The sequence below is a fragment of the Cavia porcellus genome, unplaced genomic scaffold, assembly GCF_034190915.1.
Source record: "Cavia porcellus strain 051 isolate PalLab524CR breed Dunkin Hartley unplaced genomic scaffold, mCavPor4.1 scaffold_4, whole genome shotgun sequence".
In the NCBI taxonomy this organism is placed as follows: domain Eukaryota; kingdom Metazoa; phylum Chordata; class Mammalia; order Rodentia; family Caviidae; genus Cavia; species Cavia porcellus.
The window spans coordinates 54,753,955-54,895,303 of record NW_026947487.1 but is presented as its reverse complement, the minus strand read 5'-3'; the positions used below and the strand labels follow the sequence as shown (position 1 = coordinate 54,895,303).

At 50.1% G+C, this 141,349-nt stretch overlaps 1 protein-coding gene and 2 long non-coding RNA genes across 4 annotated transcripts; 1 reads left to right on the top strand and 2 right to left on the bottom strand.

Moving 5' to 3' along the window:
- The first annotated feature begins 26,109 nt into the window (after window positions 1-26,109).
- Window positions 26,110-84,560, top strand: Tubgcp3 (tubulin gamma complex component 3). 2 transcript variants are annotated; one of them, XM_003477578.5, is made up of 22 exons: window positions 26,110-26,290; window positions 35,285-35,392; window positions 37,370-37,437; window positions 41,023-41,100; window positions 42,321-42,538; window positions 43,638-43,807; window positions 46,242-46,360; window positions 46,884-47,009; window positions 48,721-48,789; window positions 49,104-49,236; window positions 50,082-50,248; window positions 60,241-60,351; window positions 60,676-60,784; window positions 64,734-64,923; window positions 66,663-66,798; window positions 67,672-67,740; window positions 70,921-71,056; window positions 75,870-75,958; window positions 76,033-76,164; window positions 80,571-80,711; window positions 83,299-83,415; window positions 83,678-84,560. In XM_003477578.5, exons 1-22 carry the CDS (start codon window positions 26,215-26,217, stop codon window positions 83,834-83,836), a joined length of 2,721 nt encoding a protein of 906 aa, XP_003477626.1. In that variant the 5' UTR covers window positions 26,110-26,214; the 3' UTR covers window positions 83,837-84,560. The 2 variants fall into 2 exon arrangements, with proteins under 2 accessions (XP_003477626.1, XP_063103118.1); XM_063247048.1 differs by lacking the exons at window positions 26,110-26,290; window positions 35,285-35,392; window positions 37,370-37,437; window positions 41,023-41,100 and adding an exon at window positions 41,541-41,964 and having other exon boundaries at window positions 43,642-43,807.
- Window positions 84,561-101,832: 17,272 nt separating this feature from the next.
- On the bottom strand, window positions 101,833-113,380 carry LOC134475598 (uncharacterized). The gene is made up of 3 exons (XR_010046779.1): window positions 113,306-113,380; window positions 102,956-103,033; window positions 101,833-102,134 (listed from the first exon to the last, which is right to left on the bottom strand). It is a non-coding gene; the product is annotated as an uncharacterized LOC134475598 (long non-coding RNA).
- A 1,099-nt stretch (window positions 113,381-114,479) lies between these two features.
- Window positions 114,480-123,515, bottom strand: LOC134475597 (uncharacterized). The gene is made up of 3 exons (XR_010046778.1): window positions 123,379-123,515; window positions 116,242-116,298; window positions 114,480-114,593 (listed from the first exon to the last, which is right to left on the bottom strand). It is a non-coding gene; the product is annotated as an uncharacterized LOC134475597 (long non-coding RNA).
- Between the last annotated feature and the right edge of the window lie 17,834 nt (window positions 123,516-141,349).

The window sequence follows — 141,349 nt, the reverse complement described above, 5'->3', positions numbered from 1 at the left end:
CCAGCAGCATCCTGCCATGGTCAGCAGAAATGCCAGCGGAATGTCACTGCAAGTCAAAGGGAGGAGGGTGCTGGGACCACAAAGTAACCACTGCCCACACTGCCCAGCCCTCTTCTACACCCAGAAATCTATACCTTCTGTGTTTCGCCAGCCTTGAGAAACAAAGTATAATGTTAGGAACAGCCCCAAAGCCATTAGTTTTCTCAAGTGTACAGAGAGGTCTTCCACAAAAACATTAAGGGTGGAGAAATTTTATGCTTTCAGTCTAAAAATAAAGTACATCTGTCTTAGTTACTTTTTACTGGTCGCTGAGACAAAACACCTGATGCCCAAAGTTGGGAAAGGAAAGGTTTATTTCTTACAGTTTTGGAGGTTTCAGTCCACACTCAGTTGGCTCCAAGACACAGTGGCACGGAGGGGCCACAGTTCATGGCAGCTGCAAAACAGCAAGGCGGAAACCCGCAAGAGAGCGAGACACACTTTCTTCCTGCCATTACATTGTATGCTGGCTCCACCCCTAGGCCGGGGTAGCACTCACTGCCCCAGGCCAAGTGCTTGCCAATGAACCAATCACAAATGCATAATGCAAAGGCATGAGGCCTGGGGGCCACGACATAAACCATGACAACATCTCAAGGAGATGTGGCCATGAATAGGTGGTGGCATTCTCTCTTGTCCCTTGGTTCTCAAAGGCCAAGCAGAAAGGAGGCCTGGGGTCTGCAGTTAGGGTTAGTATGAGAGCATCCAGTCTAAGATACACATCTGCACCCCACACAGGGGGCTTGCCCTGCCCCACCCACAAGGCATACCCCATGTCCCCAATGGGGAGCCCAATGCCATTGCCACCTCCACTGGAACCTCAAGAGATTAAGCTTCCTGGGTCACCCCATGAGAACTTTGAGAACAAAAGAAACATTTCTTAATGCATTCAGCAGGAAAACTAATGGGAAACTTGTTCATCCCAAACATAGACTGGAATCAATATTTTAAACATTTACATTGATGCATGCTTGTCAAACAAGAAACAAATGGTTCCCTCTACGAAAAAGAAAATCTATAGCACCATGGTTTCAAATAATTATGTTTTAATTTTGCTATTTTTTAACTACCTGTAAGTGAACATATGCAGGAAGTCCTCCTGTTTGTAGCCAGTCAAGTGACAGCGTTGGTGAAACCTGAATTCACTCCGTCCTCCCTAAAGGTGGCCCGGGGTGAGGAAAGCGCTGGCCACTGTGTGTCTTGTGCTTCACTGAACATGTGCCAGCACTTCACCCACTGTGAGAGTACAATATTTTTGTTTTCAACAAATTTATTTTAACCACTGGTTCACTCTTCAGATGGGCTAGGCAATTCATTAACGATGTGCTGTCAAACACAATGCTGAACCTGCAGGCGGAGCCTCTGCGAGGGTCAGCCAAGTGGGAAACCCCACAGGAGCTCTCCACCGGCAAATAAATATGTTGTGGGAACCGAGATGCGCTTGTGAAGATATTGCTGTTCGCTATTTACAGTACAGCATAAAATGAGTTAGTTCTATACTCAGAGTCCAGCTTTCCTGTCATTTCCATCCAAGCCTGAAACCGAAACGGGGTCCACCTCCCCGTGTATTAAGCTTTAGCTTTGCTCTTTCTCCCCGGCCTCCGTTAGCCACAGGGGTCACAAGCGTCCTCAAAGCAAAGTGGCTAGAGAAATAAAGACAGCAGAGCCTCACGCTGGGAAGTCTTTCAACAGCAAAACACTCATTTTCACTCCATAGCTAGCTGAAGCTGCCCCTGCGCCTGTCCCGGAGGTGGGGTAAGAGTGGAGGCCCGGCTGCAGTGGGAGGCCTGCTCCCCAGGGCTCCACGTGGGGCTCCTCGACATGCCAGAACGGAGGGGCTGAAGCTCAGTGACACGTGCTCTGGGATCCGTGGCAGGAAGAGCATGGGAGGAAAAGGAGCTAATGGGGGTACTGCTCTGGGGTGACCTGGCTGCATTCCATCCTGGGCTGTCACTGACTACCTGCTGGACATTGCAATGTGATTCCTCCTGTGACAAAGTTGACAGCCTGGTTGGTGGTGCTAGGGTGAACCACAGGATGAACCTGCACTGTCCTCGGCATGGGCTGTATCCGACCCAAAAGTCCACCTGCTCCAACTCCTGGCCCAGCTCTGAGCACAGGGACCCTGGGACTGCTGGGGTCCGGGGCTGGGTCTGGCTGTATCTACTCCTCCCACCCTCCCAGCTGGTGCAGACAGGCCACAGAGAATCTCACACTGGGTGCGGTGCCCCAGGGCTCGTTCTACCTTCATCTGCAGATTGAGGAGCCCAGGCCTGGACACAGGCCCTATTTGCAGTTGTGGGCCCTTCCTGCACAGAGGACCCGTGTGAGGATACTGCCGGTAGCCCCTGGCCGGGTAGCAGAGAGTGGCCCCCACCATGACTTGGCAAAGAGTAAGAGAAACACGTGGATTAGGCAGGGCAGACACCTCTTGGCTGAGGTAACTCCCCAAGATGGACTTGGATAAGGATCCGACTGTTGAAGATGTGCAGCTGATCCGGAAAGTCTTTAAGGACTGACCTCCGCCTACCTGAGGCCAACAGATGGGTCCTACCAGAAGGAAAATGGAGAGCTCGAACAAGTCCCTCCTCCTGGGTTCTACAGCCCCTCTCCCACTTGGAATCAAGATTGCACTCAGCATTCTAGAAAACTAAGAGGAATGGCTGGATTTCCCCAAGATTTAGAAAGGTGTGGAGCTGCAGACTGGATGGTGCCTGGGGCAGAAGATCAGACAGAGGAGTGTGAAAATCCCTGCCCTCTCTCTCTCTTTTTTTTTTATCTGAGAGAGAGAGTTACTGCTTTTCTAGGAAGACAAATTTTCACAGGCAAATTCAAGCAACTGTTGGCCCGGTAATTAGTAACATGAAGCACTGAAAGGATTAAATTAATTACCTGGTTCTGGCACATAAAGGACCACTGGGATTGTGACTCTTGAGGTCAGGAAGGAGAGGTCTTGGGTGACCTAGGGTCCTTGATCCTGTCACTATTATAGGAACACCTAGGTCACTGCAGGGTGACCTGGGACCTGGTGGACAGAGATGTCTCCATCTCTATGGAAATGGTGTGCACTCAGGCAAGCTCAGGTGCTTGTCAGTCTGAGGAATAACATTTGCAGGTTTGGGGTTTATGCCAAACAAGTGGACATCACATGTCACTAATGCTACTTTAGAAGGCTGAAATTAGGGGATAAAAGTGCCTTTTCTCAGTCTTACAAAGTGCTTGAGTATGGTTCTCCTTGGTCCTTCCAAATATTTATAATTCTGAAGTCTTTTCCCTAAGTGCTTTAGAACACAGTTTTAATAAGCCTCTACTCATATTCATAGCAAATGCTCACCAAATGTTGATGTATTGACATGGAGATACAGGTGTTAATCAGCCCCTCTTCTCCCTCAGTGTGCTCACAGTCCAGGGGTGAATCACCCCGACACCGACACTGAGGGCAGAGCCAGCACGCAGCAGGGCCTGGGCCACTGCAAGACCTGGGAGCCTTGGGAGGGCGCTCTGGCCGTCAGGACTGCAGCCTGAGGAGTTGGCTGTGATCATCCCAAGGCCTGCACCCGGCTGTGGGTCAGGGAGTACTGGGCATAACACGCAGACGATGGTCAGGACTGGAAACCCGGGGAACTCTGCTGTTTATGCTACAGAATGGGGAAGCGAGGGTCCCCATCGCAGGCACAGATGGCTGGCAGCCTTGTACAAGGAGGGCTGGGAACTTCTGCCAGATGAGGGCTGAGACAAGCTTTCAACCTAGGCCACTAGGAAAGATTATGATCATGAGCAAGGCAGGAGCGGTTGTTTGGGAGGAAGAGAGCAGCAGGGTGGGAGGGATTGGCCTGTGTAGACAGCACCCTCCTCGAAAAGTGTGCAGTGATTTCTGTCAGAGTCTGAGAGTGCGGAGACCAGCGTCTGGGCCTCTGACAAAGCACTTTGCAGTTACCCTACGGAATGTAAACCTCAGCAGCCCGCCAGGGTCAGGGCACTGTAGCCATCCAGCTTCTGGGAAGCCGTTCACCCAGCATTGCGAAGAGGCAGTGCCCAGTCCATAAAAAGCCCATTAACTGTCATGGTTGTTACTGCATTTTGCATTTGCTTTCCTGGCTAAATATCCATGCTCTGTTTGCATATTTAAGGCTGAGATGCTGTGCGCTGCTGCATGACCCAGGAGATTTGCTGAGGCCATTGTGAGAGGGGTGCTGGCTTCTGGAGGAAGGGCCGGGTGCAGGGCCAGGCAGAAGAGGGCCTAGCTGAACCTCCGGACACAGCCGTGTTCTTCCTCCAGGAACACGAAACACCATGGTCAGACAGCCCTGCAGGGAGGAGGAAAGGGATGGAGCCAGCAGCTGGGCCCCAGCTGGGCACCGAGGAGGAGGCCGAGGGCTCATCGCTGGCCTGCTCTCCAGTGTGCAAGGGGTGTGTTCACTGCACAGGGAGCTTGGTACTGCTGGGGTCACCTTGAAGTGTGAGCATCCAGCGGTTTCCGCCTCTTTCCCTCCTTCCACGTTATTTAAATGTATGATAATGGCTTTCCTTTCTGTCCCTCAAATGCTGTAAGCCTTGCAAGCAATGTGACCTCGCTTTTCAATGTTGTGTCCTATGAGATCATTGCAAAACAAGAGCATTTTCAAACCATCATTTTATTTATTTTGCCAAAATTGCACTTTCGAGCCTACTGCTGGCAGGGCAGCCCCGTCGTCTTGCCGCATTATCGCACACTCGACATTGGCAGTGGGGAAACCTGATATAAACCCTCCTCTGTCCTGCCCGGATATTGATTTAATATCAGAAGGCCATTTTCTCTTCATCTCCACCAGATGCTAAAAGGAGCTTGAGGTGGACAGCAAGGACGTGTCCTGAGCTAGCTGTCCCTCCTTGCCTGGAGCAAAGATGGCTTCTTCCTTCTACGCAGCTTGTAGGGAGCAGGTAGAGGCGAGGCTGGAGTCAGCCTACAGAAGTCTACAGGCAACAGCAAATTGAGAAGTGCTTCTGGTTTAACTCTGTGTCCTCCGGTTTGGTCATCGGGGCCAAGTCCCCCGCTGTCCACACTGTCCCAGCAAGACCCTCTAAGAAAGGATGACCAGCTGTGCTGCAAACATGTCTGTATGTCGGCCATTGCTTCACGTCTTCTTTTCTGTGGCTTGAGTGTGCTAAGGCTTCCAGCTAGGTTAACTACCAGCCATGGTGGACAACATCTTTATTTCAGTCCTAATTTTATAGGACACACTTATGTAAGTGCTCATGTAAGCCTTCCCTTTAAGACATAATCAGTGTTACCCTCAAACATTTGCATTCCAGTGAGAGCATCTCTGCTGCTTTATTTAGCTGAAATTTGCATGTAGGGATGTACACAGGACCAGGTGAATGCTCTGCCAAAAATGTAATGCCCCGAAAGCAACTCCTGTCCTGAAACAGACACCCCAGAGCCCCTCCCACCAGCTCCTGTCCAGAGATGGACACCCCGAAGCCCCTTCTGCTGGCTTGGGGCAGGCCTGAGCTCCACACATCTGCCCTCCTGGTCTGTCACAGCAGTTAGATTTGTTTGTGTGCAACTCATCCAAGTTCGCCCACATGTAGGTGGCTCTTTCTTAGCTGCTGAAGACGATGCCACTGCTTGGGGTTCCAGAACAATTTGTGGATCTTTGTCCTGTGATGACTTCCTGGGTGGATTCACTGAGGGCTCTGAACATTACTGTTTAATCCCTGGACAAATGTCTTTATTTCTCTGGGGACAGAGACTGGGTCACAGGCCGGGTGGGCACTGAGCCTGGGAAGACACTGAGACGTTCTTTCCACTGCACAGCACGTATCACCATCCTCCCACGAGATCCTCCCACTGGGTGCGGAGGAGGTCACGCTGCTGTTAGGACGCATTGCTGCAGAGAGGACCCTCTGATCAGTGAGTCTCCACGCTGGCCTGTGAGCCTGTGAGCATACGTTGTCCCTAATCCCCTTCCCTCCTTCAGAAGCTGCCTAGCTGGGGTCAGTCCCTCTCTTACACCTGGTGTTGGGGGCTTGTGTCCCACTGTTGCTAGAGGTTCCCCATTTTGCTGGCTGTTTTGAAGACTTGGCTTTATAATTTACCTCTTCCCTACTGTCTGCAATTATACTTGTTTCTAATTTAATCATTGCTATTTCCTGTGCTTTTCTTCCTTTCCAGATATTTTGGCTTAGTTTTTCCAACTGCTTGAGTTGGAAATTCACATGGCTGTGACTTTTCTCCTTCTACAATGTAAACATTTAAAGCTACGCATTTTCATTTCTGTACTGCTTTAGCCGAATCCAGCAGATTTTTTTTCGTTGTATTTTCATCTTCATTTGTTTTTACGTATTTTGGAATTTTCATTGACATTTCTTCTGGCCAGTGAATTTTTTAACAATATGATGTTTCGTTTCCATACACTGAGAATTTTTTGTTGTCCTTCTGTTATGGATTTCTAGTTTAACTCCTTTACAGCCCATATGGTTTTGAAGCCAAGGATTTTACTGGGAATGGTTTTGTGACTGAGACTATTGCTTATCCAGTGAGCAACTCGAGGAGCATTTGAAAGGAAGGTGCATTCTGTGTTTAGGCATAGCATTAAAAAGTCCCAGTGAAGTCTTGTTTGAAGTGTTAATTTTAATACGTCCCTGGTGATTTCCTAATAGTCTGACTGACTTCAGAGAAAAGAGTACTGAATTCTTCAACTGTAATTTTGGGTTGGCCTTTTCTCTTTTCAGCTTGTCAGTTCTCATTTTACATATTTTGAGGCTCTCCTTTCAGGTGCCTCTGAATTCACGATTATTTTGTCTTCCTGGTGGGCTGATCCTCTTGTCCATAAGCAGTTTCTCTTCTTGTCCCTGGAGTTTTTTGCTCTGCAGTTCACTGTAGTCCCACTACTGCTGTTGATGACTGCCTGGTCAGCTTCACCACCTCCTGGACTGGGTTCAGAGGCTCCCGGACAGGTTACTGGATGACCCCTGTACCTCCGATGTCCACAGCCAAACGTGCTGGGAGGAGGTGGGGCCCTGCCGTAGTTGAGATTGAGAATGTCCCCCAAACCCTCATGCACTCATCTGTGGGGCTCATAGTGTGAGCAGGTAGGGTATGGTCAGAAGAGGGGGGTCCCTGGGGTGTGACCTAAAAGGGTGTATCGCCTTCCTCACTCCTCCCTTCTCTCTGTGCTTTCTGGTCACATAACAGGGCTGATCTCCTCTGCCCAAGCTCTTCCACCATGCTGTTTCTGGATCTGAAGCAGTTGGGTATGGACTGAAACTCCCAAACTGTGAACCAAACTACACCTCCCTTCCTTTAAGTTGCAGGCGTCAGGCGATGTGCCTTGGTGCCTGAAGGTGACCGAGACAGGCACAGGTGGAGGAGGTCCGTAGGGCTGCTGCAGAGGGTGCAGCTTTCCCTAATGCTGCGTGCTTCATTCCACCTCTTCCCTCTGCCTGGCTGTTCCTACCTTGCAGCCACCAAACATAGACTGAAACCTCTGAAACTGTGAACCAAACTAAACCCCTCCTCCTTGAAGTTGGTGATGTTGCTTATTTTTTTCTGGCAACAGAAAAGCTGACCAATGCATTGTATTCTTTATTCTTTCCATGTACCTTAGCCATTGATTCTGGAGTGAGTTTCTTCTAAGCAGTATAAATGGGGCTGCACGGTTCATCTCTGCTGCCCGTCTTTGAATTGTCACATTAGGTCATTTATATCTAAGGGAGTTATCGATAGGCTGTGGCTTCGTCTACCACTGTATCATCTGCGTCAGTTCTTTCTTCTTCTTGCTCCTGTTTCTCTCTCTGCTCATGCCCTGATCACTTGGCCTTTGTTGGAAGCCCATGTTAATCTGTTTATAGCATTTTCAGTATAGCAGTCTGCGCAGCTCCTTTGCTGGCCACTCAAGAACAACAGTACACTCAGGAGCTTTGTCACAGGCTGCTGCTTTCATGTTTGATTATCCAGGCTGCATCTGGAAACCTTGCTTTCACTTATACTCTTTCACTTTCCTACTTTCAAAATGCAACCCTCGTAAGGATTTATGCTTTGTGTGAAGTTGCTTTAACTGTATTGTTTAAGAAACCGAAGGACTAAAGAACAGTTTGGTGCATTCATCTCTGTTGTTATCATTCCATTGTTCTTCCACTGCTGAAATTCCCATCTTCTTTTTTGTGTTCTTTCTCTTGGGGAAGTCTGTTAGCCACAGGTAAGAGTGGGGCTGCCAAGTGGCCTGTCTCCTTGTCTCACCTTCATTCCTGGAGGATAGCGTGGCCAGGTGTGGTCCATACCTAACAGTTGAAGTGTGAGCAGGGTAGGGTCCATGGGTCACACTGATGGCAGGGCCAGGTTAGGGTGTTGGCCGACAGTGGTGGTTAGGGTGGGTCTTGGGCTCAGGGCCAACATCGCTCTCCATCCTTGTCTACTTGCTCCTGGAGGTGGTCTTAGGTGAGCAGTCTGGTCCTGTGAATTGGCGTTCCTGTAAGACAGCAGCTCAGGCTGTTTCTGGACTTGCTTCCTCCTCTGCACGCCTGTGTGTTTTCTTGCTCTAGGAAGGGCTCAGCCGTAGTTTGCTGCATCCTTTCCTTGCAGGACTCCAGGAGTATGAACCTTGGACCTTTGGTTGCTGTCCAGAGCCTGGTATGCTGCTTGCTGGTCTCCATCCTTTGCTTCCACTGCTGGGGCGACATCAAGGCTATTGATCGTGGTCAAGTTCCTGCGCCCTGTCCTCCTCCATCTCCATTCTGTATGGAGCTCACTCAGCAAGTTTTCCTTCTGCTATAATATTTTTTGTTCCTATAATTTATATTTTGTCCTTCTAAAATCACCTCTGTTTTTGCTAAGGGTTTTACTTTTCATTTGTTTCAACAGAATTCATAATCCTTTGTTCAAATATATTTTATGCTGCTTTAAACAGCTTGTCAGATGACACCAGCTAAGTGCTTACCTGGTGTGTCTGTTAGATGACGACCTTTCTTATTTGAGCTATGTTTGATTCCTTTTTAAGAAAAGCACTTTTCACTCATATCCTGCATATTTCAGGCATTATGCTGAGACTTTTGGTTTAGGTTTTTCATCCTTCTTTTTTCCTTCCTTCCCTTTCTTTTTAGTTTGTGCTGGGAATTGAACCCTGCGCATGCTACGCACATGCTCTTCCACTAACTGCATAGGTTTAACACATGGTACCTGACTTATTTTTATGAGTTGTAATCCCAGTGACAATTTAGTTTTTATTACTTTATTTTTATTATGCACATGCACAGCGCATAGCAATCATCTTCGTCATGTGAAGTGGGTGTGTGTGCATGGTACACCCCAATCCTGTGAAGGGGGCGTGTCCACATGGCAGATCCTGGCACTTTCCTTCCTCTTCCCCTGCCGGCTCTCCTTCCCCCTACCAAAGATCCTCCTTGTTCCCTGTTCCCTGTATTTTATTTTGCTCTTTCTTATTTTTCTGATTTCTGGAGTAAGGGGAACCAGGGCTACTTGAGCTTGTGTGTCTAATGACTGTTCAGTTTTTCAGGACCATTGCAGGGCTAATATGGTCTTTGCAGCAAGGTTTAAATCAATGTTTATTTTCTAGTTAGGAAAAGGAAACCCCCATGAAGACAGGCACTCCGCACACAGTATGCTCTGTGGAAAGCATGAGCTGAGACCTGGGAAGGGAAACCGAGCAGAATGGCCATGGCTCAGGCTGCTCCTGGCCTCAGGATGGTGGTGGTCGGAGGGGCTCCCTGCCAGGCTGAGAAGCAGCATAGCGGGGTTTCTGGTAAGCACCACCGTCCCGCTCCTTGCGTTTGCCAGAGGTCATGTTTAGGAATCCTACAGCCCTAGAAGCCAATGTGTCAGAAAGCAGGAGCAGAGGACAAGGTGAGAAACTAACTTCAGGTCTGTGGAGCGGGTAAGCAGAGGCTTTACCTCCTGCCAGGTTCTGCATCTGTAACTCACTGAGGGGTAGGGTGGGTCCTGTGTCCTGTGTCCTCTTAAGCCTGCTGGACAGGCAGCTCCTACCCACCGGGGGCAGCTCTCTGGTGTCTATCACTGGAATGATCATTTAGGCTACCTGCTGCTTTTCAATTTATTTACCTATTTTTATTTACTTTGGTTTTTATTGGACAGGGCCATGCTATGTGGCCCAGGCTGGCCCCAGAGTTGCAGTGAACCTCCTATCTTAGCCTCCTGAGTGCAAGGATCATAGGCATGCACCACTACCCCCAGCTTCAATTTATTTTTGACCCATTTTTAATACATGAAAAAGCACAAAATTCAAGCGTGTTTCCTGCTAAATTAGGCTTCGTTTTAAAACAGTCTGTGCGATGAAATGAATCTCCCTGTCTTTTTGAAGTAGCCTCAAGAAATCTCATACTTGGAAATTGAGTGGACATTTCAAACCTCACTTACAGCTGCCGCTTCTAAGGGCTCCCAGGTAGATTTTGCACACAGGCACCCAGATCGGCTCGGCTCTGCGGGCGTGGGAGTGGAGGCCAGAGTCCCCGGGGCGGGGGACCTCGCGGAGTGCCTTCCGAGCGCAGAGCGGAGCCGGCCCAATGCAGACGAGGAAGCTTTCTCGGGAAGGCAGAGATGGGACCCGGCCAGCAGAGGCTCGGTGCGCAGAATCGCGGCCCAATGCTCGGCCTCTGCCCTCCGGGGCTGCGGGTCACAGCGCCACCCGCAGAGGGCGGCAGAGGCCGCGTCCGGTAGCGGCTCCTGCGGGGAGGAGGCGGTGTCCCGGCCCCTGGCCGCCCCAGTCTTTAGAGGCCAAGACGAGGCTTCCGGGCAGCGCAGAGCGGCCTCGGCTTTGTTTCCCGCGTCCAGCGCGTGGAATGCGGCTTTCCGAGAGGCTCCCGAAGGCGGCGCCTCGGGTAACCCCCGGAAGCCCGAGGCCCTCAGGTCCCTCAGTGCCAAGCCAGAGAGGAGGAGCACAGCTTCCAGCGGTGCAGCACGCATGCGGGCAATTTTTAAGCACAAGTTTACAAAAAAGCATTTTAGTATCCGCTATTTAAACAGAGGCTTGGGAATGCGGTTCTTGCTAGTGATTTTAACTAACCTGACAGTCTCCGCGGGTGCTGAGGTCTGCAGCGTGGGCCTCGCCAAGGTTAAACTAAGCTCCAGTGCCAACCCCTGCTCCCTCTGCTCTCCCGGGGCTGCTTGGCCAGGGGGTGAGGGGTGAGGTGGGGACAGAGAAGGAGGACGTCTCAACATGGGGCAGGGTCACCGCAAACCATCCCAGCTCTGTGCTGCAAGGAGATTTTCACTTCCCGGGAAATCTTCCTGACAAAGCCGCTCCCAATGGGGCCACTCCCATGGGCGTCGGGAGCTGCTGTAGAATGGCTTTAATATTCTTTATGTAAAGTACCAGAAACTTTGAAAGTCAGCTTGAGGTCCAATAATTCAAAGAGGGAAATTTGTTGCATAAATTGCAGTATTGCCATACAGTGGCAGATTATTTATGCAATCACAGATCATCAGGCTTTGGCCATCTGATCACAGAAGATATGAGCTATAAGCCAGCCATGGTGAGAGACAGGGCCCAGCCTGGACGATTTAGGGAGATCCTATCTCAAAGAAAAAAGTATATGCAGTACAATAACGTGTGTGTGCACACACTAGAGGGTTCATAGTGGTTATCTGTTCAAGTGAATCATGCCTGACTTCATTCTCCAGATGTTTCTATGGTATCCTAACTTTTCAATGCACATTTATTATCTTGGGAGCAAAAAAAGATGTTTGAAAGAATTATGTGTTCATAACATTGCCAATAAGAAAAAGATGGTTTGTAAGTGAATACTTTATAATAATTTTCCAAACTAAAAGATACCAAAAGGAAAACTTGAAAATACAAAAAAAAAAAAAAGATGCATGAACTAAAATGAAAGACTTTAGTACCAAAGCATGGAAGAAAATGGAGTAGAACCTGGACCTGCAGGAGGGAAAATTAGAGCAAAGATTTTAAAATCCAACCGAATTGTTTTCATGAGAGAAAATAGTGGCTCATCTTAGTCCAGCGCCAGCAAAGTTTTTGGATTCTGGAGACAGAACTCAAGCCATGGTGCTTTCACGGGGAGATCTGCCACAGGCTCAGGGGAGGACGGTCTGGAAAATCGATACAGTGCTGATCCAACTGGAGTGAAGCCGCCTAGGGGGATTCCCAGGTCCATTGGTCTTCAAAGTCTTTCCAGCCCCTCTGCCCACTTGGCTTTCAGTCTTCTGCAGGTGTTAACTTTGGGCTTGTCAATAAGCCAAAAGCAACAGAGCTAAGGTCGATAGCCTTCTGAATGCTGCTAACATTCTGAATCTGTATACTGAGCTCTTAAAAGCTTCTGAGCTTAGAACACAAAGAAAACCAAATCTGCCCAGCACTGCAGAATTGGTACCCAAATGGCATTACCAGGACAGAGCCAAGTTTGGCCCAGCAGCTGCTGGACTATGGCTCTGTGTGGAGCAGCTTAGCATAGGGCCTGCAGGCTGGGTCACCCGGGCTGTGTTGTCCAGGTGGGCAGACCAGCTTACAGGACGGATCCCAGTGGCCTTTAGTGAGAATCCCAAGTTCACAGGACACCTGAGTGGAGAAGGCAGGCCATGGGGGGCAGGGTGCACTCTGCCTCTGCAGCTGGAAAGAGTGGAGCCACTGAGCCCAGCTAGAGTCTGGGGCTCTGTCTGTGCTCTGCTTGATATAGGGGAATGAAACTCCCAAACTAATATGTCTGCGAGTTTGTATTTTCTCTCTCTCTCTTTTTTTTTTTTTTTTTTTTTTCGTATTTTTGTATTTTTACCGGTACCAGGGATCAAACTCATGACCACGCGCTTGCAAGGCAGGCGCTTATGCCGCTGAACTAAATCCCCAGCCCCAAGTTTGTATTTTCTAAAATTGAAGAATAATTTTAGAAACAACGGAGGTTAAGAATATATATTTTTAAAAATTTTTTTTGTTTGTTTTTTTGAGACAGGGTCTCACTATTCAGTTCAGGCTGACCTTGAGCTCTCTTTGTAGCCCAGGCTGGTCTCGAACTGGCAATGATCCTCTTGCCTCAGCCTCCTGAGTGCTGGGATTATAGGCGTGAGCCACCACACTCGGCAAGAATATATTTATTGAGAGAAAGAAAGTTTTTGTCTGAGAGAAAGATCGAAGGGGACCTGAGCAGGTTGCCTAGGACTCTGTCTTTTCCAGGTACTTTTATAGAGTAAAACCATGGATTCAAGGCGGGGAGAAACTGGGAGCTCAAAAGGCAGATGGGCATAGGTGGAACATAAATATAGTTAGCTAATAAGATTAATAGTTTAGGTGAAATTGATTACATTAGGGACAGCAAGCCACATAGGAAGGGGCATTCTCCGAGCTGTGACCTTTCCCCTAGGGGGAGAGGGTAATGACTCAAGGGTGATAGGGAACTAATTAGAATATCAGTCTTTAGGATGTGGATTCATTTGTTTGATCCTTTGTCTTGAAGCCTGGCCCACAGCAGGAGGTGTCTGTCTGGCCCACAGTTGTAGGGTATCTGCACCGGCTCTTTTGTGGACCTAGCCCTGTCTCACTGCCTACAATATCTTTAATTAACCAGGCTGCCTGCAACATGCTGAGTCTGATGTTTGGGTTTACACAGGAACCTGGCCTGGGAATATCTGCATGGCGATTTTATACTCACCTTTAACGCAAAGTCACTTGGGATTGAGAGTAAAAAAGGAGAAGGAAAAGTGTCACTGTGTAGGACACCCAATGGGGGTACTTTCTGGGTTCTGATTCTGTCCTCCATGTCACGCAGACTCCCTGAATATTCCAGCTGGACCTTTAAACACACACCCCAGCTAATGTTAACAAACGGACAAACAGCTGTGGTTGTGTGCAACTGGTCACAAGCCTACTCCACTGATTTGTGAAGCACATCAAATATGAAAATGTGGCAGAACAAGTGTTTTTCTGTGCTATGCAGAGATGCACCGAAGCCTGCTGATGCCGAGGTAATTTAGAAAATATATTTATAGAAAGATGAGCAGCAGGTCATTCATGTGCTTCCACTGCATCACCCAGTACAATGCCCAGAGCAGGGGGTATGGCGTTATTCAAATCACCCGAGACCTCCCTGGCCACTCTGGGTGGGTTTTGCGGTGAAAGAGACCCACCCCCTTATTAACTCAGGCAAAGGGTTCCTCCAAGCAAAAGAGGAATAAGCTCTCTAATACTCTAATCATCCAGAAAACTAATTAACTTCTTTCTTTCAAATGCCTTACCTGATTGCTCCTTGGGAGGGTTTGTCTTAGGCCTAAGATGCTTGAGAGTGCCATCCAAACATTCTCAGCAATTTTGAGACCTGGGCTGAACAGTGTAGCCTGAGGCACTGAGCCCTCTGTTCCCCTGGGAACTGGGTTGGGGGGAGGGAGCTGAGATCCTGAGCTGCAGTGCAGTGGGTGTCCAGACAGCCTGTGACACAGTAACAGCGGTGATGGCCAAGGTGGCTATGGTTGGTATCACCAAGGGAGGACACTTAGACCCACGGTATGTGCCTGGCAGTGGGGCACAGGAGCCACGGAGGGCCTGGTCAGCATTACCCCAGGTTGCCTGGGTCTTCACAACTTGTCCAATCTCAGAGCCCAACGTTCACCAAGAGGAACAGAGGGTTCTCGTAGCCACTTCCTCCTCCTCTTACCCACAGCGCTGCTGAATCTCCCAGGAAACTCTTCTGTCTCTGCCACCTGCTTTGGTACCAGCAAGGCCACTGGAGCACTGAACAGATAAAGCATGGGAGTGGAGTGGGTGGGGGTACGGTAAATTTGTGCACCTCTAAGGGGACTTGAGGGGCAGCGGGAGAGTAAGGGACAGTCACAAGAATCCTGAGCCCTAAAGTGTGTTCATCACCACCGAGAAGAGCCATCTCGATCCCAAAGGGTTTCTGAATCAAACTCCTTGTAAGTAAAAGCTTTAGAGAAGCCTTGTCCAGCAAACACCAAACCATGCAACACTGCGGGTTCCTCAGCCAGCGCTGTGGGACTGGGGAGCCCGGCAGAAGAATCCAGATGAAAACACCCGTAGAAAAGAGGGCCGAGGGGGTCCTGCCCACCCCAGCCATAGCAGCACAGGCAACAGCGTCATCGGCCCGTGATGATCACAGCAAAGCCTGTCACCTGTCAGCACTGAACATCAATGCCAGGCTTAACCAGGAAGGAGATGAAACGAGTGCTTGAGAAACAAGCAGACAGAGCCTGGATCAAAAGACTTTCCGGCTCCCGGAGTCAGTGCTCTACCCCTTTACAAGCAGCTTAATGACTTTTTCCTGCGAGATAGGAGATTTCCAACGCCTCCTTGAAATTTTTATCTGTTGATCTCCTGTCAGAACAATAAATAATAATCTTAACAAACAGCTGATATAAATTTGTAAGTTAACTGGATTTAAAAGAGTACTCATGAGCTTTAGCCAGTCACGAGATGAGCTTTACAGTGACAGAATCGAGCACAGATAACCTCACTCACTGGGACAGTTTTGCTTGGCACAGTGGCACACACTTATAACCTTAGCCCCAAAGGAGGCTGAGGCAGGAGGGTTGGAAGCTCAGGTCCATCTGAGTAGCTTACAGAGATCCTGTCTCAAAATAAAAAAATAAAAAGGGGGACTTTGGATGCAGCTTGGTGGTGGAGCACCCCAAACTCCAGCCCCAGTACCACCCCAGCCCACACACTTACATGCATGCACAAGCATAACACTGACTTTGGGAGGTGCAATGTATCCCCCTACAATTTTAAACATGACACGAAATTTAGAACACAGAGTGTTGTAAAGCGAATCCATATGAGGAGAGGAGAGGAGACAGACTCATGAATGAGAGGATCACTTACCTAACATCACCCTTGCCACATGGAAGTAGCCACTTCCTGGGACACCAGTTGGGCCAGGAACACAGTCCCACCCACTGCCCTCTGCCAAATTCGGGCCTTACCTAGCTTCTGGCCTTGTTTATGAGCCCACATCGCTTCAATTCCCGTCTGGCAACAGACCTGGTGCATGGACACAGGCCGCTGCTCCGGAGAGCAGGCGGCTCCTGGGCTCTGCTCCCTGCCCCACTGCTCTGCAGAGCTGCAGTGTGACCAACAAGCTGGTCACTGGTTATTGTTCTAAACTCACGGAGCTAAGGGAATGGCAAAGGGATCCAGGATGGACAGAAGGGCGTGAACGGTCAGATCTGGAGCACGGTGTGGTGAAGAGAGGTGATGGACTGATTATCTCAGCAGCGTGCAGGGCAGGCCCGTGGATGCACACTGGGGTGCCTGGGGCGCTGAGGAAATGCACAGGAGAGAGGAACCGGAGCACCTTGGGAGGAGCGGCTCATAAAGCCCGTTACCAGTTACCAGCACGGGGGCAGAGTGAGTGTTTTCCAAGGGAATGGTGTGGGAAGGAATAGAAAAGGGCGATGTGCAGGGAAGAACCCTGCCTGACAGGCGGTGGAGGCCAATGTCAGCCATGACAGTTCGCAGCCCTGACACTGGGGCCTAAGGACCATGCCTTGGAGCAGTCACATTTGATGTACCCTGGGACAGCTACATCATGTTCACACCATTCTCCAGGTCTTCCTACTGGATCTTCATTTGTATTTCTTTTCTCCTTGGCAAGGTCTGTGTCTGGGTGACCCCCAAAGCCTTGTGCAGTCATGGGACGGGCTTCTAGAATCTGAGACTTGTTCACCGTCCAATGCTGGGGTTACAGGTGTGAGTCTACACCCACCCCAGGGCAGGAGTCCTGCATACAGTGTAAGGGACAGAAGGAGTCTTCTCTGTGCACGCCTCCCTTTTGGTCTCACTGCTTTTGTTACCTTCTGCTGCCTTGAAATGTTGCCCCTGTGCCATGCCCCTCTGCCTTGGAGCCAGCTGATTACAGACTGAAACTTCTGCAAACTGTGAGCTAAAAAACCTTTTCTTCCTTCATTCGCAGTGTCAGGTATTTTTAATTTTTTTTTTTTTTTTTGCCTTTTTCGTTTTTTTATCGGTACCAGGGATCGAACTCACGACTGCCTGCTTGCAAGGCAGATGCTTATGCCGCAGTGTCAGGTATTTTTGTCTCAGCAACAAGAAAAAAAAAATTCCTAGATTGAAGAAAACCTTTGATTCTTTTATTTTCTATTTATTAGTTTGATAGCTATCAACACTTTTTATTAACTGGTTCCCTTAGAATCGTGGTGGTACAGGTCTGTAATCTCCAAACTTGGGGGGCTGAGGCAGGAAGATCACCAATGAGTTTGAGGCCAGCCTAGGCTCCATAAGTGAGTTCAAGGATAGCTGCACTATATAGTGAGATCCTGCCTCAAAAACAAACAAATATTCTTTTTGTATCAACATCTAATATAAATTAGTACTTTTAACTCCTTCAGGACATTTCAAAGACATCAGGACACATTAATGAAGTTTGACACCTTCATTATTGTGAGGGTTTTTTCGCTTCTTTCCATTTTGGAGGTGTGGGGAAGTGAACCCAGGACCTTGCACATGGTGGACAAGTGTTCTGGCCCTGAGTGACACCCGCTGGCCCAGAGAGATTATTTAATGCTACCTATATGGAACTTGACAGTACCACTGCTTCCTGCAGAGCTCACTCATATTCCCCTCTGAGCCTGTTCCTTCCTGTAGGCCCAGGGCCTCCTGGGGCGTGGTCTTCCTCCACCTGACTGATACCCTGGAGCAGATGACCTGCTGAGGACCTATGGCTGGGACCCCTTTGCTGCTGGAGGTGGATATTTGGTCCTCTAGGGTCTTCAACAGCCTGTTAGAGGCCTGGCCCACGAGGAAAGCCACCTACTTTAGCCATCATTGCCCCATTTCCCTCAGGAATATGCCCAGGAGAAAGGAGAAAGGCAATCCAGGTACCAGCTGCCCCAGAACTGCCATCCCAGGGTGGCATTGGCTCCTGGGGAAGCCCTGGTGGGGGCTCTGTGACTGGAGTGTCCCTGGGGTGTTCTGAGCAGCCCTCTTTTTTTGACCCCTGTAGGGATGCTGATGGGCAAGGCTGAAGATGAGGAAGCTCTGGGACTCACCAACCACCCACAGGGCAGGGCTACAGGTGCCCAGGCCAGGGGATGCAGGTGGCACCACTCTCTAGCTGGTTGCTTTCTTCAGTTTGTTGACTCTCAGGTTGATTTCCTTTTTTTTTTTTTTTTTTTTTTTTTTTTTTTTGTCTTTTTCCTTTTTATCGGTACCAGGGATCGAACTCACGACTGCCTGCTTGCAAGGCAGGCGCTTATGCCGCTGAGCTAAATCTCCAGCCCCTCTCAGGTTGATTTCTAATGCCAGGCACAGCTAATTTTGACAATTTTAAACAATTTTCAGTTTGATACTGTGTCATGGTTTATGTCTAGACGCCCCACCCCAAATCCTTACACATTCATAGGTGGGGTTTTGAGGAGGTGTGTCGGTGTCACTCCCGGCCGGCAGGAAGGACACACAACAAAGTCTGGCAGTGGACAACCTTTTCTTTTATTTTCCTTCTCCGTACAGCCTGCCCCGGGAATCCTCCCGGCCGAAGCCTCTGTTGGTCCGCTCCCCGCGGCTCCTTGCGTGCTTCTCCCTACAGTCTGTCCCGAAGCCTCTACCGGTCCGCTCTCCGCGGCTCCTTGCGTGCTTCTTCTGCTTCTTTTGCTTCTTCTTTTTTTCTTGGCGGGAGAGGCACTCACTTTTATAGGGTTCAGTTGTTGCTAGGCAGACTATCTTACAGGGCGGGTTGTGAAGCAGGAGATCTTACAGGGCGGGTTGTTTACCAAGCAGGAGATAAGCGCCATCTTAGCACACTCGATGGGAGGGGTAATCTAGCTCAGGCTTTGCTCTTTCCTACAGGCCTCACGTCCGCCAAGTAAGGCGACCGGGCTCGGCCGTGGCTCCCAACATCTCCCCCTTTTTTATTTTTTATGAATGTGCGCATCGTAGCCCTTCCTGGACTGGGTGCAGAGGCTTATGCCCTATGCGTAGGCCCACCGTAGGTCCTTGGCTTAGACCCTGGTCGGCCGTCCCATGGTCTGCCAAGGCCCTGAGGCCCTCGTCCTTTTTCTAGGGCCAGGCACAAACTGGACGGAACCTGGATGCACACAAGCTTGCACTCATTTCCTCTCCGTAAAGAAATCCCCTCGGAGAGAAATTTAGACCTGGGCAGCATCTAACAGTCCAGCGGCTTACGTGCAGGATGGGGTAGGGCCTGGCTTAGGTTGAGTCGCACCGGGGGAGTACGCTCTTACCCGTCATTGACTCTCCTACCCAGCTATGTCATAATTTTTTAGAGGAGGAGTGTGGGAAGCTCACCGCCCCTAGACTCGGTCGTAGGCTAGGCGAGCGAGCCATGCATATGCCTGAGGATCTTTTTGTCCATTTTGGGCTACCGCTATTTCTATTCATCTTGTTGGTTGGTCTGTGATGGATCTCCGGTAGGGCAGGTCTGATCTTCAATCGAGGGCTTTGTTGCCCGTGTCAGTCTCTCCGGTACCCACAGTGGTTCTCGTCCCGGTTCCTGTGGGAAAACACAAACCGCGCCTCGGTTCCAGCTAACCACCGGATCCGGGCCCATCCATTGTCCTGTTAGGACATCTTTCCATTTAACCCACCCTTTATGGTTGGGGGAAGGGTTGCAGTGCTCCATAGCTGGGGAGCAATTATCATTATTTAAATTTAAAAAATTGTGTGTGAATAGTGCCATGGATAATCGTGCCTTTGGGGCCAGGCCTTGGCCTACTCCCCCTTTTTGTTTTTGTAAAATTTCTTTGAGGCTTCTATGAACCCTCTCAATGATTCCTTGACCTTGGGGATTGTATGGGATACCATGTTTTAATTGAACCTCCATCATTTTGCAGAACTCATTGAAGGCTTTGCCTATATAGGCTGGTCCATTATCAGTTTTTAATATTTTTGGTTTGCCCCATGCGGCCCAAGCCGCCAGGCAATGATTGATCACATTAGACACTTTTTCACCTGTTTCTGCTGTTGCAAATATGACGTGAGAACAGGTGTCTGTGGAAACATGAACATATTTAAGAGTCCCAAATTCCTGTATATGTGTGATGTCCATCTGCCAAACATCACCAGGGATCAAACCTCGAGGGTTTACTCCCATCGGTATGGCAGGTTTGTATGTGGCACAGGAGTCACATAGTCGCACGATATCTCGTGCATCTGCTCTGGGAACATGGAAATGGTTTGCTAGTGTCCTGGCATTGACATGAAACTTATCATGGAAGGCACGGGCTCGCTCGATTGGTGTTAGTAAGGTAAAAATCCATAACGGGCGAGTGGCAGTGTCAGCAGCCGCATTCCCCTGTGCCATAGGCCCTTGCAGGGATGTATGTGCTCTTATGTGGGTGGTGAAGACCTTATGGTGTCTGTTCTGAAGCAATGTCTGGATAGACAGGAACAGCCCAGCCACTGTGGAAGTGGATCTAATTAAACCGGCAGTCTCAAGCACTTGCATAGCATTGACCACATACCTAGAATCGGAGACAATGTTAATGGGTCCTGAGAACCTTTCAAGAATCATTTTAACGATCTGCAGTTCCACCACCTGAGGCTGATCTGGTTCAAATTGTATGGTAACCGGGGGCTTGCCTAGGATCACATAGGCGCCTATCCCCGTCTTGGAGCCATCTGTATATATTGTAGTTGCTGGGACTAATGGCTCAGAGGCAGTAACCTTTGGAAAAATTACAGGGTCCTTACATTCCTTTGTGCATTGTTCGAAAATCAACTGCCTAACCAGCGGTTGAGCCACTTCCCTATCGGAAAAGATCTTATCGGCGGCATCTTGCATCCGAGCCACAAAATCAACGAATGGCTCTGTTGTGCCCTGGACTATTTTAGAAAGGCACAAGGATGCTGTTCCGGCACCACTCACCTGCTTCCAGGCGCGAAGCCCAATGGTATTGATCTGCTCATAAACTGCACCAGGGAACTGAGTCTGATCATCAGCGTGTTGGCCTTCCCCCATAAGCATGTCTCTATTCCACCCCCGGTTCCCTCGGTTAGCGTTTCTTTCCGCCTGTTCGGCAGCGAACTCGGCGTACCAGGCTCGCCAATCCAGGTAACTACCCGAGGGCAGACACGCCTTTGCCAGCTGAGTCCAGTCCGCGGGGGTGAGGGGCCCAGAAGACAGGTTCTCCAGCATGGCAATGGTGTAAGGCGCAGTCGGCCCAAAGGTTGTAACTGCATTTTTAAGTTCTCTAATCTGCTTTATTTCAAAGGGTTCCCACACATTACGTCCCTGACCCATGGCCATCTGTACAGGATATATCCCATAGGGGCCGCTATCTATCCCTGGGAACGGGTGGTCTTCATTAGACACACGACCCCCATGCCACAGCTGTCTGTGGAAATAACGTCCCGCCGGTGGCGGAGCATCGTAAGATGGCGGCCGTGGCTGAACAGAAAATGGCGGCCTGTGCGTTATTTCCTGTACTGACGGAAGAGGGGGGAGTTCCCATGCGGCGGCCTCGCGGCGAGGGACCGCTTCCGGGAACGAGTTCCAGGGCAGAGCAGAAGGTTCTGTCTCCCTCCCCTGCCAGGGGGTGCTCAGAAGCTCTCTGCTTTTTCGTAAGCCTAGCTGAGCGGAGCGCAATTCGCGGCGCAACGCAGCGAAAGAGCCTTGCGTCTCCCCATCAAGCGACTTAGGCCCCTGACAGCTGGTCTCTTTGGCCTCCTCACCATTCAACCTTCCCTCGTCCTCGGAGTCAGACGACTCCGAGGCTTGAGCCCCGTCCTCCTCCTTAGCATCTTTGTTCCCCTTGACGGACCCCTCTCGGGAGCTCCCTGACTGGGCCTGCTCAAATACCCTGCGTACTTTTGTAAGCTCTTGAGAGCTTTCCCAGCAACCACCCTCACTCTTAGTGCCGCTACCTAGCATGTTTCCCATTTTTTAATATGTTACTCACCGCATGAGGCCCAAGGAATCCGCCACTTACGCGTGAGCCTGAGAGGAGTCTACAAACCCTGTAGGTGCGCGCCACCCAGGGCCCAGGTTTATCCTCTACTCACCTGTCTTGCAGCTCTGCGTTGGAGCGTTGTCCACTGCCACGTCTCGGGGTGATCAGCTCCCCGTACGGGCCACCAGATGTCGGTGTCACTCCCGGCCGGCAGGAAGGACACACAACAAAGTCTGGCAGTGGACAACCTTTTCTTTTATTTTCCTTCTCCGTACAGCCTGCCCCGGGAATCCTCCCGGCCGAAGCCTCTGTTGGTCCGCTCCCCGAGGCTCCTTGCGTGCTTCTCCCTACAGTCTGTCCCGAAGCCTCTACCGGTCCGCTCTCCGCGGCTCCTTGCGTGCTTCTCCCTACAGTCTGTCCCGAAGCCTCTACCGGTCCGCTCTCCGCGGCTCCTTGCATGCTTCTTCTGCTTCTTTTGCTTCTTCTTTTTTTCTTGGCGGGAGAGGCACTCACTTTTATAGGGTTCAGTTGTTGCTAGGCAGACTATCTTACAGGGCGGGTTGTGAAGCAGGAGATCTTACAGGGCGGGTTGTTTACCAAGCAGGAAGCAGGAGATCTTACAGGGCGGGTTGTTTACCAAGCAGGAGATAAGCGCCATCTTAGCACACTCGATGGGAGGGGTAATCTAGCTCAGGCTTTGCTCTTTCCTACAGGCCTCACGTCCGCCAAGTAAGGCGACCGGGCTTGGCCGCGGCTCCCAACAGAGGTGGCCAGGTCAGGGGTATGTGACAGTGGCTCAGTCCAGTGACTGGTTTGGTGTAATTCCTGTGTGGATAATGGAAGCCCCACCCTGGAAGTGGGTGGGCACTGACCAGCAGGTCTGGATGGGATAGAAAAGGAAAGGCAACTCACCCTTGCTGCTTCTTGCCTGTCTCACCATACAGTTCTTTCTCTGCCATGCCTGCTGCCGTGCCACCCTGCCTGGAACCAGCCAGCTATGGACTGAAACCTGCTCAAACTGTGGGCTACAATAAGCCCATCCCAGACAACTTGGGAGACAACTCTAGTGACTCCCCTTGGATGTAAAACAATTATTGTGACTTTGATTATTTTGGAGACTTATTTTTTTATATTGATATGTAGAGAGCTGGCTAGGGTATTTTTTTGATTGGCTCTAAGCATTATAAATCAGGCTAGCTGAAGTGTTGGTATATAATCTCTAAAGCCAACAGACAGTTCTGGCTTTTTGCATGTTTTCCATACAGGATATATACAAGATATGAACACAGCGAGATGTTAAAGGTAATAGCTCTGAAGATGTCAACTGGGTAGGAGCCTCAAGATAAAGAGGCTATAACTCTTCAGGGCACAAGAGTTTACATATCAAAAACCAAAGCCACACCCTCCCAAAATAATTTTGTTGTTACCTTAGTTAGATTGTGTAAATTGATCTTTTTGTATATCTTTATCTCTGTAATTTACAGAGATGCCATTTTTTTTAATCTTGGCCAGCAAGCTCGTTATTTACATAATTTTTGTCATCTTTACTGTCACTCATCTCTGAGTCACCCCCCTTCTTTACAAGACAGTAAATTCTGGGAGAGGCCTAGGATTAAGGCCTTTGACCACATGTTCTCACGAGTATTGGACTTAGGACCCCTCGGCTGCCCTTAACTTGGGATATGTCTTGGTGTCTTTACTCTTGACGTGGGTTGCATTGGAGGTGGTAGATTGGAAATAACTTGCTGGGATTATAACTTTTTGGATTGTGAAAAAAACTAAAAAGAAGATTACAATTCTTAGATGGTGGTACACAGTATTTGGGATTACAATATCCCCTAACTTGTGGTTGTCAGGTAATTCATCCCAGCAATGAGAAAGGAACTAAAACAGTGTGTGTGTGTGCGCACAGGATTGGCTTGTGTTTTTGCCCACCTCCCTGAAAGTCTTCCTGCATCATGCATTTTCAAATTCTGTGAGCTTGTTATTACACATTTATAATTGTTATAATTTTCTGAGGTGACCCTTTCATCATTATGAAAAGTCTTTCTCTTTCTCTGGTTAGAATCATTGTCTTGCTTTATTTGTCTAATTTTAATGTGCCCCTTCAGCTTTATTAAGCTTGACAATTTTCATGCTGCAGCGGTACCAAGGTCCTTGTCATTAATTGCTTCTGGAAAGCTTGAAGAGTACCAAGAACGAAAGCTGGAAAGGAGAGTAGATCACCAGGCAACAGATACCAATAAGCATCAAATATCAAACAAATAATGAGTACCAGAATACCAGTTTTGAGTCAAAATGTGTCAAAAACCAAATTCCATGAGTTTCAAAGCAGCTGAGTACCAAGGTCTGGAAGCATTGCTTTTCTTTGTTCACTTTCAAACTCTCTGAGCTTTGTAAGAAAGAATGTGTCTCGTGATACAGCACACCACTAGGGTCTGTTTTTAAAGATACTCATTCTGACAGCTGTCTTTTGTCAGGAAGGCACTGCTCACTCAGGCTTGTACAGATGCTAGATCGGCTGGGTTTCAACTGCCAGAAAAGTAAGTGTCCACCTCACCTACTTTGGTTTCTGTTCACCTTTTCTCTCTTTCTTTTCTACTATTTGAATCCTTTGGAATGGTATTTTAACTTACTAGCGACGAGCACAGTCATTCTGTCTGTTTCTGGAAATCAAGGGGAGGCCAGTTTTTGTGGACAGAGCAGGAGCAGCTGTTTATAGTTTGGGGGACTCAGGACCTCCTGTTTTACCCAAATGCCTCCACCTGGCCTTAGAGTCCTCCTTCTGATACAGGGAAATGAAACTCCCGACCTACTATGTCTTGTACGAGTTCGTGTTCTCTAAAATCGAAGAATGAATTTTAGGAACAATGGAGGTTAAGAGTAGAATATATTTATTGAGAGAAAGACAGCTTCCATCTGAGAGAGACAGAAGGGGTCCCAGGCAGGTTGCCAAGGACTCTGTCTTTTCCAGGGACTTTTCTAGAGTAAAATCATGGGGTGAGATGGGTTCAAGATAGGGAAAACTGGGAACTCACAAGGCAGATGGGCATAAGGTGGGACAGAACTATGGTTAGCCAATAAGATTAATAGTTCAGGTAAAATTGACTACACTGGGGACAAATGGAAAGCTAGTCATGTAGAAAGCAGGTGGGCTTTTTTAGAGAGCAGTGACTCTTTCCTAGGGGGTTGGAGTGGTGACTCCTGGCTTCCTCAGGGTGTCATGGAACTATTTAGAACACTGGTCATGAATGAGATGCTTTCAAAGCTGGGTTGGGAGCTCCCTGGCTCTGGGATCACAGCTGGAACTAGAAACAGAAAGGCCCCGAATGACGCACATCCTGACACCCTCCAGTTAATCCTCCAAAGTCTCGCCATGGGCCAGCCTTTGTACTCAGCAGTCACAGCTGGACTGTAGTGGGACCCAGTGGGCCATACAAAAACCACACCCAACACAGCACAGAGAGCTGTGACCTGGATGATGCAAGCAGTGGGCGGGGCACACTGAGTATGGAAGGGCACAGGGGAAGAATGGCGTTGGTCATGGTGGCCACGTCCTGCACCTGCTGAGGGGCCAGTATCTAGGAAAAGAACTAGCACCAGGAAGAGGGCCCGGGACCCTGTCGCAGGCTCCGCAACTCTCACAGACAGAGGTAGTGCCACGCTGAAGACATGGACTGTCCCCTTCTCGCTCACCTCCCTGCGGCCCGCATCCTGGGATGCGTCTGCAGGTCGCAGTCACGCGTGTGCCTGCCCCTCCCCTCCGTGTCTGGGTGGCCCGTGCCCACCCTGGTCCTGCTGGTGGCTCTGGGAGGGCGCCCACCGTGCACGAAGCAGGTCGCGCGGTCACTGCTTATGCAGGCCTCTTGGGCTGCTCTGTCCACGTGACTGCCCCTGGCACCGATGACGGCATGGTTACCTGGGCCGCTAATCTCTGCTCACAGGAGCGCACCGCTGCAGCAGCAGGTGTCTCCTGTAACACTGTTACAAACCTTAAGTCCTCTGCGTTCCTTATACAGATTTCCCCATCAAAATTGTGAAGGCAACCGGTGCCATTTAAAAACTGCATCCACACTGCGGGGTGTTCTCCAGGATCCCAGCCCGCACCCATCCGCTAAACCCGCGTGGGACCCTTCTGGCGGTCCCCAGGAACTCTTTTCGCGCCAGCAGCCGCCGGGACCTGCCTTGGGCTGGACGCGAAGGTCGCGCATGCGTGTGGAGCGGGGCCTTGTGGGAAGCGCGCGCTTTCGCAGCTTCCGCGAACATGGCGGCGCCGTAGCCCAGGTGCGGGAGCAGCGGGCGCGGACCGGGGCCCTTCGCAGCCCTGGGCTACGATGGCGACTCCCGACCAAAAGTCGCCCAACGTCCTGCTGCAGAACCTGTGCTGTCGGATCCTGGGCAGGAGCGAAGGTACGCGCGCCTGGAGGTCGCTCCCGCGCGCGGCGCGCGGCTCGGAGGTGGCGGGGAATCGGGCGGGTGCCAGGCCGGCGGTGTTGCTGCTCGTCCGGCTCTCGGGGTGTCCCGACGGCGCGCAGGAGCCCCGGGCTCGCGAGGTCGCGGCCCATGCCCCCTCCGGGAGGCGCCAGCGAGTCGAGGGCCGGCGCGGCACAGCACAAGGGCGCGCTGACCACTGTCCCTTGCCGCCTGTTCCACGTCGGAGGGTTGAGTGCGATGCGGGATTGTTCCGGGACCGCAGCCTTGCGCCGAGCGCGGACACTCTAGCTGCAGCGCTCCAGCGCTTCAGGATGTCACCTCTTGGTACTTGTTTGGGGCTGAGCTTTCGGGGAATTTTCTGGTAACTGAATGACTGAGTTACACCCTAAGTCTCCGAACATGGGAAATAAACTATGTAACCTTTAGAAGAAGACTTTAACAAAGTTCCTCGTAAAGTACTGAGGATCCGTGTTAGCTTTTCATTATTTATAGTAACTAACGTATGTAACTTACGGGAAGCTTGGGGCAAAGGATGGTTAGTTCGGTCACTCCTAGATGCTGCCTTCATACAGTTCTTGCTGCACTTTGCGATGTTTCACTGCTACTTTAATCATCTAAGACATCTTTGAGTCAAAATCCGCCCATGCAAGGTGCCGGTGATGCAGAGATACACAGACAAACCGTTCCTGTCACAGACTTTCCACTGTAAGGGAGCAAAGGTGACAGGCACGTTGGTGATAGGTTCTGTCCTGGACGAGGAGAATGCACGGGGGGAAGGGAGAAATGTGGGGAAGAAGCCTCTTAGATGTTTAGTGGCCACCTGGAAGGGGAGTGCAGGGGAGGAAAGAGAGGGAACATAATGGGGTTTGGGTGTGTGTCAGTGTGGCCTGCCTTCTTCCAGTCTGTCACTAGCACACTGTTACTTTTCTGGTTTCCTGTTTCTAATCCTAGTGGAAATGAGATAACAAGATGGCTAGCTTACTTAGTTTAACATAATTTTTCCCCTGATACCAGTGATTCCAAATTTCCTTTTTCCTCTAGGGACAGAACACAACATTCATTCATTCCCACTGGATTTTTATATTCTTTATCGTGAGCTAGAATATGAGTTTAAACTTTAAAGGATTTTTTATATCGATGATTTTTTCAGTTGACAGAAATTTCACCCTTTCTGGGAAATGAAAATGCTTTTCAACAAAATTCTGTATCCTCCTATGGCATCATTTAGAATTGTGTCTGTGTTACCAGTCATTAACCTCTCACTGAGACCCAAGAGGATCTGTTTTGAATAAACAGCTAGCTGGGTAGCTAGGATTGCCAGACATGCTTTTAAATTATATTATTTACTGAAAAATCTCTGTTACTTAGTGCTTACCTTGATTTGTCTCTTATTCTACATTAGTGAGCAAAGCAGCAATATTAATTACTCCTTTTATAATATTTGACTGTAAAGTTTTATTAGTGGGGTGTTTTGTTTGTTAATTTCATAGACTGTTTTATTACCATTTTCTAATGACATGTTACAGACAACTGGCTTTATGCTTTTGTAATACTTTCCTTTTTTAATATGGTGAAATCAAAGAATACAAACTTGTTACTTTGAATGTGAATCAAAATTTTGCAAGATATCTGTCTTTCAAAAACAGTTACACATTTAGCTTCAAGGAGCCTTCATAAGCAGAGGGCCTGGGTAAAATATGCTTCATGACTATGAAGTTCGTATAACCATCACTTTCTGCCTGTGTTAGCCTTATGTCACCATAACAACTACCCGAGACAATCAGCTTGCAGAGGAAACTTTATTTTGGCTTACAGGTTTGGCTCAAACCTGTGATCTGGTGGCCCTGCAGGCCAGTGATGAGGCAGCATGTGTTGGTAGAAGTGCATGGGGGAGCAAACTCCCCTTGCGCCAGGTAGCAGAAGTGGCAGTCACCTGTCTCTTGAAACCTGTGTGCTCTGTGACCTGGGGGCTCCCCCTAGGCTGCTGTGCTCAGAGGTTCCAGCCCTATTTTCCTCCTGAGGCCAAGCCTTTAGCACTTTAGGAGCATTCAGAATCCACCTTTTCCAACCACCTATTCCGACATGAGGTGTAATCGCTGGCATGCATTGCTAGTGATAAGAGCAGCCTGTCTTCCCTGCCTTGCTGCTCTATAGAGTGCTTTCCACTGATGTCTTTAGATTGTTGTTCCTGTCTGTGTGCTGATGTTAAGAGTGTTTCAGCTCTGTCAGAAGCAGCACTTCGCAAAGCACTGTCATCTTTCTGGCTATGAGATCAAGAAGGAAGAAAGGGGGAGTTCGTGCTAGGTAAGTGCTTCAGCTTACATGCTCAGATAAGTGTGCCTGCCATACGACATGGAAATTAGGTGGCTGCCCTGATGATGAAACTGCTGGGCGCCTGCATCCAGCCACAGGACACAGGTAGGAGAGGTGTCATGGAGGGTCTCCGTGGCTGCTGTTGCTTGCACAAGCTCTTGATGTTTGTGCTGACCAGGAACAGACTGTTCTTGTCATTCTGTGAACAATGCAGTCTAACAGCTTCCCAGAACATGTAGGTTTTGTTAGGTATAAACTAGAGGTGATGTAAAGGAAATGTGAATTTTTAATGATAAAATTATAAAGGAAGTTAGTACGTAGGAGGTGTCATGGTTTAAATTGCTAGTATGTGGCTGGCTAGGTGTTACCTATGTAGACACTCTGGATCAGCTGGAGACTGTAAACAGGCTCTGGGATCCAAATGTTTATGTTTTGTTTGGCAGTGTTGAGTTTCAGCTCCCTGTGCCTTGGAAGCACCTGTGACCCACTATGAGAACCTAGTGACAGTATCATGTTTGGGAGGGGAGCTGGTGGCTGGGCAGACAACTCTGTATCAAATTCAGTGTTACACCTTTTCATGTTGAGCTCCCTGAAGAGGATTCTCGTTCAGTGAGCTTTGCACCTCCATCTTCAGGGATTCTGATCCTGCAGGTTGGGGACCTTGTTGTCTTTGTTACTTTCTTGTGTAAGGCACCCACAAGTAAAGGAGGAAGGGTGTGTATCAGCTTGCAGTTTGTAGAGGATTAAGTCTGTAGTTGGCTGGCTCCAAGGCGGGTGGCATGCAGAAGGGTGGCAGTGGAGAACAGTCCATGGCAGGGCAGGCAGTGGCAGTGGCAGTGAGCCTCCTTTTCTCTGTCTCCGTTTGCCTTCCATCTAGGCCATAAGCCTGTTGGTTGGTGCTACCCACACCCAGAGTGGGGCTTCTGTTTTCAGTCAGCCCATTCAGCCCCACACAGAACTATGCTAAGGCAGTCAGAGGACTGAGTCTGTTATGGAACACACTTCATTACAGCATCACACACTCTTGATCCAGCAGCTCCCGAAACCCCACCTCTGAGTGTGGGAAGCTTTGGAGGGGTGGCATGGATAGAAGCCATGACCCTGTGTCTGAAACTGAAATGCACAGGACACTGCCCATATCTGTGTTCTCAGCCTGGGTCAGGACGTGTTGGCTTCAGTGCTTCTTTCTCTCTGCACTGGCCTGGTCAGTGTTGTGAGTTTTACCCATGGTGACAGGTATGTAGTGATAGTTTGTTAGCAGATTTTGTTTTATTTTATTTTTGGTATAAGGCGTCAAACTCGGACTTTGTGCTTGCCAGGCAGATGCAGTGCCGCTGAGCTACATTCCTGACCCCCATCATCAGTGGGTTTTAGTTTATATTTCCCTGATGGTGCTTGAGCATCTTTTAATGACTTTTTTTTTTTTTTTTTTTGCCATTTAAGTATCTTTCTGATGATGTGTTTGCTTATAGCATTTTTTTTTTTCCTGAGACAGGCTTTTGCTGTGGAGCCTAGGATTGCCCTAAATATGTGACCCTCCTGCCTCAGCCTTCCAGATGCTGGCCTGACAGACGTGTGCTACCCTGCCTAGCTTGCTTATCTTTTTAATGGACTGCGTTTTCCTTTCCCTTACCGAGTTTTGAGTGTTCTTTATGTGTCTGCATGCAAACCCTTTGTCATGTGTTTTGAAACAGGATCTCACTGTCGCTCAGGCGGGCCTTTTGAACTCCTGGTAGTGGTCCTGCCTCAGCCTTCCTAAGTGCTGGGGTTACAGGCATTTGCCTGGTTTTTTTGGATATGTATTTTGCAAATTTTTCCTCAGTATGTTCATTCCCATAACAGCGTTCTTTGCAGGGTGAAAGTTTTTAATCTTATTGAAGTCCAGTTTATTTTAAAAAATTGGTCATGATTTTGGTTTCACGTTAAAAACTCTTCCAAATTAAAGGCCACAAAGGTGTCTCCTTTGGTTGTTTTTGTTTTCTGAAGGGGGCTCATCCATACCCTCCTGTGTGGTCCATCTGAGTTAATTTTCATGCATGACGTGTGTTATAAGTTGAGATTTGAGTTTACCCAAGAAGCCTTTTCTTTTTCATGTTTAAATTGCTCTGTTCTTATTCTGAAGATTAAAGATATTGAAACAGAACTTTACATTGATGGCCCAAGCAGGGTGGCACACACCTGTAATCCCAGCTGCTTGGGAGGTTGAGGCAGGAAGATTGCCTGTGCAATTTAGACTGTTTCAGAGTAAAAATAAATAAGTAAGAAGGGCAGAGAATGTAGCTTAGTGTGAAGGCCCTGGGTTCAATTCTCAGCACCTCACAAAAAAAGACTGAGGGTGTGGAATGGTAAGGTTGGTGAAGCATGTGGTGGTGCACACCTGTGATCCCATCGCTTGAGGCTGAGGCAGGAGGGTTACCATCAGTTTAAGGCCAGCCATTAAGTAGCCAGCTTGGGCTACTTAATGTGTTCAAAGCCAGCCTGAGGGGCTAGGGATTTAGCTCAGCGGCATAAGCACCTGCCTTGAAAGCAGGCAGTCGTGAGTTTGATCCCTGGTACCGATAAAAACGAAAAAAAAAAAAAGCCAGCTTGAACTATATAGCAAGACTGTCTCAAAAAAAGAAAAAAAAAATAAATAAAATTGTAGGGGTGGTCCTGGCATCGGTCTATAATTTTAAAAACTGCTTTATTTTATGTGATTTAAAATGTACAAGCAGTTGCATGCACGCCCTTCTCACAGCCTGCCCGCCTCGTTTGCTGTCTGTCAGCCAGTGTCTTCCGTACTGGGAGTGGTGTTAAACTGTGAGTCCCCAGTGGTCACTGACGTTTTCTGTGCCCAGTGCCTCCTCACCCTTTGCTCACTACCTGATGCCCGTATGCTCTGTTGTCCAGCAGTGCACAGAGTGCTCAGGCCTCCTGGGCTGGCTCTGGACTCTGGGTTCCCAGCCCCCTCCTGCAGCACTTGTGAAGATGACGGGTTATTTTTAAATGTTTCAATGCAGGTTTGTGTTTTTCTCGTGACTAGAAAGGGCATTCTCTGCACACCTATGCTGTGCAACCCGTGACGGTCCTGCACTGTGCTCTCCGAAGAGAGTCGCCGGGCACGGCCCCTGCTGCTGCCCAGGCTGGGTTCTGCTCTGGCCGCTGCCCTCACCTCCTTCCCAGCTTCTCCTTTCTTTCTAGTCCATCTGCTTGAGGCTTATCAGCCCTTTCCCGTTTTCAAAGAGCCCAGCTTTTGATTTCTTGGTTTTTCTTCCCTGTGTCATTAATTTCATTGTTTTTTGTTCTTCGTAATGCATACTTTTAGTGTTTTTGTTGATTTTACTGACGTAAAGCCCGTTTTTCCTTTAGAGTAAAAGCATTTATGCTGTAAGTTTCCCTCTAAGTGCTGTTAGTTATCCTACATCTATGATGTATTTTCAGTCACTTTAAAAGTTTCCCTTGAGACTTTTCCCTTTGGCCTACATGTTGTGTGTGAGTTTTGCTCCAAATAGTGGGAGATCCTTCAGGATCGCTCTTACTGATTTCTAGTTTAATTGTCAGTGTTAGATAGCATGTTTTGAATAGTGGAGTTATTGTGTATGGAAGGAGCTGGTTTGTGAGCCCCCCACCCCTGCGTTTTGGAGCACACCTGTGGCTTAGAAGCTGCCGTACAGGTCAGCTAGGGCAGTTGACTGCTGGCCTTGGGCTGCCCTGCATCCTGGGGAAGGTGGGTGTCTCCTGCGTTGCACCAGTGTTGGTGCTGTCCGTGTGTCTGGTGGCGCTGCTGTAAGCATACAGCTGGGGAGGTTGTCCCCTGGAGAGCTGACCTGCATTCACTGGGCCCTGCTATGCTCTGCTGACCACCGAGCCTGGTCTGCTTGTCTGCTGGAGTGCAGCCGGCCCTGTGGTCCTGACAGTGTGTGTGGGACTCTGTGCTCATGCTCACAGAGGTACCTCAAGGGTCTGCAGCGTGCTCCTCTGCAGCCCTTCTTTCGCTGTGGCTCACTGTGTAGCCGCTGCGTGCCTCTGATGTGCTGGCTGGATGCCTGCTGGTGTTGTGTGCACTGCGGGACTGTGTGTTGTCACTGGTGTGTGTGCCAGGGGAGGACAGTGTGCTGCAGGGGTGGTGGAGATGAGTGCAGTGCGAGGTGTGGCTTCGCTGTTCCCCTGCTGAGGGGTCCTGTGCTGGCTGAGGGGTCCCCACGTGGGGCTGTGTTTGGCTTTGTTGCCTGCAGTTTGGGTCTGGCTGGTTGCACAGCTGCAGCTGGGGTGTGGGAGACAGAGATGCAAACATAGTGGCTGAGAAGCAGAGGCAGGAATGCTCTGACCAGCAGGGTCCTGGCCACCCTGGCCCCGTGCCCCTCAGTCCTGAGGTGGAAAGTCAGCTTGGCCCGCCGCTGGGGCTTTCCCTTCTCTGCCCGGCTTTCTTTCTTTTTTTTTTTTTTTTTTGTCTTTTTCATTTTCATTTTTATCGGTACCGGGGATCGAACTCACGACCGCCTGCTTGCAAGGCAGGTGCTTATGCCGCTGAGCTAAATCCCCAGCCCCTTGCCCGGCTTTCTTGTTCCTTGCCCCTGCAGGTTTACACCTTGTTTTAAGGACCACCTTAGTCTCAGTTTGGTATGTCACAGGGAGTGCAGGTAAACACCACGTCTGTCCATGGTGCGTGTGGTTCACATGGACCTTCTGTGGCTGTTCTCACCCTGCTGTATGTAATCTTTGGCCTCCAGCTGTTCAGAGGCTTTTTTCTCTTTTCAGGCATTTCCCCCCTACTTTTTAAAGAAAGTAGTATACTTTTGTGATATGAAACAATCACATTCCTGTCCGGAATTGGTGCTTAGGTACATTGTATCTTTTAATCCTTTTGGTCCCCCTTTGCCTCACTCTCTTTTCTGTGTCTCTGAAAAGTCTGCCTACTTGTTGCCTTTCATTGCTCTTTATTTTGCTCTTTATTTGTATTTTGGCTTTCTCACATAAGAGAACCCATGTGATATGTAACTTCCTATGTCTGATTTGTGTCATTTAACACTGTAGTCTCAAGATCCATCCATTCTGCTATGAATGACTGAAATTTACCCTTCTTTATGGCGAGTAGTACTCTGTTGTACACATGTACCACATTTTATCTGTTCACCTGTAGAGGGCGTCTGGGTCTTTTCTGTAGTTTGGCTATTGTGAGTTGTGTGCAATGGCAAACAGAAACACAGAAGTAGCACTCAGGATTTGGAGGCAGATTTATTTGATGTCAAAGCATACTGATTGGGATCACTCCCAAAATCTCAGGCCCAGTCTCTGGTGGTCTAGGGCCATATGGGATAAGCAAGCAGGAATTGGAGAGGCAGAATGACTTGTCCACTGGGGTTTGGCTTATACAGTGTGCATCGTAGTGACCAGCTGTGCATCACAGCTTCCAGCCATTTCTAAGAGACAGGAGCAACCCGAACTGGAGCAGGAACTATCATCGGGCAACCAAGAACCTGAAGTCTTCTGGCATGGCAGGGTGCTTTCTGTTACAGCACTGCGGTAAATATGAGTAACATGCGGACCTCAGCTCTTTAGGGAAGGTGCCCAGCAAAGCATACAGAGTTGGATCAAGTGCAGTTTTATTTTGAGTGTTTCAAGGAATGCTAGTTTATACTCCCACGCTCATTGTACAGGTTCCTTTCCCCACTTTTTGCAAGCATTTGTTGCCTTTGAGTCCTGGCTGCTCTCAATGGAGTGAGATGGAATTTCCCAAATGGCCAAGTACTTACTGAACATTTGTATTTCTGCTTTTGAAAAGGGCATTTTTTTAAATTGCCCATTTTTGATTGGCTCTTCTGTTTTTTGGAGTTTGATTTTTTGAGTTCTAGGTATTAGTCCTCTTTCAGAGGAATAGCCACCAAGATTGTTTTCCCATTTTGTAGGCTATCTTTTCACCGTGTGGATTTTTTCCTTTGCTGTGCAGAAGGTTTTAAGTTTGTTATAACTCCGTTTTTTGATTCTTGGAATTATTGCTTGTGAAGTTGGGGGTTCTGTTCAGTGGTCCTGAGCTGGGTCTGTCTTCAAGTGTTTTGCCTGTTTTGTCTCAGTGGATTCTGTGTCCCTGTGTTTATATTTAGGTCTTTGATACATTCCCATTTGATTTTAGTGCAGGGTGAGGAGTGCCGGCGTTCGTGGTGACTAGTGTCTCAGCAGGATTTGTTAAAGAGGCTCAAAGGGCTGCAGGCACTTGCGGCCAAATGTGTCTTCTGCTCCGTCCCATTGGTCTGCGCCTCTGCCTGGCGCCGGAGCCCTGCCATCCTTGTCATTGCTGCTTTGTGATGGAACCAGGGACCCGGGCTTGCGCTGCTTCCTGTTTTGCTCTTTTGGCTCCAGATGCGTTGGCTGTTGGGAGGCTTTCTTGACTGGACCTTCTTCCCTTGTTCTGTGTGGCACTGTGCCGTTTCCATTGTTTTTGTGATTATCATCCAGTTTGTTTTCTGTCTTCCAGGGTTTTTTTGACCATCTGGCCTGTTGCCGTCTCTCTCCTGTGTTTTGTAGAACTCTGATTTTACATCTTCACTCATTCATATTATGGTTTCTCAGTAGCTTTTGTGGTTCATTTAAGACTTGGGGAGGTGGTAGGTTGACTTCACGTCCAGTTTGTTCTCTTGGACCTGGTTATTTCTAATGTGCATTCTTTTGCTTACCTTTCAGCTGATGTGGCCCAGCAGTTCCAGTTTGCTGTGCGAGTTATTGGCAGCAACTTTGCCCCTACTGTTGAAAGAGATGAGTTCCTAGTAGCTGAAAAAATCAAGAAAGAACGTATGTATTTTTCTTAAGTATTACTTGTTGGGTTAGGAAACTTGTCAAAACTTAAGAATACATATATGTGTATGTTCACATGTATGTATGTACATGTGTAGCTCCCAGGCATATTTTAATCATAGGCACTATTAAAACTAGGGACCACTCAGTTCTTAGAGTTGAGATTAAGACTGTATCAGAGTACAGTTATAGCAGTACCTCATGGCTTCAGGTGTGGGAGAAGAAAGGGTTACATAGCTTCCACTTCTGTGCTGTGCTTTATGGTGTTACTATCACCTCATTTGAGCAGACAGTGCAGTACACTGTCTTGCAGGACACAGCTCTTGAAGACTGAATCATTTTGGCCTTCACAGTCTCCACCCAGGCTTCTACACCATGGGCCATGCCAGCTTTACTTCTGCAGGTTCCTGGGCTTCCCCAGTGTGTGCACAGAGGAAGAGGCTGTGTGAATGGTCACTGATGGTGGGGTGGGCACCGTCCCCTCTACTCTGGAACCTGGGAAGTGTGGCTCTAAGCAGCTGCTAGCCCTTAGGAAAGTGACACTGGTGTTGGCGCTGGCCATGGCCCTGGCCCTGGCAGGAGGCGGCTTGTACAGGTGCCTGGCCTGCACTGCTGCCTGTTCCTGGGCTGTGTGGAGGGTGCTCCTGTTGGGGCTCTCAGCTGCACGGAGAGAGTACTGCTCTCCTGTGAACCCATACACGTGAAGGCTGTGTTGTATCCCAGTGTCTGGCAAGCTGTCAGTATACCTCTGGGGGCTTGCCAGGGCACAGTGTCCCACAGCTAGTTGTTGTGACTGCTCTGGGCCAGGAGTCTGCGAGGGTGTCGTGTTTCAGAGCTGTGTGACCAGGTGAGGTGGAGAGCTGGCTGTTGCATAGACCAGCTAGGTTTGTGCTTCTCACAGTGCTAGCTTTTCTCTAGTAGCACTAACTTCAGGAGCTGTGTTGGTTTCAGCAGCCTCATCTGGCCATGGTAGAATTAGTGCCAGCAGTCCAGAATGGTGGCACATGCCTGTAATCCCAGCTACTTGAAAGACTGAGGCAGTGGGACCAGGCCAGTCTTGGCAACTTGGGGAACTTGTCTGAAAATGAAAGAAAGGGCTTGGGGAACCCTGGGGCTATGGCTTGGGTAGTGATGTTGCTTAGCATGTGCAGGCCCTGGGTGCAATTCCTAGTCTTGGAGAGGGGTAAAGCTAAGTGTGGAGGATGATGGGATTTTCACGAAGGCCCATCCTGAGCAGGTGCACTTGGAGAGTATGACCTTGTCAGGTGGCTCCAAGAGCTGCACTGTCGTGGAATGCCTGACAGTTTCCCAGGAGACACCTGCAGAAGTGGCAAGTGGAGTGGTCCTGGCTCCTGGCTTTTTAGTGGCTCATCCTTTGTCATGGAACCAAACCTCAGCAAGCTTGTGTTTGCCATTGCTTTGTTCAAATATAGTAGTCAGAGTGCAAAGACATCGGTATAGTCAAACTTTGTTCCACAGCTATTTTAACTTGTATTTTGAAATGGTAATTGATAATTCTTTGCTAAAATAAGGTGGAGTATTGTTGTGTCGTACCCTAACAGGAATACTGTCCTGAGCGTTGTACTTTTCAGTTGTTGCTCTTTGAATTAGGATTCCAATGATGATTTTTTTTTTCCATTCCTCTCCTGCTAGCTGTTATTAACTGGTTACCTTGATGATAGTAGGCTCACTGCTGATGAGTGGCTTTAGGTAGATTATAGTGATTCCATTGTTTCTGTTACTTAATTATCACTTTAATGTTTTGATCCCAGCACAACACAGTCCGTATTTTACAAATGTCAGAGGTTGGATGGATGACCAGACTCACAGCGCTAAAAGTGAGCCCTGGCTGAGGTTTGGAGTCCTAAGCTCAGGTCTTTTTCAGCTGTCCTGAGCTGCCTTTTACTGTGGGGAAACAATGGCATGACAATTCCCTGCATGACTAAGAGCTGAGTTTCTCTCTTGACTTTGTAGTTATCCGGCAGAGGAGGGAGGCGGATGCTGCACTGTTCTCTGAGCTCCACCGGAAGCTGCACTCGCAGGTAGGTGCTGCAGTCCAGGGGTCAGTCTGGGGCAGGGTGGGTGTGTGTGTGTTTGGGTGTGCGCCCTGGGAGGGCTGTGCAGCAGTCGGGATGGCAACGTGTCACTGCAGAAAGCTTTTGGTTGCAGGAGTGTTGTTTTATTTAAAGTGTTTCCTTGTTAGAAGTTGAGGTCTCAGCTGGGTTCATGTCACCCTGCCTGTGGAGTTCATCACCTTGCTGGGGAAGTGTAGCAGTGGGGGTTGGGTCTGACGTTTTACAAATTCTGGCTGTCAATAAGTTAAATGAGTCTGAGAGTGGGCTTTTTGTGATTGCTGGCAGCTGCTGTGCACTGCTAATCTAGCTCTCTTGTTCTTTGTGGAGAGGCGAGTGAAGCTGAAGAGGTTTAAAGCTGGAGTCAGTGTTACAGGGTGAGGACTTCTGTGGCGGGTGCGGTGCTCAGTGACCGAAGCCTGTGTTGTGAACTTTTGACTCCCTCTGCATGTGCTGCCCTCGGACAGCATATGTGTATGTGTTGTTCTGATTCCTTAGTTCAGTGTGGTTGGATTTGTTGTTTTAAGTGTGCTTTCCATTTTTGATAATATTTACAAAGAAATTGCTTTTTTTGGTCCACTCATTTCCAGGCAGTTGTTTGAAACTGAGCTATTTGCTTTCCTCACATCTTTTTCTGCCTGTGAAAATAACTTCTTTGCTGTGGATGTGACAGAGATGTGCTTGTCAGACACCAGATTTCCGCGACAGCCTCGCCAGGATCCCTCCAAGACTGGCTCTGCACTTCCTTCTGCGTCCATGGGTGTGTGCGCCTGTTGATGGAAGTGCATAGGTGCTCTGGGATTTAAAACGGTCATTCTCAATAAGTTTGTTTGGAGCCCTGAGTGTTTGTTTATGCCCAAACAGTTATGTCTTAAATGGTGGCCAGCATCCCAGGACCAGCCCTAACCAGCCTGGTTGATGTTGTCATTATGTAGCCAACAGTTGGTAAAGGACATTAGGAGATAGCTGTGTAGCTGTGGTAATTAGTGTGACACACACAAGAGGTTGTGCCGTGTGGTGAAGACCCCAGCCTGGCAGAGTGCAGGGGGCCCGTGATGCTGTCCTTTTCCTCAGGTAAGCTGCGCTGTGTGTGCGTGTGTGCTCACGTGCGTGCACCAAGCCTGCCCTGCTAGCCGCTGGGGAGTGGAGCTCAGAGGTGAAGTTCGCCTGAGAGAAAGGGCGTCCACATGCTGTGTGCAGGGCTGAGCACGGAAAGGTGGCAGGAGTGGGAGCCCCCATATCATGGGCCTGGTGAGGCAGGGAAGGGCAATGGGGGACAGTGAGTGTGCGGGACTGTGGTGGGACGTTGGCAGGGGCCAGGTGTCAGGTGCGGCCTTATGGGGTGCTGCGGTGGCTGTGCTGATGCTGTCGAGTAGCTCTGTGGAAGCATTTGCTTTGACATTTCTGGGCCTCAGGGTATCCTGCCAGGTGAGTCACTTAGCATACGGTATGCAGGTTTATAAAGCCTTGTGCAAGAAGCGGGACTCTTGTGCTAAAAAGCCGAGGTGCAGAAGCCTGAGGGGTTTGAAGAATGGATGCTGTTAGGGTGATTCTCTGTGCTCTGTCTCTTGCTCCCTGCCTGCTGAGGGCTTCATGGGAAGGGCTGATGCCCCTGCTGGAGGTGCAGGGTAGGGCAGACAGTATCATGAGGCCCAGCGCCTTGGTGATGCCCCTGACCTCTCAGGCAGCCTGGTCACAACCTCCCTGGACTCCGAGAAGCCCATCTGCTCTCTACTCCTGCACCAGGGGGTGGCTGTGGGCGTGGTGCTCCCGGCCACTGCCCTTTGCTCCCAGCTCCAGGACACATTTGGGTTCACACTGACATCTGCCTTGAAGGATTTTTGGTAGAGTGGCCCTGACACACTTCGGTTCCTTTTGAGACCTGTCACCTCTCTTCATTCCCTGTACACTTTTTGAGGTGATCCTGGAGTTTGAATCCAGGAATTATTGCATGGGTGGATCTTATTCTGCTGTTTTCCCGGTGTTGCTGGACACCAGGACACCAGGACATTCTTGGTGTCGCCCCTGGGACTCATGGCTTGGTGTCTTCACAGCCAAAAGCAGCATGTATTTCCTTCTTTTGCATCTCGGTGCCATTTTGTTCTCTCTGTGCATGATACTGCCCCTGCCTGCTGCTACCCTGACTGCAGGTCCGGAGCCTGCTCTTTGGACGTGGCTGTCTTTATCCTTTTGGCTCTGGGTGGATCTTGGTCTACACCCTGGCCTGCAACGTTAGAATGCTGGTGCATGATTCAGGTTTACACGCTGTCAGCTATGGGATGAAGAGGATCCTGTGGTGGCCTGTGGTGGTGCAGGGTGAGCTGTGCTTGGTCTCCACGAGCCCTGCCTCTGAGTGACTGCCACTGGGCTTAGACCAAGGCCAGTCACTGAGCTCCAGCATCTTGGTTCCTGCATGCAGGGATTCCAGGCTGTGAAGCTGTCTGTTTCTCCTTAGGTGACCATCTCCCAAGTGCCCTGCAGCCCCTCCTGTGTCAAAGCTGTGGTTGGTGCTTGCAAAGGTCTTTCAGAGGCTTCCTGTGATTGTGTGCAACCCAGACGTCTTGCCATAGCCCCAGGGGCCCCATCATTGCTGGTCAGTGTCCTGTCTGACTCCTGGCTGTGGCGGATTGGTCTGTCTGTGGTTTCTGTCCCTCTTGCAGGGCCGACCTTTCTGAGGGACTTGACTGAGCCTCCTCCGAGAGTCCCTCTGTGAGAGAGGTACCCCTTGTCATATTGATCTGTTTGCTCATCTCTGCCACTGTACTGTGACTCCCTAGGATGCGATGCTTTCCCATCCTGTCCCTGCTTGGAAAGAGTGGAGTTTCAGGAAATGTCCGAAAATCAGTTTCTCAAGTTAGACCGTGGTTAGATACCTGGGCGAGCTTACTGTCTCAGGACATTTTTCAGGGAGTATTTATGTAATGGCTGAGCATGTGCGTGTTCACACCCAGAGCAAGGCCGTGGCTCAGGTGGGAAGGGCCCTGGCCACGTGGCAGAGGTGTGGCTGCTGTGAGCTGTGTGAGTCAGGGTGTCATGGTGCATGCTCAATGGCAGAGAGTGGAGTCTGGCTGGTGACTCTAGCTCGTGCCCATAGTCTGCACACCTGGCGGCACAGGGCATGAGAATTGGGTTGGGAGCCCCAGCCCACCAAGGTGGCTCCTGCACTGTAGATTCCTACTCCTTGTTCCAACTCCTGTTCTGGGGTCCAAACAGGACATTAAAAAAGAAGGGATAACTCAGGCTTTATAATGCTACTTGTCTTAGGATCACTGTGGGGATTTTGAAGAATTTTTCAGGGTGACGATAGTGCTGTTCACAAAAGGGGTGATAGATGAGGTTTGTTCCTGTTAGGACTTCGGAGAGGGCCTCAGGGAGTTTGGTACAGAGCACTCTCTCCACACTGCGGTGCGTGGGGGGTTCAATGCTGCGTGACCTGAGCACAGGATTGAATTTACTAGGCGAATTTTAAAATGCATTTCTATTTTCAAAATAATATAGGAGAGAGGATAAAGTGAAGAGTATTATAAATTAATTAAAAACATTTTTTCTAAACAGGGAGTTTTGAAAAATAAGTGGTCCATACTCTACTTGCTGCTGAACCTCAGCGAGGACCCTCGTAAGCAAGCCAACAAGGTGGGTGGTGATGCCGGAGTGTGGGGGCCTGCTTCTGCAGCTGGGAAAAGCAGAGAAGAGCAAGAGTGAGTCTGGCTGCGAGGCCAAGCAACTGCCTTCTTTTTAAGGGCTTCTTTAGTGTGCAGCTTCCCTAAGCTGTGCTTCAGAGTCAGGTAAATGAGCCTGACTACTTGGCGGGTTTTAAACCTGTGCTTTGCATGAGGCCAGCATGGGTGACCCACCTTTCACAGGCAGGAACAGCCGGGCGAGCTGTTGCACCCTCGTCAGGGTCAAGTGAGCGGCCCTCACTCCGCTCCCGCCCCCGCTCCCGCTCTGGCCCTCGATGTGTTGGAGAATGCTCTGGTCATAGACGGTGCTGGAAGCTCCCCACTGCAGACCTTTGGGCTGGGCAGCTGAGTGCTGTGGGCCAGGGTTAGGTGTCTCTCTGAAGCCTGGGTGCTACACTCTCTTCGCTGAGAATAATACCAGACCTTTATTTTTTATTATTTTTAAAATTAAAATGTACTGGTATATTAGCAGCACATAATGTTTGCATTCATTTTAGGGAGTAGGTGTTGTACTTGACATATCTTAAAATTAATTTTATTCTCCTTTCCATCTCCAGAGTGCCTTCCCATTTGCTAAAGATCCATCTCCATTTCCCATGTTCTTTATTTTTCTAAAGCTTCTACACAGCTAAGGAAAGAATAGAGTGAAGAGACAACCTACAAAATGGGAAAAAAATTTGGCTAGCTACTCCTATGACAGGATTAATAGCTACAATTTATAAAGGACTAAAAAAAAAGATCGAACTAAAAATAAAAGACCCAATGAAAAAATGGGCAACCAAAATGAATGGACACATCTCAGACGGTCAGATAACCAGTAAGTACACGAATGCCTAGTGTCTCTGGCCGTCAGAGAAATATGCAAGTCAAACAACCTTGAAAGTCCATCTTACTCTAGAAAGCATGGTCAGCATCAGAAAAATCAGACTTTTAAAACTTACTGAGTTCCAGTTTATGTGGGTTCAGAAATAAATAAAGTGCTTAGTTATCAGCCGTTGAAATAGTTGTTGAAGAAAACCAAATCGTCAGTGCTGGTGGACTTCAGAAACACCTTAGCCAGTGCACTGCTTGCTGGGTGGTTGTGCGTCCACCGCCAGGTCCAGAGGAGCTGTCCTCTGAGGTGGGGGCTGCAGTGTGACGTCCTGTCCCTGATCTCTGCCACTTTCATTTCAGGTGTCCAGCTATGCATCCCTGTTTGCACAGGCCTTACCCAGAGATGCCCATTCTACCCCTTACTACTACGCTCGGCCACAGACACTCCCACTCAACTACCAGGACCGGAGCACCCAGGCGGTGCCCAGCCTGGGCAGCCTGGGCAGCAGCGGCATCAGCAGTATCAGTGCGGGCACTGTTGGTGGCCCTGGGCCTGGTCCGCAGCCTCTGCTCCCAGGGTAATGCAACCTGACACGGCCAGGCTGTGGGATGGGCAGTGGGACTTAGGGCCAGCCGAGGCTCGCGTGTGCCCCAGCATGCTGGCAGGGTCTGCAGGCTTTAGTCGGGTGGCTCACACTGGGCTGTTTGAGTAGTACAGCTTGGGTTATCCTCAGGCTGATGGTTCTGGTATGTTCTGTGTGGAAGAGTAGATGTTGGGAACCAGGACTGCAGGGCTAAGCCGTGACAGTCTTTGCAGTTTAGCCTGCTGTCCAGTCTGATTACCTTTTGGGCAGACAGAGCTCATGATTGAGAGAAAAGCAGGGCCCAGGGTCTCAATGGACCTTCAGGAGCTTGTTTCTAAGTACACATTCTGTGCAGAGGTGAGAAGGTGGCCTTGTGCATTGCCACTGTTCATTTCTGAGAATCACAGTGGAACAGGTGACCCTGTGACAGTGCAGGGACTCGGCATGAATACCCGGTGTTCCCCAGGAGAGCGCAGGGGCCTGGGTTACTGCAAGGCTGTCGGGCTTGGAGTTTGGGACGTGAGTGCCAGGCAGGAATAGGGAGTGAGGCTCAGTGTTCTGTGAAGAGCAGCTCCTGCTTTTTTTTTTTTTTTTTTTTTCTATTTTTTTTTGTCTTTTTCCTTTTTATCGGTACCAGGGATCGAACTCACGACTGCCTGCTTGCAAGGCAGGCGCTTATGCCACTGAGCTAAATCCCCAGCCCGCAGCTCCTGCTTTTAAGGAGTATCTGGCAGAGGTGGTGATGGTGTGGCTCTAGATGCTTAAGCCCCTGCCCGGGGAATGTGGAAGTCATGTTTCACTGAGAATTTCCCAGTGCTGGTGTGGGCACTGTGAGTCCAGTGTTGTAGAAAGCCAACAGCGAAGGAACACATCCAGGAGGTGGAGCAAGGCGTCCCCTGCTCTGCAGTGCAGCCCCAAGAACAGCCTGCACAGCCCGGGAACCTGCCTGACTCTTAGGGTTGTGCTCCCTGGGTAAAGCCAGGTGTCGCCTCTCTTGAGTTAGTGTAATTCAGGGCAGCAAGATGAAGCTGTAGAAAGGAAGGGTGATCAGGGAGACTGTGTAAGACAGGCACATGTTGCTTCCTCTGTCCAGACAGTCTCATCAAGGCCCAGCTGTTGGAGACTGCCTTCGACCACAGCTGGGGTCCCGCCTCGCCTGGACTCTGACTGCCACTCAGCCTTCTCAAACCCCTGGCCCTAAGGGTATCCCAGGTGCTGTGTCCCGAAACACAACGAGGTCGAGGAGAGACGGGGATTCGAGTGGTAAGATGCCTTCCAGTGTTGGTTTCACTCCTTTCAGGCACTGAGCCAGACCTCTGTGTTTGGGTTTCCTGCTGTTTGTGTCTTGGCCCTGTTGTGGCCTGGTTCTGCAGGCCATCGCCGCCTGTCTCCTGTTGTCCAGTCCTGGTGCCCCTGCTTCTTGGCTGGCTCCTGGGTGACCTGCTATCCTTGCATTGCTGTTTCCTAGCCACACCTCTTGGTCCCTTTGCTTTCCTGGTCTGCTGTCCTTCTGGGAAGCCTCTGGCTGCTCATTCCCTAGTCTGATTTCCATGAGAGGCCACATCTGTGTAGGTGATGTTGCTGGTAGCTAGGGTGGTGCCTGGAATGTTGGAGGAGTACGTGGACAGTGTGCTGGATAGTGAAGAAGACACTGGCCCTGCAGTCCTGCTAGATTCCCAGAGGAAGTGGCGTGTGATGCACAGAGCAGCACTAGACCCTTGTGCATCCTCAAGACTGAAAAGGCTTTGCTCTTCATCTTGAGCTGCAGGCTCTGAGGTTGCTGTGGGTGCTGCCTGTCATTGCAGGAACGCAAGGGGTGGGGAACCTTTGGGGACCACATGAGCACGGTGCTGCCATTGGCTGTGGCAGTGTGTCCAGTGTCACACACTGCCCAGTGTGAGAGCTGCTCACCTGCCAGCCTTGTGCAGCAGCCGTGTTGGGTGCTGGGCTAGTGCCTGGACCCGGCTGGAGGCGGCTTCCTTGGTTTCCGTGCAACACTGAGCACACAGCAGATCTGAAGCAGCAAAGAGATTTGCGGCGGAGCAGAGTGGCAGGAAATACACACCAAGGAAGCTGCTTCTGGCCAGATGCATTAGGAAGTGCATCACGTGGGAACACACGGTTTAGAAGATAGGTGTTTTAAAAACAGTTCCATTCCAGGAACTGTGTGTTGCTTACCAGAGACCTTAAATATGGAGATACAAACAGGTTGAAGAGAGGCGATTGGGAAATCTCACATACCCTAACTGTAAGGCAGACGGGTGGTTGTCACTGTCAGAGTGGCCTTTAGGAAGCAGGACCCAGGACAGAAGGGCTATGTAATGAGGATAGGAACTAACCCCCCCCCCCCGATTTTATTGGTACATTTTAGGTTGTCTTAGTTACTTTATGCTCGTTGCTGAGACAAAATACCTGATGCCCAAGTTGGGAAAGGAAAGGTTTATTTCTTATAGTTTTTGGAGGTTTCAGTCCACACACAGTCAGCTCCCAGGCAGGCGTGCATGGCTGGGCCGCAGTTCATGGCAGCCGCAAACAGTAAGCAGGCACCAGCAAAGAGCAAGACACACCTTCTTCCTGCCATTACATCACATGCTGGCTCCACCCCTATGTGGGTGGAGCACTGACACCATCAATCCAAGCACTATACAATGAACCATCACAAATGAACAATGCAAACTCATGAGGCCTGGGGGACACAAACATAAACCATGACATAGATGTACATAGTGGTCACACTGATCATAGAGAATCTGTGCCCGTGCGTTCTGTAACTTGTTTCTGTTTTCTTTTCCCAATCCCCTCCCTCCCTTCAAGCCCTTTCCTCCTCATTTACAAAAGCTTTGTTCCCATGTGTTCCATTTCTCATTTTTCTTAACTTTTTCCTTTACTTTGCTGCTCCTACCTAGTTCTTCCCATTTGAACATTTTCTTCCTATTTCACAATACCTCTTATATATTTTGATCCTTATTTATACTTTCAACTTCTCACATTAGAGACATAATTCAGTATGTACACTAATGTGTCCAGTTTATTTCACTTAAGACTCAAGGTGCATCCATTTACTGGACAGGCACATTCTTAAGGAAGATACTGTAACCCTAGTCCTGGATCCCATGTGCAGAGAGCAGGATACATGGACAGACTGGAAAGGAGAGGAGATGAGCCAGCCCATAGTCACAGTTGGGCGTGCCTGCCACCCTCTACCTGAGGGGTGTGCAGATGGAGCAGGCGGTGAGAGGACAGTGAGCCACTTGCTGACCTGACTCTGAGTGCTGGTTCCTCTGTCCGCTGGCATTGTGGACTGCGGGGTCTCCTCCTGCTCCTTGCCTGAGCCTTCTCATACTCTGGGTGTGCTGAGGAGTGGTGGGGACCACAGTGTCTTCCCTGCGCTGTGAGTGCCTTTTCCAGGGAGTGTGTTGGGAGCTTGTGCCATACCCTTCTGTGAAAGACCTACTTCTGCAGAGTGACTGCCCCCGGTGATCTGTATGGCTGCGGCCCTGAATCTGAGAGGCCTTTAGAGGAGACGCTGTGCAGGCCCTGCCGCTCTGCCCTGGCCTTACCTGTTTTTATCGGGTCCTCGGTTGCAGTATGTGATGTTGTCCAGGTGGCAAATACGTAATGCAGAGATAATAATGTTGGGTGTACTCATCTGAAGATGCATAATTCAATGATTGCTATTTTAAAACCCATTTTATAGGTACCATGGAAATTACTGAAGCAGCTCTTGTGAGAGATATCTTGTACGTCTTCCAAGGCATTGATGGCAAAAACATCAAAATGAGCAGCACTGACAATTGTTACAGAGTGGAAGGAAAGGTACAGTAGCATAAAATCCGGTTTCAACGTCCAAGAATAAGGCAGCCGCCACGCTGTCCAGAGGGCGAACTGTTGGTTTGGGAGCTGGCCCTGGGACTTGCTGGGACCCCCATGGCCTCTGCGTCAGTGCTGCTTCCTCCCCACACACTAATGTCACAGGGGCCGGGACAGCAGCCTAGCTTGGGCTTGGTCCTGGCACAGAATTCCAGGTCAGAGTCTGGCTTGCTTCAGTGTCATCTCCCAGAGTGGCCTTCCTGCAGCCCTGTTGTGTTGCCCTGTGGCTGTCAGCCCTTCTCAGAGGGACAGAGGTCACAGATGTCTGAGCCACGAAGCCAGGGGTCCCAGGTGAGGACCCTGCAAGAGATGCTCCTTCAAGGTGTTTTCTTGTCTTGCCAGTGCACATGAGTTACTTTTCACTTTCGGGTTGAAAGCTAAGTATAGCAGTAAAAGCACAAGTGGTTCAGGGAAGTAATAGTGAAAATTCGAGTGTTGATTGCTCATTTTTGGTGTGCTTACTTTTTAGGCAAACCTCAACAAGTCTTTGCGGGACACGGCAGTCAGACTTGCTGAGTTGGGATGGCTGCATAATAAGATCAGGAAGTATACTGACCAGAGGAGTATGGACCGTTCATTTGGACTAGTAGGTCAGGTGTGTTCATCATGACTTGCTTTGGAAATGATGCTTAATCTGCTTAAAATCTCCTGTGAATATGATGTCTGGAGAGGCCTTTATAATACTGCGTTGGTCCCAGTGATGCTTTTGGGTCCATGCAAAGATGGTGAGCAGATGGGTGAGCAGCTGGGGAGGCTGCCCTGGCCAAGGAAGGCATTTAGAGAAGCAGGGATGCTCCGGGGAGGGCCCTGCCCTGCTGTTGCTGCGGCCACCCCGAGGGTAAGGAGGGGAGCCAGCTTGATGTGGCCACATCTAGGGCACAGGGCACCCTGAGGTGGACCCTGGATGCCACAGTGCTAGAGTTGGTGACATGCTGCTGCTGGGTGACTGAGGCTGGCGTGCTGCCCACAGTGCAGTAGCTTCGTTCCCACTTGTCATGGGCACCTGGGGAGAAGCTGCAGTCAGCAAACTGCAGTGTTACCAAAGTCCCAGCTCCCCTTGCTGATGAGGCAGCTTCAATTTCCCCTGTGCCTTGATTCTTTAGCAGTGGTCATTGCCAATGGGGCTCTCTGCATTTTGAGTCTCATATAGCAGCGAGGCTGGGGCAGGAGGTGGCTGTGCAGTGCTGAGAGCATGGTTCTGTAGGGAGACACCCCAGGGGTCATGGCTTTACCCAGAGCGGAAGTTCATTCTGAACGGTTATGTCCTATCTGCCCTCATTTCTTTGGAGATGACAGGGTGCATGCTCCCTGCTAGCTGTGGGTGAGCCCAGCCCATCCACCATTCCCCTCCAGTGTGGGGCAGAGTGAGGACAGAGACCCGCAGGGCGGGTCCTCAGCACAGGCAGCAGTGGCCCAGGTACTGCCCCATGGCCTCCTCCCTCCCAGCCACAAGTGTGACTGCTGAGTCTCGGCCATGTCCCAAAGGGTCCCAGTCATGTCTTTGTTGCTGTCATCCAGTTATGCACACAGCTGCACCAGAAGATCCTGGGTAGGCTACTAGATGAGCAGCAAAATACAACAAAATACAAGAAGCTAAACGTTACGTAGATGTTTTAAATGTATACTAAGTTTATCTGTGAAATAGTACATATTTAAGGGGAACCAGGTGAAGTACGATACAGGAATACACTGCACAGTTCTCCATCAGGGTAAACAGGCCTGTCTGCTCCACTGTCCTCTCTAATGGTGAAGCTTTCGGAGTCCCTTTCTGTGGCTGTATTGAAATGTCCTGTCCATTGTTGTCAGCTGAGGCCCGCACAGCAGCACATGGAGCTTCTGTGTCTCCTGGCCCTGGGACTTCATCCTCCCTGGCCGACTGCTCTGCACTGTCTCCCCAGACTCCTATGCCTGCTCACTGCCGTTCTCTGTCCTGCCCTCTTGCCCCTACTCACCGCCATCCTCCCTCCCTGCCCTCCTGCCCCTGCTCACTACCATTCTCTGTCCTGTCCCTGCTCACCGCTGTTCTCTGTCCTGCCCTCCTGCCCCTGCTCACCACCGTTCTGCTTGTGGGCCTGTGTGGGTCCATGGAGATCCTGTCACCCCAGCAGTGTGGCTTTGATGTGGCTCTTGTCAGTATTACTGCTGGAATTTTAATACTGTGCACACGAAGACAAGCAGTGCAAACCAGAGCAAACCTGGGTGCATCCTGAGTTGCCGAGTTCTAAATTTTGTCAGTTAAGTACAGTCTAGGCAGATCATCGAGACAGGCGGAACTGAACCCTCCCTGCCTGCCACTCCTCCCACAGAGCTTCTGTGCGGCCTTGCATCAGGAACTCAAGGAGTACTACCGGCTGCTCTCTGTCTTACACTCTCAGGTAAGTGTCTTCTTTTTGTTTTTAGTCCTTCGTGCTTTGAAGAGTTACCAACGTGAAGCTCTGTGGTCACTCTGCGTTGAAGCAGCGTGTTGTAATAGCACTCATGAGTGCCAGATAACTGAAGCTTCATGGAGTCCTAGAGCCAGCAGGTTGCTTGTTTTGGACTGTGGGCCGTTCCAAGGCCACTTGAGTGTTCAGAGCGCTGTCATGTTCTCAGAGGAAGCCTCTGGCTTCATTGTTTGCTTGTGGTCACTTTGTGTGTGAAGAACTCACAGGCCTGAGTTTACACGTGAACTTTCCATGCTGTCTTTCAGTTGCAGCTTGAGGATGATCAGGGTGTCAACTTGGGACTCGAGAGTAGCCTGACACTGCGGCGCCTCCTGGTTTGGACCTATGACCCCAAAATAAGACTGAAGACGCTCGCGGCCCTTGTGGATCACTGCCAAGGTCCTTTGGGTTACTGTGTGTGCCTCCTGCTGTGCGTGGTCCCGGTGCCATTGCCTGTGCTCCTCTCTGCTTGCTCAAGCTGGTGGCTCCCAGCATCTTTGCTTCCCTCTGGGCAGGGCATATCCATGCTTGCTGTCTCTGTGTTGAAGTTCCTTGTTTGAATGTTCACTTGCCCCTCTCCCGGCTCGAGCTTCTGTGTTTCCAGCTGCCTTCTGGCTGTTTGCCCATGTTTTGCCCCCTGGCGGGAGCTTCTCTTGGCCTATACTGCACTGCAACAAGAGTGGGTAGAGAAAATGGTGGTGCACTGAGGCAGTGCAGTATCCTGGGACCATGTAAGGGTGGACTCACAGAACGTGTGCTGCTTCTGTGTGTCCCAAACAGCAGAATGAAGTTAGAAGCTCCATCTAAAAGATGTGAAAAGGCTGGGCGTGGTGGCATATGTCTGTTATCCTAGTACTTGGGAAGCTGAGGCAGGAGAATTACTGTTAGTGGGAGTCCAGGCCGGGATACACTGTGAGGTTAAAGTCAGCCTGAATTGTGTAGTGAGAGCCTGTCTCACAAAAAAAAAAAAAAAAGATGTGAAAAGCTACGTGAGGTCTTAAGTGTGTAGCTGGTCACTTGTTGCTGTGTTTGCAGCTGGAAGGCCCTTTGCTGTGGTTAAGGGAGTAGGCCTGTCTGGCTTATGTAAAGGGTAGATTTGCTGGTGCTTCTGCTGGGTCCAGGGTGGTATTCATGGCAGGAAGCGGACGCACTTCATCTCCATGCCTCGGCCATGCCTGACTTGAGGTGCATGCTTCGTGCTGAGAGGTCCACTTGGGTGCTTAGCCTCCTCCTTTGTTCTCCAGGAAGGAAAGGAGGGGAGCTAGCCTCCGCCGTCCACGCCTACACGAAGACGGGAGATCCATACATGCGGTCGCTGGTGCAGCACATTTTGAGCTTGGTGTCTCACCCGGTGCTGAGCTTCCTCTACCGCTGGATCTACGACGGGGAGCTGGAGGACACCTATCATGAGGTGAGGCCATGATGGTGCTGCTGAGCCTCGAGCGAGGAGGCGCCGGCGCCTCTCCCATGGTGGTTCCCTGGGGCTGTCTGAATGGGGCGCCTGCACTTCAGCTGAGTGCCGCGCCTGCACTTCAGCTGAGTGCCAAGCACGTTTGCATGGTGCCTTGAGCACCAGTGTGTCATGGGATGGCAGAGCTGTGTTTGCCTCGTGGCCAGTTCTCCCCGTCTGAGCAGCTGCTTGGGCAGGCTTCCTGGCAGGTTGGTGGCACGGCTGGGTGGGCTTCCTGATGCCTCAGCATAGAGGTTCACCTGTGGGCTGCTTCGTGACTCACTTCGATCACCTCTGTGCCAAAGGTTGGCATGAAGCAGATAGTTTGTGTGTGTGTGTGTGTGTTTACTGTGTGAGATAATGGGCACTGCTTTAGCACAGTGTGTGTTCTTAAACATCATCGAACACAAAAACCGCATGAGCTAGGTGGGGGTGACACACAGGCATTGCTAGTAACAGTAAAACAGCAGAAGGTTAGGAACTTAGGAAGCTGAAGTAGCTCAGAAATCCATGAGTACTACAGCAGATGTGGCACTAATCTGGAACAAGCCTGTCGTCTGTGTGGGCAGCTTGGGAGGCTGAGCTGCAGTGTCCAGCTCGGGGTCCTGACCCTGAGTGGCACCTGGAAGCCGGCTGGGGCAGGGGCGGAGCTTCCTGGGGGGTGGGTTGTGAGTTCCTGTGTTCCTCCTCATGGACGTTGCATATAGGCAGACATGGAGTGTGTGCTTCCTAACTTGTCAAGGTGCTGGTATAACCTACTGCTTTGAAAATAAACATTGCAGCCGAGCCACCTGTGCATGGTATTGTGTTATGGATGCTGTGAGACCCATAGATGGGTTTTGTGTGTTACACAAGCCCATTGTGCAGTGGCTTTTTTCATTACTTGTACTGTGTCATTGTGTGGACAGGTTAGTATTTGACTGTGTTCCTGTTGGTGGAACTTGTGTTCTCTGCAGGGAATTATTAAGAATGTTCTTCTGTGTGCTCCCTTTGTGTAGTCTCCAAAGTACCACTGGCTTGAGCCACCAGGAGTAGGGGTTTGACTATACCATCAGGCATCTTGTATTGCTGATGCAGATGGAGCTAATTCTTCCCATCTGTCTTTTTACTAACGAAGTTAATAAGCCATACATGGCATAGTCACGCCTGCACCCATGGTTCCAGTTGCCTGCAGAGACACTTATGAAGCCTGGCCCTATGATGGTCGTGTTGGAGAACATTCTGCAAGTCGGGACCCTCAGGTGGATCTGTTGCAGGTTTACCTACCACAGGGTCAGTGTCTCAGCCTAGAGCATCGGGATCTGAGGTGCTCTGAAATAGCCTCAGGTGATGGTCAGAGGCGTGCCCACTGAAACACTGTCCACAGGGCCTCCAGCTTGTGTGTGTGGAACATGAAGGAATTGAGTGTTTATGCATTGCATTACGTGCATGCCAGTACAGATACTGCTTAACCACTGGACTTAAACCGCAGCGTACTCTTTGGACATAACGACCTGGCTTTTCTTTCTGTGATCTTACGGAGGAAGCCCCAGGGTCTTGTTTTGTGCTGCACACCTTGTCTATACAGCACGGAGTTTCCGCCTGAGTACAGCATGGTGCAGCCCTGTGGGTTTATGTGCTGTTGTCTGTTACAGCACTGTGGGTACAAGGTGTGCACACACAAGCCAGGTCATCAAGTTGGTGTCTCCTTTGGCCGCTTCCTTGTGCTGAACATTTCAGTGCTTGTACCATGTACAGCTCCTTATCTAGTGGCCAGTCTGTTTAACCACCTAGACATGCAGTGACCTCGGCTGCTACGTGAAGAATGTTGCTATTCCGGAATCCGAAATCCTCAACACTTTTGGCTCCCTGCACTTCAGATGAGTGGCATTCAGCCCGGAGTGTGGCTAGGGCTTGCATCCTTGTGTGGTGGCGTGTGCGTCCTACACTAGCTTGTGCCATGGGTCTTTCTCTTCTGCTCTGCTCCTCACATCATGTTTCTTGGCATTAGTACAGATGCATCTGCTTTAATGTGGGGAATGGGCCGACTCATTGTGGCACTAATTTGCATTTCCCTGGTTCCTGGTAAGATCATGCAGCTCTTCAGCTTATTGGTATTTCTGTTTTCTACTATTTGCCCATTCATGTTCCTTTGCCTATTTTTCCTGTGGATGTTTCTAGAACTGAATCATGGGTAGTATTAGGTATTTGGATATGTTGTATATATAATTTCACTTTTCTTTCATTTTTGAATTATTTAAGACTTACAGAAAAGTAGTAGTACAGATACTACCTTTTCGACTGTGCCTGGACAAACACTCCACAAGTTTGCACTCCGTCACTAGCTTCCCACGCTCCCAGCCACACTTCAGCCCTTGTTTCTGGATCTTTCACTTCCTGTCTCCCTGTCTTTTGGGAATGTTATTGAAATGGCTCTGCTGTATGGGTTCCTATCCGCAGGCTGCAGAGATGCAGACTTCATTTTTTTTTTCTTCTAGTACCAGGAATCAAACTCATGACCTCCCCCTTGCGGCAGTGCTGTGCCACTGAGCCACATGCCTAGCCTTTTTCTCTTTTCAGTTTCATTACTGTCTACATTTTTACGTAGGCAGTTAGAATTAACTAGTCAGTTCTGCTAAAAGTTTTGTTTGTATTTTTATAGTGATTGCATATTTAATTTCTAGATTAAGGTGTTCTTATGCTTCCTATGCTTTTTGTTTTGGTTTTTTGAGACAAAGTCTCCTTGTGTAGCCCAGACAGGTCTTGAACTCACGCAGTCTCTTGCCTCAGCCTCTCTGAGACCTGGCATTGTGGATGTGTGACACCTCGCCTGGCTCATCCTCCTGTGTACTTATGCTAGTAAAACAGAATTGAAAGCCCTGAAGAGGGTTGTCTTTCACTAATGGTTATTTTGAGGCAACTCAGCTTTCAGTGTTGTGCATCTCACCAGTGCTGATGTCTTCCGTAGGCCAGGTTGGTCTCTTCCCTCAGTAGGATAAGGAATTCTGTTTCCTTCCCGAGTTCTGGGCCTGCACTCCCCTTTAATCTGTAGCTTTTGTGTAGATCTAGGTTATTTTATTATTTTTAGCTTTTTATGTGCATTTTTAAATTGCCTTTTGTCTGAGCTTGTAATTTGCTTTGCATTTAGAGTCACATCACTATTTAAACTGCTGTGGAGCTGGTATTTTTGCCTATGACCCAGTGCAGTGGCTGTGCCTTTCCCTGAGGTGCGCAGGTGGGAGAGGAAGCACTTCACAGTACTTGACTGAACACAGTGTGAGCTACCTGAGCCCTGACCAGTCCCGAGTATGGGATCAGTGCCTGCCTGTGTGGGCTTCATCCGGTGCTGGGGGCAGCTCTGTCTTCACTTCCATGTTGGTGGGCTCACTTGATGCGCAGTCTGGTCCCAGCTTGGTGCTTTGGGTTTCTGTGTCCTGGATCTTTCCTCTGCCTCAGTCCTTTCTTCCATTTTTCAGGGTGCACTGTGGCTGCCCCTGGGTCCTGTGTTGCCCAGGTTGGAGTCAGGCACCTGGGAAGCACATGATACCTCACCCAGCACCACGCCAAGCCCTGAAGAACGAGGCTGAGGGTGAGGGATTCCTGGGGTGGTGGCCTCAAGGCCTCTGGTCTCTTTGTAGATCTTTTCATCTCCTGTTATCTGGTCGGAACCCTACCTTTACAAATTTTCATTTAAGTCTTTAATTTTGGAAAAGTTCTCTAAGTAATACTTGTATCATACACATTTGCTAGTTTCAAGAATTACATTGTGTACTTGATCATTATGTAATTAAAACCTGAGAATTTTTGTCTTTGTTTCTGATAAGTGTAACTTTTTCTCACTCTGGCTAAGGTGAATTGCAAATTGTAACACTGAATTTCCTCAGGTGTCTCTGGATGCAGGAGCTGCATAATGGAATGTCTGTATAGGAAGTGCCACTTCCCACAACCATAAGAGAGTAAAATACCAAGCAAGAGGTAGAAATTGCAAAGAAAGGATCAGGACCGACACAGAAACTATGGTGCTGGAGAGCCTGGTGCTGGAGGAGAGCCGCTTGTAGCGCTGCAGTGGTGCTTGGAGGGAGAGGAGAGTCGGGGCTACAGAAGGACGAGGGAGGTCACCAGGACCCAGAGGAAAAGGAGGAAGGCAGACACAGTACTCAGGCATCCTGTGGCTCCCGGGTTGGGGAATGAAATGGTTGTGAGTGCAGAAAATCACGAATCTACCTGTCCAGGGGCCTCAGCAAACTCAGTGTGGTATGAACACAGAGACCCAAACAGGAGAACGATCAGCCATATAGAGCCAAACCAGTGAAAGGTTCTAAGCAGCAGAGGCAAGCACACATGTGACGAGCACTTCTTGTGGGGAACTGGGAAGCAGCGGTGGTGGAGCGTGGGCTCGACGGCAGAGGAAAGACTCATTGGGACCTAGAACTTAAGATTTCCAGATAATAAAACCAGAGAGAGTGCCTAGAAATGCATGCAAAGAGACTGGAAGTCTGCATCAACCTGCTTAGTTAGAAATTGAAACCATAATCCAGAAAATTCAACGAAGAACAGCCCGTGAGTGCACAGCTGCTCTAGAGAATGCTAGCCAAATATTTGAAGCGGGAACACTAGGTCTTCCAACCCTTTGGGCAGTAGAGTGGGAGGGCCCTATCTTACCAGGCCCTCTAGCGCTGCACAGACTGTATGCCCACACCCTTTATGCTTACAGGTATAAAATCCCGGATAACAAAAGCACTGGAAAACAGTTCACCTCATTGAAAGGACTGGACCCCAGCCCTGGCCAAGAAGGTTGGCCGTTCAGTAAAAAGCAAGCTGTTAATGTAACACACCACAACAGGACAGAACCAGGAAGGCAGAAGACACGTAATCAGCGTGGTTTCGCTGATGAGCATTTGGTGAGATTCAGCACCTTTCCCTGATAAAAGCACCGAGTTAAGAATAAAGGAACTGAGGTGTGAAGGGCGGCTTGGAGCTCTGGGACTGCCAGCCGCACAGCCTTGGTGAAAGGCGGCAGTGCCTGCTTTGTCTACATTCCTGCTCCTGATCCATGCCATGCAGGGAGCCTGGGCAGGCCAGGAGCATTGGAACTCCAGACTGGGAAGAGGAGGAACTGTAACACACACACGCACGCTCACACGCTCGCACGCGTGTGAGCACTGTGTAGGGTCACAGAGCTGAGAGAGACACCTGCGTCTAAAAAACAGGCTCTCCAGTGAGCAGGGTCCAGGAGCAGTCACCACAGTCAATCGGCTGTGTTTCTGAGCTCTGGTGACTGGGCCGCACGCCGGCTTCAAAACAAGTGACAGGTTTAGGGCTGCGGAGTGGACCCGAGGAAGCAGGCCTTGCCCTGTGAGACACTGTATGTGACCCTCGTGGCAAAGACTGACTGTGTGCCATCCCCAGGCATGTTGGCCTCACGTGGTGGCCTGCAGCGCGGCGGGGTTGAAGTGGTCTCCCTGGGTCTGTGTCCCACAGACCTAGAGGAAAGCTGCTCACTCAGAGCACCCTTCTCACTGTGTCTCGTCGGAGGCCTGGTGTCTGCTCCACAGTGATGAGAGGTCACGGGGCAGTCCCAGTAACGTGTTCTCTCGCTTCCTGTTGAGTTGACAGAGTGGTGTAAACGGAAAGGCCTTGAGAGGAAGATGTGCCGGTAAGATGAGCGAATTGCAGCTCTGTTCTGACCTCCGCTCCTGTTGCTGTGTTTGCCGGGCAATTGGTTCTGCTCTGGGTCCTGCTCTGTGTGCACTGCCGTCTGCTGGCCACTGCGAGTGCTCAGCTTGGAGGATGACCTAGTTGCCTGGGGCCTCTCAGGGTTTAAATTAAATTTTCCTGTTGTTGCCCAGATAGAAACCAGCTGCTGTCCAGCCTTCGGGGCGAGTTAGCGTGTTGTCTGAAAAAACTAACGCTTCTATTTCAGTGAATAACAGACAATAGAATTGGTAAGCAGTTAATCTGATCTGCTGGGTGGCAAGCCCTAGAGCAGCCCCAGCACTGTGACTGGCTGACGTGAGACTCACAGTGCGCATGGATGGGTTTTGGTTCTTATCCGGGATGAGTTCAGTGTGTGCGGGAGTGATGAGAACCTCATCAGGGTAGAACTGTGTTTCTCAGTAGGCAGTCTTAGTTATGTGCTGTAAGCAGAAAGGAATTACACATTTAAAAAGTAAGAACAGAAAGATCAGTGAACCTGTTAGTCATTGAAATTGATGGTAAAGGTAAATTTTAGTTACAAGTGTAGCATTCCCATCCCGCATTTATAAAAATGTTACCATTTATTCTTGTGCCTACTTCCAAAGGACGGAGAATATACAGAATTGATACTGCCTTGCTGTTACAAGGCTCAGATGGAAGAACTTGGCCTCATTTAAATTGTGTTTCTCTGAATATTTACCCTCCGTAGTAAATGTCTGTGCCAGAAGAAAACACATCTTTGTTAATTATCCTATGAAAATTATGTCATTAAAAAAATACCAGTAACATGTTTACTATTTTTTAAATTTTTTTAAATTAAAAAAAAATATATATATATATAAAAGGGGAGAGTAAAATGAAAGAGGACATAACAACACAGGTCAGAACACAACAATTTAAGCAACATAGTGTTTCACCAAAGGATAACCAAACATAACAGTAGTTACCATAGTGTCTCTTTCCTTGAAATGTTTGAGTATGTCTTCGTATGCTATCAAACATAACAGGACAGTGTAAAACCATTCAAGAGGGTAAAAGTCTTATAGGATATTTAGAACCCACTAACAGAAAATGAACAACGATTTCTATATTATCTCCTTGACTATAAAAATTTTTATTTATACTATTACATATAATAAAATCCAATAAGATACAACATGATAAAACTAATGGAGACAGAAGAACAAAAACTTGGTGGGACTTCAAAACAAGTTGATATTAAATCAGCACTAGCTATTATAGTCTTGTTTTCTTAAAAAAACCTGTTCATACCATTACAGACAAAAAAATCAAACACCCCAGAATAAAACCATTCCAATAATGAATGAAAACATTGTATGGCTTTGCCGGGCGTGGTGGCTCATGCCTGTAATCCCAGCACTTGGGAAGCTGAGGCAGGAGGATCATTCCGAGTTTGAGACCAGCCTGGGCTACAAAGTGAGCTCAAGGCCAGCCTGAACTGCATAGTGAGACCCTCTCTCAAAAAAACAAAACAAACAAACAAACAAAACAATAAAATGGGGAATCATGGCTACCACATACTTTTATGTATTCTTACCATTTCTTACACTAGGGAAACTAACTTATTTGCTAATTCTTTTACTGAACGATAATTTTTTCTGATTTAAAACTTTTTGTACAGAGTGTAGGGACATAGCTCGGTGGCTCTAGCACCTGCCTGGCAAGTGCGAGGTTCGTAAGTTTGATCCCTGGCACACACACACACACACACACAATTTATACAACTTAAACCTTTTGATTATATAAACACAGAGGAAAAAAATTAAATATTCATCGTAATGAGCAGATGATATTTATATGTATGCCCATTTTTATTATGTGTGTGTTCTATGTATCTATTTTATAACATTTATTTTTTCCTTGAAATAAATAGTATTTGTTACCATTAATATTATTATTCTTAAAATGACCTCAGAAACTCAAATAAGATATCAAACCTTGTATTTGTCAATGTGTGATTCTTAATGAAAATGCCAGCTTCCTCAGAGTCTGTGATAGTTAACGACAGGCTATTTTAATGATTACTATTTTATAATTTATTATATATTCACTTGCTTTTACACAGTAATATGCCCTGACCAAGAATATTTTATTCTAATAAGACAAGAATAATTTTATCCAGAATTTATTCCTCTGTGTTCAGGAGTGAAACTGCTGTAATAATTTCTGGCGTTTTTTTATCAGCAGTGCTAGTGTTGCACTGATTTCATGCAACAGATGGGGCCGTTTAGCACACTTCCCTGTGGTCTTGAACCCTTCCAGCTGCATCAGAACGGTGCCATTAAAGAGAAGGTCGGCAGACCTCAGCCTTAGTGATGGCATTTATATTTCCTGTTTCTTGCAAGGAAATTGCTCTTTGGGGGTCTCTTTCTTCTGGGTCAGGTTTGGATCACTTACATCTTGCCAGGAGATGGGCAGTTCTGTGCTGTTTTGTAACTACTGAACTGTTTCAGCCTCAGCAGTCCGCTGGGTGTTCTCCCTGCCGCTGGTCTGGGGTGATAGGTGCTTGTGGTGAGCTTTGACTTAGGTGGACTCTGTGGCCTGGGGGGCCAGGCTGATGTCCACTCCACCCTGGGCTCTGGTCCTAAGGGCTGGGGTTGGGTCCACTGGCTGTGTCCCTCTCGGAGAGAGCCTGGTACCTTGGTAGAGCGGCAGATCGTGGAGATGAGATGAGCTGGAGCCCTCCAATACCAGGAAGTGAGGAAGAACCCTGTCCCCATAGAGGTGGGACCTCAGGGAAGCATGGCATGCAGAGCTCCCTCTTCTACAAGGAGGGGGTGTGAGGACAGGAGGAGGCTCAAACTCTGGTGCCCTTCCCCATGACAGGTGCCTGGGAGGAGGGCAAGGACAGGGCTTGCCTGGTCTCAGCATGGTCAGAGGACAGGGCCCTCCCCTCTGGTCTGTCAGCAGCATGAATTGGGATGGTGGCCCATGGGGAAGGGGCACACTGGAGGAGTGAGGCTGTCCAGCATCAAAGGACGCACCTCATAGAAGCAGGTGCCTGCAGGGCTGTGGCCAGACATAGTGCCGAGTGACCAAGGGTAGAGTCGTCAGCGGGATGTTGTGGACACGCTGGAGGAAGTCGGTGGAGAGCCTTTCTTTAGCCCAGAAATGGGGCCATTGTCCGGCAGCCCGGAAGCTAGTGAGGAAGGTGAATGTTTATGTAACAGGAAAATGGGGCAGAACAAACAGAAACACAGAATGTAGCATAAACAATGGCTAGTGATTAGCTTAGAAAAGTTAAATTTGTAAGTATAAGTGGTCACTGTCCCTAATGTACAGAGACTCTATGTAGAGTAAGAAAACGACAAAATGATTAGAAAGGTGGATCATAAGCCCAGATACCTCATGGGAGGAAAAACTGGTGACAGAGTTTTGACTCTATGCGCAGTTTCATTTGCGGCCAGGAGGTAGCGATGCCGGGTGACAGATTTCACCTGAGCAGCTCGCAGAGCCTGCACCTAGCCAGGCTACACAGGGTCAGGGCTGCTGCTGGCCTGCAGTGTCTGCAAACTGTGGTGCTGAAAGGCAGAGCTTGAGATGACCTCGCTCTGCGGTTCTGCTTTTAGACATGCGCTGATGGAAATTAAAAGGACAGGTGTGACAGTCTGTGTGTTGTAGTGGCAGATAACCTGAAGCAGCAGCAGTCTGATTTTCTTCGTGCCACTAGGGCCTGGGGAGGACTGAAGGTGCTGCTGCTCTCACAGAGGAAAATGTGGTTGATCCTGGGGCTTCCCTGCGGGGCCACAAAGGAAAGGTTATTTCCCACAGTGCTGTGCAGCTAGCTGCTCCTTACTGCTCCTCACATTGTCAGTGAGTGTACCACCTAGGTCCCTGGGTGGCAGGCTGAGCTTGGCCCTGTAAGTGAGCAGACAGCCCAGACCCAGGTGCTGCTCTGTGCTGGAGCTGTGGAGTGGATAGTACGGGCAGGCAGACCCCAGAGAAGCATGGCTGAGTGTGGGGGTAGGGCACGGGGACCCAAGCACGGCACCAGGCCTCAGCCTGCACAGTTTCCGAGGCAGAAGCCCTTAGCTGCATGTCCCCAGGCCTGCCTGGTAGAGGCTAACTTGAGCCTCACTCCTAATGAGGTACTGAGAAAAGCACAGTTTGATTTTGTTTGGTGTTACAAGTCTAGGAAACATAATTTAGCTCAGATTTTTGTCCAGTGTGTGTAACCTTCTGGAGTAATGTATTCTTTGATGGTTCCACTATCCAGTGTATCTCACTGTTACCTAATAATGCACTTTTGTTTTCAGTTTTTTGTAGCGTCAGATCCAGCAGTTAAAACTGATCGACTGTGGCATGACAAGTATACTTTGAGGAAATCCATGATTCCTTCTTTTATGACAATGGATCAATCTAGGAAGGTAGGGTTAGAAGAGAATCCTGTAATTTTAAGGCTGTATTGCTCTGTATATTTGAATTATGTGACAAAGCTGATTTTCAATTAAATAAATTTGTGGCATTCCAGGGTTGTTCCCTGTGAGGTGGTGCGTTTGTTACCAGGGTGCATCAGCATGCTGTTACATTTGCTAATGTATGTTTTGAGTTTGAGGGTTTATTTTATACTAGATCCAGTGCTCAGGTTACGTGGTTTTTAATCCATAGCCAATTTGTGACATTTGTAGAATATTTGTAGTATTTGATGACTGTTTAAACTTTATGTAATTGTAAGATGTTTTTCATTTCAGGTTCTTTTGATAGGAAAATCAATAAATTTCTTGCATCAAGTTTGTCATGATCAGACACCTACTACAAAGATGATAGCTGTGACCAAGTCAGCAGAGTCACCCCAAGATGGTATGTGGCTGATGGGGATGGGGGTGGGGGTGGGAATGATGATGGGATGGTGAAGGTGGCTGTGGGGTGGTTGGGGATGGTAATGGTGACCATGGGGATGTTGATGGTTGCCATGGTGATGGCGACCATGGGGAGGGTGATGGAGATGGTGGCCATGGGGATGATGGTGGTGTTAGTGATTTGGGGGAGTACAATGTGATTGGAATGGTGACATAAGTGATGGTGATACTAATAATGGTGATGATATTATATCTGTCTGTTTCTGTATATACACATACACACAAACATAATTTAAAATGTATAGGATTTATAGTTTATCTGAATCACTAAGGTGCTGTCATACATAGTATAATATATATGTGTGTGTATATTTGTAAGATGCTTTGCCCTCTGAATATTTAACCCCCTTACCCAGAGAAGGTAGTAGGTATTGGAACAGGTATAGTTCTTCGGTCCTGCTTAGTGGTTTGAATAGCACTTTTCCTAACTGCAAGGTGACATGCGCCAGAAGAGACGGGTAGGTGCTGCAGTGGCAGTGCACTTTGGGGCTCGGGGCGTGTGTGGAAAGCAGAGATTAATGGCTGAGTTAGTGTTGGCTGAAGTTCCGTCTGCCCTGTAAGGCCGTGGCTTCTCCTCACTTGCTGTCCCTTTCTCGCATTTTCTCTTGCTGCCTGCTCCAGCTTTAGCTGTCTTGCAGTATTTTGTGGCTAACGTATTTGTCTGGCTTTCTAACACTGGCTGTATTTGCTGCTTTTGTTGCATTTGCTCAGAGATCACGTTGCTGAGATGTTGTGTCAGGAATGGTGTCAAAGTGCGTCCCGGAGTCAGGGTCAGGGCCCTTGGGACTGGGGAGTGCTGTGGTCTCGTACCTACTGCGCTTTTATTTGGTTTTCCTCTGCCTCTGCGTTCGCTCCTGGAGTAGGAGATGGGATCCAAATGCACCTTTGGGGGAGAGGCCTAGGTTGAAGATGTAGAAGGAAGAGCCAGGAGAGCATTTGCTTTGCTGGTGTTAGGACCTTTCTGTGGTGTGTGGAGAGGATGTTGTGCTCAGGACCTACAAGACAATAATTTAGTAGAGGACACATCTCTTATAGGATTATTTTATAAGAGTCACCCAAAGACTCAAATGCAGAAGAGTGCAAGCATCTGTCCTTGCACTCGAGACTCAAAGAATCCAGCTGAGGGCCTGGATCCCATGGCAGTGTCCTGCACAAATCCAGTTGAAGACCTAGATCCCACAACAGTGTCTCATGCGAGTTTGTATAGAGGATCTGCTCTGTGAAGGCCCAGAAGTCAGCAGTAGAAGCTAGAAAGTCTGCACCAGCTGGTGAAGGATCTGTGCCAGCAGCTGAGGGATCTGCCCTGGAGGCAGGAAGCGACACTCAAGGTAAGGACCAGAGCTTCTCTGAAGAGAACCACAGCAGCCATCCTCAGCCACATCGAGCACCCAGGCTTCTGTGTCATGAGAAAACATGAGTTCATGTCAGCAAGCCGGCGTGACAAGCTTCTGCAGGAGAATCACAGCGCCATCTTCCCCTCTAGTTCTCCTTTTATGCTGTTGGCATTGATCCTCAGATGGCCTTCTGCACCAGCACCACACTGACTCAGATCAGCTGGGTATCACAAGGTGCTCCTAGTTCATCTGCCACAGGACAAGGTGCCGGAGAGGTGTTAACGAAGTCTGAGGGAGTTTCCCTAGGGGATGGGTGGAGACCACTGCCCCCATTGGATTTTGGTTACTGCCCTTGTGTGTGTTGGGGTGACAGCTCTACTACCCTTACCACTGGGTGGCTGTTGCTATCTGTGCGGTTACTATTCCATGCCTTTACTACTCTAATGTTGTTACTCTTCTGCTGTTACCACTCTACCACTGTTACTACTCTCTGCTGTTACTATCTGCTGTTGTTAGTGACGCTGCATTGCTGTTCTCTGCTGTTGTTACTCTGCTGTTATTACTACCATTCTACTGCTGTTACTACTCAGCCACCCTTACCGCTGTCCTGCGTGATGACTGTGCCCCTGCCACCCTGCTGCTGTTACCCCGTGCCCCTGCCTCCTGCACTGTTACCCCCGTGCCCTTGCTGCCCCGCCGCTGTTACCCCGTGCCTTTGCGCTTCACTGCTGTCACTCCACTGCTGTCACTGTTTTACTATTGTTATTTATGCTGTTAGATCTTTAATGCTGTTGGTACCTTCACTGTTAATACTCTCACTGCTGTTATTCCTGTTCCTATCATTGCTACTGCTGTTCCTATCCTACAGCTGTTACTGCTCTGTGCTGTTATTACCCTTACTACTCTGCTGTTATTGTTACTGTTGCTGTTACTGCTTACACTGCTTTTAGTACTTCACTTCTGTTACTGCTGCTGTTGCTCTGCTGCTGCTGTTACAGTGTGCTCTTTTCCTCGGCTGGCTGGCACTGCTTATGTTATTACTCTGTGGTTGTTACTGCCGTGTTATTTATTACTCACCACTGTCACCACTACTGCTCTTATTATTGCACTACATTTCCTGCTGTCAGCAACACCGCTGCTGTTACTCTGCTATGCTGAGTCGCTCTGCTACTGTTTTTCCTTCTTCTGTTCCTGCTGCTGCTGCTGTTGCTGCTGTTCCCCTACTGCTGTGTCTCCGTTACTGTTTTTTGTTGGTGACGACTCCCACAGACCCCTTGGTCCTTTGCTACAGCCAGTGTTTGTGGACAGTGAGATTTCTTCTGCTCTGTTTGTAGTGTGGTGGGAACACAGAAGTGCAAACCACGACAGACTATAATAACAAAGGCAGTGGACAATGTCAGCTGCGATCCATCTGTGCAGAACTTCTGAGGATTTAAAAGTACGAATCAAGAGTCCAGAAGGAAATGCAAGGAGCTGGGGCTGAGAGTGCAGAAACCAGGGTGGAGCAGATGAAAGGCTACTCTGGGCTGAAACTGGTTAATGTTTAAACTTTCTTTACCAGATTCAAAAAGTGTAGTAGCTCCGATGAGAAACACACTGCTGGGGGAAATACATTCTTAGGGCCATTCTGCTCAGCGGGAGTGAAGCCCAGGACCCATGCCCTGGCCAGACTTCACACCTTGCAAAGTCTTTGAGGAATCCAGAGTGACAGCAGTACTAAAGCTGCTTGCACCTCAGCAGGTCTTCTCTGGAGGACAGAGTCTTCCAGTGTCGTGGTCCTCCCACTCGGGTTAACCCAGGTCATCGAGGGAGGTTCAGCCTGAAAGCAGAGCTTTGCTGCTCAGATTCCAGCATCACCTTGAGCCCGTGTTTTCCCTTTCTTCCTCTTAGATTATGCCCTCATTTTGGATTACTTTCTAGCTCAAGTGCTACTGTGAAATACAGTGTTCAGATATAAAACCGGGATTTGAACTACACAGATGTAAATTAGCATTATAAAAGCTCTATTGTGTCTGTCGTCTCTGTATTGTTTCTTTTCAGTGGGAAGCTATGGAAACAAACACTTCTTTTCCTGCTTTCCTTCTTGGAGCTAGGCTTCTGTGTTGTCTGATTCTGCTGCCTGGACAGTCTCCAGCGACGGCCAAGAGTGTGCTGTGGGTTGCTGAGTAGGCCTTGTGACCATCGTGCCCAGCCCATGAGGAGCTGTACAGCTTGCAGCTCATACATGTGGGTGGAGTTGGGCTTGGGCTAGGTTTTGGCAAGTTTCCTGGGTGACTCAAGTCGGTGCCACTGAGTGACTGTTAGTGAGACTCAGTGTGGTCCTGGTGTGGAGAGGACCCTTGAAGTCATGAGCAGCCCTGCGGCTGTTCCCCTGGACCTGACTGTCGAAGCTGATTTGTGTCCCGTGGCCATCACTGACCGTGCAGCTGTGGTGGCTGGGCGGGGTCTGCCATGGGTGCTGCTGTGGGTCGTGGGCTGTCGTCAGTGCCAGCCTCCCTGTCCTGTGTAAATACATGTTACATATGTATGTGTGCTTTCCCCTTTTGTTCTTTACAGCTGCGGATTTATTCACAGATTTAGAAAATGCCTTTCAAGGGAAAATTGATGCTGCTTATTTTGAGACCAGCAAATATCTACTGGATGTTCTCAATAAAAAGTACAGCTTGCTGGACCACATGCAGGCGATGAGGCGGTACTTGCTGCTTGGTCAAGGAGACTTTATAAGGCACTTGATGGATTTGCTGAAGTAAGAAACTGCAACTGTTTGACTTTTATAAAATATGCTATCTTTTAGCATGAAAGGTTCTGACCAGTTCTGGTAAAAGCATCCATGGTGGCAGAGGGGAATGAGTTGAATTCTTAGCAAAGATAGCATTGTGACATTTTCACAGGTTGAGGTCCCTTTGTTTTGCTCTGGGCTCTAGTCAGCGCTGGCCTTGCTTTGTACCCAGGAGACCCTGTGATCTTGTCCTTACTAGGGTAGTGGCACGGACAGTAACTAGGCTTGCTTTGGGACCAGTGTGAAGTTAAGCAGAAGTATATACTGTACGTTGTGCTTTTATTGTCCCTGCTTAGTTACTGTAACTTTCTGTAGCTGAAGAGACCACTGCCTTATCGCCTGGCTTCTTCCGTCATCCTTTGTGGAGCTCCCTGTTGGTCCTACTCCTTCTCCAGAGTCAGGGTCTCAGCTCAGTGCAGGCCAGCACTCCTGCCTTGGCCAGTAAGGTGGCCCTGTGCCCACAGCATGGCAGGGCCTTATACTGAGGCGCTCATGCCAGCAGAGACTTTGTGGCTGTGGTGTTCTCTTAGGATGCAGAGGAGTGAGCAGGAGTCATTCAGTTCCTGCCTGTGCCAGTCCACCACTCATTCTGGCCTGCGGTTTTGAGCCAGGCTGAGCTAAAGGTCTGGGTGGACCTTAAGGGTGTGCAGGGTACAGGTGCTGTGGAGTGGCCGGGAAAGGGTGCTGCAACTGGGACCCGATCTGAGGCAGCTGAGTGCTTACCTCAGTGCGAGAGCCTCTCCCACTCTGGAGTGAGCTGGCTTGAGGCAGGGGACCACTGACTTCCCTGCCTGAGTAAAAGGGCCTTGCTGCTGGTCAGGTGCCAGACGGTCTGAAGTGCACGTTGGAGATGCCACACCTGAGTGGGGAGGGCGTGGGTGCCGGGCCTGCTGCAAGCAGAGGAGCAGTGTGGAGAGGCACATATGTCAGTGTTGTCTTCCTGTTGTATTCTCAAGGCTGTTTTAAGAGCCGCTTGTGAAAGGGAGCAAATGCCTCGCTGTGATGCCTGTGCACCCAGATTGATGTGAGGCTACACACCCTGAGAGAGCTGGGCCCTTGGGCTTGGAGCAGCCTGTGTCTGGGTCCCATGGGTGAAGCGCTTTCTCCCCCCGGGCCTCTGTAGGAAATCACAATAGCTTGTGCTACTCATAGGCCTGACTTAGGTGTGAACACTTGACTCATTAGCGTGCATAGCATTCAGAATAATTCCAGTTTAAGGGACTCAAAATTAACAGTTTTGAAGTTTTATTTATTTTTGTTTGTTTTGGGACAGAGTCTTGCCGTGCAATTCAGGCTGGCCTTGAACTTCCTGTGTAGCCCAGGATGGCCTCCAGCTTGCCACGGTTTTCTCTTGCCTCAGCCTCCTAAGTGCCAAGGTTACAGGTGTACATGACTACACCTGGCGTGAGGTTTTTTTTTTTGTCTTTTTCCTTTTTATCGGTACCTGGGGTCGAACTCACGACTGCCTGCTTTCAAGGCAGGCGCTTATGCCGCTGAGCTAAATCCCCAGCCCCCTGGCGTGAGGTTTTATAGAAATGTTTCATGCCCTGAATAATTGGTAGGCCTTGTGTGCAGTTAATACCTCAGATCCCTTGTAATCACGTCTTATTGGTCCCATAGGTCTTTTGAGTTTTTATCATTTGGACTCTTAAATTTTTCTAAAGTTCTTTAGAAGTTCAAGTAACAATTTAAAAAAATTTGTCAAGACCAGAACTTGTCCGTCCAGCAACGACTCTGTATCAGCACAATCTGACCGGGATTCTGGAAACTGCTGTCAGAGCCACTAATGCGCAGTTCGACAGCCCCGAGATCCTGCGCAGGCTGGACGTGCGGCTGCTGGAGGTAGGGGCACAGGCACGGGTGCGGGTGTGGGGCAGCTCCTCGGCACACGACCTGGGCGGTCCTGGGCACCAGCCTGCTGGGCAGCCTTGCCTTGCAGCATGTGTCTCCGGGGAGCCCAGTGGTCTCCTCTCCTGCAGAGGGAGCACTTCGGTTACCAGTTAGGCTCCGGGGCCAGGGTAGCACAAGGCAGGTACTCAGTGCTTTGTGTCCTTAGGGCAGGGTGTAATGAGCCCCTTTGCTGGGCTGGGCTGGGGATGGTTAGAGGAACCTGTTGGTTTCCCTCCCTTCCTCCTGCCTGCTCTGCCTCTCTGTCGTTGAGAAAGTTCCCACAGTATAGCCCAGGCTGATCTTAAACTCAAAATTCTCCTGTATCAGCCTCCTGAGTGCTGGATTATAGGTGTGCACTAGCACACAGCTTGGATTTCTTCGTTTTTTTTTTTTTATCGGTACCAGGGATCGAACCCATGACAGGTGCTTATGCCGCTGAGCTAAATCCCCCCCCCCCCCAGCTTGGATTTCTTAAAATGCGGACTTCTAGAGATTTGGAACGCATTATGGGGCAGTGGGTCTTGTTTGTCATAAACATGGCAGTGAGTTTTGAACATATTTTTTGGTACTCGTTGGAAAGCATGCTGTTCATCCTTGAGTACTTGTGTGCTTCCCTGTGCCCTGTCGTGATCAAGTTGCTGAGGACACCAGGTTGACAGGGAGTTCCTTGCTGTCACTGAGCTAGACATTCGTGCTGTGAGGTAAAGTTTATTCCCAGGCTGCGTTTCAAGGGTCTGCCTGTCCCTTGACCTTCACCAAAGCCGTTCCTTTTAGGAGTTGCAGGTGGTTCATGCCTAGCTCAGTCTCCGATTGTTTTGCCTTCAGGTCTCGCCAGGCGACACAGGGTGGGACGTCTTCAGCCTGGACTACCACGTCGATGGCCCGATCGCCACGGTGAGGCCCTCACAGCTCTAGGTGTTGTGGAAGCAGCGTCCTTCTTACAGAACTTTGATTACAATTACTGTGACAGGGAGGCCAGGCCCACTGAATGAACACTTAAGCCAAAATTGTGTGTTTTAAATAATTATTAATGAGTGCTGAAATGTGCTATTATTTTAATAATTCTTAAAAATATCATTTGTTCCAGCATAGGTTTCAGTGAGTACTTAATAAATGGATTGTTCATTTTCTTCTATTATTCTTAGACTGTAGCAACTAATTTAGGATAATTTGAAAGGAACTATAAAGTGTATTTTAGGAGAATCGTATTTTTACTACTTAGATAAAATTTGATATTTAGTATTCATTTAAACTGATGAGAAAATAGCTGTACTATTGTTCATGGTGCTTTTACCGTATGTGAAGGAAAGTACCGTTTCTTTTCACAGTAACCAAATCACAAAAGGTCGGCCAGCACGGTGTAGTCTTACGTGTCTGCAATTAAGATGCCGCTTTCTGCTTCCTCTTTCCAGGCTCCTTTCTTTGTTCAGGCCTGAAACTATTCTCCTTGACCACAGCGAATCTTTAAACTTCCTTCAGCCCTGTGTGTAGCTGAAGTAGTAAGGAGAGGACATTGCATGTTTTTAATTATTGGGGAAAATACTTAGTTAAGCAGCAGGATAGCTTGGTGATTCTTGGTCATTTGTACAGGTGACACCCCATAGGGGAGTGTGTTCTGCACCGAGGTCTGCACCCCAGCAGCTAGGGTACTTTAACTGAGTTCCCCCACGGGTCTCTCTCCCCCAGGTGGTGTGAGTGAGTCGCCCCAGGGGTCTCCCTCTCGGAGGTGGTGTGACAGAGTCCCTGCCTACAGGTCGAGATGCAGCCCAGTGTGGTGTCCTTACATATGGCTGGCATGGGGAGACTTCTTCATGGTGCGTGTCAGTCCATGTGCACCACTGTCACTGTCCTGGCTTGGAAGTGACCTGAGCGGAGCTGGGGTTGGGGCACTGCCAAATGCAGCCCCGTGTTCCAAGCCCAGAAAGGGCATCACAGAGATGATCTAGAGATGCCCAGAAAGGCGATCACAGCGACTATGCATAGAGCAGGTAAACTGACATGTCTGGGTGTACAGTGACCTGATTGTTCTACAACACTGCACACTGCAGCACATCATGTGCCATGTGCTTAGACAGTTGTGCATCCAGTGCTGTCAGCATTTATAGTTTTAAAGTTCTGGTAGAAAGACAGGTTTAAAAACATCTGTGAAGCTGGGGATGGTAGCACATGCCTGCAATCCCAGTACATGGGAGGCTGAGCAGGGGACTGCTGTGAGCTCCAGACAGGCCTGACATGCATAGTGAGACCCTATCTCAAAAAGCCAAAGTAACATAAAATGCAAATGCCTCTGGCAGCCCTGCAGCCTACAGCCCGGGCTTCTGGAGAGAGCGGGAGCCTGGGCCTGGGGCGCGGCTCCCTCGGGTGCTGCTCCAGCCTGCAGTTAACGTTGCCTTGTGCCTAATGTGTTGAGCTCAGTTTTAGCCACAGCCACACAACGAGCGCCCAGGTCACTGGAAGCTGCAGTCATTACCAGAGGTTGAGCCGTGTGCAGACGCTGCTAGAAAACCTAGCATGGTAGAGAAAGTCTGGAAGAAAGTGGCTTTCTTCCTTTCTACTCTCAAGCTCCTTATTATCTATTACCTTATTATGCTTTCTTTCCTTTCTCCATTGGTTGTGGTTGTCATTTTTACACAGAGTTACAAGGGGGCATTTTTATAATAATCATTTCTGTATGACACTGCAATTTGAGCTGCATGCAAATTCTGTGATACAGAATATCAGTGAAATTTTCTGTTAGGTCTAGATTTTGCAAATTAATCTGACACATCCAAAACTCAGGTTATTAAAAAATTCTTGCCAATACAGATCATTAAATGTTTAAGATATTTCTGGTCCATCTTGCTTCTCATGATTCTTACCTGATTTGAGCAAAGCCAATGATTTACTTTTATGAGCCTTGGGGTCACTGGTGTGTGTGGCAGGTGGTGAGGCTGAGACAGGCATGTGCCAATGGTCTCCAGGGCGCCTCTGCCAAGGGTTGGGGGCCCAGTCCCTGGGCTTCCTTCTGCAGGGAGGCAACCTGGCCGAGCAAGCTGGGGCACCCATGGAGGTGGATTAGCGTTTCCCCACAGGTGCCACCCAGTGTGACCGTCCTCCCCTCAGAGAGTTAATGCCCTGAAGGGTTTGAATAAATGAAATTGAAGAATTAAATGATTTTAATTGTGCTACAAGAGTGAGGTGCTCAAGGAGCCCTGCCCTGTTCCATAGTTGTGTGGAGTGAAGAATCCTTTGGGTCACCAGATGTCTACCTCAGTCAGCTTTGGTTTCTGCAGTGGCAAAGTGGGTAGTTTAAACACGCTGGGGCTGGGGTTTGGAGTATGTCCAAAGCAGCTTCTGGTCAGCCCTGTTTAGACCTCAGTGTCCCCTGGTGCTGAGAGGCAGTGCTGAGCCATGGCTGGACCTGGCTCCCCGGGTAGCGGGTGCAGTGATGCTTTTGGGTACAGTGATGTGTCACACAACAGAGGGGCTGAGCACAGCGTGGATGAGGTAGGTTCTGCGGGCCACCCTCCAGAGCAGCACTGGACACATGACAGCTGTCCAGGTGCTATGGTGTGACAGCCTCAGGCAAGGGTGGCATGTACCCAATTTGCCAAGCCCACATACGTGCCGGTTTGCAGAACACCTATCCTGTGTGTGTGTGTGACCCACATCCAGGCTAAGCAGCTACTGGGATGTCCCTGAGGTTTGTGTTTGGCTGCCCAGGAGAGTGACCAGGAGGTTAAGGCCCTGCATGGTCCCCAGCCCAGGGCTTGTCACCTGCTGGGAAGCTGTGTTCTTGGGCACCAGACAGAGGTGCTCGGAGAAGTAGCTGTGCCCCTGGATGGCCCCCCAGACTAAAGTGAGCCCTGAGCTGTGATCGTAGGAGCAGGGCTCACTGTGCACATGGCCTGGGAGCCAGTGGGTAAGGTGGCCACACACAGGCTGGGCTCTGGATACCAGTGTTGTCTGAATCAGCCCATTTCCCACTGCTTTGTGCCGGTGGGCATCTGCCTGGTGTGTAGTTCAGCTACTCAAGCACAGAGGGAGTCAATGGGGGAGGAGGAGTCATGAGCTGTTTCCTGCTGTCCTCTCTAGGTCTTCACTAGGGAGTGCATGAGCCACTACTTGCGGGTGTTCAATTTCCTGTGGCGGGCAAAGCGCATGGAGTATATCCTCACCGACATCCGCAAGGGACACATGTGCAACGCCAAGCTGCTGAGGGGCATGCCAGGTAGGGTGGGCAGTGGGTGGACCCAGCTGCTGAGGGTGGGCCAGGTAAAGTGGGTGATGGATGGTGGGCGGTGGGTGCGCCAGGTAAGCGGAAGGCCAGTGGCAGGCTGGCTCCCTGCTGGGCTTTGAGATGTCCCCTGGAAAGTCTCCTTTGTGTCTTGACTTCAGTGCAAGTCAGAAGAGTGAAGAGTCATGCTAGACCTTTGTTCATACCATGAAGTGTCTTAAAATCACGTTTTTCAGTGGTGTTTTTTATGTATGTTGTAGTTTTTTAATCACCATTTTTTAAGGAAAGAAAACCACTTAATAAGCTCTGGCTCATTTAAACCCATGAAGTGCCTCATAGTCCCATTAGAATTCCTTACTATTTTGTTCTGTCCACAAGCCAAGACTTTGCAATGCTTTGTATTATGTTATAATGTAAAACCACAGCAAAAATTCATGGGTGTCAGATAGTTGAGATTATTTTAGTATTACAAACATTGAGTGATTTCAGTCCCGAGTCATTTTAATATCTTCATATTGAAATAGCTTTGGTCAGAACCATGGAGTATTTCAGTAAATCTGCAGAAACACTAGGCCTGTGCCCTCGGATGTGAAATGGTCCTTTGCAGACGTGAGGGGCAGTCTTAGAGGAGAGGTACAAGAGGCCTCTCTCCTCTGTTGGGGCACATTGCTCCTCAAGTAGCCGCCAGTGGTCCAGGCCCCTGCACAGTGTGGGGGACTGAGGGGCTGCTGCAGAAGATCCTTGATGCTGGAGTCCTCGGAGGGGGCCAGGAGGGGCATCAGGGATGTTTTCACTGCTGGTGGCCATCTGGTCCCTGTGGTCCAAGGGCTCCTTTACTCTCCCCTTGATTTTGCCGTGTGCTGTGGTTGCTCCCTTGTGATGTCACTGGGTGTGTCCTTTCTGGGTGTCACTTTGTGTCCCTGCCATATTCTTCTCAGTGCAGCTGAGGGATGGCTCTTAGCTGCCCCTGGCTGTGGGTGAGACAGAGTCCAGGTTGCTCTGAGACTGACTCCATGTCATGCCTGCTGCCCTGCCAGAGTCCTCATGGTTTCTGCTGGTGCTGGTGTCCAGGTCTGGAGCGTCTGCCAGTCAGCAGCACGTTCACCGGGGTGTAGCCTCTTCTCTGCAGTACTCAGTTACCGATGCAGAGGCTTTCCTTGGAGGGAGCAGCTGAGAAATCTTTGGTCCATTTGCTATCTGTGAAAGTACAGCCTGCGTGGTCTCATCCTGGCTCCAGCCTCCCTTTCCCACTGTGCTGTTGGCCCTGCCTCCCCTGAGTGTCACATTCTCTGTGCGCACCCATGCAGTGGCACCACACGGCCACCTGGCGCAGCTGTGTGCATCTGAGTCTCTCTGGATTAGTGGGAAGTGCAGGTCCTGGGTTGGCGGCATGGGTTTTAGTTTCACTTCTTGTTTAGTAATGTGGGCATATCGTCAGATGACTTTGCAAGTAACGTGTGCCCATTTATATTCCTGTACGTCAGTGCTTGCCCCTTAAAAGGTGTAAGCAATCAGCGTGTTTCACTGGCATCAGCTGTTCCACCAGCTGAACTGAGGGTGACATGGGAGAGTGGAAGTGACGGTGGAAGTGCGCCTCGGTAGTTATGCTTCTGAAATCACCGAACACCGGCTTCCTTTTTCACTTTTCTACTTGTATTTGTTGTTGAGAAATTACTTCTTCATGTTCCTGTTGGGTGTTGGTGTTACTGCATTTGGTGTTTGGAGAAGTTGCTGAAAGTCATTTGTGGCTGGGTGTGGTGAGTTGAGCGGTGGTCAGTTTGTAATGCCTGCTGCCCTGACTCAGCGCACACAGTCTGGAGACTGTTGCCGGTATGAAAGGAGACCTGGAGAGGAGGAAGTTGTTGGAGCTGTTGTTGTGTGGTGCTGCTGGTTCTCTTGTTGCCATGGGTTCTTCTGGAGGAGTTTGTCAAGCCTCTTTCCTGCTATGAAGTCGGCTGTTCTCATCATTGGAGGCATTGGGGACCTTGTTGTCACTGAGGATAGCCGTGTACTTTTCAGGGGAGCCCTGGTCCTTACTCTGAGCATCTTCCTGGCTCCAGTGCATTTCTCTCAGCTGCTGGCCAGATCTGTCATCCCGCTGGTGCAGACCTTCTAGTTTCCAGTGCTGACATTTGGGTCTCCCCAGTGCAGATCTGTGAAACAGACTTGCATGAGACATTATTGTGGGCTCCCAATCTTCAGCTGGACTCGTGCAGGACATTGTTGTGGGATCCAGGCCCTCAACTGGATTCTTTGGGCTCTTTAGTGTGTGGACAGATTTCTTGTACTTTTTGTATTTGACTCTTTGGGTGACTGTTATAAAATGATTCTGTAAATTAGGTGTCCTGTATTCAGTTGTTTCCTTTGCAGACCCTAACTACGGCACCAGGGACCTCATGAGTGACTCGTGGCAGTGTTGTAGCACAGCAAGGTCAGCAACGTCCTGCCAGCCCCAGGCTGAGGTGGAATAGAGATACTCCATAGAGCTTCTGCGACAGCCATAGGGAAGGGGTGGCAGGTCCTCTGTAATGTGTCAGCGTCACACCCCAGGGAGCATCTTAACCCCATGAGAGGAACTCACTCCTCCAAGAGGTGCAGTGGCTGTGGTTGGGAGCCTGTGGTGGCCTCGGGAGGACTTGGAGATGATGCTGAGAAGAGGTAGTGTTGGGTCTGTGGAGCTGACTGTGAGCTTCCTTGTCCCATGTGCAGTTGTGCGCTCATCCAGGCTTGGCTGCCTTCACAGGCTGCTGTGTGTACCGCTCTCCACCACCTGCCACCCCTGCCATGTGGCCTCAGTTTCCCCGTTGGGGATGCGGATGATAGCGCCGCCTGCCTGCCTGCCTGCCTGTGTCAGGACTGACTGTGCAGAAGGCTGCAGATGCAGCCGGGGTCACAGAGCGTGTTGAGTGGCAGCCATCTTGATGTGTGTGCCCTGCCTGTGATGTGGGGGGTCAGGGAGAGAACCAAGAGGGTCTGGGGACTGTGAACGGGACACAGGAGTCTACTTCTCATCATGCTCAGAGCTATGAGCTGGCTCAAGTAGCTGCTCTGACTGCGTCGGTTTTCAGTGTGCAGCAGAGACAAGAGATCCAGCACCCACAGCTGGAAAGGAGGAGCTTGTATTTGGCTTGGGATGTCAGAGGTTCTGGGCCTATCCTAGTGAAAGGCTGCCCTTCACAGGGGCCTTGCATATCAGCCAGGGATGTCATGGTGAGAGGCACAGAGGAGCAGAGTGATGCTGCTCTTGTGGGCGAAGGGCAAGGATCAGAAACAGTCCTGAGCCACACCCCAGGGCCCCCAGACTCACCAGAGGTGTTTCAGTCCAGCCATGGTGCCAGCTGAGGTGGGTGGTCACAGGTGCGAGAGCAGATTAGGGAGGAGCTTGGGACTGGGAGGCCCAGCCTCTTAGACTTTTGCAGAGCGAGCTCTCTGGGAGCAGGGGCTGTTGGTGCCAACTCCATCTGACTCTGCTCGCAACCTACAGAGGGCAGCAGAGAGCCACAAGCCAGTCCCACTGAGATTTTGGTAGGCAAGGTTGCACTTCAGTTTGAGTAGAAACCAGTGCTAGCCCAGCAGGGCTTATGCATTATTGGACCTCAGTGACAATGTGGCGCTGCCTTTGGGATTCTTTCTATTTGGTATCTGTATGTCAGCCTTGAAAAGACAGTTCTATTTCAGGTGTATGTTTAAAAACTTTTTTTAAATTAAAAGAATTTATTTGAAGATGGGGAAGGAGGAAGAGATAGCAAGCAGCTCTAGATGACTAGGCAGGATTGGAATGTGAGTTGCTGGTGGATTCTTGTCTACAGCGCCTTTGATTGAGATCTTTGGCCCATGTAGGCTCCCAGAATCTGACTGGCTCCCTGGCTTTTCTTTGATCCTAACCTTGGATTTCTTCTGCCCTGCCCTGTGACCTTTTCCTGTCCTTTGGCAGTGGGTAGCATTATGGGTGGGGACCTTCTGGACGGATAGTGAGGCTAAAGGATTAAGTAGAGGATAAGTCTGTGATTCCTGGGTTAATCTAGGAACTTCCTGTTGGGAGAGTTCATGTGTGTTCAGGGCCTGGGTAGGAAGAATCAAGGCATGTTTCAGATGTTCAGCTGAAAGGACGGTGCTGTGCCTGTGAGCTGCGTGTGTGCTCGTGAGAGCACAGAGGTGCCAGGCATTTGGACATGCTTGCTGTGGTGGGCATTTCCCCCTCCCACCGAGGAGGCTCGCCCACAGTGTCAGGGTCCAGGCCAGTGGCCACAGGCTGTACCATTCATGCCTTCACCAGAGGCTGCTTTAGGGGATCGCTGGCGGAGGCCAGTCCAGTGCGCTCCCACTGTTGGACAAGATGGGAAGATGGTGTTTCTCCAGAACGAGAAACGAATCCATAGCTAAACATTAGGAAAGCAAAGAATGAAGAATTCCACATTGGTGCTAAGTTGGCCCTGATCATAGAACTTGCAAAGGCCTTATATTGGGACACCCAGGTGTGAGTAGCCTTGCAGCCCCAGGGTGGCCCCAACCTGTCACCAAGCAGTGCTTCTGAATAGAGTAGCAGGGTTGGGTGTAAAGTAGCTTTGAGGCAGAGCTTCCATTTGTTCATGGAACTACAGTTGCATTTCCTCCCATGCTGCCCCTCCCAGGGCCTTAGGTTTGAGGGTATGATGTGGAGCCGCTTGGTGAGGCGGCTCAGGCCTTGGTGAAGTGAGGAGTGCGGGCTGCTTCCTGCTGATGGCCAGCAGGGAAGAACAGATCTTCCTGGAAGCGCCCCCAGGGTCTCCCCTGTGCCCCTGCACCTATGTCCTTCTCTCTCTTGCAGAGTTCTCAGGGGTGCTGCACCAGTGCCACATCTTGGCCTCGGAGATGGTGCACTTCATCCACCAGATGCAGTATTACATCACGTTTGAGGTACCCCGGGCGCCTTGGTTGGGGAGGGTCCTGCACGGGAGAACCTACACAGAGCCTCACACGGTCCTCTCCAGGTTCTCGAGTGCTCGTGGGATGAGCTCTGGAACCGAGTGCAGCAGGCCCAGGACTTGGACCACATCATCGCAGCGCACGAGGCGTTCCTGGACACAATCACCTCACGCTGTCTGCTGGACAGCGACTCCAGGGTAAGGCCTCTCATGTGCTCTAGGCCTTGCTCAGCTGGGGGTGGCGATCTGTCTGTGTTTCACCTTCACTGAGTCCTGCTGTCTGACTGCAAGCATTTGAAAATAGAGGGCTTTATTAGGCTGAACTGAGAATGGTCTGAGGCTTCAAGCTTTTTGCTGGCCTTCTCTTCCTCCAGGGCCCTGTAGTGAAGTGACAGCTCATGGAACCAGCAGGCCTTGTTGGAGCTGAGGCGGCATTTCCAGACCTAGGACAGGGGAAGTGTGCAGCCAGGCGAGGCCTTGCTGTGTCTCCTTCCAAGCCTACTTTGAGGGTGCTGTGGGTGTGCAGAGGCCGCTCTCCCTGCCCTGTGTTGGCCAGGTCCTCCTGTGGACAGGGCTGTGGGGCTTCCTTGGGTTTCAGCTGCAGTGTGTGGAGCTTAGCTATCATGGCCAAGAAAGTGTACTTCCATAGACTAAATTTCATCATTAAGAGCTACTGATTGTATGTATTCAAAAATTGATGATAGCCAAGATTCCTCTATACAGGTCTTTTCTTTTCTTCTTTCTTTTTTTTTTTTTTTTGTACTAGGAATTGAACTCATCAGGACCCTCCACTTGCCAGGCAGGTGCTGTGCCACTGAGCTATATCTCCAGGCTGATTCCTCTGTGCAGAACGTCTTTATAAATGTAGTGAGATCCCTACAGAAGTGATTAAAATACTTGACTAGATTTACTAATATAAGAGCCATCCATCTAGGTGGTTTGTGGGCCTGTAGCCCACTTGCCATGGGTAGGTGCAGTGCATCCTCCGTGTGCCACTGAGTGATGGACATGGGGACGGAGTCTCACCACTCCCCAGCTGGAAGTGTCCTCCATCCTGTGTGTGGGCCAAGTCTGTCTGTCCCTGAGTAAAGTCACAAGCAGTGGACAGGTCCTGGGCTCTGCTGCTCACCAAGTGTGAGGCCCACTTAGCATCTTCCGATGTGTTCTCTCTGCTTGGAAAGCGTGGGCGACCGTCTCTCTTCAGAGGTTTGTGAGTCACGTAAAACATTCAGCAAAGTGACTGGCATGTAGGTGTCACTCCTAATACTTGAGGCAGTCGACATTTGTGTGTGTGTTCACGTGCGCGCGTTTGTGTGTGAGTGCATTTAACAGAAGAGCTGACAGTCACAAGATCTAAAGCTTCGTAGCCCTTTTGATGACAGGGAAAGCCACAGCTCCCACCTGGGCAGAGGACGTCTTGCTGTCTACAGTCTCATGGTCTTGTGCAGGGCTGTTTGCATGTGACGGGGTTCCCCCAGCATCGCGCAGGAGCCTGCAGAGGCATCCTGCCTTGGTGGAGCTTTGACTCCAAAGGTGATGATTTGTGTAAAATAGTCACCAGAATTTTTTTAAGAAAGCCATTATGTAACAATAATACATATGTTAAGTGAACGTATTACTAATAAATTAAGTCTAATATTTTTGCTAGAAAGCCAACACTGTTCTGACACAGGATGCCAACGTGGCAGCCTGAGACGGCAGCTGTCTGTGATGGCAGCTGCACACAGCAGTGGTTTCCCGTCTGTGCGGTGGGGGAGCGCACCTTGCACGCAGGTTGCTGCAGCTGTGGTTCCATGGAGTGGGCCCCCCAGGAGAGTGGAGCACAGGCTTCGGACTGGGCTGCCCTGTACCGAAGGGAGTAACTTGTTTTTTGTGTGGCAGGTAATGAATAAAAAAGAGAAATGCCGAGGCTAATCAAACAATACAGTGTGTTTAAATGTAAGAAAATTACCGTAGGTGGCACTGCTGTGAATTCCCCGGGTCCTTCCCTTACCTCCAGGACTCCCTCCTCGCTCTTGCACTTTCTGGTTTAGCTCGAGAAGCCCTCTTTACAGTGTCCTTAGGGAGAGTGTTCGGAAATACGGTGGACGTTGCTGCCGAGTGTCACCCCGGGAAAGTTGGCTTGTGAAAAAGACGTTGTGTGCTTGTCTGCCTTGGTCCCCAGATCTGACTCTGTGGGACTTCCCCTCTTCCAGAATCAGAATGACCATGTTAGGGCAATGTATTCCGGACGTCAAGGCAGCTGCAAAACTGAGCCATCTCCATCTCCTGTTTCACTTATCTGTCATAAAATAAGACCCCTCTGACGGACGAGACGGCTTCTGAGTAAAGCGCCCACAGCATCACTGCAGGACTGCTGGCATGGGGCAGTGCCCTGAGTCAGACCAAGTCAGATCTGTGTTGTGTTTTGTTGCTGCTGCTGCATGTTCAAATGACCCCATCTTGCTCGAGTCTTAACTAATGGCATGTGAGACCGAGGCTGGGAAGACAGGTTAATGCTGTCTGGGTGCAGGCAGGCTGAACTCAGAGATATCCACAGATCTCTGAGGTAGAGGCTGAGTATGCACAGGGTTGGCAGTGGGGTCATGGTCCCAAGGAGTCTGGTTGGGACTGCATGGATGATGCCTCTAGAGCCAGGTCTTCCAGTGGTGGGGCGATGCGGGTCCATTTGCTGAGGACAGCCGGGATTCCTGGTGCTCGTAGAGGGAAGGTCTCTGTCGGCTCAGGCCTGAGCGAGCCTGCCATAGTGCACCGCGTCACCCCCCACCCTCCCACATTAGCTGGTCTGGAATCCGTGACAGGTGCTCCCTTCTGTCATTAACCTTGAGACCCAGGGGGAGCTCAGCTGCTAGTGGCACTGCTGGAATCAGTTCATACACTAGAGCCCAGGTGTCGACAGCATCATGCAGAGGGAACCGTGCACAGAGGAACCTGTGTGTCCTCACTGGCCCCTGGGGCCCAGCCACCTGGCTCTTGCATGTGCCCTGTGGCCCTGCCCTGAGCAGCATGAGCTAGTCTGGAGCCTGCTCTGTCTTTGCTGTGACCTTTCTCCATGTTCCTGTTTCTGTGTGTCTGGATCTTTTGCATTTCCCTTGGACTGTTTTTATCATAAGGAGAGTTTCATTTCTGTGTCCCCACAGCAGACCCCTTGCTCTCCCTCCACTTGAGCACAGGGAGTCCTGCCCTCTGTCTCATGTGAGGGGCACTGCTGCTCCGCCTGGGCTGCAATTTTGCCAAAGACTTCAGGGCCTTCGTCACAGGAAGGATGGGTTTAACTTACCCTGCCCCTCGGGCTGTAGCGTCTTGTGTTGCAGTGTGACCGGTGGGTGGGTGTGCGGTGCATTGTGGGATATATTTTCCATTCAGATGAACAGTTTTGTGCTGTGGGTTCCATTGTTTGTCTTGTGCCGCCCTCAGAGAGGAATTGGCACAGATGTGTGCAGCCTTTATGAGCAGGGTGCTGGAGGTGTGCGTGGTGACATCAGGGAGTGTGTATGGTGCTCCCATGGTGTTATCAAGGACCAGAGATGTGTGCTGTGGCCTTGGTAGGTCTGCTGACCCGAAGAGCTTTGCTTCCGTGTAAGCTGTCCTTTCCCAGTATGAAATGTGATACTGAGTTTGCTTTTTATAGCATTTCCTTTCTCCTAGTATCCATGTCTGCTTGTGATATATCATGCAATACAGATGCTTTGTTACCTTTTGGGTCCTTGGAATAATTCTGACTTGGCCACTCCGGCTTTGAGATTTGAGCAGACGAGTGTGATGAGTCTCACAGAGAGCAGGATGCCGTGAGACTTATTCATGGCCCTGGCCCCAGGGGTGTCTTTGTTTTTCCTGCAATCACAGAGTGCCCCAGATTTGGTGGTTATAGAAAGATCCAGGTTGCTCACAGTTTAGAAACCCAGGAGCATTGTGCCCGCCTGGGCTCAGTGCCTATGTCAGCTTGTGGTGGACACTGCAGAGGGACCAGAGCTGACCTGCATGGTGACCCAAGACTTGTTCTTGTGACAAGGGCTCAGGCCCTTTAAAGGCCTGGCATCTTTTCACAGTGCTTGCTTGAGTTCCAGGTCACCAACCCTTATGCTCAGAGCACAGCAGATGGCACAGAGTGACAGTGCTCTGTGGGATTTGGATCACTGTCTCCTCGCATCATCTTTGCTCACTCTCTGCTGCTGCAGCAGGATGCATCGCATTGGGTGGGCTATGAAGAGCAGAGCTTCACTTTGGCTCCCAGTTCTGGGAGCTGGAGGTCAGGGAGCACCGCCCTGCGCTCGATTGATGTCAGTGAGGGCATCTGGGGGACAGCAGTATGGCTGGATTCTGTGGAGCCAACAGCACCCCTGAGAGTGGGCCACAGGCACTGCTCCTGGGGTCCTCCAGTCTCAGAGCAGAGTGCACCCATCACCCTTTGTGGGGGACCTGAGCCAGGTGCTTTGTTGGTCCTGCACATCACTGTGGAGACCAGATTTTAGCCCGAGTCTCGGAGGGGATGGACCATGTCCAAATGTTGCAAATACGCTTTTTCTAGTTAGAAATGCTTCATTTAAAAAAACTTAGGTGGCATGTTGGAATTCTAGTCATAAAAAATGATTCTGTCTTTTCAGGTACTTTTAAACCAGCTGAGAGCAGTGTTCGATCAAATCATTGAACTTCAGAACACTCAGGACGCAATATACCGTGCTGCTCTGGAGGAGCTGCAGAGGCGCCTACAGTTTGAGGAGAAGAAGCAGCAGCGTGAGGCTGAGGTGTGGCTCCTCCCGGTGGTTTATGGTTTCAGTGATGTGACGAGTCCCTTCCTGCCACCTCCTCGTAGTTGGGCTGGTGCCCTCACACCTGCATGGGGCCTTGGAGGTGTGATCACCTGTTCTCACACATGATTAAAGCCAGGCGGATGCAGGACAGTCTGAGCGTGGGCAGCCGTGTGCCTGGCCCTGAGGCCTCATGCTGAGGGCACCCTGGTGACTGTGCTGACTGCTGTTTTCAGCGCCCCTGCCAGGGTGACGTGGGCTTTTTTCTATTTGCTGTGATCTGTGTCATCTCACTTTTTAAAAATACTGACACAGGGTGCCCAGAATTGAACAGTGCACCAAATGGATGTTAGTGTTACTTTCCAGCATCGATTCTGAGTTGGGGATCCTTTTGGGTCAGGCAGTCTGCTGTCCCTGAGAGCACAGGCCTCAGGTGTGTTAGGCATGGGAGGCAAGCTTGTTCCATGGCTGCTGCCGAGTTGTCTCCTAAAGGCGTGGCTCGGTGGTGACTCTGAGGAGGTGGGGAGGCTGTACATGGATCTGCCAGACTTGCCACCCCGCCCCATGGACCACTAGTCACAGAGGCGGGAGATTTGGCCCTGACTGTGGCTCGATGGCTTTACACCTCCACTTTGCAGTCTGTGAGCTGAGATAACAAGACTGATGGTCTCAGAAGGCCCCATGGAGCGTGTCTAGGGTTGAGTCTACAAGCAAGGCCAGCTTGCAGCGCTTTTAGGCTGTCCCTGCCCCTGGAAGTCCCGCAAAGGGAATCACTGAATCATAGTGCCGCAGCAGGCCCACATGGCTCCCTACAGGGAGAGTAGCATGGGTTCCCTGTGTGGTAGCAGTGGTCTCAGGAGATGTCACCATTGGGAGGGGGATAGAGCCCCCTTGTGGAGGCTGTCGGCCTGTTACACTCAAACCTGCTTTGGTGTGCAAGAGATTGAGAAGAAAGCTGGAGCTGTACCTGTGGCATTTTTACTTTCAGGATGAGGAGCTTCAGGGGTCCTGGGCCATACTGGGCCAGCAGGACCCTGAAGGCCCGCTGTGGGTGGCTACGCCATGCTGCTTGGCCGCAGCTGGCATCTTTCTCACTGCTGTTTGGCAAGGCGTCCTGGAGGGTTCTCGTTGTCCTTCAGGTTATGGCTCTGTCCGCTTGCTTGCTTCTTTTCTCCTTAGAACCCCTGCAGTTATTGTGGTATTTTCAATTCAGATTAAGAATTGAAGGGCTTTTACTCCTTCATTTGTAAAGGAATATATTTTGTGCGTTGAAAGTCTTGGTTTCTGGTATTAGTGTGGCAACTTGCTGTCTTAGGCCCCTACACTGCCGTGTGCACAGCCACCCCTACCCCGCCCCTCACGTGAGAGTTCCCATTCCTTACCCAGCAGTGCAGTGACATGGTGGTTCCCGGAAAAGTAGTTGTCGGTTCTGGTTCCTTTAGGCATTCCTACTAGAAACTGGAGCAATGGTTCATCCTTGTAATCCCAGCACTCTGGCAGGCTGAGGCAGGAGGGTTACAAGTTCAAGCCCAGCCTGGGCAGCTCAGTAGGACCCTGTCTCAAAATGAAGAATGAAAGGGGGCTGGAACTGTAGCTTAGCGTGAAGGCCCTAGGTTTAAGCCCAAGATGCACAGAGGCTGTGGCATAGCGGGGCGACAGGTTGGTCAGGATGCAGCCCAGCCCATAGTAAAACTTGGAGAGGAAGCGCAGTGTGGGTTAGAATCTCAGGTGAGACACGGTGAGGTAAAAGGCAGCAGACGTGAGCAGCTTACCAAGGTGCGGACTTGTCTCAGGAATGCAAGGTTCCGGAGGTCAGAAACAGTTTGCCATGTCCGTACTTCAGAGGAGGATACCTGTGAGCCCTTGTGTGATGGTCAGAGAGGCGTGGGTAAACTCCTGGGCTGGAAAGTACGTCCCCTCACAGTGGAGCTGGACGAACATTTGTCCAGTGCAGAGAAGACAGTGGGCTGCGCCAGGAAGCGTTCCTGCCCCAGGCATAGGAGCACAGGGCTGCACAGCTGCAGGGCCTTGCTCTCATGTTGTGTGTGCTATGGGGAGTCGAAACCTTGACCTTTGCACTGAGCTGCATTCCCAGCCCTTTCTCTTTTTTTTTTTTTTTTTTGAGAGTTTGAGCGAGGTCCCACTAAGTCACTGAGTTGCTCAGGCTGGGCTCAAACTTAAATGCTCTTGCCTCAGCCTCCCAGAATGCTGCACACTGGCTCTGGCTCCATTTCATGTTTTGCTGAATACTTACATATTTATAGTGCCTGAATAAAAAAATGTGTCCCAGGGGCTGGCGATTTAGCTCAGCGGCATAAGCGCCTGCCTTGCAAGCAGGCAGTCGTGAGTTCGATCCCCAGTACCGATAAAAAGGAAAAAGACAAAAAAAAAACAAAAACAAAAAAACATGTCCCAGATGATGGTAAGAGACAAGGCTGCCCATTCGTAATAGCAGAAACCTGGCAGTTTAGGTCAAGTGGCATCGTTGCTGTGTATTTTGCAGCGGATTGCTGCAGTTGGTAGAAACAGTGAGAAACAGGTAGAAACAGTGAGAGTCTTTAATTTGGTGTTTCTGATTCTTCAGGGCCAGTGGGGAGTGACAGCAGCGGAGGAGGAGGAAGAGAACAGGAGGGTCCAGGAGTTTCAGGAATCCATACCAAAAATGTGCTCCCAGTTGCGGATCTTGACACACTTCTATCAGGTACGTGTGCCATGTGGTGCTGGTGTGGACAGAGGGCTTCAGGGTGGGCCTCCAGGGACATCCTGCACTCTGAGGTGGGGTCCGTGGGCGAGTCCTGTGCTCCCCATCATCCGTGCCGCACTCACAGCCCAGTGCCCCAGCTCCTCGGGTCTCTGGTGCCAGCTTCAGTTTCTGTCTTAGTGAAGCAGGACACACACTCAGCAGCATCCAGGGAGGCCGTCCCGGGCACCTATCTCAGGTGACTGCCTGCTGTGTCTTTCAGGGCATCGTGCAGCAGTTCCTGGTGTTGCTGACAACCAGTTCCGATGAGAGCCTCCGCTTCCTCAGCTTCCGTTTGGACTTCAACGAGCACTACAAGGCCCGAGAGCCCAGGCTCCGAGTATCACTAGGCTCCAGGGGGCGGCGCCCGTCCCACACGTGAGGACCGGCCACCAGCGCCCAGGGCGCAGGCACTGCCACAGGTGGCCACCTCTGCACAGGCCCCGTGTCTGTCAATGGCCTGGCATCCCTGGAGCTGAGCATGGGCGACATGGCTGTGACCCAGCTGCTCCTGCTGCTGGCCCTGCCAGCTGCGCTCAGTGGGATACTGGCCGCACCTGGCACAGGACCGAGTCCTCTTCAGAGACAGCTTCTGCTCCGTAATAAAATGGACCTGAAGTGAGGTGTTGCCGCTAGGAGAACAGCATTTCATTGTGGTTCGTGTGTTGTGAAATGCCCACAAGCACTTGTATCCTGATGCACCACTGCCACATGCTTGCTCTTTTCCTGTCGCTCCTTGCGGAGCTCACTCCTGTGTAGTTTCCGTCTCACCTGACTCCCAAGCACTTCGGCAGCCCCAGGGCCCTGCGTAGACACAGTGGCCACCAGCTTAGGCCTGGAAGCCGTTGCCTGGGTGGCATGTGAATACCGCCGCCATGGGGCGAACGAGGATTTTATTTCAGATTCTTACAAGCACCAGAAAGAAATGGATAAGATTCCTTTTTCCTTGCCTATTTTTTCACTGTAAATATTTATATACTACTGACCAGACACTGGGGGGAACTGTTTTTTGTAAAAGGAAATGTCATACCAGGTCACATAAGTCTGCCTTTTTTATGTTACATAGTGTAAACTTAGGAAATTAAAGCAGCTGTCTTTCAGATTCATCATCGCTGTTTGCTGACCAGCTGTGGGCAGTGGCTCTGCCCAGGCCAATTCCCTGAGCTGTGGCACACGGGCTCCATATGGTGTTAATGGGGTCGGAAGTATCTGTGCAAGCCTCCTGTGGCATGGTGAGGAGCCCTGCTCATGGTCTTGCTGTGCCCTTTCAGCCACCTGAGGCTATACATTTGATGTAATTGTAGTTAAATGTTCCGTGAAGCTGGGAATTGGATGCAGGCTTCCCTGCTGTGTCTTTCCCAGCTGTGGCCCATGGCGCCTCTCCCTGTTACTTGTCTGCAGAAGCTGCTTCTGTCTTTGGTTCAAAGCATTGCTGCAGGGGTCTGCCTTCTGTGGGAGCCACTCCAAGAAGTGTCACGGGGTTTTGGGGAAATCACCTGGGCCAGACAGTTGTCCCCGAAAGGAGCCTCTGACAAGGCCTGGCCCGGTGGACGGGGCAAGCACACAGTCCTTGCAGGGGAGGCTCTGCCAGCCCCTTGCCCACAGTGTTCTTCTTACCTTGCAGCCTTGCCTTGGAGACCAGGGAAGCCCTCAATGTGGGACCTGATTCCAGGTCTGCACCTTTGCTTTGGGCTCCCCTCTGGGCCCACTGCTGAGAGTGCGGTGACTGGTGACAGTGTAGCCCTCCCCAGCCAGAAGGCCACCATGGAAGGCACGGCCTTGTGGCCCTCCAGTCTTTCTGGAGAGCATGTCCCCTGACAGTGAACACAGCAGAAGGACCCCATCCACCCAGAAGTTGCACAGATTGGGAAGGAGTGCCCTGTTCTGCTAGGGGTGAGCCCATGCCCCGGGTGGTGGTGCCATCTGGCCAGGGGCGTGCACGTGCCTGGCCGATATTTCCATCATGTGTCCAGACCGGGCTGGCAGAGGCTTTAGGCAGGGTCTCCCAAGCCTCGTTCTGAAGATCGTGAAGCACCTGCCTCCCGTGTCTTGTTAATCCAGTACGAGGCGCAGCCAGCTGCACTGAGCTTTCAGAAGCACCCAGTGGTAACTGAGAAACTTGGCGTGGATGGCTGTGAGGAGCAAGGACCTCTACGTGGGTTTTGTGTCTCCCCCAGCCGGTACACAAGTGTTCTGATCCCACAGTTCCATGATGGCTTCTGGCCTCTTCAGAGCGTGCTGCAGGCTTACTCAGGAAGGCACTGGTGGGCTGGGGTGGAGCTCGGGTTTGAGGCCCTGTGTTCAGTCACTGGGTGGCTGTTTCTGACCCTTTTCTTAGCAGTTTTGGAGCCCAGTTTCATTTAACAAGGTGATTGGGATTGTCGTAGTACCTCAGTTCACCAGTGCTGCTGTTTGTTCAGTCCGTGAGCTCTGTGTGGGGTGACGAATGTGATCAGGGTCCTGAGGAATGAGTTAAGCTTGTGCCCTGAGGCTCCACTGTCTTTGTAAATTGGACCAGAAGGGCCCCGTAGTTGTATGTTCTTTCAGTCTATAAACGCAGCAAGTCTGCGATTTTGCCTGGGTCATTCTTTGGGTCTTTCAGAGTTCTCCAAGTTGTATGTTAGCTTTGTGTGACTTTTGTTATATTTATGTAAGGGGTTTCTTTTTTTTTTGAGAACTAAGGTGAATGATATCTTTAAAGACTAATTTTCTGTTTGTTGCTGATCTACAGAAATGTGATTGATTTTTATCTGTGGATTTTGTGTCCCAATGGCTTGCCAGATTACCTGGCATTACCCCTGCCTGTGGGTTTATAGGGTCCTCCTGGAAGCAGAGAAGGTGGGAGCCTGCAGGGGCAGGGAGGATTGGGGAGGTTGGCAAAGCCATGGTGGGAGGACTGGAGGGGGGGCACAGGTTATGGGGGCTGGCAAGCCAGAGCCACCTTGCATGGGTGCATGGCCCTGGTGTGGTTTGAGGCTTGCTGAGCTGGCTCAGTCCTGAGAGCCCCCATCTCCCGGGTACAGAGGTTCCCGCAGTGGACACATCAAGGGGTCAGTCCTGTGCTCCTGGGTCCCATGCTGGGTGTCCTTTGTTACCAGTCCCCCTCTCTCCTGTCTGTTGGGAATCCTCTCCCTCCTGTGACTGTGGCTACAACACCCTTTCAGGCCAGGAAGCCTGAGGTGGTGCAGAGAGGAGTAGCTGTGGTCCTGCACCTGTGTGTGTTTCTGAGTGGCCCTATGCCACCTCCCACCACCTCTGTGGCTCTAGGAAGGTCCTGAGTACCTGGGCACTGATGTCTGAGCAGCCATAAATGTGGTTCTGGGGTCTCACTGACGTGGCGAGAGGTGGGGGCACCCTGCAAAGGGTCCCTGCCCTGTGTGTGGCCACATAGGGGGCTGACCTTGCAGTGAGGGCATAGCATGTGATGATAGGTGGGGTGTGGGGTCGCCCTGGGTCCCCATGGGTCAGCCCCATGTGTGTGGCTCATAGGCCCCAAAGAGACCCCTGGCATCTGCATGGATTCCAGCAGCTGGACACTTCCCAGGTCCTTGCTGTGGAAGGACTAAGTGAAGTCGCTCGTTGAAGCCGATGATGTGGGTGAGTTGAATGGCAAGTGGTGTTCTCAAGGTGACAGGAAGTGGTTAAAAAAGCAGACTTCGGAACAGAGCATGCTGCAGACTTTTCAGAAAAGGGAACTCTGTTAAAGTCTGTATACACACGGTATACATGTGAAGTTCCACGTCAGACATGTGAATTCCTTTGTGTGCTTACCTCTGTCCCCAGGATGATGGGCCCAGGATGCTGCAGGTAGCTAGGGTGTGAAGAGCCAAGCACGAAGTATTCGGGGGGTGCAGGAGGTGTGGCAGGTGGGCGTGCAGCGGCCTGGGGTGAGTGCTGTGGCCTGGCCCAGGCTGAGAACGGAGTGTGCCTGGTGGTCAGCCTATGTCTTCCTTGCTGTGTGTTTCCAGCCTCTCACTCCCTTACTGACTTGGCGGGCTCTGCACGTCATACCTGGGCCACAGGGCTGGATCTGGGACAGTGAGAGGTATCCCCTGGAGCCCCTGTCCCCAGCTCCTCACTGCCAGTCAGCCAGGCTGATGTCTACGTGCTTGCCTTGCAAGGCCTTCAGGAGTTGCTTGTCTGGAGTTGGGATGGGGACTGGACTGTGGACCTGAAAAGCTGGGGTCGGTGTCCAGCTGTGCATCCTCCCAAGACCTATGGTGCCATGGGGACTCAGAGACCTTGCAGTTTTCCAGTGCCAGAGTCACGTCCCTGAGATCAGACCTCTGCAGCTGATTTCAAAGCAGCTGCAGCGGCTGCATCTCCAGGTGCAGGCACCGACCTTGGTCTACCTGAAAGTTGTTGCAGGGTGTCCCTCCTCTGGGTTTCCCACCAGCAGGGCAGAGCAGGCTGCAGGCACGAAGCCCCTCTGCCCAGCCTGCAGAGGCCGCTGTGCTTGGGCTGTGGTCTGCTGGGGTGCTCGGGGGTGGGTGGTGTCCATTGCGTATCATTGCTGGGCCCGGCTTGACTCCCAGGGCCCACCTGTGCCCACAGTGCCTGCTGCCCCCAGTGCCCAGTTCTGGGTACTGCTCCCTTGACCCCAGAGGCTGCACTGCAAAATGCAGTCCACTCTGGAACCCCTGACAGGCTCACAGGAGAGGAAGTGAAAATCACACAAAGACCCCTGAGCTCTGAAATACACCATGCTCTCCAGAAAATTGAGCAAAATGGTATGGAAATGCGGCTGGTGATTATGGATATTGTTCTGTGGACGTGCTGCCAGGTGTCTCTTAAAAGAGAAATGAATCTGTTTTTCTCCTGCCTTGACGTCTGGTTTGAGGTTTTAATAAAGATGTAGTGAGGCTTATGGGTCGGGGAGCCCCAAGGGGCTGTCCATTGGGGCAGGCTGGATACTGCTCTGCTGGGCTGCAGGGTCTCCTGCACAATGGGCACCCAGCTAGCTGTGCCCATGGAGGGCAGGTTTGGGTGTCTAGGCCTGTGCCCTTGAGGGCCGGGCAGGACAGGAGGATCGGTGTGTGGTGTGGTGTGGTGAGGGTCCACACCTGAGTGAGGTGGAGAGCTGTGTGGGCTGCACACCTGTGAGGTCCTGGAGGTTGGACAGGAGCCATACTCGGGGAGCCAGCCACCTTCCCCACTGGAAGAGAACCTGCCATGGATGGATCAGTGTAGAAGCCAACTGTCTCTGACTGGGCGACGCGGACAGTGCTGCAGTCAGGGTTCACAGGACAACGTACAGGACACATTGTTTGCAGGGTTATCTGGTGATATCCAAAGAGTCAAATGCAAAAGAGTATAGGAGAGCTGTCCACACACTAGAGACCAAAGAACCCAGCCACATCCCTGGATCCCACAGTGATGTCCTGCATGAGTCTAGCTGAGGACCGAGAGCCCGTGATGGTGCCTCTCATGTGAGTCTGTCTCACGGTTCTGCTGGGGAGGCCCAAAAGTGGGCAGTGGAATCTGGAAAGTCTGCACCAGCTGGTGAAGGATCTGTGCCAGCAGCTGAGGGATCTGCCCTGGAGCCAGGAAGCGACACTCAAGGTAAGGACCAGAGCTTCTCTGAAGAGAACCACAGCAGCCATCCTCAGCCACAGCGAGGACCCAGGCTTCTCTGTCATGAGAAAACATGAGTTCGTGTCAGTAAGCCGGCGTGACAAGCTTCTGCAGGAGAATCACAGTGCCATCTTCCCCTCCAGTTCTTTCATGCTGTTGCAGCGACCCTCAGGTGGGCCTTCTGCACCAGCACCACGCTGACACAGTTCAGCCGGGTGTCACAAGGTGCTCCTAGTTCATCCACCACAGATTGTAACTTAGGGTTTCGTTTTGAAACTTTTTTCTGCAGTCCCAAAGCCTTGAGGTCTGTGGGAACTCACCTAAGGTCACGGAATAAGCTGCACTCCTGCAAGGGGCAAGATCAAAGGCTGCATGGTCACTGTGGCCATGTAAGCATGGGGACACCAGGGCTTGTGAGGGGTCGGGGTCACCTGGGGTCGCCATGGGGTCGCCCTGCTGGAAAGAGGTGGAGGGCAGTGTGTTGACTGCAGGGGAGGGGAGTACACTGGTATCCTGGCTGGGGCAGGTGGGGGCATGGTCTGGCTTGTTCTTCGGGTATTGCATGAGTACTGCTTCTGTACTGTCAATCCTCGCCTGGGGGAGGCACCCATCCGAGCTCTGGGTGGTGAGGGCAGGTGGCCTCCCGAGGTGTTGGACAAAGCCCTCCTGACCTGGGCCATCGCAGATCACCTGGGCACTGGGTCCTGCCCACTCAACTGACGCCCAGGAATTCACATCCAGAGGCCTTCCAGGGTGTCCCAAGTGAGATGATGTTGAGTGCATCCCTTCCTGGAAATCTCGGTCAGTGGCCAGCGTGTCTGTCATGGTGAGGATGGCTTGTCCTCCTGTGGTAGCCAGTGGCCCTGTGCATGCTGGTTTGCATGGCAGGACAGCAACCCTGGCTGACTGGAGAAGACACCGCCTCATCCTCCAAGTTGGGGTGGCTTCTGAGGTGGTCCCGCAGTGTGAAGCTGGCACCCCTTTGGAACTGAGACCAGCGGCTAGAGCATAGTGGGCAGCAAGGCTGTGGGTGGGGACCCATGGAGGCCTGGTGCAGGAGCCTGCCTGGCCCACATGCTCCTGGCTGTGTCCACAAACTGCTCTGCCTACATGTTTTGGTCACAGCTGGGCAATGGTGCCCTGTGCCCTGAGCAAAGGAGGCTCCTTTGGGGCTCTGTTCCACACTGCAGCCCCAGGAACACCACTGTTCCTGCCCAGGCTGCTTCTGTTCTGCTCAGGATCCAGTCACTGCAGGTTCCAGTGACAGTGGTGGGGCTAGGTACACGGGCTCTGTGTGGGGAGCAAGTCTGGTCCCTACCACAGGTTCCACCTGCTGAGGGCCGGTGCTTACTCTCCTGCTCCAGCCCAGAGTGTCCACCCAGCCCTTGGTCTTCGTGGCAAACCACCCCAGAGGTCACAGTGGACAGGAAACAGGGAAGCATCCCTTGGCACCAGGTCCCCTAAGGGGCGTCTAGTGGTGCTGGTGGAGGAGGCTCTGTCCAAGGCCTGCTGTCTGCACTCGCCCTCCCCAGTTCTCAGGGCCTGTGGTGCAGGCCTTTGGAGAGGAGAAGCCAGAAGCTGCCTTCCCTCACAGACGTGGCAGGAGGGTGGGTGTCTGGGGAGCCACACCACATGCTCGAGGTGGGACTGCAGCAGGGATGCAGACGGGAGGCAGGGCCGAGGCCATCGCAGGTGACGGTGTTGCAGTAGTGTGACAGCTTGGGGTCTGTCTCCAGTGGTGTGCATGGTGGACACGCAGGTGGATGGGACCTCAGTCTGTGGATTCTTCTGTCCTGTAGAGTGGGAGATGCTGCAGTTGGAACATCTGTCTTTCCACACTCCTGGCACAGAATGCAGGGAACTCCTGCTCCTGTGACACTGGAGGGCATGACTGAGGCAGCCTTGGGACTCCAGCAGGGCTTTCTCAGAGGCTTGGGAGGAGCAGTGGGATCATTTCCACTTGGTCGGTACCCTGGGTCCACCCCAAGATGCTGCTTCCTCCTCGCCCAGGCTCTGCTGGACTCTGAGTGGCCAACGTTTGGAACAGTGGCAGGTGGCTCTTGGTGCCCAGCCGGAGCAGGACGTGTCCATGTGGTCTCCTCTCTCGGTCCTCAGTGGGGGGTCACTTGGCTTAGGAACCTCATGCTCCTGTGTGCGGCAGCCCAAACAGCAAAAGCTGCACACAGAACTGGTCCCAGCTGGTTGGGGACACAGTGGCCCTGGCAGTTTCCTCCTCCATCTGGTTTGTTCCTGGAGGCTGTCGACAGCTGCTTGCTGTGGTGGAGGGTGGCATGGGAACCAGCCTGAATCATGGCCAGGGCTGTGCCTCTCTTTGTGCCCATGCGGTTTCTGTCCTGGCGTGGACATCTGCCATGGACTGGTCCTGGGGCATGGCCTCACCCTTGAGGTGGGTTTAGAGCTTCAGCAGGGGCTGTGGGTTCATTCACTGCCATATTCCGGGCAGTGTTTGTGCTGGGGGGTCACAGTGTGCCAGGTGCTGTCTCGGAGGCCCCAAGCAGAGCGTCCTGATCTGACACTGGCCTGTGGGGGTTCTCAGAGCTGGACTCTTGTTCTCCTACATGTCCCTAAGGCCATGGCTGGCAGCCATCCCTCCCTCCTGCCTACCCCATGGAGTGTGTGTGGTCGCCCCCTGGTGGCTGTCCCACCTGTGTGACCACTGCGTCCTGCACCGGCAGGTGTTGTTCTCAGAGTGGCCTCGGGGAGGCAGCGCAGGACCAGGGTTGAGGTCTGGGCCTGGCAGCCAGCGCTGCCCCAGGAACTGTGTCCTGTGTGTCCTGTTTTTCCTGAGAGGAAGGCAGCAGGCAATGTGGGCATTGTCTCCTGTGCCAGCGAGGTGAGGTCGCGATCACAGTGTTTGACCACACACTAGCTGGGTGTTGGGAGCTGTTGTGAACACACGATTGACATTTAATCCTGTGGTCTTTGGGCAAAGCCAGCGCCTCTCCAAATGGGGGTCAGCCTTGTTCGGTCTGCTGAGGGTTTTATGAAAAGACCCAGTGAGAGTCCTTAATCCCAGCGCTCTGCGGGGCTGAGGCAGGAGGACCCCAAGTTTTAGCCCAGCCTAGGCAAGTTAGCAACTTGGCAAGGTCCTGTCTAAAATAAATAAATGGGCTAGGGGTGCAGCTCAATCTGAAGGCCTTGGATTCAGTCCCTAGTAACATTTTAAAAAAAGATAGATTCTTCCAAATAAAGAGTGACCACCTGCACACTGGCCATCAGCTGCAGCGAGGATTCTTCCCAGGCTGTAGCCCCCTAGGGTCCACCTGGCAGTGTGGACCTGATTGAGCTCCCTGATTGCCCCCGACTGTGTGTGGATTCACATGAACGAAACTCTGTAGCCCCCTGAGAGTTAGCCCTGCAGCCCAGGATACCCTCTCGGCTCCTCCCTGTGGGTGGATCCAGGCACTTCTGTGTCTGAGGTCCCTGGAGTGGGCATTGTGCTAGGGCTAGGCTTTGATCTCCACCCTTTGTGCAGGCAGAGCCCACACAGGCTCAGCTGTCCAGGGCTGAGCTTCCACAGACGCTGGTCTGCCTGGCCCTGTACCCTGAGGTGTGGACGCCAGCCTCATGCCTGTAATGCAGGTGGCCTGGAAGGTTCCCTGAGACTCAGGCACAGAGGGTACCACTGTGGGAACACTGCCATCCACACCCAGCTGGAGATGAGAGGCCCTTAGACACTGCAGGAGCCACGACCCGAGCCCAAGGGAGCTGCAGCCCTGCTCCTCCCGAGAGCCGCACTCAGGCGCTGAGACCCCCCAGCCCCAGCCAGGGCCCAGGATAGCTGTGGTGGCCAGCACAGGAGGGGGCTGAGCAGGCTTGAGGGTGGACAGGACAAAACTGGCGTGGCTGTGGGTCTGTGAGAGGAAGACCTTGCAACTGGATGACAACTGTGAGATGGGCAGTTGCGGACTCTAGAATGACCAGGGGCCGACAGAGAAATCAGAAGGCAAATTGAAAGAAAGTCTCAAAACAAATAAAATGTAATGTGAGGACTCAGGGCCGTAACCAAGCAGAACTGGGCAGTTGCAGACTCTGGAATGACAGGGAAATCAGAAGGCAAATTAAAAGAAATTCTCAAAACAAAATGTAATGCGAGGTACCAAATCTGTAAGATACAGCAAAGTAGCCTAAGAGGGAGTTTAGAGCAGTAAGCCATTACGTAAACAGCAAAGGAAGTTTTCAAACCAATGACCTGGTAATGAAATTTAAGAAACTAGGAAAGCAGAGCAGACCAACTCCAAGACTGGTAAAAGGAAAACTCACAATGATCAGAACAGCATTAAATAAACAGAGACTTAAAAGATACTAAGGGTCAACAAATGAAGGGTAGGCTTTTCAAAAAGATAAAAGAGAAACTTCAGCTAAGCTAATCAAGAGAAAAAAGATAATCTAGTAAAATCAGAGTTAAAAACACAGACATAACTATTACCACAGAAAGACAAGGACATTAGGGCTTTATTAACATTCCGAGTACACTGGAACACTGAGAGGAAACCAGTAAACTTCTGGACATGTGTAACGATGGAAACTGAACCATGAAGACATGGAAAACCTAAACAGATCGATAATAAGTAATGAGCTTGAGTCTGTAACAAGTCTCTTAGAAAAGCCTAGGACTGCATAGGACCAGACAGCTTCACTTACAAATTTTACCAAATTTTTGAAGAGCTGTTGTAGTCAGGGGTTGCAAGAAGAACAAGACCACACAGGACACATAATTTATAGTATTATTTAAAAAGGTCACCCAAGAGTTAAATACAAAAAGTGCAGGAAATCTGTCCACACACTGAAGACCTAGAAAATCCAGCTGCGGGCCTGGACCCATGGCAATGTCCTGCATGGGTTCAGCTGAAAACCTGGAGCCCATGACAATGAGTCACGCAAGTCTGTGTCATGGATCTGAACCGGGAAGGCCCAAGGTTTCAGTGGTGGAAGCCAAAAAGTCTGCACCAGCAGGATGAAGGATTTGTGCCAGTAGGTTGAGGGTTCTGCACCAGAGCCAGGAAGCGACACTCAAGGACCAGAAAAGTACCACGGTCATCCTCAATGACAGTGAGGTCCTGAGCTCCTCTGACAGTGAGAACAGCTGAGTTCATATTAGGAAGCCAGAGTGACAAGCTTCTCCTGGAGATTAAACAGCACATATCTTCCTCTCTGGAGCCAGGGAGCTATGTTCAAAGTAGGACCAGAGGTCTCCCACAGTGAACTACAGCCGTGCTCAGCAATGAGGGCCCGAACTCCTCTGATGATAATGGCTGAGTTCATATCAGAGAAGCCAGTGTGACAGCTCCTCCAGGAGAACCAAGAACTCCAAACAACACCACCACTTAGGAGAGCCCACAAAGCTACTCTTCCTCTCCAGGTCTCCTTTTTATGCTGGCAGTGGTCCTCTGGTGGGCCATCTCCACTCAGTACCAAGCTGATCACCAGTATTTCATCCACTACAAGAGCTGACACCAGTTTCTCTTAAACTATTCCATAAAATTGGAAATCCTTCCAAACTCATCTTACAGGGAGTACCCTGATGCCAAAACCAGTAGGGACACAATACAAACAAAACACAAAACAAAAATATAGATCAATGTCCTTAATGAACACAGGTGCAAAAATTCTCAGCAGCATATTAGCTAATCAGATACAGGACACATGGAAAAGGGCACCACATGACCAGGTGGGATTTATACCAAAGATGCAAGAGTGCGTCGACATATGCAAATCAGTAAATGTAATCCAACTTATCAACAGCAGAAAAGACAAAAATCACATCTCAATAGATGAAGAAAAGTATTCAGTAAGATTCAGCATCCTTCATGATAAACACTTCTACAAATCAGATCTCAGAGGAATGTCCCCCACCATGAGAAGGTGTATTGTCTGTTACTTTCTGAGACACTGATACCTGACATCCACACCTCTAAGGAGGGGAGAGTTTTATTTTTGCTGTTTGTAGTGTCAATCCACAGTGGGCTGGCTCCAAGGCAGAGTGGCGAGGCAGAGGGGCATCACAGAGGAGAGCTGCTCATGGCACAACAGAGGGAAGCAGAGATCAAGGGAGGAGGAGGGGCAGAGACCCTTCCAGGCCACACCCCAGCGACCACCTCCTCCAAGGGTCCGCCTCTACAGTTTCTCCACAGGCTCCTCCTCCTCCACAGGCTCCGCCTCCCAGTGTCACCTTCAGCCATAAACTCACTGATGGGCCAGTCTGCTACGGGGTCACACACCAGGATCCTGGCACCTCCCGCCGGCCTAGGAGCCTGTGAGGCTTTGGGGATGTCTAGATAGAAACAGTGTTTATGACAAACCGACAGCCATTGTCCCTCCATGTGGAGAGAAGCTAAATGATCCCTCAGATCTGGAACAAGTCAAGGGTGTCCACCTTCACCATGCTTGTTTCCCACAGCGTGGAAAGTCATAGCCTAAGCACTGAACTGGAGAAGGGAGCAAGTGACATCAAATAGGGAAGGAGAAAGCGAAATCTCCCTGTCTGCAATGACGGGATTTTTCTTTTTTCTCTTTTTCTTTTTGGGACTGGGGATCAAACTCATGACCTCATGTTTGCCAGGCAGACACCTGTGCCACTGAGTTGTATCCCTGGCCCAGTGATGTGATTTTATACACAAGAAAACCTAAAGACTCCACCAAAATCTATTGGCTGTTAAAATAAATTTAGAGAAGTTGCAGGTTACAGAAGCAGCCCACAGAAACAAGTTCTGTTCTCGCACCCCTCACATCTGGCTGAGAGTGAGCACGAGTCCAGACCTTCACAGCTGCTAACAGAGACAAACTGGGGAGGAAACCTGACCAAGAAAGTGAGCTCTACAGCGAAAATCCCAAAACAGTAATGGAGCAGACTGAAGAGACCATTCATGCAGATGGTGAAACTCCCCCTGCCCATGGGTTAAAACAATTGGGCTATGTGTAGTGACACATGCCTATAATCCCAGCAATTGGGAGACTGAGGCAGGAGAATCACCAACCTGGGCTACATAGTGAGTTTAAGGCCAGTCTGAATTTCATAGGGAGACCTATGTAAAAAGCAAAAAGAATTGTTCAAGTGTCCGCATAACCCACAGTGATGTACAGGTGCAGTGTAACCCCATCAGAATATCCAGTGGCATTCTTCACAGATAATGAAACAACCCTAAAAGTCAGAGAACCACAAAGGACCCCAAATAGCCAGAAAGATCTGAACAAAAATAATAGTGCCTGAAGCCTCATGGCCCCGCCCTGAGACTGTGGCACACAGCTGTGGCGTTGTACCACCCGCAATCGTGGAATTGTTGTGCTGACCAGTGGAGCAGATAGAGGACCAGGGTACTCTCTCACACCTTCGGATACTCTCTGTGTGGGGCAGATGGTTCTCACCTCAAAAGCTGCCAGTTAGCCAGCTGCAGCCGGGCTCCCTAGAGGGGCTCAGGCAGGTCCACTCATTCTCAGTGAGGGGATGGGATGGATGACCGCTGTCCCAGGTGCAGAGCCCTCTCGCCAACCTTGAGCGAGTTGGGAGGTTTAGGAAGAGTGGTGCTCAGGCTGAGTTTGTCTGGCATGCTTTCAGGTCTGCTCTGTGGCCAGCACCCTAACGGGTGAGGATTCTGACAAGCAGTAGTTACTGGTCTCACAGGCAGATGGGAAACCAGCCAGTAAGAGCAAAGCAAATCTAGCCTGAGGAGCAGACTTGGAGTAAGAAGTAGAGGGACCAAGTTAATTAGAGAAAGTCAGCATTTCTGTGACACAGGGTTAGAGCTGTCAGAAAGGCATATTGAGCATACCTTACAGTCCCTGCTTCTTGTAAATTACCATCTAGGAGAAAGCACTTCACTTCCTAATGCCAAGACTAAGTATCACAGTCAGCAATACCATGAGAATTTCCTGGGTAAACACAACAGAACTATAAAAATTTCAAACCAGTATACAAGAGTTAATGTTTATTTTAACAACTAAAAAATACACTTCTGAGCAAGGTTGTTCTTATCAACCAAGAAGAACATGGCTTCTGACAGTTAAATGGCTATAAACAATTTACAAGGTAGCAATTTAGCAAAACAACTTACTGCTATAACATATTAAGACTATAGTCATGACTGATATTATACCAGGACAATTACATCCTTAAAAATAAGGCAAATTGCATATAACAGTAGTTTATATAATCGGAATTGTAAGACAAAACTTTGAACAGATATCTAAATAAATCCTAACTCCCTAAGATTTGTTTTTCTAAAATTTAAAACCTAACAAAAGACAGTAGAGAACACAAGAAGCTGTTCTGGCAAAAGTGAAACCTGTTTTCAAGTTTCATTGTAAATTTAGTAAGAACAGATCAATATCTTAAGCATTATCTTAAACATAAAAATTTTGACACCCCCATGTATTATATTTTGAATTCTTAAACATTTTTCTTGGAAAGTATCTCTAATTAGAAATGTCTGGTGTAGTTGAGACATGATCTGTTTATAACAAAACGACAGCACTTAGGTAATTACAGAACCATCTGCCCCACACAGAGAGTATCCGAAGGTGTGAAAACCCTAACAGTGGTATGTTTAAGTGCCAGAGGCAGATGTCAGCTACCTATTGGGACAAGACACGGTGGGGGGGGGGGCGGGGGGGGTGGAGCAAAGTCCCAAGTCTTTGTTTTTGAACTTTACAAGGCTTTTCTGTAAAAACAATGATTTTTAAAAGCCATGTTTTAAAGTGCTTACGCAAAGATAAACAGCAACGTAATAGCTCTTCTGTAACAGAGAAGCAAGCACGACTTTTATCAGGTAACTCTTCAGTCTAAGCACTGGGCCTTTTAAAACACCTTAACAGACCAGGGAAGACACAGCTGTTCACTCCTTACCTTCACTTCAGCCAGCTGTTAAGGGATATTGAGTCTGCTGTGCTTGTACGAGCGACTGATTTTATGACACCTTCTGATGATGGGAGGGTACACCCTCACTCGCTCTCGGACCTCTATGGAAAAGCCCTTCTTCTACTTGCTGATCTATGGTTCGATGGAGTCTCCACTGGCAGACACTTACTGCCTCTCTAAAATAGTTACTGTCAAATTCAGTCAAGGATCAGATGTTTTGGCTCCTATCTCTCAGTGTTATAAGCACAATATGCAATCTGAAATATGTTCAACTGGCCCAAATCCATCATCATTTACAAATCTTAAGAAGGAAAGAATACATGGGTTTATACTTAGCAGATGTTTTTAGTGTTGTAAATTATTTTTAAGTAATTCAGATGCTTTAGTTAAATGTCCATCTAATTTAATTTTTAAGTTACTTTTTATGTTGCCCACAAAACATCTGACAAGAATAAGTCAATGCCCCAAACCAATATCTGCTGAAGAAAAACACTGTTCAGAAGTTGTAGCAGGTGGAGGAGGTCTGCTCTAAAATAACATTCACATGCTACCGCAGGATGCCACTTAAACGTCTTTGGAGTGTTTTCTGGGGGTTTGAACTTTAATACTTGTATCAAATCCAATAAACTAATTTCTGATATAATTCTCTGTCTCCAGAAAGGAACTGTCACAGATAATATGGACGTCTGTATGTGAATCCACTTGGAAGACTCTAAGAGAGGCTGAGCATGGTGGTACCAGCATGCCTATAACCCCAGTAGTTGGGAGGCTGAGGCAGGAGGACCATCATAAACTTGAGGTCAGTCTGGAGTATGTTGTGAGTTCAAGGCCAGCCTAAACAACATAGAAAGACCCTATTTCAAAACACCCCACAAAGAAAGAAAGATCATAAAAGGAATTTTAATAGTCATGGGCATGTAAAATGGCAAAGCTCAGAAGATCTAGAAAGATCCATGGACCATAGGGGAGAATCCCCAACGTGCCCTCCTGACAGGCTCCCCAAAACTATTATGAGTCACTTAGGTCTCCACTCAGGTTCAGTTTGCTCACTGCTAATCACATCAAAGTAAGTCCTTCATTTTGGTAAACAGAGGGAGAGGTGACATTTATGCCCTAAATCTTGGGAAATATGGAGAAGTTGCTTGTCTTAAAAGAAAAAAAATCCTATTAAAGTTCCATTCTGTGGTGTCAGTTATATAACTGCTGATCTTGTAAAACCCCTCAAAAATTGAACATGAATATTTCCAGACAGATAAAAAAGTTGAGAATTTTCCTGGTAAACTTATACTAAAATACTCACAGCCCTCATGAATGTTGTTTTCTTTAGTTGCCCAAAATATATGCCACTCCGTGCCACTGGAAACTGACTGAAGGACAGCGTGTGTAGACCAATAGGCAGAGTTGAGTGAATGCTCACTGCACACTTGCTGAATAGGACTAATTATAGTGTTTGTTGACATTTAAAATACAGTGTCTCCCACAATATGTATATGCACTTGAGCAGTTCACCATAGTGGTAAATTGCTGGAAGCTCATGGTCACCACTTTTGAGCACCTCCTATAGTTTCAGAAGCCAAAGGTATCTTGTCTTAATCTCGTGGTGTCTCAACACATTTAGTATTAAGATGTTCATACAAGTTTTTCTTTTCTGATACAAATAATTTTTTGGCAGACTCTACATAGAATTAAAATTTGTAACAAAAATAATTCAAACATTCTTATGTGAAGTGTAATGTCCTTGTATGATTCAGAAAGTGATAAATTGCTAGTTTTACATAACGGTACGTCAAGGGTATGCATACTGTAGTTTCTGACATACTCTTCAAAATAATATTGAAAGAATCTACAGTCAACAGTCTGAGGAGAAAATAAAATGAAAAAATACTTGTTTAATACAAGGTGAAAGAAGAGAAAATTTATTCATGTGATACAAACAACACAAATATTATAGAGTAGATAAGAACCTAGCTGCACTGAAGTTACATGTAATATGGATGGGTTGTATAATTCAATGAAGTGACACAAACTGCTGGATTTAGAAAAGCCCTCACGTGTGTTGTCTGTCTTTTAAATATATGCATTGTCATGTCATAGAAGATAATAAATTAGAAGTGATATGCAATGTTCACCAAAAGAAAGTTAACGTGACCATGGTAAAGTCAGGTAGAGTAGATTTAGTAGATTTAGGAACGCCTTGTCACAATGTGATGGGGAAGCTAAAATGGGACTATAAGCATTAGGATTTCAGAAGGGATGCACTGCTTCTCCAAACCCTTTTTGTGAAACTGGAAACTGCCTCCCCCAGCCCTGCAGCCAAGGGCGACCCAACATTTTGTAGGCTTCTGGTGGCAAAAGCCTGAGGAAATCTGTGTGTGCTTATATTCTTTTTTTAAAAAATTTATTTAAAGAGAAAAAAACCAACAGTAAACAAATTAGTAAAACAGTAAAAGGGTACTGTGCTTATATTCTATCCCTCTGTAAATTGGAGGACTTCGATGTGCTGGAGGGGAGTGGGCTAGCTGTCCTCTAAATGGATAATGTATGAATAAACTCATTTTTCCATTTTTATGAGTTTTGGCACTTTTTTTTTTTTTGGCTTTGAGACAGAATCTCACTGTGCAGTTTAGGCTGGTCTTGAGCTCACTTTGTAGCATAGACTGGCCTTCAACTGGCAACAATCCTCCTGCCTCAGCCTCCCAAGTGCTGGGTTTACAGGTGTGTGCCACCACACCTGGCTTTTTCTGGTACTCTTGATGATAGATGTGTGTGTGAATGCATGAACTGATAGGCCCTGGAGTAAGATCTTCGTACCCCTTTGGCACTGAAGGCTTATTCCGAACCAGGTAGAAGATTAGCATGTTGTCTTTATATAATCTAATAACTTAGTTTAGAAAAATACAAAGCAAAATTCACAGGGCTAGGAAACAAATCCCTCACAAAGATGGACTTTATCTCAGCTCTGTTGGTGACTGGTGGACAGAAGAGCAATTGGTAAGGAAGTAGCTACAACCACAAGGCTCTCCATTGACTCTGTAGAATGTTGCATCCAACAACTGCAGAGCCCACTTCCCTCCAGGTTCTAGGAAAATCTCTGCCAAGATCAGCAATATGCTTTGGGCATAAACCCAGCCCTCATAAATTTCAAAACTATAAAATCATATAGAGCAGATGAATATTTGTTTCCCCCAATCTGTGATCCATAGTAGGATCACTCTGGCATCAGTTCCTGTCCAGGATGGCAGTGCCCTCTCACAACACACACCTCTGCATCTTTGGGACCCTTTCTTGGAAGTGCCACTGGCAGAATGCCACTTAGACCCAAGAGGCATGTTTTCAACATGTGCCACCTCTCAAGCTCTCATCACCTGCTGCCTTCTGGCTAAACCAACACATCTGATTTTGCTCATAAGTTTGGTTTCCAACTCTGTGTTAAGCCCTGAGAATACAGGGTTCAGGGGTGCCTGAACTCAACCAACTCCTAGTGACATTGAAAGCAAGCACCTGACTTTGCTGGCCTCTGTGTGCTACTGGGGGAGAGGACAGAATGATGAGATCAGCACTGGAATTCATTCAATCTCCAGGTTTTGAAGATTGCTGTCATCTGTGGTCCCATCAGTCAGGGTGAGGGAGAGAGGGCTAGCGGTCCAGTGGCTGAAGTTAGAGATTGATCAGACATGTGGGGTTAAAGCAAGGCCATCCCTGAAAACACAGAGAGCCCAAAGCAAGCCCTGGAAACCAGCTGTTCCATCTCCAAAAAGGCAAGGGCCCAGGGCAGCCAGGTAAACAGGTTGCTAGGAGGGGGTTGAAACTGACATCCTCCTCCCTGAGTGTGTAAATAAACCTGCTGTAGTGGCTGAGCAGTTCCTTTTCCCCCAAAGAGACAGGGCTCTGCCCGACCTCAGATTTTCATCTTTTTTATTTTCCTGTCCTCTTGCCTTCCTTCCCCCAGGGAACTCTGAGAGCTGTTTTGGTAAGGCAATCTTCTACCTTAGTACTTAAAATAAAGTAACTCAGTTTGGGGTCACATGGATACAACAAGTTTCCTTTATAGAATAATTAACTCTGTGTGTGTGTGTGTGTGTGTGTGTGTGTGTGTGTGTGTATGTGTCTGTGTTGTCCTAAGAATGGGCATAAGTCTTTGCTGTTCTTCCTGTTTGGCCCACATCCCGGGGCACCGTCTGTCCCTGCCGCTTTGGTGAGTTCATCCTTCTCTGGTGATGGTTGCTTTTTTCTGTTTGGAGACAGAGATTTCCATGAGAATGGCCTTAGTTGTCCCCAGTGGGTACACCTCTGGCCCAGCAGCTCCAGGAGAGGCCTGGGATCAGCCTGAATGCAGGGTCCTGGGGGTGGGCAGAGCCAAGTGGGCACATGGCATTCTCCACTGAAAATCTGGCTGCTTTCCACTTGCCTTCAGAGACACATTGGCCAGGGGGCTTCCTGCTTCTCTTGGGGCAGTCACAGGCCTTAGGGGCCAACTGGTGACGTTGGCCTTATGTTAGAGTCAAGTCCTGTTGCCACACTGTAGCCCCCACTGGTCATCCAAAGTTTTAAGTCCCTCATAGCTCAGGGAGTCATAGTCAAGCACATGAACCTCAAATGTCCCCAAGGAAAGAGAAGCAATCCAGCCTCTGCCATCCTGTAACCAGCATGCTGTTCCCAAGACAAAGACTCTGTGGTGTTGGTGTGAAGAGGGGTCAGAGATGTCCTTGTCCCCTTCCCTGCAGGCTCAGGTGGGTGAGACCTGGCGCTCCATGTATTCTGGGCTCTGTGTATGCGCCCAAGCATCATCCCCATGCATCCCCAAGAAGCGGGTGCTGGTCCTTCTGTCATGATGCTTCTGCCTCTGCCATAACACCCCCTTCCCTCCTCTAGTGTGACCTTCCTGGGGATTTTGCTGTGGTGATGAAAAGCTGATTAGCAGGTGGGCTGAGTACCCTTCCCTCCCCAGGCTGTGCACAGCAGCCGCTGAGCTGAGCTGCGGGGTGCTTCTCTCCTCCTTTGCCCAGAATGAATGCCCAGATCAAGAGTTGGTTGTCTGTTCTTACAAGTTACCTTGCGATCTTCCAATATTTTGAAGAATTTTGCCCAGAACCGAGAGTTTTTCATATTTATCCTCTGTTGATTTTTTTTCTGTGGAGAAAAAAATGTAAAAAATCAAGATTTGATAGTTAAGGCACAATTCTTTTTAACCTTGGAAAACCACTGACTGAGTAAACCATGGCCATGGAGGAGCATGTGACCCAGTTGTGTCACCCCAAGAGTCTACCAGGTGAGGTCAGCAAAGCACTCTTGTCCTCCAGGAGCCCAGAGCCAGCCAAATGTGGGCGCCAGTCTCCCTTGGGCTGCCTTTTCTGGAGGATGTTGGCAGGTGGCGGCAGCACCAGGCCGTGGTGAGCCAGGTTGTTTTGTGGGTATGACTGTCTTGATGCTTGAACTGCTTCTCTGGGCCTGGACAGTTGTTTTCCAGGTCACGACCCTTCTCCAGGGGACATGTCTGCCCCTTCCTGCACCACCCCCTCACTGCATAACTGCTGCCCATGTCCCTGCTGTGACTGAGCAGGCACAAACTGGGGCTCCTGGGCCAGGATGTACTCTGGGGAGTCCTGGGCCATCCTGTTGTGGGAATGGTGTCCACCACACTTGCTGGGTGTACACATCCTCATCTTTTGTCTACTATTCCGTGATCATCCTGGGAGCCATCTAGGGTATCTGGATGGATCATACAGGGATGACCTCTGGTCCCTCATTCCTTCCTCTCTGTGCTGCTCTGCTGTGCTCTACTTTCTGACCATCATGAACTGAACAGCTTAGCTTCCACTGTGCCCTTCCACCATGATGTGTTGGTCTTGGAGCCAGCCAATCCTGAATTGAATCCCATGAACTGGGAGCCAAATTTAACCTTTAAATTATGTGCATCGAGTATTGTGTCCCAGTCACAAGACAGCTGACTAACTTGTCTCAAAAGTACGTTAAAAAATTTGATGAGGTCATGAGGGTGCAGCTCTCATGACTGAGTCCTGGCTACAGACAGACCAGAAGCCACACATGCACACACGGCCAGTCCTCACCAAATGCCAGAGCATGAGCAGCCATCTGCAGAACAACAGCCGAGTGTGCAGCGGAGCACAGGTCAGCAAGTGTCTGTGAGGCAACACTTAGGGCTAAGAAGGCCGCACCTCGAAGGACAGGCAGGACAGCTTCCAGAGCTCGCACAGGCCGGACCTAGGTAATGTTCCTGCCAGGCAACATGGAAAAAGCCCTGACACATGGGATGTTTGGGATTATGCTGAATGCTACTTGGTTTCATGAATCAAAAGCTTAAAAGCAAGCGTCAAAAAGATCAAACTGCTTCACAGTAACAATTGGGCAAAAAAGATTGAAGATCAATTTTTTTTGTCTTTTTCATTTTTATTGGTACCAGGAATTGAACTCACGACTGCACACTTGCAAGGCAGGCACTTATGCCACTGAGCTAAATCCCCAGTCCCAATCAATATTATTTTTAAAAATAAAATCCAACACACAACAAAGCAGAATTCATAATGGCTGGTCTTCAGAGAGCTGTTATCAAGCATGCAAATAAACAGTAGGATATCACTGATCATGAGATGAAAAAATCAACTCACATTTACCCAGAAGCACCAGAGAGTAAAATAGAAGGCAAATGTAATAAAGTTTTCATGAAACTGTACTGTCAAAGAGGCATGGATCATCAGATAGACAAAAACCAAGATCCAACCATGTACTGCCTCTAAGAAACCTACTTTAAATATAAAGACACAACTAGATGGAAAGTAAAACAGAGGAGGAAGTCAGACATGCCTTGGGACTTCAGCAGCAGTGGAGCCCAGGTTGGGGCTGGGAGATGCCCTGCTGTGCCGCTTGACCACACATGGGTATGCGTGGCTATGCTCCTGTTGCTCTGCTCAGGGAACCTGTGTTCGGATTTGTTCCCATCTGTTATTTTTTAGTTTATCCTTGCTTCTCACACGTATCTTCTCCTTTCCTCCTAGATCCTTTGTTAAGTTTTCCTAAAATGAATTTATACCAGTGTTAGTCTCAGCCTTTCTCATCTCAGGTGACACTTCAGCTGGGTGTGGAATTCTAAATTGATAAGTACTTCCTCATTTCTGACAGTACTCTTTTGAGCTCTTAAAAATTTGCCTGTTTTTAAATAGTATCTCGATATTTTCCATTTCATTTTTTATGCTGTAATTTTAAACATTTTTACTGTTGGACATGGACCTTAAATACATATCTTTAAGTTATGTTCTACCCTTTCATGTGAGACCTAGAATACTTTGCTTCTAACTCTCCTTTGCTCTCACACACTTGATTTTGTATCTTTGTTAATTTTTAAAATTTTAATTTAGTTTCTCATATTTTACTTTCTGCTAGTACATGTTTGTAATGTTTGTTTTTTTTTAATGATTTCTTTCTCCCTTTGAAGATTCAGTTATGTTTTAAAATAATTACAAATAGTATGAACAAAACGTCTTTCAAATTCACTTTCATTTTACTAATTCTGGGACTTTTCACTTGTTTGTGCTAACCACATTTCAATTGCTATTACATAGTTTTAATTTTGTAGATCTGCTAACAATGGTCTTTTAGCTTTTATTTGTGTGGGAAAAAATCCTTGTTTCGGCTTCAAGTGTGAAAGATCTTTTCACTGGACATCAGACTTGGGACGATGGTTTCCCTTTCACACTTTAAAGATGCAGTTCCATTGTTTATTAGATCACACAGCTTTTGACCAGAGTCTGCTGCACTACCTACTTATGTTTTTTCTTTTTCTACAAGAAGTGTCTCTTTTCTGCCTCTGGCTGCCTTCAGAGTGCATTCTCTTAAATTCTGAACCAATCTGCACACCGTATGCGTAGTGAGCCTGCAGGCTTGGAGTTTCACAGCTTGCTACCCCGAGACTCTTGGATTGTAGTTTAATGCAGTAATACTTTGGTCCATGAATGCTTCTGTTCACAAACAATTGCTTCTCAAGCAAAAGTGTTTTGCCTTTATTCACAAACTCCACATTGCATGGCAAACACAAATGTGGCCATCTTCCTTAAATCGTAAAACAAACTGCATTGAGGCAACATTGTGCCTTCTACCACTGTTGAAAGTTTCAGCTCTTCATACAGTTATTTTCCTGTTCTTTCTCTTCTTTTCCCTGTCTCTGATTCCATCAACATTTGTGAGCTTACTGGGTACTGTGAAGTAACTGAAGATCCGATATTTCCCCACTTTCTCCCATTATGTTTCAGTTCTGATTTAAGGGACCATTTTTTAAATCGGTACTGGGGATCGAACTCGCAACCATGCACTTGCAAGGCAGGTGTTTATGCCACTGAGCTAAATCTCCAGCCCCTAAGGGACCATCTTTAAGGTAACTATTTTCTCTGCTGTGCAGCATTTTGTGCTGATGAGCCTGCTGGAGGAATTCCTGACTGAAGATATTCTGTGTTTCATTTCTAGCATTTCCACTCCTGTAATTTCCGTATTCCCATAGCAGCTTAACTGCACTATTAGATTTTTCAATTATTTAAACCCTTGCTGTCTAACCATGCCATCTATTTTGCTTGTTGATGAGACGCACGATGTATTGCTTTCCGTAAGTTCTGATTTGCGTGTCAGCTTGTGATTTTGGCCTCTGTGAAAATCCTGGGTAGTTCTGTCAAGGTCTTTATTCTCTTGGCATTTGCTTCTGCTAAGTGCCTGCTATCCAGGGATTGTTGGTCAGGACTTGTTGCCATGTTCCCTCACGTATCTGTGCTCCAGAACATCCTTCAGAATATGTGGAGACACCAGGATCACAGGGCACAGGCGCCAAGACAAATTCCTGTGCTATGGTCTCTGACTTGGAAGTTCGCAGTCTGTGCCTTCTTTCCCTCCCTCAGGCGAGCCCTGTCAGGAATTTCACCCGCAGCTCCTGTCTTCCCCAGCCCGGATTCCCACAGATGAGACCCAGGGCTGCTCTGCAGTTAGGATCGTAGCTTCCTGCTCTGGGCTTTAATTCTTCTTAGCTCCCTAGCCCCCTAGCCCCGAAGATGCCCTTTGCTAGATTTCTATTGCCAGACTATACGTTTTTAAACATTGGTAAGCAAAATAACAAATAATATCTTTGAAATCATTTGATTTCCATACAGTGAAACACCATGGCAGCTGCCTACGTCTGTATCTCCTACTATTTCCTCAAACAATGACATAAAAAGAAAGAAAAATAAAATCACACACACAGCCCCCGCAGTACAACCCAGATACAAAAAACAAGCTCAAATTTCAAAATAACCAAAGTTAAAGAACAAAAAGTGACAATTCACAACAGGCAGATCTTGCCCTGTCTCACATGCCTCCAGCCTAAGGCTCACTGGAAATGGCAGGTGCAGATTGGCCAGGAACTAGAAAAGCCGGAGACTGCCCGGGGGCTGCTGTCAGGATAGGGGCGGCCATGAGGAGGCTGAGACCCCCTGGGAGCTGCATCTGGGAGGTCCGGGAAGGGGAGAGGAGGAACTCAGCACATAGGCCATGTCATGAGCCCATCAGAGCAGTCCTCACATCAACAGCACGGTCTGTGCACAGCTTTGGGTCAGGAGGAGAGGATGTGCAGGGAGGAGTCCTCTGTGGGAGCTCAGGGTCTGGGGGATGAGAGAGAAGCGAAAACTCGGGATACATTTTCTTTGTATCGAGACAATCAAACCATTCCATAAGGGATCGGCATTTTTCTCTGCACCACTAATCTGGTAACCCTGAAGTATATCCCCCTGCCTCAAAAACCAGCAGGAAGAGAGATGAAGTCATACAGAATAATCACCAAAATGTAGAAGTTGACTCAAACCTTAACAGAAAAGATAAAAAACAAAAAAACAACTGTGACACAAAACAAACAAAACCCCAAACTCAAGCAAAAAATCATGAAGAAAAGAGAACTGTCATGAACATTCTACAGTGAAACCCACATTCTCAGAGAGGCGTTTGGGGATATAAAAAACTACTTTTTGAATCAGAAATGTGAACTCCAACAATAGAAATCAACAAAACACAGAAAGAAATTACAGTTAAGTAAACCCAGGAAAAAATGCATAGAAATGATAAAATTATCTCAAAATTAAAAATCCAGTGTTGATTGAGTCTTGCCAACACAACTCCAAAAGAATAAACTGCGATGGAAATTTAATGAAAGGTAAGGAATAGAGGCAGGAAGCCAACCAGGAGAACGTGATGACACAAAGGAAGACACAAATGTGTCAACAGAAGCAGTTTGTTAGCGGCTTCCTCCTATGATGAACAGTAAAGAGGACGCAGGTCAGCGGCAGGGAGCACAGATGTGGCTCACAGCTTCAGAGATTCTGTCCGTGGTCAGCAGGCTCTGTTTCTCATGGCAAGGCCACAGGAAAAGGGGGTGTCCTGGCAGGGGAAAGCCGTTACCCACGGCAGCCAGCGCCCAGAGAGCAAGGAAGACCCAAGGACATCGGCCCCAAGGTCACGGACTCAGGATGTGGCCCCTGAGCCGCGTCCCTGTGACCCACTCCTTTTTGCCAGGCTGCCTCCTGTTTCCCCACCTCCCAGTAATGCCAGTCCGAGACATGCATAAGCAGAACCAGAACTGTGTACCCTGTTTCCCGGGTGGGTCTCAATCAGGTCAAGAACCTAGGTGAACTGTCTCGCAGACAGGGCCACGCAGAAGATAAGTGTGGCTGATTAACAGGCATGGGTTTAAGCTTTTAAAAATGTTTCCCAGGAGATGACAGGCTGCTGTGAGTCCCCGTAAACGTGCTTATCCTCTTGCCACTTTCTGCAGCAGCTCTGGGGTGCTCCTTCCTGAGCGTCTGTGTGAGGTGTCATCCAAAACACGGTGACTGCTTCTTCTGACCACCATCCAGCGAAAAGGCAGCCCATACAAACAGGATGCTGTGCCCTTGTCCATCTCACTCACTGGATCTGGCGATGTGTGACTTCTGGCTCTTCCCAAAGTCAAAATGAGCATGAAAGGTGAAAGTTTTCAAACAGCTGAGGACATTGTGCTAGCTGGGGCAACGCAGCTGAAGACCCCCAGGGAAGGGAACTCCAGAGCTGCTGCAGAGATGGCACAGACAACGGGACGAGTACGTCTGAGCAAGGGTGAGGATTTGAGAGATGGTAATGAAATGTGTCTTTTACTGTGATCTTTTTTAAAAATTAAAAAATTATACTCCATGTTTTACCATGCCTCATAAAGGCAAAAAAGGAATCATCTTTGTGCAGCTGGTACGATTAAAAACAGCAGGAGAAAACGAAGAATAGAACTGATATTTAAAATTATAATCTACAGGAAGTTGATGGTAAGAAAACAGGTGAATTTTGTTTTGAGAGGGTTTGTCACGTATCTAGGAAAATTAGCTCCACGATGTGTCCCCACTCAACCCCTAGATTTCAAAGGCAAGGCGACCAACAAGACCAAGAAACAACCTGGCTGCCTCCACCTCTAGGAAAGACTGCGCATCTGGCCTCCTCTGTTCACGGATGTCCACTGAGTGCCAGTCACACGCACACACTGGAGGACAAGGAGTTGGGTGCCCACAACACATTCCCAAGAAACCTGGTACAGTGTGTGCTTCCTCCAGCCAGAGTGACGGGAACGGGTCCGCAGTGGAGAAAGTGCACACGTGAACAAGCACACACAAACGTGTACAAACGGTTAAAACAGAGGTGGGCTGGAGGGCTGGTGTGCAAGCATTGAGAGCAGAAATTATAAAACACAGGAATTTTAAGACGGATGAAATGGGAAATGCACCACCTCTCTGGTCTGGGATGGGGCAGAGAGCTGAGAGTCGTCGTGATGGCCTGGCTACCCTGAGGGGCCCAGTGGTCAGAGGAGGAGGAGCTGGGGTGCAGAAAGCTGTGAGGGTAAGGGTAAGGACTATACTAGCGAGAGAAACTTTCTTAACATCCAAAGGTTTTATCATTTAATGAAAGGAATACTCACCCCATAAGGGAACATGGCAAATACAGCAGTGCGTATGCCATGGTAAAACTGCAGTCGGCTTTCAGTCGCAACCATGACACTCATGGGTTCAACTAATGAAAGCAAAGTTTTCCAGCTGGCATTGGTGGGGCCACATTCCTGTAATTATAGCACTCTCAGAGGCTGAGGCAGGAGGGTTCCAGTTTTATGCTTAGCTGGGGTAACTTAGGGAGACCACATCTCAAAACAAACATTTACGAAAGGGCGGTGGTGCAGCTCAGGGCAAAGGCCCTGTGTTCAATACCGAAAAAGGAACTTTCCTTAGAAAGTGAGATCCACACGTATGTGAATACTGAAGTGACAGTGTGGGGAGAGGCTGAGAGCTGCTCCACAGTGCGGACCTACCCTCTGCTCGCTGGGTGCCGGCCGCTGCCCTGCCTGGGTGCTGTGGTGTGCTCTGAGCCTGGATGAGCAGACCCTGCCCCTGGCCCGCGGACCCACACTTCGGTGGCACTGCCAGGTGAGAAGCAATGCTGCCAGGAGCTGCACTAACGTCCCCCGTGGCCACACAGTATCCTGCTCTTGCCCACAGCTTGCTATTGCCCACTTCCTCCCTGACGTTTGCTACTTCGCATGCTTTCAAAGTAGCTATCTTTGCAGGGCGGTTTTTCCTCGTTTCATTCACAGAAAAGCACTGTAATAAGAGAGTTCTCCACACCATCTCAATAGGAGCTTAAATGAATAAAAGAAGGGAGGGAAGTGGCGTGAACAGCGGCATGGGAAGTCTAAAGGCTCCGAGTGCCCTGGACGTCTGGGCGTCAGGAACGCAGTCGCTTTACAATTGCTCCTGGGACAGTCACAAAAACTGATTATGCGCTTGGTCCAGCAGTGAGTCTCACAAAGTGGAAATATTATAAATAAGGCACTGTGGTTCAAGTACAGCAAAGCTAGAAGTTATTAACAAAGAGGAGAGGCACTGCCGCCTGGAACTTAGAACATATTCTTATTAGAAAATGTTTTGTTAACAAGGAAATACAAACTAAGGTGATCATATTTCTGGGAATAATGACATTAAAATACCATAAATGAGAACTTCATGAAATACATTTAAAGAAGAACATATTAAACACTTACTGGCAAAATAAAAAGATTAAATAAAAGAATTAAGCAGATCTAAAAGCCATAAAAAGAGCAAAAAGTAAACTATAAAGTACCACAAGGACGAAAATATTAATGACAAAGGCACAAATGAAAAGTGTAGAGGATGGAAGACGGCAGAGTCAACACAGCAGAATGCTGGGTTTTGGGGAAAATTAAACAAGACAAACCAAAAGCTTAATTTACTTAATTGAAAAAGTAAAAACATTTATAAAATAGGAAAAAACAAGGGAGGAATAATTGTGGACACAAAACTTTAAAGGTCATGAGACAATCTGAAGGAGTTGATGCAGATAACTGTGAAAACTTAGAAGAAACAGATATATTTCCAGGGAAATACGGATCAAAATCGACCAAATTGACCCTGTCTAATAAAAACACCCAGATCAAATTCTCTAAAAAGCTTTTAGGGGGTTGCTGCTGCAGAAAGCAGTGGACTGAGTGCTTTTGCTGGGTGCTTTCAATAAGCCTCACAAGTTAAATGCTTCCTGGACTCTGCAACTTTCCCCAGAGAATCAAAGGAGGAAAAAAAACATTATTTTTTTAATAAAGCACTTCAACCTGATAAAGAATAAAAAATACCCTAAGATTAATGTAATTGGATGCAAAATACTAAATAAACATTGGTAAGAAAGACCCAACACTATTGTAATAAAATTTTCAACATAGCAGGGCATGGTGGTATACATGTGTAATTTCAGAACTGTGGGAGGTTGAGGCAAGAGGATTGCAAGTTCAAGCCCAACCTGGACAACTTAGCAAGTTATTAAGTCTCTGTCTTAAAAATTAAAAGAAATTTAAACAGGGCTTGGAATAGAGGTTGGTGTAAAGGGTCTGGGTTTAAACCCCAGTGCAAGAAAAAAATATTCTACCACATAACCAAGTGGGTTTACCCCAGGGATGCAAGGTTGGTTCAGTCTTTGGTTGTCTGTTGATCATTCAGCGTGTTAATACCTGTAAGGAGAAAACATTATTTCCAAAGGTGATGCAAAAGACTTGAGATGCAAAAGAAACAAGGGGAGTTTTCTTCATGTGCTAACAGATGCATTCCTCTGTTATAGCCAGAATTTAACTTATGGGGTAAACACTAAAATCCCTAGGCAGGGACACCCATTAGCTACTGTTGGACTTTGCACTAGGTACATTGGCCAGTACAGTGAGGCCAGAGAAGTCAACGAGACAAACAAATCAAAGGAGAAAACATTTCTGCTTCACAGGTGACAGCACACTGAGCTGGGGAGTCCTGGACGGTGCAAGGCTAACGCAATAAATGCTGCATTCGGCACAGCAGCAGGTTGAAACCTCACCTCCAGGAACCCACTGTATTCATTACACAAACGAAAAGGGAGCAATGGCAGGAGAAAGCTCACAGCAACACAGACGGCCGAACACTTAGGAATAAACCTCATGTGAAAATGTGACTGGCGTGCAAGGAAGAATCCAAGAGTGCCTGACAGACACAAAGCATACTTGAATGAGCAGGAAGGTGCCATCTGTTCTTGGAAAGAACCTACACCCTAAGTATGATGGGTCTTTCTTAAATTTTTATGAAAGTAACAAGTCACAGTAAAATGCACAGCTTAAAGCGAGGAGAGTTAAACATGTAACCCCCAGTCAAAAAGCAAGAATAACACGGAAAAAGAAGAGGTGGCAGTGCTCAGAACCTATGGCGCCAGGAGGAGCAGGGATGTGTGGCTGGGAACAGTCAGAGCTCACCAAGGGGCCCTGGGCCCTGTGAGCCTGAGGGCCTGGTGAGCGCTGTGATCAAGGGCACTGAGGCATGTGTGGGGAGACCAGTCTGGAGGCACCTCATGCTACACCTGAACATAAACTCCCTGTGGGCCCCAGACCTCCAGGGGCAGGCAACGCTACACAGTGGGGCCAGGGAAACTGATCCCCACCCCCCCAGCCTCTGTGGAGGGAAAGATCTCCTAGTTGTGGCCCACGTTAAAGGGAATAAGAGACCGGCAATGTTGACAGCACAAAAATTGATCCTTGTTTTGCATGACAAATCACGAACTTCATCTAAAGTCAAATAATAAATTAAAAAGTGTACTTGTAACCCGCATCTCAAAGGTTTACTGTTCTTCCAAGTGAAGATTTTGGAATTTGAGGATAAACAACTGAAAACCTCATAGAAAAGGTGGGAAGGGGGACATTCGTATGGAAGGGTTGTCAAGGTGGCCTGGAAAAAGAAGATGTTTAAACTCATGACCCGAGCACTGTGGAGCGCAAGAGCCTAGGAGGGACAGGGGATGCTGCCCAGCAGGTGGGGACCGATCACCCTGCAGGCCTCTGCTCACCTTCAGAAGGGACCATCGGCTCCTGTCTGCTCTCAGGAACTGAGATGATCAAGGTATCCTCCGTGTTCTCTTCTTTTATGAAGAACATGGAAAACAACAGGAGACATTGTCGTGACCATACCCTTGTGCACACTGGGGCACTGTGTGCAGATGGCATACCCAAGGCTGGTGCCAACCTCAAGTTTCATCTGAACATGGGTGTGGAAAGTCAGAAGGTACAGTGTTCCTTCGTTCGGGTGCAGCGGCCACGGTCTCTAGCCAAGTTGCTGCCTTTTCCTGGGAAGGGTTTCTGTCTGTGTCTGTCGGTTTATCTGTCTCCCATTACATTCCCAACCCAGGCAGGGCATTTTGGGACACGTTTACCATTTTTGCCAATTATGCCCTCTTTGCCAGAAGAGAATTATAAATTCTCTGAAATTCCTGATAGTTCTCAGAACCGTCAGTGTGGTAAATCCCATCGATCCCAGCGCCTCTGATAAAGAGGGAGGGAAAGGATCTCTTAATCACCTGCTGGTGGCTGTTTTAGGCTCAAGCTTTATTTAAAAGTGTTAGGTTGGGGTAACAATAAAGTTTCCAAGTTCCATTTGAAAACGTGTGTCTGGAAGTTAATGTGCCGCTGCCCAGGGCTTGGCCTGGGTGGGCACCCGGTGAACTCGTCTGAATTTGTGCCGTTTATGTCTGGGTGCAAAGTTCCCGGCGAGCTCTCTGCCTTCCTGCTGCTGAGCGCACCCTGAGGTGCTGCCTCTGGTCCCTGGCGACCTCCCCTAGTCTCCGTGGGTCTCAGTGTGAGGCTTCACCCCCACACAGTCTGCCATGTGAGCCATGCTCCGGAAAGCCAGCTCTCTGCTCACCGTTCCAGGGGATCCTGGCTCAGCGGTGCTGGCCACAATTTTCCTCTGTGTGGAGGGACAGGGCACCTTCCGGCTCTCGGAGCCAGGGATGGCAGCCGAGGCCACTTGGGCTGTCATTTCCTTGCCCCCATCCTGGCCGACCAAGCCCCACACCTGAGCCCCTGGAGCCTCACTTCCCCCACCCCAGGCCCGAGCAGGCAGGGTCATCGGCTCCCCATCTCCCTCGCCTTTGCCCATATGCAGGGGCCTTCAGGAACCCCAGGTCATGATGGGTCCCTGGTCAGCACCACGTCTCTGGGGACATGCATGATTACAGGAGAAAACTGTATACTTGCTTTGTTTTGAGGTGGTTTGTGTTGATACTGTTACCGCTATTTTATAGAGGTCAGGAACTCTTGATTTGTTTCTTTCCAGCATCTCTTGGACTAGAATCTCATCTTGGGAAAAACACAGAAGAGTGCGCCATTAGAGCCCACGAGCAGTGCAGGACTGATATCTGTCTTGTCCCTGCCAGAGTGGGCTGGGAAGCAGCGCGGGGACCCAGGCCCGACCCTGGGAAGCAGCACCGTCTCCCTCCCTTGGTGATCTCCAGAAGTCCAGGCCACCTGCATTTCCCCTGGATGCTGCCTGCTGCCTCAATCTTGCAGGGCCCAGGGACCATGTGGTTGGTCTCTGGGTGGCCCTGGTTCTGTTGTCAGGGGACTGCAGGGCCCTGGAGCCTCCAGTGCTCCTGGCTGTGAGCTGGGTTTTGCTGCACACAGCCTGGCAGGTACATTGCTTGCCATGGGCCCAGAGTCATGGCATCATGATCACAGATGGAACTTCGGGACTGTGGCCTGCACTGACCTGCACCCTGTGCAAACTGGTGTCCCAGGTGTGTTGTCACAGTGAGATGCAAGCTATAGTCCTGGCCCCAGACAGGTCATGTGTGTCCCTCCTGCCCTGTGGCCACTCTGCCCTGTCCCCACCCCCAGCATGGATGGACATCTGTCCTGATGGCTCTGCAGATGGGCTTAGTGTTCTCCTGGCCTCCCGGCCTCTCCTGGGAGCTTTGGCCCCAAGGCCCTGGGCTTTGTAGGCAGCCTCGGCCCTGGCCCTCCCAGAGTGTGGGCTTCTTCATTCTTATCAACTGCCCTCTGCAGAGTGGGGTGTGGGCATAGCTTCTGGCTTTCTATGAAGCTCGAGGGAGTGGGCCACCACCTGCTGTGGGCAGAGGCCACACTGCACCATGAGCATCCAGTGGTCCCGACCCTGCTTAGTGTCAGCACCTCCTACAGAGCACTAGGAGATCCTGTGTGCCAGGTGCCTGCACCTCTGGGGAGTCAGCCTGTGTCCCTGCAGCCTCCCCACTGGCCTGAACACCTGGGGCTGAGGAGGAGGAGCCTGGGCTCAGCCTCAGACCTTGGGGCAGCACACTCGCCAGCTTGGCTCAGCGCAGATGGAGGCAGAGTCCGGGCGGGCTCGAGTGTGCATTGGGAATAGGCGCCAGGTGGCCGATGTGGACGTTGCCGTCGTGGACACTGCCATTGTGGCCTCGATGCGGGGAGCAGGGCACTGTTGGCTCTAAGATCTCAGAGTCCATGTCCATCTGAATTTCGGTCACTAAAGCCAAGGGTTGGGGCCTGTGATTCCCACCTGTCTCTGCCACCTCGGTTGCTAAGTGAGCAGCCAGTGGTCACTGAGACCCCACATTGGACCTCAGGGCTGGGAGGAGCAGAGCTTTATCTCAGCCCTTGGTTTCCATCCTGCTAGGTGGCTCTGGGACAGAAGTAGCTGGGCAGAGGGTGCCAGGGGGTGGGGTGGAGTGGAAGCTGTTCACCCCAAGGCAGATGGGGCGAGGGAAGGGAGGAGCCTGCGTGGTCACACCCCAGGGACTCCTGTAGGGCCCCTCTGTGATGGCAAAGCTGACCCCATGGCCAGGATGGATCCTGGCTGAACTCGTGATCCTGTCTCCCTCATGCGGGAGGATATAGGGGAGACGGGGCCTGAAGCCAAGCCCACTCCCCCACCGTACTTCGAGTTATTTGGGGAGCGCCCAACACAGCCCAGCCTCCCCACACCTGATGCGGGCACCCGGGTTCTTACCAAGCACCCCATGCATATCTGGCGTTTTTGAGCTCAATAGTTCTCCAGTGTTGGGACCTGTGATGGGAATAAAAACCCCAGTGTAAAAGCAGTTGTTAAGTGGCTTGTACCTCTCTGAAAGTGGACACAGTGGTTTTGGGGATGTCCACCCACCTGCTCTGGGAGACACTGAGTCTCTGTTCCTCCTAAGAACCGAGAGATGGCTACAGGGGTGTCCTTGGGACTGAGCTTGGAAGCTCAAGGCAGCAGGAGGAGGGGTGCGTACTTTCTCTTGAAGAGCAGCACACTCACTCTGGGAACTCGATGTCATGAATGGGAGGCCACAGGCTGGGAAGGTGCTGAGCCCACATTCCTACCTGACAGCCCAGGCCAGTGGGGGTGCACACAGCAAGGGGCACTCACACCCAGCCCTAACTGGAGGGGGCGGCCTGCCCAACACCCAGCCACTTGTCTCTGTGTTACTCTAGGAAACATCCCCCTACAGGCAGCCTGGGTGATGGCCTTTTGGCTGCAGCTCTCAAATCCCTGCCCAGCTCTCGAATGTGCACTGAGCTGCCCAAAACTCTCCGGGACTGAGTTCAGCTTTCAGCAGAGTAATATGCATTGAGATCTCAAAGCCAGACATGCGACTAGGAGGGAAGATGGCATGTGAGAAGCCACTTTGTGATATGCTTCTTTGCAGGGATAGGAGGACCCAGCCCAGGTCACCCCGTGTCTCTGCTTCAGGAGCTCAGCGCTTCAGGGAAGTGCCAGCTGTGGGCAAGCAGCGGAGCCCCGAGGAGCCGACTGAGGAAGGTGTCTCAGGCAACATCCACAGGGCCCAGTGCCATCAGATCAGGACCCGCCTGCAGGCTGCTGAGATTCCAGGAGCCGCGCTGTCCTCCTCTGGATAGGGCCGCCTTACCCCTGAGCGACCCCAGGATCTGGGATCCCCATGTCAAGGCCGAGGTCAGCCTCCTCCTGTGGCCTAGGTCTTGGGCAGCCCCAGGAGGACAGGCAGGTTCTGAGCGGGTGCAGCAGTCTGCGAGAATCTGAAGTTCCAGCCAAACCAATGACAAAGCTGATTTTCAAATGGCTTTAATGACAGACAATCTGCATGCCAATAGCTCCTCGCACACGTGCCCAGGAACAATGCGGGGAACGTGGAACAAGGTCTGGGTGGCGGGGACAATGCTTCCCAGGATGCTGACCTCGGGAAACTCAGCGACGACGCGGCGACGCTAGTACAGTGCTCCTCGGAGGCGTTGTTAATGGACCGTTAAGAATGGGTACAGCTGCGCCATGCCAGCGCTTTGTTAAAAATATTCTTTTCAGCGCGCGCCTGTCCCGTAATCACAATGGAGGCGCCATGCGAGTCTGCGGTGAGCCGTGCACAAAGCTTTCTCCTCCCACACTGCGGCTGTGAACGTGCGCCGTCAAGCGTGCGCCCCACGGCGCCTTCTTGTGGTCACCTCCTCACCAGAGCCACAGCCTCCTGATGGCAGGGGCCTCGGGTCAGGATCCGAGGCTTGGGCTTGGGCTCCGGCAGCTCCTGCTGGGTTCTGCATCTGTGCTGTAGGATTGGGAGTCGGGACAGTGCCACCTCCCAGGCACGAAGGTCACAATGGCCGCTATCTGTCCTCTTGGTGCCCAGCACCGCCACAGGTGGGCCCCACAGTCGCTGGGGACAGCTCACATGACCAAAGCTGGGGGGGCTCCCAAGCAGTGAGGAGACCACTCTGCCCGCAGACCAGGTGAGTGGATACCACCCCTTCACAAGAGGGGCCCAAGGTTTCCACCAGGTTTCAAGTGGGGGGCCTGAGACAGTAGGGATGCGTGCAGTGGGCGGCATCTGACAAGGGTGCTGTGTCAGCCTCCTTCTGGTGTCTTCCTGCTCAGGCCCTGAGCCAGGACCGGCTCAGCCTGTGTCTCCTGGTGTCGGCAGAGTCCCACTGAGTCGCAGCGGGTAAAACCCTTTGATATCTGTCTGGTCACTTGTCCCCCTGGCCAGATTCCTTGTCTCCGACAATGACGTGATGCCGGCCTTCAGCAAAGTCCTCTGGGGTCAGTGGGTGTGGCCCTGGCTGCCTGCATCTCGCCTGAGGACCTTCATCCTGTAGTCTGAGCCCAGCCCACCAGCTCTGTCTCCTCCTGGCTCTACTGCTACACGATGCGCAGACACCTGTGCTGCCACTGCTCATGGGGTCAGAGCCTTTGCTGGGCCCCTGATCCCTCATCCAGGACTCCAGTGAGCACTGCTGGTGTGGCTGCCCACCCAGACACCAGGACAGGAGCCTGATTCTTGGGGCTCCAGGCCCTCCCTGAGGCCTGGCTTCTTTGACAGGTCCCCGAGGAGCCCCGCCTCCAGCTGCTTGTTAAGGGGGTGCAGTCCATGATTCCAGCCCGACAGGTCTTCCTGCCTGCCTAGGCTGTTTTTCCTGTCCCTTGGGTCTGGATGTCCTGTCTGCTGCAGCCTTTCCTGGATGCCTGATGGACCTCTCACTCATTTCCTGGGTGCAGTTGATTGGCGAGGGGTGCTCTGCACTGGGGAGACCCATCCCTTCCTTCTCCTTCCCTTGTGGCCTCCCTGTCCTGCTCCATCCGCTACCCTGTAGGATGCTCGGGAGACTCAGGCACCCCACGTCAGCTACCATGGCAGAAAGAGGACAGATGGAGACAAATGAGGTATTCCATCCACTCACTGGCCAGCCCTGGGGTCCACAGTCTCCTAAGATTATGCACAGGGCAAGAGAAAATGCGGAAAGTCACCACAAAAGTATCAGTTAAAAAAGAAAACCTGCCTTTATTGACTAGGTAGACTCAACCTACCCCATTTTGTCATAAACACTACATAAAATGTATAAGTTATTTTTATAATTGATGAAAATACAAAAGTGGAGAGAGGCCAGTGAACATTTTATTATAGTTTTGACTGATTTGTGGCTGAAATCTCAGAGGGAAGGCTATAATGTCCTGTGTCTCCCTGTCTGTCTGTCTCTCAGTGCACCTGAGCAATGGACATGTGACATTTTTCTACCTTAGGATGCACTGCAGAGTTAGTTTACAACATTTTGATTGGCTTGGAGAAAACTAAGTGCTTATGTAAATGAAATATTTTTAGAGATACCAGAAATGCAGAAACTAATCCAAAGGTTTTTCTTGTTCACTTATCTGGGCCAATCAGTGGTCAGTGAACTAGTTTAAGATTGCTGGCTCCACAAAACCAGCAGATCTCAGGGCTGTCCTCAGGCTGAAATAACTCAGAAGGTGCTAAGGAGGTCATGGGTAGTTTGTTTGCTAGGATGTTTGTTTGGATGTTTGTATTTCTTAGGAAAGCAGTCTTTCCATGTCAAGACAGCTAGGGATTTTTTAAAAAACAACAATAACAACAACAACAAAAAACCCTAAGTAACTATGTTACTTTCTCTATTTGCCTTTAAAGTTTCTTATTGTCATTTTGGTTCAAAGGATAACTACTCCCTTATAGTAACCTGTGATCATATTCAAGCAAGTACTCAAACCTTTTGATATTTTTGACAACTTTCTGGAATCAGATTTTAGATGACGACTTTGAGATCTCAAGCTGATTCTGAGACTCCCCCAAGGACCCTGGGAAATCCCAAAGGATCTGTTCATTCATTGTATGAAACACTGATGTTAGGCTAATTAGTTTGATGTTATTTGATATTAAATTACATGGGAAATTTTGTCAGACAAGAAGTGGTGTTCAACCGTCTTTATGGCACATTTGTCTGGGTAAGATTCCAAAAGTTAACTGAGTTTCTAATTTCCTTCCTGTCCACGATGTAGACCATGTAGTGTCATCAGGTGTAATTTCAGTTACTGTCATAGAATCTTCTGGAATAGTCAGATCTCCTTGTTGATGGTCATAGCATGTGCTTTCCTTGGATCTCTAAGTGTGACCATTCTAAGGCTTTTGTCATTCACAGGCAAGTATAGTTTTTGTCTAGAGGAATCCATAGGTGGGGCTTTTGGAAGTGAATTAGGTTTTGAGGGTTCAGACCTGACTGCCACCAGGGGACGTGGCCTGTTGGGAAGAGGTGTGGTCTGTGAGAAGAGGCAGTCCCTGGGGGCGTGGCCTGGTGGGAAGAGGCGGGGCCTGTGAGAAAAGGTGGTGGTGGTAGGGGGTGGGGCTGAAGGTCCATCTCCCTCCTGGCCTCTCTCTTCTGTCTCTGCTTCCTGTCAGTCATGCCATGAGCAGCTCTTCTCTGCCTTGGAGCCAGCAGATTATGGACCGACCGTCTACAACTTGTGAGCCAAAATAAACATCTCCTTTAGGTACCTGGTGTCCAGTGTTGTGTCTAGGTGATGAGAAAGTGACTAACATTATTTTATTCTGACGTTTTTCTGAACGCACTTGCAATCTGCTAAATCCAAAAACTTTCATCTTTGAGCAGAGCCAGGGAGGAAACGCCAACCAGAGTCTGACTGAGGCTTCCGATGACTTAGCACTGTAACAAAAGGGCTGACACATCTCCAGATGGTCAGGAGCTGATGACTTCAGAAAGCCGCTGTCAATCTCAGGTCCAGCAGAGTAGGATTCATCACCTGGGACTGAAGGAGTTGGCTGGGCAATCATAAATTTATGAGTATTTTTAAAAACCTTCCTGGATAAGATTTTGTTTTAGAGTGTCAAAGCCTCACCTCCTTTCCGTTAGCCATCCACAGCTTACAGGACTGTGGTGTTGCACTTAACAAACGCAGTGAAATGCTTTTGTTTCTTCCCACTTGACTTCTCCAGAACCCAATTCTGATTTTCCTGGCCAGATCTGTGTGGGTTCAGTAGGAAGCTAGAATCCCTGCAACAGGGCGTCGCTGGAAGCTGGCGATGGCTGTGTGTGGTTGATCTTGGTGGATGAGAGGCTGATGTGAGACACCCATAGATTACAGAGCAGTCTGGGTGTGCTGGGCGGCTCATGGGTGTGATCCTGGGGAATATACCGATCCCTGGCCCCTTCCTCTTGGGCACTCTCCTGGTTCTGCTTCCACTGCCATGACGTGAGCGGCTTTCCTCCACCAATAATCCACCCCGGTCTGAACCTCTGAAGCTGTGAGCTGTGGCCTGGCCGTGGGCATACAGGCTTCTGCCTTTGAGGGGTAACAAAGGCTCCTGGCAGGTCTGAGAGCCTTGAGAGAAAGGAATTTGCCAGAGTCTTTGGGTCCCACAGTGAGTCCTTGGCTTGGCCCCTGGCCTCAAGGGCTTGAGAATCGTGGCTTGAGCTTCTGTCCCAGCCCTGCAGAGCCAGGCAAGGCATCCGTGGCTGTTCTTGCCACATTTATGCAAGCAATCAGGCCATACCTAGTGAGACAGAGATTTTTTAGAGGATAATAACTTTGATTATCTTTGATCAAAAAGGATGACAGTTAAATTTTGTTTTAATGAAAACTGTAGGGCATTTACTACTCTTTAAATGTTGTTCTTTCTCCTCTTTACTTCTTGGTCAACCTCTTTTCTCTCCTCTGCCATGACCTATGAGTCAGTTGTGTTTTGCAGTTGAGGTTCCCACCTGCCCAGCCATGACTCTTTCCTCCTCTCCTGCCCCTCAGTTAGGTCAGGAGAAGCCCAGTGAGCAGAAGTGTGGCATCCACACTGCTGTGAGGAGAGCATGACCATGGCTCTGGTGTTCACACATCACCAGGGTCACTGGGCCATCAGGACCATGGTGGATGCCAAGTCCACCCTCACTTGGCAGCCTGAGCAGTGTGAAGTCGAGAGTCTAGAAGAAAATCTGCCCTAAGGTGCCCTCTGGCCTTATGAGACGTGGTCCAACTGCCAGCTTTGTTTCCTTTTTTCCTCTCATGGAAATTCCCTCATTGAAAGCCTGACTGTGTGCATCAGGAAGCATCCTCCAGGGAAGCCCCGATGTGCTCAGGACTGTGTGTGCCTGAGGCAGGAGGGGATGACTCCGGTTCCATTTTTGCTCTTCCTGCCAGGCTCCAGAGGCACCTTTTGACCGATGTCCTGACCCCTGGCTCCACTTGGACCTGTTTTTCCCAGTTGTAGCAGGAGTCCTGAGGAGTCTGCTCAGGAAAACCCCAGCCTCCACGAAGTGCCAGGAGGTCTGGCCACCTAAGCCTCTTCCAGAAGATTTTGTGAGCCTGGCCAGCAGAGACTCACCTGATTGTGCCAGGTAATCATTGTCCACATGGACACATGACTCCTGGGAGGTGCTGGGGCAGGGGACCTGTGGGCATCTGTGCCCAGTGCAGAGATAGGCACAGCCCAGGGTGCCATTGGAAGGTGGGCCCAGCTGCAGGAGGTCACTGGGCCGTGCCATGTAGGGTGCTCTTTCCCCGCTCCACTTCCAGACACCACGAAGGGCACAGCTTTGCTCCCCTCTGTCCTTCTGCCCTGATAACCCTGCCTTGGAGCAGCTCACCATGGACTGAGTCCTCTAAAACTGGTAGCCCGATCCACCTCCTACCTTTATGCTTGGGAGCCAGGGGTTTGTCACAGCAACCTGAAAGCTGACCATACACGAACCTTTAGGAAATGTCCCACTGCCCACCGTGTCCCTTGCTGTCCGTCTCCACTGGGGCTTGTGAGGGCTCTTTGTAGTCTCCACTACTGAATAAATCCCACCTTGACAGCTGTCTTAAGGGTCAGGGGCATTTTTTCTTTAATCATCATTAGTTGCTATAAAGGATTTTGTTAATGATGTTAGTGTGATAATATTGTGAATATATACAAACATCACCTTTATCTTTAAACAAGAAAACACTTTACATGAAGTGCTAAGACACCTGGAATGGTGCTAAAATACTTTTCAAAATGAAGAAAGTGCTTCTGAATGCGCATGAGCACATGTGGGTGTGTGAGAGCCAGGAGTGTCTGAATGTGTGTGTGCACACGTGGGTGTGTGAGAGACAGGAAAACAAGATGAGGTGTGCACAGCCATTGAACCTGGGGATGAACTCTCGCAGGCCTGTGAGGGGCTCCTCTGCCTCAGGCTGAGAAACTCCCCATAATAAAAAGCTAAAAACATAATGTGCATTCCCACGGGGCTATGAACTTTATAAGGATAGAAAAACTTTCCCCTTCCTCTGTTCTTCGAGGTGGAAACGGCCAACTCTGGGGAGAGGGGAGGGGAAGGCTGTCAGCCACACTTCTGTCTGTGGGTCTTTGCGGGACTCTACCTGAGGTGATGTTTGTTGGCTGCAACTTGGTCTCTGGCCAGCAGGACAGCAGGAAGACCAGGAAGAGGGTCTCTGCTCCTCTGTTTGCCACCATGTTCCCTCCACCGAAGGAGAAAGATCTTCCTCTTGGTCTCCAGGATACATAGAATGTCAGGGACCTGTGACATCAGGACAGGAAGTGATCTAGGGTCTATGACAAGGACTTATGACATCAGGGCAGGAAGTAGGCCGGGTTAAGGCCTTGGGTGGGTGTGGAGAGGACTGGAGCCCTCCTGACTTCCTCCCGTCACTGGTCCTGGGGATGTCTCAGCCCTGGGACCTGAGGACTGAAGGGAAGGATGGTGATGAGGACTCTGAGCACAGACGGGCATTGCCTAGTTCATCTGGACCCATCAATCCTGGGCCATGTCCAGTGTTCCATTGCAGAGCAACAGCTGGTCCAACCTGGGCAAGGCAGGGTACTGAAGGACAGCCCTCTACGCACAGCCCAAGCGAGTCCGGATCAGACCTGACTCTGGACACACCATGCCAGCAGAACCCCCAGGATAGACCCCCAGGATAGACTCCTTGCTCTTTGTTTCTGATGCAGAACCTGAAAGTGTATTTTTATTTAGGTTTTCTTGACAGAAGTGATGGTAGCCAATCTACCTCAAGGATAAGAAGACCACGTTAAACTTTTGCGGTGTCCTTAAAGACTTGCTAAGCAGAGAGGACACAGCAGGTATCTGGTGCAAGTTTTCTGAGCGGAGCAGAGCCCAGAGACCAAGCTCTCCTGCTCAAGGGCTCTGCCACACGAAGGGCTGAAAAACACCTTGCTGATGCCAGAGCACACCGCAGTGTGGGGCTCTGCTCCTGGCTGTCCGAGCACTAGTCCAGGAAGCCTGGTGACAGTGCGAGGCTCGGGAAGGGCACCCTACCAACCTAGCCCAACAGGGCCCTCCAGAGCCAGGTCCAGGAGCTGATGTTGTCTCTGTTTCCGTGTCACTGAGACACAGAACTTCTCACCCACAGCTCAAAGGAGAAGAGGTTTACCATGGCTCACTTTCAGGAGGAGGGCAGGGCAGAGGGGAAGGGCAGGGGAAGAAGGGAGAGAAGGGAGGAGCAGGATGCTGATGAGCCTTTCAGGCCATGCCCCCAGGGACCACCTCCTCCCACCAGGCCCTGCCTGCTCACCATGATCCAGTCTTGAGCCCCAGCACCTTCCAAAATCCCTTCCTGGGAGTGCAGGAGGCTCCAGGGGATTCTAGAGAGAAATCAGAACAGAGGTCAAGGCCTGGTGCAGAGCAGGGCTCAGGGGAGTCTGGCCAAAGTTTGCTCAAGGAAGGAGAGCGAAGGTATTACTGGATGGAAGCTGTGGGCAGGGGAACCACAAGTGAGAGGGAACCAGGTATTGTGCATGTATGAGCACACACACACCCCCAGCACAAAAAAGCCTCACTGGGAAGAGCTTTGCCGATGGCCGGTGCACTCAGCAGAGTGGCTCTGGGTCCCAGGTAAGTAACTGGACAGTGATGCTCCTGTCCAGGCACACTCTGTGGCCCAGCTCTCAGGAACCAACAGTGGCGCCCCACTGTGTGAGCCAGGATGGGTGCTTTTTAAAATAGTTGATCAGCAAGTTTGCAGGACACAGCGGCCACACTCATTGTGGGGTGCTGGTGCCTAGCTGTCTCAACTTCTGTATCCCATCCCTCCCTCCTACCCTTAGTTCCATTCCTGTCTGCAAAAGACCTGCCTCTCTGCTTCCTGGTTATCTGTCTTTCATTTTGCTCCTCTATTTATTTATACTCCAGGTTTTTCACATAAGAGAAACCATGACATACTTAAGCTTCCGATTTCCTAAGCCTAGTAGGAAGGCTGGAGGGCTTATTTAGACTTTTTCATGGTAAAAATTCCTCATTTTGTATAAACATTCTGCCTCTGATTTTGTCAGGGTCTGGGGTGGGTCCCAGGGCAGAGTCAAAGAACATCCTGCTGCACAGGGTTGTGGCTTACGGCGCCTAGGGCTTATTTTGCTGTCCTGGCTTTCTTCTCCCCTTTGGTCTCTGATGGCCTCATCAGAGCCACCTAGGACCTGACGGCTTTGACGTGGAATGCACCATGGCTCATGGCTCCATAGGGCTGCTCTTCCGGCGTGGCCTCCCATGGGGGAACAAGGCCGAGGGGTCCCTTCTGCAGCAACTGCTTCAAGCAGTTCTGACTGGAAGACATAATTGCCAGCCCTGATGAGACTGGAGCCAAAGAATTCCTACTCTGCTCTTTGCTTCTGTTAGCCTGAATTTTATGCAACAGTGCCTCACATCTATATTTTCACGTAGCATCAAAACCAGAGGGGAACTTAGCAGAGCCCTCTGCCAGTGTGTTTATTCACTTACCTGGGGGGCTTCGGGGTCTCTGCCCTGGTTCTCCCAGGGCAGAGGTGGTTTTGTCTTTGAGTATCTGCTCACCACCACATCTTCTGAGACAGTGGAATCCCAGGGGAGAGGAAGCACCCTTCACAGCTCTTTGTTCCGAGAATTTAGAAGAATGGGACAAGGGAAAAGCAATCTTATTTCCAAGATCCCGAACTAACACTGTTCGCATTTTAGAATATTTGTGTTTAACTTTTAAATTTATGTTTTCACAAAATAATATAATAATGTGTACTCATTTTAGATAATGCAAACCATGTAAATACAAACAGATGAAAATTTTGAGTTGCCTTTTTTCCTGGCCTCATCGGTGGCTCAGGCTCTCGGCGGCTCCGGCCTGCAGGTCTGCCCTGTCTGGCGCGGAGCCGGTCTCCTGCGGTTGTGTGCATGGCACCCCAGCTTCCCACTGCATTTGTGGGGAGCAGCGAAGCAGGCCTCTTGCTGCACCCTTGTGGGTTTTCAGGACCACGTGGTTAAGAGCTCAGCTTGCTTGGAGTGCTCGAGGCCTTGCACAGGACCCTGAGCCCGCGAAGCCTGTGTTTCCTGATCACTGCTTGAGAATGATGGCTCTTAAGGTGGTTAGCCATCGTGTCCGCCACAGCACTGCCCGCACACAGACTGGCCCAGCGAAGGTCCTGGCTCATCTGTGTTCATCCCAGTAGACTCCCGGGGGCTCCAGGTTGGGTGGCTGGTTTCACTGCTTCTGTTGTCCTCTCCTGCTTGGTGGGGTGACAGGAGGACTAGGGCATGCAGCTGGCCTCCAAGGCTGGCCCAGGTGCTCAGTCCCAGCTCCTGCTCTTGTCATACCTGCAGCCCAGGGCTGGGTGGGCGGAGGATGCGGCTGCATTGGGGACCCGAGACACTCTGTTCTATAGCCTGTTTTGTGGTTTGGTTTGGTGATGTGTTCCTCTGTGTGGGCTGCTGTGATGAGTGCCACATGCCTCAGATGCTGTCTGTCGTGGCTTCGAAGGCTGGAAGGTGAAATAAATAAAGGTGCTGTGGCTTCCATGCCCATCGTGGGCCCTGCCGAAGTGCAGACTGCACCTCGCTCTGTCCTTGTGTGGTGGACAGAGGTCTGGGGTGGTTTCTCACAGGGACAGTAATCTGTCCTGGGCCTCAGCTTCACGACCTCAAGTCCCCTCTCCCAAGTCCATCCTGCTGGGGATTGTGGCATCGACACAAGTTTGGGGGTGCATGACTGAGAGGGAAGCGAGACTGGGAGTGAGATGGCTCAGGTGCAGTTGTGTCCCTTTGGGCAAATCTCTGAAAGCCTGGGATTCCAGGAACCAGCAGTCACTGAACTTGACTTGAGAACCTTCCAGGAGGATGCTTGGGCTGGCATCTAGCCCCGGGTGCTGGGTCGCTCTGGAAGCAGCGCTGTGGGCAACGCTCACGGCTGTGGGCCCAGGACCCTGCCCTGTGCAGCTGGCACCCTGGGGCTACTCCTCATACTTGGCCATGCCTCTGCCTATTGCCAGAGGAGTTTCTTGGCTTCTTTGTCCTGGTGGTGTGGCGCCCTGTTTGCTGTCTCTGCAACTCCTCTGTTTGCCTGATGACCCCTTATGTCTGATGGCAGGCTGGGTGCATCACCTGAACACACTCTGGGGCACTGTGGAGTGGCCCTGTGTGGGCCCTCAGGTCACGCTGACACCTGGCAGACAGGGGTCTTGGGTCAGAGCCAGAGATCCAGGGAGCCAAGAGCACTTCACACTGCCCGGGCTGCCAAGCCCCTAGAACACACTCTGCACCCAAAAAATTTGGAAAAAAACCCCAGGATGCTTCAGCCCAGTGGGAGGTGTTGGAAGAGCAGGACGCAATGACCCTTTACTCTGTATCCTCATGACACCAGCCTCTGGATCACAGGTCCCTCAGAACCCGCTGGCGGTCGTCTTCACTCATGATAATATCGTGCAGACCCGTAATTTGGCAATGCACAGATAACCAATTGTTTTAAAAACAGAAGTGACGCCGGCTATTATAATGTAAACTGTGTTCTAAATGAAAGAATTAAAGGAACATAATTGGGGAAGTATACAAACAGTGGTTAATATGCTGTTTCTTGCGAAGACACATTACAGCTTATAATCTTCCTTTATGGGTGTGTTGTTGGTGTGCAATCAGGCGTGTGGCTGTGTTCAGGTGTTGAACTGTTCTATTAGCGGGGAAACTGCTCTGTTATTTGCTGAGCTGTTTATGCTGCATTGTTGCTGGCGCTCCAGCTTCTCTTTCTCTGAGCTCCTTTCTCTGGTCTCTGCAATCTGTGTAATTGTCTTCCTTACTTTTGTCTTTACAAAGCTTTAAATAGAGATCCTGGGACGATTAACTGTGTCACAATCACAAAGTTCTGGAGCTTTGCAGATAAGTTGTGGAGATGCAGTGCTATGCATTAAAAGGCAGAGGGACTTGGGTCTAGCATGGGGGTAACAGTGGGGCTGTGGCCAGTGGCTGATTCCCCTTGTGAGGGTCCCCAGGAGGAGCATCTATGCAGATCAACCCTGCTGCTGACCAGTGCAGAACCACCGGTCAGTGTCCTTGGGGACACTGACCTTGACTGCCACAGCCACAACAGCTGTGTCCCAGAGGTCCTTCTGCTGCAGTGATGGCAAACCTTTTAGAGGTAGAGCACTCAAACTGCAACCCTGATCCCCCATATTTATTGCAAAGTGCCAACACTGCAGTTAAAAATGAATACTGAGGTTTTAGTTTAGAAACTCACATACCTGGCTCACATGTCTTTGCGAGGGTTCTGTGTGCCCAGTGTGGGAAGCATGCCATAGATTTGCCGCTACTTCTCTCCTGGGAATTCCAATGGCTGATGACAAAAGAGGAACCCAAGGGCCATGCTGTGTCCTCTGGGAAACCAACAGGGAAAGGTTTTCCTGAGTAAGGAAACCATCTTAACATGTTTGCATGCCTGTCCATCTATCCATCCATCTATCTACCTACCCACCCACCTATCCACTCACCCACCCATCCATCTAATTATCCATTTATCCATCTACCAACCTATCTATCTACCCACCCACCCACCCACCTATCCATCCATCCATCCATCCATCCATCCATCCATCCATCCATCCATCCACCCCACCTATCCACCCATCCATCTGTCTATCCACTTTTTCTGTCCTTTCACTGTGTATGTTTTCTGAGACTATCTGAGTTCCATGTTGCTGTGATGGGAAATTAGGCAGATCACACATTTCTTCTGGCAGTGTAACCAAATGTTCTGGCTTGGGCTGACCAGTCCCTTGCCTGGCTGTGAGACCAGTTGCACAGATTGGTTGGCAGTGGGGCTCCTGGCAGGTGGGCTCACTGTGACTGTGTTTCCAGGCTCTCGTCTTGTGAGTGTCTTGAGCTTAGATAAGGAGCCTGGTGGTGCTTTAACAAATCCCTGGGTACAATCAGGTGTGCTCCGGTGTCAGGGAACATTCTGGAGATGCTGAGTAAGGTGACTGTGCTGCTGTGTGAACAGCTGAGGGTCCTTATACAAACTGGCTCCCGCACTTCTGGGCCACAAGGTCTCATGGGGCCACCACCATCCCCACACAGTCCATTGTTGTTGAAATGTTGTTGAACTGTGTGAGGATGGCATTGCCTTCTGGTAAAGAAAGTCTGTTGCTGACACAGGAGAGAAGTATCTGGAAAGCCAGGGAGAAGCACTGGGGTTGGGCCTGCAGAAGTTCTCTCAGACTATGTGTGACACACTGATGTCCAGTGAGATTCTGCTTTTGCAGAGCCTAAAGCCACTTTGCTTTAGAAAGAACATTGTCTGTGGAGGGACAGCCGGGGTTCCGCAGCCTGGGAGCATGCCCATATGCAAGGCTGCTCCATGGCTTAAGGCCCGTGCCATCCTGGTCTGCACAGGCTGTCATCCTCTCCCAGTCCCGGGGGTATGGTAATGGAGACCAAAGCTGAGCTCAGCTTGAGGCTGGGAGTCCTAATGTCCGGGTCACACCCCAGCCTGTGTAGCTACAGGAACTGGGCGGTGTGGGCTCTTCTTTCTCTTGACTCTTTTTTCTTTTTAAGACAGGGTCTCACTGTACTATTTAGGCCAGGCTTGGGCTCACTTTGTAGTCCAGGATGGTTTTGAACTCCCAATAGTTTCCTGCCTCAGCTTCCTGAGTGCTGGGATTACAGGAGTGTGCACCATGCCCGGTTTTTCTCTTGACTCTTGACCATCACTGCAGCCGCCTCCCTGCAGGCAGAGCTGGTGGCACCTTGCAGAGGACAGCTTCTGAGATCTCAGCTGTGGCAGTGAGGCTCTGGGCCCAGCCCAGGCTGTGGGGTGAGCCAGTGCCACATGGGACTACTGGCAAATGACCAAGAAGAGAAGATTGGTGCTGCACCCAAAGTTACCATGACAACACAGCTGACAAGCACTCAGCACTCCTGAGCACGTCTGTCACCCATTTGATAATCTCCTGGATTTCGTGCTCAGCCCTGTGTATAGGGTTAGGTTCTTAGTAATGGGATTAGTCAAGAGTTTTAAAAATTCAGATCAAAAGTGCTTGGAAGTGTGTATGGGTGTGAGAGGCTGCCTGCACGAGTGCTCCTGAAAGTGGTATGATCAGCTGACCCTGCCCAGGCCTGCAGGTGACTGGTGACTGGCTCAAAGGGCCTTTGTGCAGGGGAAGTTTGCTCTATGCCTGTGAGACTTCAGCTCCCTCAGAGCATATCTGCTAACCTGACACCACCTTGGAGAAATTCTGGTAGTCATACTGGACCAGTCATGGTTCTCCAGGCAAGGTGGCCGCTTCTTCAGGAAGCATTTTGGAAACAAGTAAAAGTGCTGCTTCCCAAAATGTCCATCCAGTCTTCTGTTTGTTTTACACATAGGTGCACATGCCACACACACACACACACACACACACACACACACGCCGCACACTCCACAGACATGCACAACCGCACAGTGCGTGAGTGTATGCAGGCTCACAAACTACATGCAGTGTTCTCACCTCTTCTGTCCAACCCCAAATTCTCCCTTCATCTCCTTCCTATCCCCTGGTCTCCCACCCTGTCTGCTCCCCATTCAGGTGAGACCCAAGATTCTGGACTTGCGAAACCACCTGGTTTCCTTGCGTTTGCCGATCTCCTTCTTAGGTGACACAACCGCCTGCTACAACTGCCAGACCCATGCCAGGTGGTGGAGAGAACTCCATTCTCACAGCAGTGACAACAGTCAAGCTCCTATCACTTCTGAGTTTCACACAGGGAGCAGGCTGCTTCTGGTCTGTGTGTTGAGAGGCCCCGTGAGAGGCCTCAGGGTGTTCTGCTTGGCTGACCAGGGTGGGAACTGAGGAGGGACTCTGCAGTTCACGAAGCCAACCATAGATGTCGACATAGTACGCAGCTCCTGCAAATGCAGAGGCAAGGAGGGGCCTTTCCATTGGCTCGGCTGGCTGAAGTTTCACTAGTATGGAGTTCCTGGTGTGTGTGTGGAGGGGTGGGACGGGGGTGCTTTTAAAACTAAATACTCATTGAAAGGATAGCGTTAATGATGAATCAGCCATGGATGTCAAATTAATTTTGAAAATGGCTTTTCAAGAAGAGGATCTGCAGGTGTGTGTGGGGTGGGTGGTGGAGGGGACACACAGGGCTGAGCAGATCGCTGTGCTCGGGGATGTAGGGTAGGCAGTGTGATTACCCTGGTGCCCTGAGAACTCCCAGCACAGGCAGCTGGACCAGTGACCTGAGGCCAGGGTCTGGGGACACCAGTGCAGCATCGTTTTCAACTTGAAATCAAATATTTTAATAACTCTGGACTTTCCCATTAGACATTTGGTGACTCTGGGAGGTGAACAGGCCAAACCCACAACTTCATCTTGGTCAAGCTGGCTGTTAACCTCTGTTCATGAAGCCCTGTCCATCAGGCTCCCATCCTGGGGGCAGCCATTTGAGACTTGGCTGGTCCAAGTTCAATGCAGATGCATCTCACAGGTCTGCAGAGTAACCCAGGCTTTTAGTTGATTTCCTTTCTATTAACTTCCATGCACTGCTTTTAATTCCAAGTGCTGGATATGGCTGACCTGGTCATTCAGTGGACATTTTGTGGCCAGGAAACCATTAAGAAAGTGGGGTGGGGAGGGAATCACATTACATCATTGTCCAGAGCTTGGCCAGAAGTACCACTAACACACACAGGCACACACAGCCACATGCAACTGTGCACAGCCTCGCACCATCACATACAGTAGTACATACTCCCACAGAACTGTTCACAACCACACACACCCACTCACAACTGTGCACAATCACTTAATGCTGTTTACAACCACCTACAGCCATCTGCAGCCACCCACAGCCATCCACAGCCACACACAGCCACCCATAGCCAGGCAAACATGCACATTCACTCATGGCTTCTCCCAGTTGCTCACAACCATCTACAAATTTACCATGGAAACACGCAGGCCACACAGGTGTGACAGACGTGGGCGTAGAGCCGTTGTGGCCACACCCCTAGGCGCTCCTCCCCACAGAGAAAGCACTTGGGAGGAGGCTCAGGTAGGGACAGATTTACCGCAGGCTGGAGGTGCATAGGAAGGTTTCTGAGGGTCCCCCATTTCCAGGGAGAAGATGGAGGTTGCTGCTGCCACTCGCTCATCTAAAGCAGAAGGAGTACTCTCCTCGAGAGTACACCAGCCCTGGGTAAGGGACATGGAGCTGAGGGCCATCTGGCCCACCTCGCTGGCCAGAAGGTGGGGCTGGAGGATGCTCAGGCTGCTGTGGCCGAGATGCCTAGCCTTTCTTAGGATCTCTGTAAGATGCACAGCAGACGTCCCCTCCGCTTGTCCTCCCAGGGGCTGAGGAGAGAACAGTCATCCCAGTGGTGCTGAAAGACAGCTGATGTCCAAAAGGAGAGGGAATGATCCCTACCTGACTCACTGGTGGCTGAGGCCTCTTTCATGATGATTTCCTCGTTTCGTTAGTGGGATGCACCATGTCTGGTCTGTGTTGAAGGATGGGGTCCTGAGGCCTGGGCAGTGGCCTTCTGACTGCCTGTGTATCCAGCCGGTGTGAGGCCCAGGGCGGGGTGCAGCTCAGCCTTTCTGAAACAGGCTCCCAGGCTGTGTGTGGGTGACCATCGTGAGTGTGGTCAGGCTGCCATGGCCTTGGTCCTTCTTGGCATCTGTGACTCTCTCTGAAGTCTGCTCACACTTAGCTGGGCCCTCTGATCCTGAGGCAGAGGTTAAACCTGACCCTCTCTGTGCCCAGGACAACTTCCATGCCCTGAGTTCCATCCAGGACAGGGACTGTGTTCCCAGGCCTGTTGGACACCTTCCCAATGACACCTCCCAGTCGTCTCCTCCATGCTGCCACCTGAGAATCTCAGAATCCGACAGCAGGGGCAGCTTGTGCCCACCTGCCTCCCTGTGAGGGACCCTGGGGCCTCTCAAGTTGCTTGAAGACTCAGCCCAGAACTGTCCCACGGACCACCCCTCTCTTGAGCACTAGGAGGTGTCCCTGGGCACAGAATCACTGGGCATCTGGTTGCCTCACAGGTGCTGGTCACAGGTGGTGCAGGGCCTGCGGCTGCCTCTCAGGCAGGTGCCAGAGAGCAATCCTCACCACAGGGTTCGCTGTCATCGAGAGGGATCTCCTGTCGCTGGAGCTCGCAGACTTTAGGTGGGGACGGCTGCACGCTGGGCCCGTGTGGGGTTTTAGTACCAGATCACGTGTGGATGTCCCAGAGACTGGGCAGGGTGAAGTCTTGAGCAAGGTCTCTGTGCAGCCATCCCCTTGTGGCCACAGAGGGATGTGGAGAGGGCTCTGCTGAGGGGAAGGCTGATGCTGGAGGGTAGGCAGGAAGCTGGACTCGTGTCCTGTGAGTGCCACTGGTCTTGCTCTGTGTTACAACCACCCAAGGGCTGAGAAAATCCTTGGGATTTTTAGCGCCTCTGGCTGGGTGTATACTGGTCATCAAAGCTGTGACATCATGAACAGTAATGGAAGAGAAGATACCGAGGAGAGGAGGCCAGTGATGTGCCAAGTCCTGGGGAGGGGTCTCTGAAACAGGACTTCTTGTGCAAACATCAGAAAGTGCTCCCTTTGGTGGCCTCCTCTTGAGCAGAGCTGCAGCTGAGCCTGAGGGCAACATCCCTATGGGACACTTGAGAGGATTTCTACTGGTCTAGAAACACAATGCCCAATTCAACTCAAGACCCCTCTGGCCCCAAGGAAGGGATCCAAGCTGGTGCTCCAGGCTTTGCTCAGCTTCTGGCCTGAATGCCAGCAACAGACACACTTGTTCAGATTCGGCAGACAATTCCGATTCTTTACTGTGCAAGTGGAGGGTGCAGGCAGGGTGCTGAAGTTTCCCTTGGGATCCCTGCAGATCAGGAGGCTGGAAGTGGAATGGCACCCACACTATGAGGTGCCAGTTGCCCTGAACGTGCTGTTGGGTTTGTGGTCTGCACTGTGAGACTCAGCTGTGAATACCCTCTAGACAGCTCCACATGCCCTGTGAAATATCTCGGGTTGGGCTGGGGATACAGCTCAGCGGCACAGCACCTGCCTGGCAAGCACGAGGTCCTGAGTTCAATGCTGGTACAAATACATACACATATATATCTCTGTATATCATAGGGGTGTTCTGTACAAAAGAAACTAGATCTAGACAGGCAACTATTTTCTGAATTCCTCGTCTGGTACCATTAGCGCCGGGCTGTAGCTGTGCTTTGCAGTAATTCACCCTTCTCCATGGCTCGTGTTGCTTCCAGTTGAACAAGAGGGAACGAATGCCTTGTACTGTGCGACACGGCTGGCCACTGTGTATCTCCACTAAGTGTCCACTTGAATGTAAAATTCTCACTTGATCAGTGTTGATTTGTCAGTAATTTCTCCATGTAACTTTTATTAGAATGTAGGACAAATTACAGAATTGCTTAGCATTGCAGGTATGTCTGTCACTGACCTCCCGCCTTGGTCAGAAAAGACCAGAAACTGCACAGGGTCTGTTTGAGCATCTTACTTTTACTTACAAATTCTGCTGCAACACTGCAGCCAGCCAATGCGGGTGGCACACGTGTGTGCAAGGGTGGCCTCACTTTCCAGGTAAAGTCTCTGGGCCTCCAGCTGTAGCATGCATTGTGCCCCCCAAGGTGCCCAGTAATCACCCAGAGACGCACTGCATGCTGGGGCTTATGCCTGCCTTATGTCCACTGTGATTGCTTTAGGGAGGAACGTAATGGTGATTGGGCGGGGGCTGGGAGATGCCCGACACAGGCGATGAAGCAGTGGCTGCCTATATCCTCTTCAGTGTCTAAAACCAGAAGACATCAGGTTATTATTTTGCCTTGCTGCACGTACTCTCTTGGGAGGAATGAGAGACTAACTTTGCAAATGTGTTTGGCCGGCTCTACTGCAGAGGCCAGGCTACCTTAGAGGGGTTAAGCCTATGTTCCGCATCGAATTACCACTGTCATTCAATTCATTAGCGGAGTTTGTGGAGTTACAATATGTCTGTAATTTATAGCCTGCTTACTGACAGAGCTTCGTGCTAACATGGGCCTAATTTGCTGGGGTTATCTCGAGTTCCATTCATCTCCCCCACAAACAATATGCCTCTGATTCCACGCCTGCTGGATGAGGTACACGAGGTTTCATATTTAGTGCTATCAATCACAGGTAATTGCTTTCAGCTCCCGCTCGGTGTTCAGAGTCACTTCTCTGTAGCCTCGATGACGGATGGCAAGGCCACACAGCTGGGCTGGGGGTGTTGCCCCCAGGGTCCCCAGTGGGATCTGTGCTGAAGGCTGCCTTGCTGGGTGCTCCCCGAGGTCCTGTGTGATAGGAGGACTCTTAACTGGCATAACCCGGTACCCAAATCTCTGGGGCCTTTGCGTGCAGTGGGGGTAGCCTTTGTGAGCTCAGGTGAATGTTTTCTAAGAGCCTGGCTCTAAGAAGGGCCCCACAGACCTCTTCACTGCCTGAGAGGCCCCTGCTGGGCTACCTCAATAGGATCACACTTCCAGGCCAGGCTCAGACTCCTGGATTAACAATCTTGCTGGAGGGTTTGACCGCCGGCTGGGTTTCTCACTGAAAAGCATGGGACCCATGGGGTGGATGTGTGTGTTTAGTGGTGCATGGAAGGAGGGCACAAAGGGGCCTGGCTTCTGAAGCTGAGGCTCCAAGAGAAACAGGCCTGTGATATTAGTTAGGGAACAGATGGACCTGTTGGCCCTCCCAGGAGTTTGGCCCTGGTCTGTGCTCCAGGCTCTTATGCCTTCCCTGCAGACCAGGGTCCCAAGCAGGGAAGGGCACGTGTGCGGCGAGGTTACCCTCATATCAGATTTTTAAGCATTGGTTTGAGCTTTTGGGTGATGTGAGGTTCATCCAACAAAGAGAAGCAAATAATTCTGGTGAGATCTGAAATGCCTGGGGAGAGGGCAACTGTATGGAATGGAAGACACAATTGTGTGTTTTTCTGGTTACATGGGACACCATCTACAAAGCTCCTGAAGGACTGCCATCCTGGAGAAAAGGCTCTGGAGCCTCAGGGAGGAGCAGCTGCAGAGCAGGTCTTGGCAGAGTTCCCCAATCTTGTGGGCTTCATGGGTGACCAGTTTGGGGCTTGCACAGCCTCTCTGGGGGGGGGGGCTTGCTTTTTCCTGCAGCCCCCATGCCTCGGTCAGGATTTCCTGTCATTCTGCAGTCTTTGGTCAGATCCTCACCCATAGGTTGAGAAGCTGTCACCCATTGGTTGCCAGGGCCGGCAGGTAGGAGAGGCCACTCTCTTGGGGCAGACAGAGTTTCAGCTCTGCAAGATGAGAAGTCTTGGAGATCTGTTACACGCAGTGCTCCGCCCTGGCCACGCAAACATGGGCAGAATGGCTAAGTTTCTGTTGGTGCTTTTCCCACAGTGGAAAGAAGTGGTCTTAGGCCTCCTGGCCTACCTCCTCGGACTCTCGGTCCCTCCCACTTGCCAGAGATCCATCTTCCCGTTTCCTGCGGTTTGTCTTTCATTTTGCTCTTTGATTTATTTATACTTTGGGTTACCCCTATAAGGGAAACCATACAATTTTTAAGCCTGTGTGTCTGATGTATTCCATTTAACATCATGGATTCAAAGAAATGAGCTGTGTCCTGTGCACATACCCACAGTGAATGTATCTACATAGTAATGCAACATGAACCATAAACATACCAATAAAAACAAAAGGAAGCCTGCTGCGGAGATCATCAGCCCGCAGGTGCACGCACCTCATCGACGCAGTGCTCTCCAGAAAATAAGCAGAGGCACACAGGTTGGAAGGCTCGACATTATCTGGGGCTCCCCTGTGCTCTTGCAGAACCTGTATCTGGTTTCCTGAGGAGGAGAAAATGCCTGATTTGAGGCCTAAATTGGGAGAGGTGTGGGCTACTCGCTGGGCCACCGGGAGGCTTTGCACATCAGTGGTTTTGCTCAAAAGGTGAAAGAATGGAAGAAATTTGTTCTCCAGCTGCTGGTGCAAAGGGCGGTGGAGGCTCCGAGATTGCGCTTCACACTGCTGCTTAGCGGCTCTCACTTGGGTGGTGGGGACTGGAGGGCCTATTGTGAGACCCTTCCACGCTGGGCCCTGCTGGTCTGTTATTCCTGAGGGACCCGGTGCAATGAGGGTGAGTCTCCCCATAGCTGGCCCACACAGTTTTGATGAGCAGCTCATCTCTGGAGGTAACTCTGCACAGTTTTATTGGAACCCTGAATGTATAGTCGCCCTCACCTGCTGCCTTTGTCACAGGACACTGGGTACTGTCTCCTTGGCACAGGCCTGTACTTAGAGTAACCAAGGAGGAGCTCAGCAAGGGAGCTCCTGCCCTTGGTGAGCCCGGTGCAGGCACCTAGTAAGTGGAAGCACAGATGATGCACGTGTGGCTTCTTCTAGCTCAGCCCATAGAAGCCTGAACATCTAAAGAACAAGAAAGGAGAAAGAAAAAGGAAAAATGAGGAATGTTTGCAGGAATGTGTTGGAGAAATAGAAGTCAAGTTCTTCTGAAAGGCAAACCAGAGAGACTGTCAGCCAGTTGTGCAAAATAGAAGTGCGCATTCAGCAAGAAGGGAAACTTACCTGGCTCCGGGGGAGCCAGGCCGCTCAGCTGTTCATCCCCCTGGTAGCCTGTGTGCCAGCTGAAGCCATCTCCAGAGAGTGAGAGTTCAGCTCACAGCTGGGCAGCCAGTTGGACAGAGCATAGCACCAGCTGCCAAGTCCCAGGCCATCGCTGCTCTGTGCTCCCCATGTGTGTGTGTTTGGGATGGCAGTGATCTGACACCTGCAGCTACCATTGCTGTACACATGTGGAAGCAGGACAGGCGTCAGCTCCCTTACCTGTGTTCTCATTCTCACAACAGCCACACCCAAGGATTTTTGCCAGTGAGGATGGGGATGAGCTGCAGAGGCTGGAGTGCTGGCCAGAGTCTGTGATTCTGCCTCACCAAGACAACTAGTGGGGACCAGTGTCCTGCGTGGTCCTGGGATATGAGATGTGCAGCTCCTGGTGGCTTTATCGCAGCCCTTACGGCCATTCCTATCCCTGCTGTAGGTGCCTTGGCTGAAGTTTCTCCTTCTGCCCCCTTTTCCTCACAAATCTGTCATCAGCAGAGGGGACCAGGGTCTTGGCTCAGGGTCATCCTGCACCAGGTTGTGTTCTCAAGTGTTTCGGTCTTCAGAGAGGTCAGGCTGGGAGCAATGCGTTTAGAGCAATGCCTATTAAAACTGGAAATTTAAAAGTGTGCAGCAAAACAAATCCACTCTATGCAGATATAAATGGCACATTTTAAAAAAAGTGATATTTTCTAAGAAAAAAATTAGTCTATACCTTTGCTAATCTCTTTGGTGCCAGTGTGGTGTAATTAGTGGATTCCATGTCTTTCTGAAGTGCATGAGGTGTGGAGATGACCCCATTCCACTCTGCTGCACGGCGGGAAAGGAAGCTGACCTGAGAACTTCTCAGTAGAGGTGGCCACTCTGATACCACACCAAGTGTCGCAGGTGCTAACTTCTTAGAGTTTATTGCAAAGTGGTATCGGAGTGCTTTTCACATCGTGTCTCATCACTGATGCAGGTGCAGTGGCAAACACCTGCAATCCTGGCAGCTGAGGCATGCGGGTCTTGGGTTGCAGGCCACTCCAGAAACTTAGCAGAGTGTGACCCTGTCATAAAACACAACACAAACTGAACCTAACCCAACCCAACCCGATTGGTCTATCTTGGATTTTGAACAGATCTTTTCCACATGAGCTGAATGATTCAGTCTTCTAAATGTTGACACAGTTCATTACGGTACAGAAAATGACATTTTAAAATGTCACTTTGACATTTTGGGAAAGGCCTTTAGGTATTAAGAATCAGTCATGCTCAGGATGGTAGATCTAGTTTTTGAGTTTTTCCCTTGATAGCTCAAATTTGATCCTTGACGATACATGCTGTCTATGCCTGCTGAACTGCTGTCTCTAAAACTTGCCATCAGTCTTTCAAGATGAGGTGGTGCTGCAGGGGAGGTGGCTAGTTTAGCTGGCAACTCAAGTAGTCACCTACACTGTCCTTTCTGGACACTACCGTGCTTCCTGGAGCAGAAGGGTTTGGTACCCACTTTCATCTCCTCATGAAGGCAATTGAAGAAAAACCTTGACACAGGACAGACCACGTGACGGGGCCAGTGCAAGATAAAAGTGCTGGCTCTATGTTGAAATATGAGTATGAATTTCAAGATGGTGTCAGCAGGGCTTTTGGCACAGGCTGAACCCCTGACCTTGAGTTCCATCAGTAATTTACCACTTTGGCAAGTGCTTTCCTGAGTGAGGCTAGACCTTGTCGTCTTTGTGCCTGCAGTGGGACTTGCACCGTGAACTGGGGCACGTGGCAGCTGTGCCTTGTTCATGCTCAGGTGCTCACAGTTTTCCCCGGGAGTGCTCTGTGTGGACAAACCCCAGCCCACTAAAGGGGCAAGTGCCCCAGATGATTGCTGCAAGAGTCATTTTGGCCTTACTGACCCTCTGGGGCTGATGAGAACTCAGAGCTGCTGGGGTAGAGGACAACTATGCACACGGGCAGAGATGCTGGGAGAAGGGGTGGCAAGGGCTCCAGGGAGCCTGCAGCCCAGGAGCTCACAGGGCTGCCCAGTGAGAAGGGACAGGAGGAGGCCCAGAGGCTTCTGGCCTGGGCCAGGATGAAGGCCTAGGAAGAACTGTGAGATCCCAGGGGCCAGGTGCAGTGCCAGGTGAAGGTGGGAAGTGGGGAGAGAGCACACCAGGTGGGCGCCTTCCGGAACCTCCAAAGTGAACCCAACCAGGCTCCACCCTGAGGCTGGAGGCTTGGTCTGCACTGATTCTGAACAAAGGTGGACAGGGAGGGGTGGTATGTGATCTGGGAGCACCATAGCCCAGTGCTTCTTCCCAGGGTTCACTGGGCTGAGCCTCTCCTATGGCAGAGCCCAGGTACCCTTGTGCAGGGTGTAAACAGGGGGCTCGGTGCTTGGCAGTAACCCCCAGCGTGCTGGTCCCTATTTTCTGAGAGCTCCTTGGTGCCTTCGGGTACAGAACTCCGGAGACTGGGGCTCGGTGCTTGGCAGTAACCCCCAGCGTGCTGGTCCCTATTTTCTGAGAGCTCCTTGGTGCCTTCGGGTACAGAACTCCGGAGACTGTGGTGCTCCAGACAGGGTGGAAACTGGTGTGGCCAGGCTCTGGTGAGGATCCGATCATGCCAGGCTCCTCTTCTGGTGGGAAATAAGCCAAGAGGGCTCAGTCACCCTGGCTTACCTGTCCCCACCTCACGGGCCACCCCTGGGTCTTTCCTTCCCAGCCACGGTGCAGGGCAGAGGCAGAAAGAGGAGTGGGCAGGGCAGCACCTTAGGTGACATTTCTCTTAGGATCTACTCACTCTTCTACCATAGCTTTTTATGTGAGTGACCCAGGGTAATGCGGACAGTCTCTCCCCATCATGGCTCTCAACTAGAGTGATTTCCTGCTCGGGAACACATGTGCGTCCATCGTTATGGTCATCAGCTATCTGTCCCAGCTACTTTAAACATCTTCATGCAGGTTTTCCAAAGAGGTGAGACCGCTGGGAGGACCCAGTTCTCTGAGCCTGGCCGTGATGTCCCAGGCTGCAGGAGCACAGTGTGTCTGAATCTGCACAACGGGCAGGGGCAGCTTTGGGTTGCTGGGCCTGGATGCCCTTGAGGCCACTATTCGGGACCTGACCTGTCTCACAACCTTCCCATGGCGGGTCCTGGCCCCGTGAGCCTCCTTCAACCCTGCTGTGCAGAGAAAGCTCCCGCCTTGGGAGGGATGGCAGGAGCCCCGACCTCCCCACAGAATGAAAGGCTGCACACTTGAGGCCCTCTCAGGAGACTTCTTTTAAAATAACATCTTTCATTTATGCTCTAGCAGAGAGAAGATTCATTAAACAGAAAAGATAAAAAAAAAAAAAAAAAAAAAACCCTCCTTGCAGTGCTGATGACAAAGGCTGCCTCCCTGTTTTGCTCGCCCTGATGCTGGGACCTAATTATCACTGGCCCCTGTGCTGCTGGCTCTGGGGCTGCCAACTTTGCAGCAAACACGGTGCGCTTAGCTTAATGAT

Excerpts from the sequence above, each read along its gene's own strand:
- Tubgcp3 (XM_003477578.5), top strand. The coding sequence starts at position 26,215 with ATGGCGACTCCCGACCAAAAGTCGCCCAACGTCCTGCTGCAGAACCTG. Across the intron at positions 37,438-41,022 it reads ACCGGAAGCTGCACTCGCAG|GGAGTTTTGAAAAATAAGTG; the intron begins GTAGGTGCTGCA and ends TTTTCTAAACAG. Across the intron at positions 64,924-66,662 it reads CACTTGATGGATTTGCTGAA|ACCAGAACTTGTCCGTCCAG; the intron begins GTAAGAAACTGC and ends AAATTTGTCAAG.